This window comes from Salmo salar, chromosome ssa10, assembly GCF_905237065.1.
Source record: "Salmo salar chromosome ssa10, Ssal_v3.1, whole genome shotgun sequence".
Taxonomy (NCBI): domain Eukaryota; kingdom Metazoa; phylum Chordata; class Actinopteri; order Salmoniformes; family Salmonidae; genus Salmo; species Salmo salar.
In genome coordinates, this window is record NC_059451.1 from 79,060,703 (window position 1) to 79,182,598 (window position 121,896).

Consider the following 121,896-nt stretch of genomic DNA (forward strand, 5'->3'; position numbering starts at 1 on the left):
TGACAGGGACGGTTCTCTCACAGACACGGGCGAGGAGCTTTCCATTGAGAGCGTTGGCATCGAGGGGTGAATCGAGTGGGACAGTGTCCAGGCCAAACTGGGTAACGACACCTCGGTCCAGGAAGCTCTCGTCAGCGCCCGAATCGATGAGAACAGACAGAGGAAAAGCCTGGCTCTGCCACACAAGGTTGCCTTCAAGCAGGGGTCTGGGGGAAGACGGGCAGGCAATTTGGCTCAACAGTATATCCCCCACTACTGCAGAGCCCCCTCTTTTGCTGGGCACAAGGAACAAGTGGAGACAAAGTGACCAACCTGGCCACAGTATAGGCAGCTCCTAGCGCTGATTCGTTGTTGCCTCTCCTCTGGAGAGAGACGGGTCCGGCCAAGCTACATGGGTTCAGGATCTGGAAGAGCCTTGGGATGGGATGCAGTGGGAGAAGGAGAACAAGGCAATGAAGCAGATGGTATGGGGCATGCAACCCTACCTGTCCTCTCCATCCGACACTCATGGAGACGGTTGTTGATGCGGATAGCAAGAGAGATGAGTTCATCAAGTCCATCAGGCTCATCCCGGTATACCAACACGTCCTTGAGGGTCTCCGTGAGCCCGTTCTGGAATGCTCCCTGAAGGACCTCCTCATTCCAGCTGCTCTCAGCGGTGAGGGGGCGAAACTCACATGCCATCTCAGCAACACTATGGGGGCCTTGACGGAGGGTCGTCGAAGACTTTCTTCCTCTCCTCCGTGAATCTGGAGTAGGAGAAGCAGATGGGGGACTGTCTCTCCCACACCGCCGTGGCCCAGGAAAGCGCTGCTCCATGGAGGCAGCCAATCAGAAAGGAAATCTTGGCCCGTTCGCTAGCATAAGAGTAGGGCTGTTGCGCAAATACTAGTGAACATTGTACCAAAAAGGCTCTGCAAGCTCCGAGGTTTCCATCATAACGCTCAGGAGTCTTAACAAACAGCTCCCGGAGCGGAGAAGTCTCCAGTCATGTAAAATGACGTAGAATTGCATGAAATGCGTTTATAAAAGGCCACATTTTTCCTGGACCCTAAGCTACTAAAAATGTTCCCCATGTGTGCAACTTCTGTAAGTGCCTCTACTCTACTGCTCTATGCCATTACTCAAATGCGACGATATGCATGCAATGCTTTATTATAAAGGTTACTTTTTCTCATGCGTTCCGGTACCTCAGAACTCCCCAGGGAATCCCCCTCTCGTGCTCACTTTTTGTTCCGGCACCTCCCGATTTACAAATTAAGCACTGCTCTCCCCTGTGTCACGGAGGCTCTCCTCACTACCAAAGCTGACTCTCATCCTCTTAGATCTATCCTCTGCTTTCGACATCATGAATCATCAGCTCCTCTCCACCCATTCAGGGCTCAGGCTCTGCACACTCTTGGATTGCATCCTACCTGGCAGGCCACTCTAACCAGGTGACATGGAGAAGATCTGTGTCTGCACCACAAACTCTCACAACTGGTGCCCCCCAGGGCTAGGTTCTAGGTACTCTCCTCTTCTCTTTATACAACAAGTCACTTGGCTCCGTCATATCCTCACATGGTCGCTCCTATCATTGCTATGTGGATGACACTCAACTACTTTTCTCTTTCCCCCCTTCTGACACCCAGGTGGCTACACGCATCTATGTGTGCCTGGCAGATATCTCAGCTTGGATGTCGGCCCACCACCTCAAGCTCAACATCGACAAGACAGAGCTGCTCTTCCTCCCAGGGAAGGCCTGCCAGCTCCAAGACCTCTCCATCATGGTTGACAACTCCATGGTGCCCCTCTCCCAGAGTGAAAAGAACCTTGGCGTGATCCTGGACAACACCCTGTTGTTCTCTGCAAACATCAAACCCCTGCAACTTAACCAGAACGCTGCAGCCCACCTAGTGTTCAACCATCCCAAGTTCTCTCATGTCACCCCGCTCCTCTCCACACACCACTAGCTTCCAGTCAAAGCTCACATACACTACAAGACCATGGTACTTGCCTACGGAGCAGCAAGAGGCACTGCCCCTCCCTACCTTCAGGCTATGCTCAAACGCTAGACCCCAACCCGAGGACTCTGTTCTGTCACCTCTGGTCTTTTGGCCCTCTTAGCTCCCACTTAGCCCAGTCAAAGCTCTTCTCTGTCCTGGCAACCCAATGGCGGAACCATCTTCCCCCTGAAGCTAGGACAGCAGAGTCCCTGTCCATCTTCCCGAAAACATCTAAAACCCTACCTCGCACCACCTCCTCACCCATCCCCCACCCCCATAAAAAAGCCTTTTGTGAACAAACACTTGCTCTTGACTCCCCCCCCTACTAGGACTGACTTTGCTTATAGGTACTTTATTGAGGAAAAATGTACTTACTATAACTGAGATACAGTGAATTCAGAAAGTATTCAGACTCCTTTACTTTTTCCACATTTTGTTACGTTACAGCCTTATTCTAAAATGTATTAAATTGTTTTTTTCCCTCTCATCAATTTACACACAATACCCCATTATGACAAAGCAAATACTGGTTTTTAGAAAATGTTGCACATGTATTAAAAATAATAAAAGGAAATATCACATTTACATAAGTTTTCAGACCCTTTACTCAGTCCTTTGTTGAAGCATCTTTGGCAGTGATTAAAGCCTTGAGTCTTCTTGGGTATGGCGCTACAAGCTTGGCACACCTGTATTTGGGGAGTTTCTCCCATTCTTCTCTGCAGATCCTCTCAAGCTCTGTCAGGTTGGATGGGGAGCGTTGTTGCACAGCTATTTTCAGGTCTCTCCAGAGATGTCGATCGGGTTCAAGTCCAGGCTCTGGCTGGACCACTCTAGGACATTCAGAGACTTGTGGCTTCTCGTTGTCTTGTTGAAGGTGAACCTTCACCCCGGTCAGAGGTCCTGAGGGCTCTGGAGCAGGTTTTCATCAAGGATTTCTCTGTACTTTGCTCCATCATCTTTCCGTTGATCTTGACCAGTCTCCCAGTCCCTGCCGCTGATGAACATCCCCACAGCATGATGCTGCCACCACCATGCTTCACCGTAGGGATGGTGCCAGGTTTTCTCCAGACGTGACACTTGGCATTCAGGCCAAAATGTTCAATCTTGGTTTCATCAGACCAGAGAATCTTGTTTTTGATGGTCTGAGAGTCTTTAGCTGCCTTTTGGCAAACTCAAAGCGGATTGTCATGTGACTTTTACTGAGGAGTGGCTTTCATCTGGCAACTCTACCATAAAGGCCTAATTGGTGGAGTGCTGCAGAGATGGTTGTCCTTCTGGAAGGTTCTCCCATCTCCGCAGAGGAGGTCTAGAGCTCTGTCAGAGTGACCATCGGGTTATTTGTCACCTCCCTGACCAAGGCCCTTCTCCTCGGATTGCTCAGTTTGGCCAGGCAGCCAGCTCTAGGAAGAGTTTTGGTGTTTCAAAACTTTTTCCATTTAAGAATGATGGAGGCCACTGTGTTCTTGCGGACCTTCAATGCTGCAGAAATATTTTGGTACCCTTACCAAGATCTGTGCCTCGACACAATCCTGTCTCTGAGCTCTACGGACAATTCCTTCGACTTCATGGGTTTGTTTTTGCTCTGACATGCACTGTCAACTGTGGTACCTTAAATAGACAGGTGTGTGCCTTTCCAAATCATATCCAATCAATTTAATTTACCACAGGTGGACTCCAATGAAGTTGTAGAAACATCTCAAGGAAGATCAATGGAAACAGGATGCACCTGAGCTCAATGTTGGTCTGAATACTTATTTAAATAAGGTATTTACATAAGTATTAAGTTTTCATTTTTTCATTTTTAATACATTTGCAAAAAAAATGTAAAAACTGTTTTTGCTTTGTCATTATGGGGTATTGTGTCTAGATTGATGAGGAAAATGTTTTATTTAATCAATTTTAGAATAAGTCAAGGGGTCTGAATACTTTCTGAAGCCATTGTATGTGATTGTTCTATCTAGCTTTCTTAAGAACGGTATGTCTGGATAAGAGTGTCTGTAAATGTAAATTTCACCTGTATTCCTACACTTTAGACCTCACAGTAGATCTCAGCTTTGTTAAAAATATACTTAAGAAAAACTATTATTTTTATCATAGTGATTAAGGGGTAGAAGGCCAGCATCCCAGAGTCACTTCTTCTCTGTTGACGTTGAGACTGGTGTTTTGTGGATACTATTTAATGAAGCTGCCAGTTGAGGACTTGTGAGGCGTCTGTTTCTCAAACTAGACACTCTAATGTATTTGTCCTCTTGCTCAGTTGTGCACCGGGGCCTCCCACTCCTCTTTCTATTCTGGTTAGAGACAGTTTGCGCTGTTCTGTGAAGGGAGTAGTACACAGCGTTGTACGATATCTTCAGTTTCTTGGCAATTTTTCGCATGGAATAGCCTTCATTTCTCTGGCCGTTTTGAGCCTGTAATCGAACCCACAAATACTGACGCTCTAGATACTCAACTAGTCTAAAGGCCAGTTTTATTGCTTCTTTAAATCGGGACAACAGTTTTCAGCTGTGCTAACATAATTGCAAAAGGGTTTTCTAATGATCAATTAGCCTTTTAAAATTATAAACTTGGATTAGCTAACACAACATGCCATTGGAACACAGGAGTGATGGTTGCTGATAATGGGCCACTTGTCACGTCCTGACCAGTAATAGGGGTTATTTGTTATTGTAGTTTGGTTAGGACGTGGCAGGGGGTATTTGTTTTATGTGGTTCGGGCTGGTTGTGTTAGTTGTAGGGTGTTTGATTTAGTATTCCGGGTTTTGGGCACTGTTCTATGTTTATGTATTTCTATGTTCAGTCTAGTTATTTGTATTTCTATGTTTAGTTAATTGGGTGTTTAACCCTCAATTGGAGGCAGGTGTTTTCTCGTTGCCTCTGATTGAGGGTTCTATAAATAGGTATGTGTTTGTTTTAGTAATTGTGGGAGAATGTGCTGGGTATAGCTTTGTTGCCTTACCGGCCTGTTATTTGTCGTTGTGTTTTTTGTGTACGTATTTATTTTGATTTACCTTCTTTGTCCATTTAAATAAAAAGAAGATGAGTGCATATTTCCCCGCTGCGTCTTGGTCCACTTTACCCTACGACAACCGTGACACCACTGTACGCCTATGTAGCTATTCCATTCAAAATCAGCCGTTTCCAGCTACAATAGTCATTTACAACATTAACAATGTCTACACTGTATTTCTGATCAATTGTATGTTATTTTAATGGACAAAAAACTAGCTTTTCTTTCAAAAATAAGGACATTTCTAAGTGACCCCAAACTTTTGAAAGGTAGTGTATATCTGGACATGATATCATATTTCATAAAACACTATCTATGCTGTCCCTGCAAACAAAGCATCAGCAGCTCTTTGATATAGATAGATGCTTTCTCAGTGTCCCCATTTCGCTGCTCGAACGCCCCCCTCCCCTAGAAGTTTCTGCACACTCTTCTCTTATATCTCCTCTCCGCAGCGTCCTTTATCAGCACCAGACACAGAGGGCCCACTCCTTGCAGCCAATCAAAGCCTGGCTAATTAGGCTATTCAAGTGGAGCCTCAATGCAAAGAACGGGCTCAATTTGAGACTCCCCTCAGAACACCACAGCATTTCCCTCCCTGTGGCCCTTCACCATAGTCTCACTGTTATCACTTGTGGAAGAATAAAGACAGACAGAGTTACTGAAGCAAAGCAAGTGTCTTTTGTGCTGTGTTGCCATTTGGGCTGTACCAGGCAAGGGGATTTAAGAGGAGTTAACACTAGGGTGGTACAGTATATTCTCTGGTATCATATCCAACAGGCATGACTTTCACAAGCAGCCATACTCCTCCTCTTAGATGAATCAGGAGTCAGAGATAAGCCTGTCCATGAGACACATGCAATCAAAGAGGAGGAGAGGGAAGACTAGAGAATTGCACTCACTTTGAGAAGGGGCTTTGCAGCACAAGAGAACATACCCAATTGGCACAGATGTCAATTCAACGTCTAATTTGGATTTAAACTTGGTTGAATTGTCAACTAATGTGAATTCAACTTGAAATCAACAAACAATGCCACTATGTCATTGAATTTAGGTTCAAAGTTGATGACTTTTTGCAAATCCAATCAGTTTTCCATGTTGATTCAACGTCATCACATTAATTTTGGGGGGGTTGATATGACAGGGAAACAACATTGATTCAACCAGTTTTTGCCCAGTGGGTATTTACATATAACATCTGAGTACGAGTTCTAAACAAGAAAACTTGATCATAACAGAGCTTGTTAATTACTTGTTCATAAGAGTAAAGAACAAGAATCTCTTACAATATAGATATGTAGGTGAGAGCAGGTACAGTTGAGCTGCCTACCTGTTGTAGAGGTAATCTGGATAGCTGTCATACTCCAGGTCATAGTCAGATCTGAGAAGAGAGAGGGAAATGATAAGAGAGAAGGAAAGAGGAATAGGATACAGTAGCTGTCAATTGGAGGGAAAGAGGGACATGATGGGTGTTAGAAGGGGAAGGATAGAACACGGGTCAATGAAGACTGATAGGTGGATTGTCCATGGAGAAGACAGATTGATACAGACACTTAAGGCTCATGTGATATGTTTTAACATCGTCATAATCTTGTCTTGACCTGTGGAATCCCTGTTACTCTGGGGACAAAGCCTCTCTTTCTTCTTCACACTCATCAGGAAAGTGAAGTGTGCTCCCTCCTCTCTTGGACCTTTCCTGTCCGTTATCACAGTTTTGGTTGAATGGTTTTCAAAATCACAGGGGCTGTAGCTGACTGGTCAAATAACAGGCTCTGTGTTCAACCAGGGAAGTCAAGCAGAAAGGGAGGGGAAACGGTCATGCTTTGCAGTTTTGCTGTCAGGAGCCATTCTTCTATATCAGGCGAGAGACCACATTTCAGACATGAAATAAAAGATTAGGGTTACAATCCCAGCACATTTTTATTACACTGTGAGAAGTGGACTATTGATACACTTAATGGTTTCAGGACTCCCCTGTATCACAGATATTGGATAGAATGTAAACCTGCAACTATCAACTCCAGCCTTGACTCAGCCTTTGACTCTCTCTGTGAAGTGCACAATACACACCGCACTCATGAAAGTACTACTGAACAGTAGAGGCTCCTCAGAGGAGGAATGGGAGGACCATCCTACTCAGTGAATTTCATTTTTTTAGTTATAGTGAAACGAAAAAAGTTGTCCTTTTTAGATAAAACTATACTAAATACACTGAACAAAAATATAAACGCAACACGCAACAATTTCAAAGATTTTACTGAGTTACAGTTCATATAAGGAAATCAGTCAATTCAAATGAATTCATTAGGCCCTAATCTATGGATTTCACATGACTAGGACTACAGATATACATCTGTTGATCTTAGTATGCAGGCCTTGAACTGGGACATTTTCAGTTTCCAGGAATGATGTACAGATCCTTGCGACATGGCATTATCATGCTGAAACATGAGGTGATGGCAGCGGATGAATGGCACGACAATGCTCAGGATCTCCTCACGGTATCTCTGTGCATTCAAATTGCCATCGATAAAATGCAATTGTGTTCATTGTCCATAGCTTAAGCCTGCCCATACCCACTAAGAAATAGTGGGCATACGCCATACCGGTAAAACGTTATCTAATTAATAGAACATCCCCAAAAAACTATAGGCTATTACACCAATTTTGAACGTTACTGCATGTCAGCCGCATGAAAAATGTGTGAGTTGACTGGGAATAGGGTAGCATACGCTCCAAATTGCGTTGTGGTTTGAGGAGAACACTTACATTTTGTCAAGGTGGAGATGAGTGGAGATGAGTGGCTGAGACACTCACAGACAAGGCAGAGATGAGTGGCTGAGACCGAGGCACGCATGAACAACAGTGGATGCATTAATTCAGGCTACAAGTGTAGGCCTAATGACAATCGCAGAATGTCATTACAATAGGTGTGGTGTAACTGATGTCTCTTTCCATTCATCAAATAGCGGGTGCCTTCCACTGTTGGGGTTTGGATGCTGAAGTTATTTTGTGAGTGAACGAATGTGCCGGGTTGCCTACAAGAGCACCTTTGTTAAGTGATTGTTTGACAATAAGATGAAAACATTATGACTGGTTGTGTTTCTGCCACATTAAAACGTGTAGGCGGTGTGTCCATAAGGCTAGGGGAAGCTAAGCTTTCCCTAAGGTAAATTGATTTAAATTGCCAAAGTGATTTAGCCTAATTAGCTTACTCCTGTATATAAGAAATAAATAAAATCATTCAAAATAGGCTACTACACCAGAAAGCGTGATTTGGCAACAGAGGATCATAAGCTTCCTTACAATAATAAGCTGTGGATTGTTTTAAATCGCATTGCCTACAGTCGGAAGGGCCCGCAATTTGGGCAGCGAGCGCTGCAAATTCCAAATAGAATATATGATTGTTGAGTTACGACTGTCAGTGAAAAGGCATATCGCAATGTTTAAAAAAGAAATCACGGAAAAACTGTTTGGAAAGCAAACAGCTATTGCTGAAAAGAGATGACAATGAAAAGACTCCAATCTGTCTTTTAGTTATCAAAATTCCATTCCATCCAAGACCATACCATAACCCTACCGTCACCATGGGGCACTATGTTCACAACTTTGACATCTGCAAACCGCTCACACACATGACGCCATACACATGGTCTGCCATACACATGGTCTGCGGTTGTGAGGCCAGTTGGACATACTGCCAAATTCTTTAAAATGACATTGGAGGCGGCTTATGGTAGAGAAATGAACATTCAATTAACTGGAAACAGCTCTGGTGGACATACCTGCAGTCAGCATGCCAACTGCAGGCTTCCTCAAAACCTAAGACATCTGTGGCATTGTGTTGTGTGACAAAACTGCACATTTTAGAGTGGCCTTTTACAGGTGTACCCAGTGTAATGATCATGTTGTTTAATCAGATTCTTAATATGCCACACCTGTCAGGTGGATGCATTATCTTGGAAAAGGAGAAATTCTCACTAACAGGGATTTAAACATATTTGTGCACAACATTGGAGAGAAATACGCTTTTGGTGCGTATGGTAAATTTCTGGGATCTTTTCTTTCAGCTAATGAAACATGGGACTAACACTTTAGATGTTGCGCTTATATTTTTGTTCAGTGTATATTCACATCACCAACTAACTGATTAAAACACACTGTTTTGCAATGAAGGTCTATGGTGTAGCTGGAGGACAGCTATTTTCCGTCGCCATCTGGGTATATTGACTTTAACACAAAACCTAGGAGGCTCATGGTTCTCACCCCCTTCCAAAGACTTCCAAAGTCATTATGACAACTTCTGGAGGACGTCCTCCAACCTATCAGAGCTCTTGCAGCATGAACTGACATGTTGTCCACCCAATCAAAGGATCAGAGTGTCACACCCTAATCTGTTTCACCTGTCCTTCTGCTTGTCTCCACCCTCCTCCAAGTGTCGCCCATGTTCCCCATTATCCCATGGGTACTTATACCTGTGTTCTCTGTTTGTCTGTTGCCAGTTCATCTTGTTTGTTCAAGTCAACCATAATTTTGTGTCCCAGCTCCTGCTTTTTCCAGACTCTCTTTTCTCGCCCTCCTGGTTTTTACCCTTGCCTGTTATGACTCCGAGCCCGCCTGCCTGACCACTTTGCTTGCCGATCTGTACCTTTTCCCTCATCTGGATTACCGACCTCTGCCTTACCCTGATCCTGACCCTGAGCCTGCCTGCCACCCAGTACCGTTGCCCCACCTCTGGTTTACTGACCCCTGCCTGCCTTGACCTGTCTATTGCCAACCCTTTTGGATTATTAAACCATTGTTTATTCGACGTGGTCTGCATCTGGGTCTTACCTTCATATCTGATACAGAGAACCAGTCTAGAACTGAAAGCATAAGCTACAGCTAGCTAGCACTGCAGTGCATAAAATGTGGTGAGTAGTTGACTCAAAGAGAGAGAAAGGAAATAGTTAAAGTTTTGAACAAATTAATTTCTTCACAAATTAAGGAGAAGCAGCAGAAAGAGAGAGATTGTATTTGTATATTGTATTTTGTGCAACTTTCACTTAGCTAGCTAATACATCTAGCTTATTTAGCCTACTCAAACACCTGGCTCCAGCAGAGAGGAATGCTATTTATGTTAGCTAGCTGGCTGAGGCTATCCAACACTGGAACTCTTCCAAGTCAAGGTAAGCTTTCGGTTGTATTAATTTATTGCCACCGGGGCTGCCAGTGGAACTGTTAAACTGTTTGCTGTACACTGCGCTGCGTGATTGTAGCGGGTTAACTAATGCTTTAGTTCTAGGAGCTATGTTTACTATGACGTTAGCTAATAAGGTGACATTGACAATGATGTAGGCTGTGTGTAGCGGTTAGCGGTTATGGTCACAGACAGCTGTTGTATTACGCACTGAAGACTCCAAGCGAAGGGAAAAGGTAAGAAGGAAGTGATTGTGTAGATGCAAGAAGGAATTATACAACAAGCAAAGTGATGATGCTTTTTGTATGTGGATGCTATGAAAGTGAACTGTGTGTGCGGATGATCATTCCGCCAATTCTGTTGAAAAATGTTTCTTAAACGGAAGCAAAGGGAATAAAACAGGGATAAATCTACCTGAATTTGTCCGATAGAAACTCTGGTTTGCAACGGTTTGGACTAATGATTACACCCTAGATCAGCTAGAAGCAGGCAAGAGTGTGCAAGGTCTCTGAATGTGTCACTGTCTGTCACCTTGACTACTCCAATTTGTCTCTCGACCTGTTATAAACTTTTATTCGTAGCCTGGGTTGTAGCAACCTCATGATGGGTATAGGGAAAATGTGTGTATCATGTAGTAGCCTAAACCTATCAATATTACATTGAGCTGTGTGAATGGGATATGAATGACAGTCATCCAATATGCTTCAATAGAAATAAGGCCATGCTCATAATTTTTTGTTGTTGGTCTTCCCTAATCTTAAACAGCACCGACTGCCACTACTACTGAATTACTACTCATCGCTACTAGACAAGATTTCCACCAAACCTACTGGCTTTACTACTTTGTTGCTATTGAGATGTGTAGTAAACCAATAGTGATTTATGTAGTAATTTAAGAAGTAATGAGTGATAAATTGGGCCGTTTCTCTACTTGTGAACAATACATATTCCCTACTCATATCGCTACATAATTCTTCCTTAATGACTACTGTGCAACTACTGAGCTTTTGGATATTTACTACTTAAAACCTACACATTCCTATATGTTCTCTATTGAATTACTACACAATGCCTACACATTACTGTTGTATGCCTACTCAACCCCTATTGAGTTACTACTGCCATCTGTGTGTGTAGTGTTGTGTCACTACTGATCACTACTGAATTGCTTTTAATCCTTTTAACCCATACATAAACCCTTTCGATTTACTATTAAAAACAGACACATTTACCACTGTTTGTCTATTCAGAATTCACTACTGACCGCTTATTTCACTACTATGCCACTTCAAGACTAGTGCACATATTATTTCCTCAAGTTTCTAAATATAGTTACATTATCAAACAATAAATGATATGCTTATACAAACTTAATTACCATTTTTGTATTTTATTAAATGTATACATTATTTAATTATATCTTTATACTTTTTTGTTAATCCCTTTGAGGCCTTGTCTTCATTCAACTAGGACTGAACTATCTTCAGATCATCTTTTTTGTTGCAGCCACATTACTCCACCACGTAACCTTTTAGAAAATAAAGACAAGCACAACCGACCACCAATTATAAGCCATTGTTAATCATCTGCTAACAGAGGTCACATAAGACAACACAAAAACATTTGATAAACAATTTTTATCTTACCAACAATGGCCTTATTATGTCGAGGGCCACCATGGCAACAGGTCAAAAGAGGAAAGTAGAATGGGTAAGTATACTAATATGAACATACTGTACATTTGTAAACAAACACATACAGTTGAAGTCAGAAGTTTACATACACTTAGATTGGAGTCATTAAAACTCGTTTTTCAACCACTCCACAAATTTCTTGTTAACAAACTATAGTTTGGCATCTACTTGGACATGACACAAGTCATTTTTCCAACAATTGTTTACAGACAGATTATTTCACTTATAATTCACTATCACAATTCCAGTGGGTCAGAAGTTTACATACACTAAGTTGACTGTGCCTTTAAACAGCTTGGAAAATTCCAGAAAATTATGTAATGGCTTTAGAAGCTTCTGATGTATTTCTGATATATTTCAAGGTCTACCTTCAAACTCAGTGCCTTTTTGCTTGACATCATGGGGAAATCAAAAGAAATCAGCCAAGACCCCAGAAAAAGAATTGTAGACCTCCACAAGTCTGGTTCATCCTTGGGAGTAATTTCCAAATGCCTGAAATATACCACGTTCATCTGTAAAATACCACATTCATCTGTACAAACAATAGCACGTAAGTATAAACACCATGGGACCACGCAGCCGTCATACCGCTCATGAAGGAGACGCGTTCTGTCTCCTAGAGATGAACGTACTTTGTTGCGAAAAGTGCAAATCAATCCCAGAACAACAGCAAAGGACCTTGTGAAGATGCTGGAGGAAACAGGTACAAAAGTATCTATATCCACAGTAAAACGAGTCCTATATCGACATAACCTGAAAGGCCGCTCAGCAAGGAAGAAGCCACTGCTCCAAAATTGCCATAAAAAAGCCAGACTACGGTTTGCAACTGCACATGGGGACAAAGATCGTACTTTTTGGAGAAATGTCCTCTGGTCTGATGAAACAAAAATAGAACTGTTTGGCCAGAATGACCATCGTTATGTTTGGAGGAAATAGGGGGAGGCTTGCAAGCCGAAGAACACCATCCCTACCCAGAAGCACAGGGGTGGCAGCATCATGTTGTGGGGGTGCTTTGCTGCAGGAGAGACTGGTGCACTTCACAAAATAGAAGGCATCATGAGGAAGCTAAATTATGTGGATATATTGAAGCAACATCTCAAGACATCAATCAGGAAGTTAAAGCTTGGTCGCAAATGGGCCTTCCAAATGGACAATGACCACAAGCATACTTCCAAAGTTGTGGTGAAATGGCTTAAGGACAACAAAGTCAAGGTATTGGAGTGGCCATCACAAAGCCCTGACCTCAATCCTATAGAAAATTTGTGGGCAGAACTGAAAAAGCGTGTGCAAGCAAGGGACCCTACAAACCTGATTCAGTTACACCAGCTCTGTCAACTTATTGTGGGAAGCTTGTGGAAGGCTACCCAAAACGTTTGACCCAAGTTAAACAATTTAAAGGCAATGCCACCAAATACTAATTGAGTATATGCAAACTTCTGGCCCACTGAGAATGTGAAGAAATAAATAAAAGCTGAAATAAATAATTCTCTACTATTATTCTGACATTTCACATTCTTAAAATAAAGTGCTGTTCCTAACTGACCTAAGACAGGGAATTTTTACATGGATTAAATGTCAGGAATAATGAAAAACTGAGTTTAAATGTATTTGGCTAACATGTATGTAAACCTCCAACTTCAACTGTGCTTATTAGCTAGCGAGACGAAAACACAGGCTACATAACTCCATTTCAATTGAGCTAGCAAACAACTAGGGTAAACATAATACATCTCTATGACAACGGCTAAAGGCTAAGACAATTTTGGCTAGCAATGTTTTTGATCTGGTCTAAAGTTATAGAAATAGTACAATTTTATAAATGCAGACAGATAATTTCTTCGTTCGACATGCTGGGATCTTTTTGTGTCGGTAAAATGAATTATATGAGAAATGGCCGTGGAAAGACATTTATGCTCACATATTTATATAATAACCATCATAAAGAAGTAAACTTGGAGTCAAGCAATGATATGATGTTTGGTCATCCCACTATGATTCGGGAACCCATGCAGTTTATTAGGCTACAGATGAAACCACTTATGAAGAAACTTCACAGGGTGGTGAAAGTTATGGTGAACTTCACAGGGAGGTGAAAGTTATGATGAACTTCACAGGGTGGTGAAAGTACACAGTGATCTTAATGCTCTTTTCCAATAAATATCGAAGGTCTGATTCTGGTGACATGATGATCGATGCTTGACTTGCTCTTATCCATAATAATCTCCTTTTGAAGACTAGATTACCCGCGCAGCCTACCCGCACTGCATCTGCGAGCTGTTGGCTAGAGCACATGGGCCAAGACCAGAGTAAGCACAATGGCTATTTAACGCAACAGTTTTTGTTACAAAATTATCGGTAGAGTTGTAAATGCAGTGGAACATTTAACTTTAGATTTGTATTTGGTACATGAAAACTTAAGCAAAAAGGAAATTTTGCGTGCACTATGTGATCACACACTGATTTTTATCCACAACAAGTCTGTTTGGTGGAAACACCACTGGTGGGAAAATGCAGATTTTAGAATATTTGCATGAAAAACTGTTGCCTTTTGGATGGAAACCTAACTAGAGACTATGATTTTTGTCTTAGTTTAACTAATGAGACATTATACTAAAAACACATTATCCCCCACCCCCAGCCCTCCACACCCTCATAAAAAATGCATTGCGTTCCACCTCAACACAAGAGAGAGAGAGAGAGAGAGAGAGAGTGAGTGAGATGACCAGATAGAGAGAGAGAGAGAGAGAGAGCTTATCGGTATTAGCCTCAAAGCTCAAAACAGCATCCCTCCACCACCACTACACACAGGGCCTTGTAAGCTAAAATGATAAATAGCTCCAGTACTTTTGAAAGCCAAAGACGAAAGCTCTAGTCCTGCTGTCTGCTCATTAAAAGCCCTGCATGACTGCTCCATTCATCTTCATCAGCTTTAATGGGTATTAATCAGCATTTAACTGTGTTATTGATTTTGGGTACTGCCAAACTCCTCACCATTTACTATTGAGTGGTGCAGTGAACCATTCATATTGAGTTGTGTATAACCAAGCATTTAACTATTACTATTGATCTGTCTGTGGACAACAACAAAGCTACAGATGTAGGATCTTAATTTGAGCCAGTTCACTACAGCAGAAAAATTATCCTGCAGCAATAGGAGATGTGAGTTATTATGTGGATTATAATTCATTGACATTTTGTTGTAGAGGTTGATACATTTTCCGTTAGGGTAAATCAAGTCTGAAATGTCTAAGTGGAAGTTACAAACTTCAGAATCCTTTTTAAAACTCAAACACACTACCACTTTACATTTCCCGCTTTGCAGGAAAATTGTCAGCAACAAAAGAGTGAACAAATTAAGTTTCTACATCTGTACCTCCTGACTGCATCTTTGTTATGGTAGATATTATGGCATAGATAATTAAACTTTATACGCACTTGCCCTGTAGTGTCTCTATGTTCCCCATGCATTTACTATTTATTGGTCTGTTTAGTCCCACTGATCTATAATAACAGTGAAGAGTAACACTCCCACCATCTCATATGGGTTCATTAGGGCAGCGATTTGTTGTTCCCATGTGTAAAATATTGTATTGCACAGCACTGCATATAATAAATGATAGGCTACCAGGGATAAAGGCCTTTACAGTGAAACATTATTAGTATTAATAAAGGAATTTATTCTGGGAGGCAAATTGATCTGTTTCTTTTTCTCTGTTTTCTCTGGTTTGACCAGCTGCAGTGGAGATTAACAATCCTGTTTATCTTTAGTGCTTCATCCAGACAAATACCTCCTGCAGGTAAGCTGCTTGAAGCTCAGTACATAGAGCAGAGGTAAACCAAGGTAGAAAACGCAATGATAAAGCTGAGGTAAACTGAGGTAAAACTGTATGGTACGGAGGTAAGCTAAGGTAAGGTATGCAGAAGTGAAGTAAGGTGGTCGACATACTGTAGGTAAGCCATGGTCAGGGTTGGATAGGTTACTTTCTAAATGTAATCTGTTACAGTTACTAGTTACCTGTCCAAATTGTAATCAATAACGTAACATTTAGTGTCATCCTTGTAGTCTCTGACTTGTGGTCAGACTCGCTCAGGTGGAACAAACTTAAACCCAGGTTTTTTTTCAATACTGAACTGAATGTCATTGAGAAAACAGAAAGTGTCATAATGTATTTTTTCCGCAAACATCCTTTATGAATTTAAAAGTAATCCTAGAAGTAAGTAATCATCAAATTTTTCAAAAGTATCTGTAATTTAACGTAACTGATTACAGTTGTAAACATTTTTTGTAATCAGATTACATGTAATCAGTTACTCCCAAACCCTGGCCATGATAAGGAGTACTCAGAGGTACATAAGCTATTAACTAGTGTACACAACACAGAAAGATAGAATGAGACGAGAAGGGCCCTGTGTTTTGCGCAATCATGTGACATAGCAAGATTTGATCCTGTATTTTAAGCCTTATCCAGAAATGAGAATTGCACCAAAAATTAAAGCTATTGTCTGAGGATGGTGCTGGACCATCTGCCATAAAAAGAGGCGACAGTTGATGGAAAATCCTTAAATAAAGGTTAAAATCCAGACATATCACATTGCCTTCCCTCCCTTCCTTCTTCCCTCCCCCAGATAGATGTATCCTGATTTAATGTTGAGCCCTCAGAAGTGTGCTGCCGTGTAATAAATCAGCTTGGCTGCAGCGTGACCAGGGTTAATGGGCCGAGGAGCTGATTTCCTGCCACTTCAGCTCGTCTCAAATCGAAGGGCGGCCCCGATTGAAGCTGAATTACGACAGACATACAGCGACGAGCGGCCATGCAGGCAGACTGGCAGAGGCTCAAATACAGGAGGATGCCACTGTGTCTTATACAACAAACCTTATGCAAAGGCTGAATCTGGCAACCCCAACATACAAGTTGTGAGGTAAATTGTTGGTACTGCGATTGTATGGCAGTATTAGTGATTTCATCAACAATGTAGCATTAACTGCTCCAGAATGTTCTTTCAATAGTCCCTCTTTTGACGGAGCAAGGGGATCTTTGAATGCAAAACACCTGTATGTGTCATAACCTTTTGTTTGCTGCCTTGTTATTTGTTCCCATCTTTCGTTTGTTCTTTGCTGGTAAAGCAAAGCTTACCATACTGAATGTATTGTCTCTATGAGAGACGGGGAGGTTTAATGGTTGGAGTTTTACATTGCATAATTATTAACCTGTTATTTTTCTGTTCAAAGGAAGTGCTGATTCATCTTTTCCTATTAAACGCACATCTTAGCAGGAGATGAAGGACAAAGACATAATTACAGTTCCATCTCTCTCTCTCCTTCCTTCCTTCCTTCCTTCCTTCCTTCCTTCCTTCCTTCCTTCCTTCCTTCCTTCCTTCCTTCCTTCCTTCCTTCCTTCCTTCCTTCCTTCCTTCCTTCCTTCCTTCCTTCCTTCCTTCCTTCCTTCCTTCCTTCCTCCCTTCCTCCCTTCCTCCCTTCCTTCCCTCCCTCTCTTGCTTTGTCTCTGTGAAAGAGAAAAATACAGAAGATATAAAACACAAACATAGGTGTGCAGAACACAACGTAGCCTACTGTGAACATAGCCAAACAGATCAAGGCACAGTTTCAAACTGAAACCCCCAAACATACGCTTTGATCATATGGAACTTTTCCACCGTTGAGCCAATTAAAATCTCTCTTTAAACAAATTTGGTTGTAGATGCCCTGAGGCCTTCAGCCTGCTGTGAATTCCGTGACGCTGTCGGAGACTTTCAACACAGCCAAAACCTGAAGTAAAACCTGTGCCCCTGTTGAAAAACAACCCAAATGACACACTCAAGGGTATCATCAGTCGATCACACAGAGGAAGAAGGGAGAGGTAGTTCCACTCCAGTGTACCTTTCTGTGATGTCGCAGTTGGCACTATTAGCTCTAATGCATGGGGCTCATGTGCTGTGCAAGGGCAGAGTCAGTAAATAAACAGGATAAAGCCCCGTAGAGTTAATTCTCTTTTATCACTATAGATGAAGCACTCAATATGGATGGACATTTAAGTATTAAAGTCAGATAACAGGACTCAGTACTTAGAAACACTAGCCTCCCTCCTCTGCTCAATTGGAGAAGGTGTAAAATATGGGGTGAGTTTATGGGTATATCAGGCACAGTGTGATCAAAACAACAGTGTAGGGACTTTTACTCTAAAACAGCCTGTAAAGCCTCTGAGCTTCATATTATCTCTCCATCTCTGCTGGACTGATCTTTAAAACGCTGGCTCTATTTGCTTTTATAGAACTGGGGAGCTGGGCTGTAACTCAGATCAAATGGATGTTGCACTCTCTTAAAGTGAAAGGGCAGCTCTCTAGAGCTTTGAAAGGCCAGCGGCAAGCACAGTCCTCACTGGCTGCGTAGCGAGCAATCTCATTTATTTGTTTTCCCATTACTGTAATTGTGCAATATGCAATGTGGAATGATGGTCTACTGTGACAGCCTAGGTGTTTGTCTTTTCTGTATCAGTGCACCCAAATTCTGCACCCAATGTTCTTTCAAAGAGAAAAGGAACCAGACATACAGTATTTTTCTCCCAATAATTGGAATCTTGACAAATACTTTGCGATACTACAAAGGATATTAATGTTTTGATGACAGTCAACAAGACAAATTGTTCCCACGAGATTAAGGAAATTGAATTTTGTATGATTCATAATACAAGTATGCCCTCCACCAAAAGAAAATAGCATTGACATTATCACGAGTTGATCCCTGAAAGTACTGTGTGATTACCTAGATAACCTGCCAACCACTATTACGATACACTGATGCCACATTTGCTTACTGTGGATAATCCATGTCTTCATCATCACGTAATAAAACAAAGCCATGACTCCCACCTGTTGTCTAGTCTTTTTCTAAGTGGCATTGCTAGACTGATATAGAATGATCCCACTGCAATGCTACCACAGACTAGTTATGTGCGAGATCGTGGCCTGCCTCTTACTACTGCACTGGGACTGAGCCGGGCAGGCTAAAGACCTGGCCATGGATTAACAGAAGGTTACTGTGTGTGTGTGTGTGTGTGTGTGTGTGTGTGTGTGTGTGTGTGTGTGTGCGTGCGTGCGTGCGTGCGTCCGTCCGTCCGTGCGGCATGTTTACTGCAAGTCTACGTGCACACACTTGCGTGTGTTTTTGTTGTGTGTGTACAAGCACAATGAAGAATACGAAGAAGACGAAGAAGAAGCCCTTGGTCTCCGGGGCTAGCAAGGCTCCTCTGACAGATTCATTTAACAGTGGCAGGAAGCAGGAAGCAGGAAGCAGAAGCCCTTTAGATTGATTGCATTATGTCTGACTAATTGTGAGTGACTCCAGAGGATGGAGGGGAAGAGATCCATTGCAGGTGACATGTTTGGGCTCCCCATCGGGACAGCTCTTTAGTCAGATAGCTCCAGAGTAAGACAGGGGGGTTTGGAGAGCACTACAGAGACAGATGAGGCAGAGACAGAATGGGACAGTACACAACCTTCACAAAGAGATTCAACTGTGATGTATGGGAATATGAGCAGAGAAAATAGATATTGTTTGACATTTTGTTCATTGGAAGCAAATTATACAGACAAACGACTACTGCTTCTTTTTGTGTCTTTCAGTTTCGTAACCACGGTGGTGAGGTCTTGGGTTATTATCAGTGCTTAGGCCGATCCCATACAATGGTTACAATTCAAATGTGTAATCTCTGACATAGATTAATCAGTATTGTGAAGAAAAACCATGTCAATCATAAAAAACAAAAACCTTTTTTTTTTTTATCTTACAGCACCTGGTATTCCCAGGTGGTCACCCATCCAAATTCTAACCAGGCTCGACCCTGCTTAGCTACCAAATGTGTTCAGGGTGGCATGACTACAATCGTATTTTTTTGTAACCCATTTTCTCCCCGAATTACAACCTTGGTTAGCTTGCAGGCGCAACAAGGAGTTATTAGAGCGCGATGAGCCAAGGAAAGCCCTCCCGGCCAAATCCTCCCCTACCCCGTACGGCACTGTGCCAATTGTGCGCCGTCCTATGGGGTTCCCGGTCACAGCCGGCAGTAGTGGCGCCTCAGTACTGCGATGCAGTACTTTTGACTGCTGCGTCACTCAGGACCCCCCCCCCCCCAAAAAAATGAAGCCATGTCTATCATATCATAAAATAAAAATAGCAACGTCACCCTGCATGGCAATTGCTGAAGTAAGTGTTTTGAATCCAATACAGTACTATCATTCAACCTTCCAAGATACCCCAAAGCCAAGCCGAAGGAGGAGACTGCCCAGCTAGAGTGAATTATTTTAGCAGGGGAGGAGAGCAAATTGGCCTAATTTCTGTGGCGAACCCTGAAGCTGCACAATCCACAGACAGTAGATAGCTTCCTTGGTACCAAATCAGCACTCTTATGGAGTTTACAGCACTGTTCCCCCCTAGCTCAGACAAACACAACACATGACTATTGGGTAGAGTGCTGTATAGTGTACAAATCGGATAACTGACAGTGCCTTTCCTTCTCCATCCACTAAACCCTAAGAGAGAGAAAGTACACTTTGTAAGTCGCTCTGGATAAGAGCGTCTGCTAAATGTCTTAAATGTAAATGTAAATGTACTCACAAGTCATTATAGAGATAATGATCAGTATTCAACATTTGCAGCAATACACATGTAGGATAATAATTTTAGTCCGTTTTCTACAGCAGGAAAGTAATCCTGCAGCAAAAGGAAATGTGAATTATTATGTTTTTCGTAAGGAAAAATCAAGACAATTTCAAAGTGGATTTTCAAAGTGGAAATTACTAACCTCAGAAGCCTTTTTAAACCTCAAATACACAACATGTTTTAACAGAGTGATCAAATTAAGATCCTACACCTGTAGAACTCTACTCTGTATGTGGATTGGTCCTATTGCTCTCCATTCTTCCGGCCTCATGAGGAGTTCCTATGAAATATGTATCAGCTTCCTGGGTTCTTGATGCTTGCCTTTTGAGTGTTTATGGGGGAAATTATGGGAAGAAGTCTGGCGCTACGTGACTGTGAATGGAGGAGCATTATGGAGGAAACGAGAGCCAAGGCAGAGAGGAATTGGAATTGTGTTTTTAATGCACTCAGTAGAATGCAGGGAGGGAGACTATAAAGACGAATGGGTTAGTACTCTTGTGCTCCAGTCTAGTGACCCTCCTGAGAGTGGGTTGGGTGTTATGGAGGATCTAACTGGGATGAGACTGAGGTTCTCTGAGGCATGGAGACCAACGCCAGACTGAGAAGCATAACACACTCAGCCTTCTGGGTGTTCTGCTGTGCTCTGAGTGTTACCTCCTCCACTGATAACATGCCATGGTTCATGGCTATCACTTCACATTTGATGATCTGGTTACCTAATGTCTGGGGAGGTTGGTTCCAGGAATACACTTAGAGAAGAGACTGAGTGGAATGTTTGGTAGCATAGACTCAGGTCCGGATTACCAAACAGGCATTCAGGGCACGTGCCCCGGGGCCCCCGACCTCCAGGTAGCATATGATAGCAAAATGTGTAGAATTGCTGTAAATTTGCTTTAAAACTGCGCAATTGTCTCTCAGCCTCATGGCAAAAATGTGTAGAATAGCAGGAAATTAGCTTTAAAACGGCTAAATGTTCTCTTGGCCTTAGGCTGAGGCCTCCCAAGTGGCGTAGCGTTCTAAGGCACTGCCTCGCAGTGCTACAAGTGTCACAACAGCTGGCTGCGACTGGGAGACCCATGAGGCGGCATACAATTGGCCCAGCATTGTCTGGATTAGGGGAGGGTTTGGCCGGCCGACATGTCCATGTCCCATTGCGCTTTAGTGACTCCTTTGGTTGCCAGCTGTACGGTGTTTCCTCCTACACATTTGTGCAGCTGGGTTAAGTGAGCAGTGTGTCAAGAAGCACTGCGGCTTGGCGGGGTTGTGTTTAGGAGGACTCTTGACCTTCGCCTCTCCCGAGTCAATACGGGAGTTGCAATGATGGGACAAGACTGTAACTACCAATTGGATATCATGAAAAAGGGGTAAAAATTATAACACATGAGCTGATATATTTTTTTTGGGGGGGAGGACCCCCGAATATCAGTACCCCAAGTGGGGTTGTTGGATGTAAAGAGGTAGAAAATGAGCATGCCAAAGTCATTGTAAAAGAGAGTATGTATGTATCACAACTAGAATTATATTGTGCATAGTCTAGACAGATATGACTGAGCCAAAAAGCCCTGGGCTATGCCCAATCTTACACTGACGCACACACAAACAAGCACAAACGCACACACACCTAACACACACACATCTAACACACATACACACAGCAAAAAAAACACCCTCACAGTACAGTGAGCCACCTGGGAGACCAAGTCCTCTCATCTTTGCTTCTGAACTGAAGTGTCAAACTAGTGCATATGGATGCAAAATGTCTTTTTTAAAAGCCTCTATGTAAAATATGAAAGAGAGTCCAGTGAGAGGCAATTTAAAATGCAGACTGAAAGTCCATACAACAACTCGGCTTTACAAAGTCAAGACGCAGTAACTACGAATTTGGTCAAAAATATTTGATCTGTTGTAACGGACAGGTACAGTATGTTATCTGATTAATGTGGTATTTAGTTTCCTGACACAAGAACAAGCCAGTTGATCAGAATATATCACGGAGTATCAGAAATTGCTGTCTGTCTAGATAGAAAAATACTTTGAAGTCAAATGTTGCAGTTTAACTCTCTGATGAGTTTATCTGAGGAACAGAAGAGATGAGGCGTGAGACCAGACTGTTAACTCTCTGATGAGTTTATCTGACGAACAGAAGAGATGAGGTGCGAGACCAGACTGTTTACTCTCTGATGAGTTGATCTGAGGAACAGAAGAGATGAGGTGCGAGACCAGACTGTTTACTCTCTGATGAGTTGATCTGAGGAACAGAAGAGATGAGGTGCAAGACCAGACTGTTGCAGGGCAAAACACACTTATGACAGGCCCCTATTATAACAACCAGAGAAGGTAAAATAATTATAATAATTATCAAGTAAATGCAATTAAAATAGAAAAATATGTTTGTTCTACTTCACTAAAATGCAAATGCCGCTGGAAGAGTGAGTTTATTTAAGCACTCATCTTGTGTGTGTGTTTGTGTGTGTGTGTCTGTGTTTGTTTGTTAGTTTATCTGCAGGCTGGTCAGGTTCCCACAGAGGTAAGTGCTCTTTATGGAGTGTGGCAGCCTGCAGTAGAGGTGCAGGTATGTAGGAGGAGGGGAGAGGAGAGGAGAGGAGGAGGAAAGTAGGAGGGAATGGGAGGAGGAGAAGAGAGAAGGAGGGAGGAGGGGACGAGGAGGAAGGGAGAGGAGGGGAGGAGGAGGGGGAGCCAAGGTGCAGACAAACAGGGAGGGAGGAATGGAGAGATGGATGGAACAGGTCAGTTAAAAATTCTTTCTGTAAAGTGTATTGAGACTGTGATGATGCACTTAAAAATGTGACTTCACTTGAATCTTTTATTTGATTCTACCTAATACATGATGTTTAATGCAGGACATGTTTTATCCGTTTCACCTAATTTCTACCAGCATGTCACATGTGCAACCAGTAGAAAAATATAGATCACCTTTACTCCACTCACAGAGACACGTACAAAGCGGATGCTAATCTACAGGACTGTCCAGTGATGTGAGCCTACCAGACAAGTTAAATGCCTTCTATGCTCACTTCGAGGCAAGCAACACTGAACCATGCATGAGAGCACCAGCCATTCCAGACGACTGTGTGATCATGCTCTCCATAGCTGATGTTAGTAAGACCTTCAAACAGGTCAACATTCACAAGGCCGCAGGGCTGACTGTTTACCAGGACGCGTACTCGCGTACATTTTCAACCTCTCCCTGACATCATTTTCAACCTCTCCCGGTCAAACACTCCCCTAATACCCTGACTACTCCACTCGCATGCGCTCGTGTTGCAAAATAAATTCAGAAATCCAGAAATTCTTATTATTCAATTATTGCACGCGTCAGAGAGCGTCTGCGTTGCCAAGGGCCAAAATAGAAGTCAGTTCTATTTGCGATGCAGATCGCGCTGCAAGTCCTGCCTCTCCCATCTCCTCATTGGTTTATAGAAGCAGGTACCCACGTGCCATCTCCTCATTGGTTATCCCCACGTGGGTGACTGAAAGACGAGTGAGGTCGGTGGCGGTAATGCACCTAATTTATGAAAGTTGCCAATCGCAATATAAAGTCCAGAGAAGAAAAATCCTGGAAGGAGGAGAGATGACCAGAAACGATTCGGTTTATGTGTGGATTAATTGTCGGAGTAGAGGACCTTGTGCATTTCAGGTAAAATAACAACTCAATGTTTATATCCCAGGACAAATTAGCTAGCAACAGCAAGCTAACTAAATGGGACAAATTAGCTAGCAAGTGCAAGCTAGCTAGCTAAATTGACATAAATGTTTAATGCTTTCGACCTGTCCCCAAATTAATGTAATTGGTTCAGAGTTTGTTTTGATATTTTAACCTGCGTGTCGTGATCGCATTTGGTGTGGAGGGACAAAATAAATGTACGCACGATGGCGCACGCACACAGCCAGTTTGGGTTCTATGTAAACCAGACAACGCTAGGCCAATTGTGAGCCTCCTCATGGGTTTCCCGGTCGCGGCAGGCTGCAACACAGCCCGGGATCAACCCCGGGTCTGTAGTGATCGCCTCTAGCACTGTGATGCAGTGCCTTAGACCGCTGCGCCACTCGGGAGGCCGTAATACTTACTTTTTTAAATATTCTGCATTGTTGGTTAAGGGCTTGTAAGCATTTCATGGTAAGGTCTAAATCTGTTCTATTAGGTGCATGAGACAAATAAGACTTGATTTGATGTCCACTAACTCCATATACAATAATGGGCTATGGGGAATATTCAGGTCACTGACCTGACCATGAGAACTGTCTCCCATCACAATCTTATTTGCAATCAATATGTATTGAGGGACTGCAGAGAAGCTGTGAGTGTCTGTGGGTGTACTGTACTGCATCGCCCAGCAGCTGGATGGGCGTTGATGCCTTTCTCAACCTGCTCTTCTCTGCCTGTTGTCTCTCCTCTCTAATGAAAACTAAGTGTCCCATTAGAAGAACCAATAATGTAAATGTGGAGACATTGCACCAAAAAATACAGTTACACTGTAGCATGGCTGTTTTAAATTGGCCTCTTAAGGCCGACAAAACATCCCGGAAGGATGTGACGGATTAGATTTTCATCGTAAGAGTAGAGGCTTCTATCATGGGGATGGAACTAGGTCTGCACAGGTCGCACACCATAACAATTTCACAGTTGAATCACATTTTCAAGAACACCGTAATCCTGTCTGTCTGCATGCAGTGATAATACATTTGATGTGTGTTGGTTTTTTCAAGCAGCCACAGCAGCATCAACAGTAGCAGCAGGTCTCAGGGATATAGTGATAGAGGCCACCCCAGTGACCCACTGAGAGTTAACCCCACAAAGAAATGGGACTGGGATGTGACTATGGGCACAGACTGACTGGATATTGGGCTGGTGGGCTGACATCCCTGCTGTCTGTCCATTAATCAGACCGTCAGACCAGTGCTGAAGCTCTGATGTCTGTTAATCCTCTGTAATCTGTCTAGGGAAGCATGGCTGCAGGATCTGGGGGGTGTTCGCTAGCTGTGTTTATATACAAACTTTGGGATTGTCACTTTAAAGCATGTCGTTAGACCTAGTATAAACCAGGCTTAAGGCTTGGGATAAGCTGTGGGCTGGGCTGGGATACCTTGTACAGAATCAGTCTGACAAAGGCATTCCTCTGCAGCAGCTGCTCCCAGACCCAGAGCTTCCAGACAGACTATGGAGCCACATTCAGCAAGGCCAAACATGTAGTGAAGTAACACAAAACCGTGGTAACAATACTGTTTTAACAACAAACTGCTACAGATGTAGGATCTTAATTTGAGCCAGTTTGCTGCAGAAGGAAAATAATCTGGCATCAACAGAAAATGTGAATGATTGTGTGAATTATAATTAATGGACATTTTTGTAGGGGTTGGTACATTCTTCGTAAGGGAAAATCAAGTCTGAAATGTAAAGAATTACAGACTTCAGAAGCCTTTTTAAACCACAAATGCACTACCAGTTTAACATCTGTTATCCTGTAAATGTCCATTAATTATAATACAATTCACATTTACTGTTGCTGCATGATTGTTTTCTTTCTGTAGAAAAGTGACTCAAATTAACATCCTACATCTGTAGTTTTGAGGTTCATGACCTTAATGAGGCTGAATCTGGACTCACCCGAAGGCCTCACTGCTGGCTCTCTTGGTTCCTGCCTTTGGGCGACTTGGCCTCAGTTCCCCAGTCATGGTCCTATCTGAAACACATTACAACGACGGCTATAAAGTCATATCCATTTAGAGGTTCAGTAATGTCAGGTGTAAGGACAGGTGTGTCCTTGTAAAGCAACCCCCTGGGGAAATTGGAATGGAGTTGGACAGGTGAGCAGAATATCTTGCCAGATACAGTCTGACCTTTTACAACTCCGGGCACGCACATGCACGCACAAAGACACACAAATACTGGTGTACGCACACACACACGCACGTACACACAGACACACACACTCACACACATACACACTCCCAGAAGGAAATATTAACGAGAGGACTCTGAGCCTAATTGCCCTCTATCTGCCAGAGTCAAATTAATTGCCTCTCACAGTTATGTTGCTTCACTCCTTCCAACATGTACCTGTCTGTCAATGCAGAGTTCCCTGACCAGACCTGCCCCATTATCTCTCTCTCTCTCTCTCTCGCTCGCTCGCTCTCTCTCTCTCTCAAATCCCTCATTCCCGGTGCTCACAGTGGGTGACCCATTCATCCTTTTTCTCTCTCTCTCTCTACGCTCTCCTCCTGATCTCATTTGAGCCATGCTGTGTGTTGGAAAAGGTCCCACATTTCTCACATCTTAAATGAAAAAAGCTCTACAGCACATTTCCGCTCAGATGTTGTCAAAGTAGCCATCCAAGCTCCAACGAGAGAGCAAGAGAGAGGGCTTACTTTCATGTGTTTCTTCTCTCAAGAGAGTGCTCTCTTCCACCCTTTTCTTTTCCTCTAAATCAAATAAAAAAATTGGGGGGGTCAGATACACATATTTAGCAGATGTTATTGGTCACATACACATATTTAGCAGATGTTATTGGTCACATACACATATTTAGCAGATGTTATTGGTCACATACACATATTTATCAGATGTTATTGGTCACATACACATATTTAGCAGATGTTATTGCGGGTGTAGCAAAATGCATGTGTTCCTAGATCCAACAGTGCAGCAATATCTAACAATTCACAACAATATACACAAATCTAAAAGTAAAATAATGGAATTAAGAAATATTAGGACGAGCAATGTCAGAGTGGCATTAACTAAAATACAGTAGAATATAATACAGTATATACAGGTGAAATGAGTAAAGCAGTATGTAAACATTATTCAAGTGACTAATGTTCCGTTATTAAAGCAGGGCGGCAGGTGGCCTAGTGGTTAGAGCATTGGACTAGTAACTGAAAGGTTGCAAGATCAAATCCCTGAGCTGACAAGGTAAAAATCTGTTGTTCTACCCCTGAACAAGGCAGTTAACCCTCTGTTCCTAGGCTGTCATTGAAAATAAGAATTTCTTCTTAACTGACTTGCCTAAATATTTTTTTTTTTAAGTGACTAGTGATTTCATGTCTATGTACATAGGACAGCAGCCTCTAAGGTGCAGGGTTGAGTAACTGGGTGGTAGCCGGCTAGTGACAGTGACTAAGTTCAGGGCAGGTTACTGGGTGGAGGCCGGCTAGTGATGGCTATTTAACAGTCTGATGGCCTTGAGATAGATTTTTTTTTTCAGTCTGTCGGTCCCAGCTTTGATGCACCTGTACTGACCTCGCCTTCTGGATGATAGATGGGGTGAACAGGCCGTGGCTTGGGTGGTAGATGTCCTTGATGATCTTTTTGGCCTTCCTGTGACATCGGCTGCTGTAGGTGTCCTGGAGGGCAAGCAGTGTGTCCCCGGTGATGCGTTGGGCAGACCGCACCACCCTCTGGAGAGCCCTGCGGTTGCAGGCGTTGCAGTTGCCATACCAGGTGGTGATACAGCCTGACAGGATGCTCTCAATTGTGCATCTGTAAAAGTTTCTGAGGGTCTTAGGGGACAAGCCAAATTTCTTCAGCCTCCTGAGGTTGAAGAGGAGCTGTTGCGCCTTCTTCACCACACGGTCTGTGCGGGTGGACCATTTCAGATCGTCAGTGATGTGTACGCCATGATGTGTACGTATCTTAGAAGGTTAACTGTCATACACGTCTATGTTGCATGTATATAAAAGGTCTGTCAACACTATAGCGCTGCATACTCCCTCAACTTCACCCAGGGGCCTGACTGACAGGCACTCGCTCTACCTCCTCCCTGTTACTGTACCTGTCCATCCAGCATCACTTGTCTTAGTCCACACAAAGGGTGCAATTCAATCAAACACACATTGCAGTTTGTAGCTATAATTTGATAGTTTGAGAATGCAGAACTTGGATTTGACTCCTCTCAACCCTTTCTACTTATGACTCAACTTGACACTTGGACCTTATGACTTAAAACTTACTCCAGACTCAAGTAAGCGTGACTCGGTGACTTGGTGACTTGGTGATCTCATCTCTGAATAACAGGTGAGATACACTACACAATATAGGCCTACACACTTTGAGAAGCAGAGAAAAGCACTGCACAAACACAATCCATTGTCATTATCATCATCTTCATGTTTGACACCAACGAAGTCGCATCGGTGGCAATACTGTATGTTTCTGTCAAAGCGCCAGCCAGCAGCACACGACACAATGTTGAACAGCCGTCGTACATCAGACTCCGGCAGCAGCAACAGCCCACCCTGACAGAAGTGACACCCCATGGCAGCATTGTTTATGAAAGAAAGGCACACTGCTGTTTGTAGTGCATTACCCTTTAAGTGCTGGGTTTATGAGCATCGTCACCTGCCGTCTGTTAGCTGCCTGGCTGGCAGCTTTTAATCGGCCAACAGTGGAGATCCATATCGCTGTCAGGTCACGGAAACACTCACAGCTTGCTTATGGGTAATTTTGCGTCAATGACTTGAATGATCAGGGCTATTCATTTTTTTATTACTTTGTATTGTTAGAGAAACACGTACAGCACAGTGAAAGAGAAAGAGAAAGAATGAGTGTGGTGAGAGAATATACTTTATGCACTGTGGTTAGTGATTGTCTGGGGACATTCATTTTCAGCGGTTGGAAGAAAATAACATCAGGTGTATGACCCTAGCAAGGCAAACGGATAAATAGTAGCCTGTTTGTTTATTATAATGTAATTAAACTATAATAGTGGACTGCATCATGTGATAATGCGGAAATCTGTGGAACCATTGGAAATCAATTGTATGTTGCAAGTGTAACAGAGTGAATTCTCTTCTGCCCCAAGCAGGAGAAGGGATCCAACTAGCAACCTTCTGCACAACATCTAACATGTTGCGGTTTCACATCCACTACACAAAGGTCACACACCAACCATAAGGTCTATGACACACACACACACACACACACACACACACACACACACACACACACACACACACACACACACACACACACACACACACACACACACATACACACATACACACACACACACACACACACACCACTTTCTGTCTCTCCCAGTGTGTGAGTGACAGAGGCTTTAGTTGCTCTGGCCCAAGCTGCAAAATCGAATTGATTCCTGCCTTCCTGGCAGATACTGATCTACATAGCCTCTTCAATCACCTCAGCTCACCACACACGCAAACTACCTCTAGATCACATCAACCCATATCATCAACATCCTCACATGCTTCTGTTGCTACTGCCTGTGTAATATGAGGCATCCCTTCTATTGCACAGATAATCGAGCTTCCTTGAACAGATTTTGTCAGGTATCTGCGCACGGAATATGTTCCAGTAGTGCTCATCAAAAGGATAATACTTCTCACCTTAAGTTCAGGCACAATAAACATACAGTATTCACATTCAATCATCAATGTGCTTTCTTACTACCACACACACAAACAAGCTCACGCACACACACACACACAGAGAGAGAGAGACAGAGAGAGAGAGAGAGAGAGAGAGAGAGAGAGAGAGAGAGAGAGAGAGAGAGAGAGAGAGAGAGAGAGAGAGAGAGAGAGGAAGGGAGGGAGGAAGGAAGGAAGGAAGGAAGGAAGGAAGGAAGGAAGGGAAGGAAGGAAGGAAGGAAGGAAGGAAGGAAGGAAGGAAGGAAGGAAGGAAGGAAGGAAGGAAGGAAGGAAGGAAGGAAGGAAGGAAGGAAGGAAGGAAGGAAGGAAGGAGAGAGGGTTCCTGTATAAAAAATGTACAGAGAGAGAGAGAGACAGAGAGACAAAAAAGGCAAGCTGCCCTATACTCACGTCTTAGTCTGTGGTATTCACTCTTGAACAGGGTACCAGACTGAGGGAGACAGGGAGACAGAGAGAGAGAGAGAGAGAGAGAGAGAGAGAGAGACAGAGACAGAGAGAAAAGAGAGAGAGACAACAAAGAAAGAAAGAGAGAGAGAGAGAGAGAGAGAGAGAGAGAGAGAGAGAGAGAGAGAGAGGGGGGGAATGCCTTCAAACAAACAGAATCAGCGGAGACTCTCCTATTCTAATCTCTCCTTCCCAGTGTCTCTCTGCAACCCTAACAGAGCGGAAAGGAGAGGAGACTGCTCACTCTGGAATCAATGACCACGCTCTAAGAACTGTACCAGCGGGATGTACCATGTCACTCCACAGCGGTGAGCTCGGGTTGGTGGGCTGACCCACTCTGTAACAGGCATGGGGGTGCTGTGTGGACTGGAGTGAATGCTACAGCTGTGTGGATGCTCCTACTGTACGTCACAGCCACACAGAGCTCTTAGAAATTGTCACTGTTTATTGAAGTAGCAAAGGTACAGAAGGACTGGAGGAATGCAGGCTGTACTGAGGTAGAAGTGGAGACAGGCAGAGGCAGAGAGAGAGAGAGAGAGCGAGAGAGAGGACAGATCCCTGAGCAGAGACACGCATCACAGAGGGAGGCTGTGGGAAAAACCTAATTTCCTGGTTCAGAGGCAGACGCAAACCCGAAAGTACTAGAGTTCAAGCACCACCTCACTCACTGCATTAAATGTACTGTAATATGAAACAAGAGAAGACATGTTGGCTACTGTGCTGTATAAGAAATAAGTGACTGGGGCAGCATTTAAGAAAGCAACTGATTCTAATCTGTATTGCCGTCTCCATCTCCTGATAAAGCAAAGTGAGAGCTCTCCATTGAGCATTCTTCAGGTTCATCCCTGACAATCATCTCCTGAGAGGGAAAAACTAAACAGCAGCTGCTAGCTAGATTGGGCCTAAAAAGGTGCCTCATCATCAACCTGTGAAAGACAAGTGCAGGACAGACAGGAGATTGTATTTGGTTGGATAGGAACGGCACAGTCTCAACTCTTCACTCGCAGATTGTCCCAGACAGTTCCTTTTTCTTTCTATCTCTCGCTCTTTCTCTCTCTATTTCTCTCTCTCACCGACTGCTTCCCCCCACTTCTCTCTCTCTTTAACTCCATCTCTCTAAGCGGTGTCAGCAATACTCACTCGCTACTAAAACAGCCGTCGCTTCATCTTTCACGCAGCGGGGGGACAGAGGGAGTCACGCATGAGCGACATAAAAGCTCCATCACGTCAGAGATCCTCACGCCCTCCCTCCGCTCACCACTGTCAGTCACACACACACGCACGCACGCACACGCACACACACACACACACACACACACACACACACACACAGACAGACAGATGTAAGATCTTAATTTGATCCCTCTTGTTGCAGGAAATACAAACTTGTAGTGTATTCAAGGTTTAAAAGGGCTTCTAAAGTTTGTAATTTCCACTTTAAATTGTCAGACTTGATTTGCACCAACAAAAACATTTATCAACCACTACAAAAAGAAATGGGTTGATTATAAACCACATAATAATTCACATTTCCTGTTGCTGCAGGATTACTTTCCTGCTGTAGCAAACCGGCTCAAAAGAAGATCCTACATCGGTACACATACACATACAAACACACACACACACACACACACACACACACACACACACACACACACACACACGCACACACGCACACACGCACACGCACACGCACACGCACACGCACACACACACACACACACACACACACACACACACACACACACACACACACACACACACACCAAAGCCGGCTCTAAGGCTGGTAAAGTCGGGCATAAGATTTGTGCCCCGCCAGTTTTGTTTCCCCAGAAACATAACAAATGGGATATGAATTACAATCTCGGTTTTGCCAATGTAGCGTTTCGGGCTTGCCAGTAGTGCAGACCAGGACAGAGGCTATGCCGGGTGTGCGCTCATGATCTGAAGAGGGGGGAGGGAGGGGGGATGTAATAATGTACTATTTAGTAGTTCAAATCCCTAAACGCCTTTTGATTGGGCAGAATGTCATAAGGCACCGCCTTCATTACCTTGTTCAGGAAGCTCATCGGATCCCAGCCAGGACGGGTTCAAATGTACTTTTTTTTCTCACAGAGAGGGAAAAGCTGTTCACTTTTCCAGACAGATAATAATAGGCTAGATAGTAGATACTAGCTTCATTAAGTTTTGGTCACCACGAGCTGAATAATTATAGCTAGCTAATCAGCATGGATATCTGACAATGGTTGGGCACTGCCAAGAGCAAAAAATGGAGGACCACCAAGTTGAGTGCAATGTCGAGCTCACCGAGCGGCCTGCTGGCCCGACCACCGAGGTTGAGGAGCCTAGCAGCAAATGTAATACCCGCCCATCCCCATGCTGCCTGCTGACCAACAAGATCGAGAAAAGCAAGGGCCAACAACAGCACTAGGATAACATCTAGTGACGATTATAGCATGTAAGTCTTGGTGGGGCAAAAAAATAAGTGGAATGCTTGCCTGCAAAGCCACTAGACAACACAACAATAAACAATACATTAAATGCACTATAATGGTGACAAACGGTGCCCACAAACTGTTAGGGTCTAAATAAAACTGTCCCAACAGCAGTCTCTACATCTTACCACTGCTCCACCTGGCTATCAGCGGAGCCTTGTCTGGCAGCGAAACAGTTCATTCAGCCTCATTTACTGCCTTTAAAAAAACATAGCTGATATGGCTGACTTGCTTAAACAAATGTGGTTTCTAATGACAATTGAGATGTACAAACTATGGCATAAGGGGATGACAAGCGGATAAGAGGCAATCTGTAATTTTGGTTAAGACATTAATGAGCGAACTAGGACGGACATAACGTTAGTCAATATAACTATTTGTTTAGCACTTTTGAAATGTACAGCGACAGAATTCAGAACATGGGCTGTTCTTACAGTGTTCTCCCTGTACACCAAGTCAGAACCGTAGGATAAATAAAGGGAGCATATAAGCAGACAATGAAAGCTATTACAGTATTCAATAATTACATTTCTCTAAAACAGGTTATAGGCTACAGTAGAACAGTCAGAACAGTAGGCGAAATTAAGAGGGGTAAATAGACCAAATTATTAGGGTGAGGCACATGGGCTACTAACATCTTTCTACACAACATACATTTAGCATTACTTTCTTAGCTACAGTATACATATCTCCCTGGCATATTACATCACTTATGAAGCAGCATACAATACATATTTGGACTCACATTGTTCATGCTATGCTCACTTGAACAGGAAGGTGGCGCGGCAGTCCTCCAAGTTAACAGTTGTTTTGAGTGCATCATTGACAGCCTGGCAAATGTTGAATGTTTATCATTTTAAACTTGGAAAAGAGACCCTTAATTCCAGATTTGGGACCACACAGCCACACAGACCACACGCGGTCGTTGAATTTGTGATTTCCAACTTGTTGTGTAATGTTTATGTCCAATGGCCGATGAGCACAGATACATTTTATCTGTAATTTCTCTTCATTATGTCTCTTCATATGACAAGGATTAACAAGGATTTGCCAGTAGATTGTCGACTTGATTCATGATGATGACTGCAAAATAAGATTGTGAAAGTATGTTGTTGACAAGATCAGTCCAATCAAAGCTACTGTACATATAATGTGATTTGACGTCATTTTATCTATGGCCAATGACTATGAGCCTTCTTGGATGGGCACTTCTACGGAAGCAGCCGAACGGCTAAAATTTTCAAGGTCTCCTCTTACACTTGGCAGTGACGTAAAGTCCCCTTGAGTGACAGAACACTGAGCCAATCACGGTGCAGCGCTCCATATTTTCTGCTGGCTTGCCCCACCACCACAGAAAGCCCTGAGCCAGGCTGGAACACCTTCATTTTGGAGTTGCCTTACTCAAGAAAACAAAAATGAGACCATGTTGGTATGCGGCTTTATTAACTCAATTATATATTATTTTTTACAATGTTTGTAAACTGACACGTGAGGTGTATTGATGCCAAAATAACATGAAAAACATATATTATAACATGCTAAAAATGTGGGGCTCAAAACAAGTGTATGTTGTTCTCGGAATGGGCATTTAATCTTATTCACGGCAGATTCAAATTAGCAACTGCCATGTAGGACATTCCACATTAGCTATGACTGTAGAATATGCACTTAGTTTGACTTAGTTTGCTTTTCTGAAACTCTCCCATACTTAAAATATTGAAAACCTGGCGGCTTGGTTACGCTCATTGCGCATTGTCACAAATTTGTCAGAATTGTAGCCAATAGTTTGTAGCCAATGTCTGTAAGAATCTTTGATAAGCTAGTGGTGCTCATCCTCTCAAGCTGATATATGCGTGTTGGTAGGCCCAAATTATGTTTAGGCCTACTGCAGCTACAGCTGCATTTTGGATACAAATGTGATAGTGGGGCACATATCTTTCTTGTGTTATTATATCAAGCAACGGTTGTAGATGTGCACGGCTACATTTCAGATACATTTTTGCATATTTTAACAGTAGTAGGACCAATCTGCCTTGTGTTATTAGGGCTCTAAAGCAATACTGGTTTAACATTTTAAATGCCCCCTCAGGCATTTCATCCTGGAGCCGGGCCTGACACATACACACACACACACACACACACACACACACACACACACACACACACACACACACACACACACACACACACACACACACACACACACACACACACACACACACACAGTCCCTGCAGACCACACTACACATATTCATCACTCACTCTCCATGGCAGACAAGTAGCATAGTCATTTAAAACCTGTTAAGGTATAGGGGGCAGTATTTTCACGGCCGGATGAAAAGCGTACCCAAATTAAACTGCCAACTACTCGGGCCCAGAAACTGGAATATGCATATTATTAGTAGATTTGGATAGAAAACACTCTGAAGTTTCTAAAACTGTTTGAATGATGTCTGTGAGTATAACAGAACTCATATGGCAGGCAAAAACCTGAGAAAAATCCAACCAGGAAGTGGGAAATCTGAGAATTGTAGTTCTTCTTTTGAATCCCTATCAAAACTACAGTGTCTGTGGGGTCACGTTGCACTTCCTAAGGCTTCCATTGGCCGTGAACAGCCTTTAGAAAGTTTTTTCCTCCTTCTCCTGTTACTGGGCAGAGAATAGTAGCTCAGTCAATGAGTGGACTGCCTGAGGACAAAGGGCTTGGTGATGCGTGAGCCCGCGAGCGCGCCGTTCCTTCTTTTTCTCCTGGAATGAATACGCTATTGTCCGGTTGGAATATTATCACATTTTTATGTTAAAAATACCCTAAAGATTGATTGTAAACAACGTTTGACATGTTTCTACGAACAGTAATGGAACATTTTGACTTTTTGTCTCTCAAATTACGCTCGCGCATTATGCCTTTGGATAGGGATCTGAACGCACGAACAAAACGGAGGTATTTGGACATAAATATGGAGTATTTCGAACAAAAATTAAATTTCTTGTGGAAGTAGCAGTCCTGGGAGTGCATTCTGATGAAGATCAGCAAAGGTAAGAGAATATTTATAATACTAATTCTGAGTTTAGTTGACCCCAGAACTTGGCGGGTATCTGTATAGCTTGCTTTGATGGCGAGCTATGTACTCAGAATATTGAGAAATGTGCTTTCTCTGTAAAGCTATTTTAAAATCTGACAGCGGTTGCATCAAGGAGTAGTGTATCAATAATTCTTTAAATAATTGTTATATATTTTGTCAACGTTTATGATGAGTATTTTTGTAAATTGATGTGCTGTTTTTGTGACACATCTCCTTGTTTGGAAAATGGCTGTGTGGTTATTTTTGTCTATGTACTCTCCTAACATAATATAATGTTTTGCTTTCGCTGTAAAGCCTTTTTGAAATCGGACAATGTGGTTATATTAAGGAGAAGTGTATCTTTAAAATGGTGTAAAATAGTCGCGTGTTTGAGAAATTGAAATTATTAGATTTTTGATGTTTTGTATTTCGCGCCCTGCTGTTCCATTGGATGTTGGCTAGCCTGTCCTCAATTAAGGTCCAATGCAGCTGTTTTTTATCTCAATATTAAATCATTTCTGGGTAAAAGTTAAGTACCTTACTGTGATTGTTTTCAATTAAAATGGTCAAAAAGGAACAAGAATAGCTTCTTAGCAAAGACCAATTTCTAAAGCAAGAATTTAGCTAAGACAGTCTGGAGTGGTCTGAGAGGTGAGGGGAAAACTGAAAACGAACGGTTATTGGCAGAAAGGTTTGGGACTCTCTTTCTTATTGCTCTATTAACTGATGTCACCAGGCAGGCCAAAACTCCATCCCACCAAAACAGCATTGCATTTCAGTCGCTCTTTTCAACCAGCTCATACACTAAAATGATATGATTATAATTTTTACAATTTAACAGTATTATTCCAACCTCATAGTGTGAAAACACTGTATATGCAGTACCAGTCAAAAATGTGTATACACCTAATCATTCAAGGGTTTTTCTTTCTTTCTTTTCTTTTTTTTCTACAATATAGAATAATAGTGAAGACATCAAAACTATGAAATAACACATACGGAATCATGTAGTAACCAAAAAAGTGTTAAACCAATATATTTTATATTTGAGATTCTTCAAAGTAGCCACCATTTGCCTTGATGACAGCTTTGCACATGCTTGGCATTCTTTCAACCAACTTCACCTGGAATGCTTTCCCAACAGTCTTGAAGGAGTTCCCACATATGCTGAGCACTTCTTAGCTGCTTTTCCTTCTCTCTGCGGTCCAACTCATCCCAAACCATCTCAATTGGGTTGAGTTCGGGTGATTGTGGAGGCCAGGTCATCTGATGCAGCACTCCATCACTGTCCTTATTGGTCAAATAGCCCTTACACAAATCTACTCCCACTAAGTGCAAACCAGATGGGATGGCGTATCACTGCAGAATGCTGTGGTAGCCATGCTGGTTAAGTGTGCCTTGAAATCTAACTAAACCACTGACAATTTCACCAGCAAAGCACCCCCACACAATCACACCTCTTCCTCCTTGCTTCATGGTGGGAACCACACATGGGGAGGTCATCCGTTCACCTACTCTGCGTCTCAACAAAAACCAAAAATCTCATGTTTGGACTAGTCAGACCAAAGAACAGATTTCCACCGGTCTAATGTCCATAGCTCCTATTTCTTGGCCCAAGCAAGTCTTTTCTTCTTATTGGTGTCCTTTAGTAGTGGTTTCTTTGCAGCAATTTGATCATGAAGGCCTGATTCGCGCAGTCTCCTCTGAACAGTTGATGTTGAGATGTGTCTGTTACTTGAACTCTGTGAAGCATTTATTTGGGCTGCAATTTGAGGTGCAGTTAACTCTAATGAACGCATTCTCTGCAGCAGAGGTAACTCCGGGTCGTCCTTTCCTGTGGCGGTCCTCATGAAAAACCATAGCGCTTGATGGTTTTTGCGACTGCACTTGAAGAAACGTTCAAAATTCTTGAAATGTTCCATATTGACTGACCTTCATGTCTTAAAGTAGTGATGGACTGTCGTTTATCTTTGCTTATTTGAGCTGTTCATGCCATAATATGGAGTTCTGTATACCACCCTTACCTTGTCACAACACAACTGATTGGCTCAAACGCATTAAGAAGGAAAGAAATTCCACAAATTAACTTTTAACAAGGCACACATGTTAATTTAAATGCATTCCAGGTGACTACCTCATGAAGCTGGTTAAGCGAATGCCAAGAGTGTGCAAAGCCTTCATCCAGGCAAAGGGTGGCTACTTTGAAGAATTTCAAATATAAAATATGTTTTGATTTGTTTAACATTTTTTTGGTTACGCCATGATTCCATATGTGTTATTTCATAGTTTTGAAATGTAGAAAATATTAAAAATAAAGAAAAACCCTGGAATGAGTAGGTGTCCAAACTTTTGACTGGTACTGAATAAAACACAGTTAAACCCCATTTTATTCTGCACTGGGCCTTTAAAGCATGACAGTCTCTCAATGTAAGTGCATCTAATAGCATAAGAGCAGTGAGAAACGTGTGATTACTCTACTGTTGAATGTAAATGAAATGTATTAGAAATTGTATTGATTTAATTATAGAGAGCTTACTTGAAGACTGTACAATGATATGAGGACATTTATCAGTAACTGCTTCATTCACATATGTTTATCCTTAGAAAACAGTTCAGTTACATACAGTACACACTGTACATCTCAACGTTTTAAGAAATAGACACCTACACATTAGACACACACACAGAGAGAGAGTTCTCAAGTTCGATAAAAGCAGCCATCGCACGACTGCACTCTGTCGAGCTAATGAGAGAGACCATCAGCGAACTCCATTTTAATTAGAAAATCCATTAAATGATTACATTTTAATTAAACTCGTCCTATCTAATAAGGATATGATGATCTTGAGTGGATTGTGCTCTCTTAGGTTAATTTATTTATCTACGAAGTTTACCCCTGTCAGCAACCCCTTATCATTATTACACTTACAATGAATTCCAATGAGGATATGGCGCTATAGTATCAACTCAAAAGCATAGCATCTCCGGACTAAAACGAGGTTGAAAGACAGTTCTATTGAAGGCAAACAAGTGAGTTCAATATAGTGGAGATCACCTTGTTCTTGCTTTTTTGTGTGTCTGATGGTTAAAACATTGTCTGCAACCTGTACAACCATGTTGTATCACTCTAATGATTCACAGTTTCAGAAGGAAAGACCGTCTTCCACCAATCAGCACCTATGAGAAACAACACCAACCTACTTCATTTTACAGTAACACACCCACAAATCCACCACAGCACTGTATAGAAAACAACATGTAAGACATCCTCATCATGGCTCCTGAATAAAGAGAACCACAAACAACGGTTTGTGGCTGCAGGCAGGCAGCGGTGTTGAGGATCAGTGAACTCCAGGAGGGTTCTGTCAACCCCTTCCCTAATTAATACAGCCTCCAGACAGAGCTGAGCGGCTCACCACTAATGGCTTGTCAGAGGCAGCAGGCCAGGGAGCCAGTTAACACCAGCAGCCTCACGGTGGGTGATGATAGTCCACTGGGATGGAGAGAGAGGGCTTATTCAGCTCTATGGTCCTGGAGGGAACAGTTAGCTAATACACCTGAGCTGCTCTTAATGTATCTAGCTATCTCGATATTCTCTCAGTCTTGTGCCTATGCAGTGTGTGTGCGCGTGTGTGTGCGTGCGTGCGTGCGGGTGCATTTGAAGGCCTGATAAAGGTATTCTGTGCGTAATTGGTAGTGGCTTCCTCCGCTCGCCTCAACTGAAAGTCATTAAGAGACAGCGGTTTTCATAAGAGGATTGTAATTGTCATCCCTTCCTCCAATCGCCACCGGCTGAGTAATTGCATTCTAGTTTGCCATACAATGCAGCAACTGAGTTCAATTCCGCAGGAAAATATTGCTTGCGTTAGTCTGACAGTTAATCCCAATGTCATTGTCCCTGTTAGGCTGTTTCCTATCATGTCCTTTCTAAATCCCCCATTTTATGCAAGCTTACAGGTTCTCCATGCCCTGGAGAGGAGCAAATGCACACACACACACACACACACACACACACACACACACACACACACACACACACACACACACACACACACACACACACACACACACACACACACACACACACACACACACACACACACACACACACACACACACACACACACACTGGCCCTGCAGACTACACTACACAGATTAATTCTCCACATCACTCATTTAACTCCCCTTTTCTGGGGCTCAAGAGCAGTAGCCTAAGGAATGACAAATGTAATATGGATTTAGATCTGGAGCTGTTGTCTCACTGTAAAATCCAAATATCATAGCAACTATTCGCAATAAGTCTCTGAATCATATCATGACACTGTCCTCTAATTACAAAATACCAGACTAGTTCTCTGCGACTACTTCAAATCTTCCTAAAGCAGAGGCAAGACAGGAGAATTCAGAGCCCTGGATCCACTGGACATGGCACCAAACAAAAAGGCGTCACCTTGTGGATATCTAGCACACCGCAACTAAAAACACAGGGGAGACTTTGCGCATGAAAGGTGATCTCGCTGGGAAGAGTGAGCGCATCGTCATTCTGCGTGTCACGAGCAGCAGTCCGGCCTAGGTCTACTATACTGTACACATTAAAACTATATTTTTTTGTGCACAAGATGATCAAAAGATATATTAGCCCATTGAAACCTACCAATTGAGAAACATTGCCTTATAATTTAGCCTTCTATTTTGGTACAATAGTATCCGAAATCAAAGCCACGGTTTTGCTTCTATGCAGATGTGCGACCCACTACTCTGCTAGTGGTGGATTCAGCTCCTCGTCTTGGCTTTAAAATACCAAACTGGGCGGGGAGAAATGTGGCATCTGCTCTCTAAAAAAAGTAGAAGAGAAATGTTTTCTGTGTTTACTGTTCAGATCGCTGTCATGTTTGAATGAGTCTTACTTTTGTGATTGAAAGAGCATTTATTTATATTTGTAGGCTATTATATTTAAACAACTAAAAACTGTAGGCTTTATAAAGGTAACTTATTTTAATTGGTTTATTTTGTTATTGACCAAGAATCCAGGTGAAAGTGTGAAGAGGATTTTTTTCCCCCCACGATGATGAATCAGTTCAGTGTTGTTATGGTGATGTTGGGTTTGCATAATCTCTACATTGCCCGTGGCCAGGTGAGTACAACATGTGTTCTAGCCAACAACTATTGCTCTGGTTTTGTTTCTCTTGACTGATTACTTTTTAATGGAATATTGCTTCGATTTTAAAATTGCCATTTTTTTTCATGTTGCATGAAAATGCTTGCTGCTTTAAAAAAACAAACAATTGTAATACAAAGACATGCACAACTATTGCCCTACTGATACTAAATCCATATAGTGCATTTTTAAATAAGTGATGTTGTATTACCAAAAGTCATTCTGACACCTAGGAGCTGCTGATTGTGCCAATGAAAAAAGACTGACCTCCAGGATCACGTTTGCGCTTTCCTTTTCTCTTATATCAATGCATAGTGCTGCAATTCTAGTCTAACAGTGTTATTGTGTTTGAAAAAGCTATGGAAGTTGAGACAGAGCCACTAGAAAGTGTTCCTGACACATTTGGAGAACTTGGGAGACCGTTTGTGTTTGGTCACGAATTCCTGGCGCACTACATTTTCCACACAGGTGGGACTTCAGTAATCGGAGCAAAACATTTCACAAGGAGCTCTGACACTGAAAACCTCACCTCAGGACTTAACGCCTTTTACTCCTGTTTCAGTAAATACTACGTATACTTTTAAAAATGTTGTGTGCAGTGAGCAGCCACACACTGGTGATACCTCAGTGGGTGTTTTCCACTGAATGGAGCCAAACATGACTGTCTATAGTTTGCACTTGAAATGAAGCACATTTGACATACAGTACCCATTTTCCCCGAGAATGTGCAAGGAAAGCTATTGACATAGTCCTACGGTTTTATAGTAATATGTCTCCTACCACTGATCTGTAATGAATCATTTACTAACCTGGGTAGGTAGGTATCTCTTCTCATGTTGATTTGAATCATTGGATCCCAATTCAGTGTTACTCCACAGTAAACTAATTTCATCTTTCATTCACACACCCAAAACATTTAGGGCCAATTCCCCCCCACAACTGAAATCTTAAAATTGTGGCTGTCTACTGAATGATCTGGTCCTTGCTGTGCCCCCCACAGGACTGCCTGTCGAGGCAGGAGCTGCAGAGCTCTCTGCGCCAGGTGGAGAAGTTGCTGTCAGCCCAGGAGGCCTCCTACCAGCAGAGCCTTCTCTCCCTGAGGAAGAGACTGAGCGCCCTAAAGAACAGCAGTACCGTCAAACACACCACCAAGGCGCACAACGGTGAGAGAGAGAGATACAGTGACTGCTTAGTTTGTCATTAGCACATGAACGTTTTTTCTCTTGTACAATATATACTGTATATACTGTATAGTATTGCACTAGCACTTTGATAGTTACTGGACTTACCATTGCCAATGTCTTGTCTCATGCTTGTCCGTCTGAAAGTGTCATGATTGTCTTACTGTTTGTACTGTGTGTCTCTCTCTCTCTCTCTCCCTGTCCAGCCACCTGTCCTAAGCCTGAGACCCTGGCTTACGGCAGGAGACTGGGGAGGGTGTTTGGTGTGGGGCACGAGGTGCACTTTGTGTGTAAGGCAGGTTATGAGCTGCTGGGGCCCCAGACCAGAGTGTGTCTGGCGTCTCTGAAGTGGAGTGGCCAGCAGCCCACATGCAGGGGTGAGTCAGAGCCCAGAGCCCCCGCCCACTCCTGTCTGTGTCTCTGCTCCCTCCGTGCCTAGAACGATACCATTGTGTTATTCTACTATGATATGGTACGTTATTTATTACTGTAGGTAATATTCAACACCACTGGAGTACTATCTCTTTGTATGAATGGGAGCCCCTTGTTTTATACTGTACTGTAACATGTGTAGACTTTGTCTCATTGCTCTTACTTACTCTGCTTAGTGGTGTAATATTTATGGTCCTTTTTGTTCCCCAGTCTTAAACACTGGGAGCAACATCCCCGCCGCCCTACCCACGCCGTCCTACTTCTCCTCCTCCCCCCTCCCCCTCCACTTCCTCCATCTCCCCATCCTCTGCCCCCCTCTCGGCCTTCGTTCGTCCATCCCGCTGCACGCAGTTCCAGGGCTCCACCCATTGCATCTGTGACGCAGGCTTCACCATAAGCGGCCGCGACAGCGACATCTGCACAGGTCAGTACGGCTGAACCTTACCTACGGCCAAACCGTGGGCTCCTTTAATTCATGTGTTTCACTTTTAAGAATCAATCGGTTCTTAGAGCCAGACAATCTTAGAGCTGTATGTAAGTCATGGGATTTTATATAGGAGTGCAGTCAGTGTACAGTTGTGATTTTGGAAGTGGACCCAATACATCAGAGCTTAAAAAATATGTAGCCTGGAGTTTTTTCTATATATACTGAACAAAAATATAAGCAACAATTTCAGAGTTTCCTGAGTTACAGTTCATATAAATAAATCAGTCAATTGAAATAAATTCATTAGGCCCTAATCTATGGATTTCACATGACTGGGAATACAGATATGCATCTGTTGATTACAGATACCTTAATTAAAAGGTAGGGGCTTGGATCCAAAAAACAGTCAGTGTCTGGTGTGACCACCATTTGCCTCATGCAGCGCGACACATCTCCTTCACATAGAGTTGATCAGGCTGTTTATTGTGGCCTGTGCAATGTTGTCCCACTCCTCTTCAATAGCTGTGTGAAGTTGCTAGATATTGGCGGGAACTGGAACACGCTGTCGTACACGTCAATCCAGAGCATCCCATGCCCAATGGGTGTCTGGTGAGTATGCAGGCCATGGAAGAACTGTGACATTTTCAGTTTCCAGGAATTGTGTGCAGATCCTTGCGACATGTGGCCGTGCATTATCATGCTGAAACATGAGGTGACGGTGGCGGATTAATGGCACGACAATGGGCCTCAGGATCTTGTCACGGTATCACTGTGCATTCAAATTGCTATCGATAAAATGCAATTGTTTTTGTTGTCCATGGCTTATGCCTGCCCATACCATAACCCCACCGCCACCATGGGGCTCTCTGTTCACAACGTTGACATCAGCAAACTGCTCGCCCACACAACGCCATACACGTGGTCTGTGGTTGTGGGGCCGGTTGTACATCCTGCCAAATTCTCTAAAACCACGTTGAAGGTGGCTTTTGGTAGAGAAATTAACATTACATTCTCTGACAACAGCTCTGGTGGACATACCTGCAGTCAGCATGCCAATTGCATGCTCCCTCGAAACTTGAAACATCTGTGGCATTGTGTTGTGTGACAAAACTGCACGAATTAGAGTGGCCTTTTATTGTCCCCAGCACAAGGTGCACCTGTGTAGTGATCATGCTGTTTAATCAGCTTCGTGATATGCCACACCTGTCAGGTGGATGGATGGCTTATCTAGGCAAAGAAGAAATGCTCACCAACAGTGACGTAAACTAATTTGTGCACAACATTTGAGAGAAATACATTTTTTTGTGCGCATGGAACATTTCAAAGATCTTTTATTTCAGCTCATGAAACCAACACTTTACATGCTGTGTTTATATTTTTGTTCACTGCATATCAGTGATATATTGAGGAACTGTGTTTCAGACATGGATGAGTGTCAGCTGTTTCCGCTGGCACAGCCTGGACGACTGTGTATGCACACCTGTATCAACACCCCCGGCAGCTACCACTGTGTGTGCCCTCGTGGCTACAACCTGGCCAGAGACAACCGCAGCTGCAAAGGTCAGGACCACAGACCAGACCATTCCACCAATAAGAGCTACCACAGTACCCTGGCCTTAGCCAGTGGTTGTTACAGGGAGATTGTATTTTGATAACACCTCTGATATTTAGGTCTACTAGTGTCCATGGACTTTGTTGCTTTGTAATTGCAATGGGAACTAATGGTCACTCTGTATTATATGATAAAGTCTTTCTAGTCAAACTGAAGCTTTGGAGATGTGACGTGGGCTCAGTGGGGACCAGACTTGGTTACTTGTGTTTCTTTTCTGCCCCCTCCACCTCTGGATAGATATTGACGAGTGTGAGAGCAGACTTCACAACTGCACCCTGGACAAGGAGTGTGTGAATACGTACGGGGGGTTCCAGTGTGTGCAAGTGGAGTGTCCTCGCATCACAAACGCCACGTACATCAAGACCTCTCCTATGTGAGTAACTGCTGTAACAGAAACACCACTTCTATCCGATCTGGTGTCACTATGCTTCCTGTTTTAACCAAATCATGTTATGGTTTTGCACTGAGACTGAAAGCTACACTGATTCGATGGAGGAGATTCCCTACACTCTCAATCATTTTAAAACAAACATACAATTTAGATGTTTCTGTGGAGAGCGAAAAACATTTTCATTTCATTGTCACCACAGTGCAGCTCCACCCATCATTTGGCTCACATAACCTCATTCACCTAAATTACCCCTTGCACTAGACAATTCTTTTTTTATTGCTCATACAAATAACTACTACAATTAAGACAGATATACAATAGAAAACAACATTATTACAGTGGTTTGAGGAGGTGAGTTTGGATTTATTTCTCAGTTATATTAACTGGGTGAAACAAGAAGAACCATCCTCTTACCCTATCCCTGACCCTCCTCTTCCTCTGTCCCTGTCCCAGGCGGTGTGAGAGGAACCCGTGTGTGGTGGGGGACAAGGCCTGCTCCCAGGCTCCCAACTCCGTATCCTTCCACTTCATGCCCGTGGTCTCCAACATGTCCGCACCAAGGGTGCTCTTCCGGGTGTCTGCGGCCCGTGTGCTGGGTGACACACTGCGCTTCGGCCTGCTGGGGAGTCGCGGCCGCAGCCACTTTAGCATGCAGCGCTCTGGCAGGCAGACGGGCACCCTGCTCCTGGTGAGCCCTGTGCAGGGCCCAGCTACACTGGAGGCAGAGGTAGAGATGAGCGAGCTGGAGAGACAAGCCCTGCTGGGACGCTACCTCACCAAGGTCATCCTTTTCGTCTCCCCCTACGGTTTCTAGAGTGATGGAAAGGGAGAACGGAGGAGGATGAAGAAGGGAGGAGGGGGTGATGAGAGAGCACTGTCAGGTGTGGAAGTGGAGGAGCGAATCGAACCACTGGAAGAGCATTGTGGATAATGGCGAAGGGGAGGCCTCTGTGTAGATGGGTGTGGGTTTTTCCTGTCATTTACAGGAAGTCCTGAACCAGCCATACTGTTAATGTGGATGTGTTTTCTCCCTTTGTCTGTCGGTAGAGGGATCATAGTAATGTAAATAGTGGTTTATAAACAATCCTCAGGCTTTAGGCTGCTCTCTTGTTATCACCTTGGAGAATTTGAGGTATTTGTATGAATAAACCAGACTGGTTCAGTGTGTTTAATTTCCGTGGGGAATACAATGTGTTTCTTTGGGCTATGGAATCTGTAGCTCTAATATCAAAGGTAGACCGCCACATTAGCTGTAATGCATATACATGAGAAATGTATTAAGAATTTCAGTATTTTAGTGGTGTACGTCTATATTTATTGTTTCGTACATGTTTGGTTTTGTGTAAGGTATTTGTGATTGCAGGTCCTCTTCAAACTATATGTACTGTACTTTTTTTCTTAATTTCTGTTGTTACCATTTTGGTTTATTGGATATTCTCTGAATAGTTCATAGAATAAAAATCAACCCATTTACCAATAGAGCATGTAATGCTTCACTGTGCATGTAATCAAACATATTGTATGCCAGGGCAACATGGATGAGACCCTTGTCCCACTCACAAGTCTATTGGGGCTGTGTCTTGGCCAGCTGATCGATGAGCGTTCAATTAAATCGTTCCACCATCTCATCACACTGCAGATGATAGGGGCTGGTCCTGGTTTTCTTAACTCCCAGCAACTGGCAAATGTCTCCATCCACCATCCAAAGAACACTCAAACTACAATATCTAAAAAGTCCTTACAGAGTGTAAACTACCTATCCATCCACCCATGTATGCAGAGGAAGGCAGAGTGGGGTGGTTTTGAACTAGGCTGGAGAAAATGTAACACTCCAGTGTCAGACAGCAAACACAGGATCGGTCCCAGTCTCTGGCCTCCACACTGTTATCATATCCATCCATCTGACCATGACTGGATGCAGCTGGAAATAACTCCAACATGCGTGTACATGTGCACGCACACACACACACACACACACATATCCAGAATGTCACAGGTCAGTACTTCAGATGGTCACGAGGCTAGTCTACATGGGGAATAGGACATCATTTATGTCGGTGTACTCTGCCCTTTTTAGAAATGATTTTATTGGGAGCTGTATTATCTAACTGACTACTGGGGCAGGTTGAGGTTGAACACATGAAGGGTTAACCAAATGCAAGCAGACTAGAGCACAAAGCAAAGCAGCATGTTCCCTACAGACATGTAATTCACTAATCATATTTATACATTTTAGTAATTCAGCTGACGCTCTTATTCGAAGCAGCAATGTTTTGGTTACTGGCCCAATAATCCTAACCAGTAGTCCCCCTAGCCACCTCATGGCCTGAGACCCCCTCTGGCATATGGTATGTTTGATTATTCATCTTGAATGTAGTTAGCTACCTTGAATGGCCAAGTCTAGTATAGCCAGGCCCACAGAGTAGACTGGCATGCAGATGGGGGGAAAAAAATGCAGGCATTCTCAATTAGTCTACTGAAGCGGTGATCAATGGGTGTGCTTCAGAATTGTTTATCAAACCTGGCTACTCGTGGCCATAGACTAGAGGATTTGTGTGCTAAGGGGCTGGAATGAACACAGATCCTTCCTTGTTTGGAACCTAATCTGAGTGGGAATGTAGGTTAGTGTAGGGGTTCTTCTGGGAGACTGGCCCCAGCCCTATAGCCCCCCTCCTGTCAGTCCTGTGCCTACAAAACAGTGGACAACATTATAAAAACCGGCAGACTTTATTAACAAATTGTCCAACTTCATCGGTATAGGACAGAACTCAAAACCAGGGAAATGCACTGTTATTCTGTTACATGGCATAATCAGAGATGAAAGCAAAGGACCTCCATACATTTATACACAAGAACATAATAATTACAAAACATTTTTTTCATCATAATCTTAATCATATGTTATAGTCATTGTTATAGTAATTTAATTTTGACTGGATGAAAGCTTTTGACAGACAAAAATAAAACAGTAAGTATTGATAGATTGAACGACTCAACAGAATTCAATGCTGTCTTGGTAGCATAGGAGCGCTGGTAAAAAAGAAAACTGAAAAATTGCAACGAGTTCTCCCAAACTAGGTGTCTTTGTTGGAGTGTTTCCCTTTCCCAAGTCTGGGGTGTGACAGCTTTGAGGGGTGCATGTACACACACCTCTGCTCAGTTTGAAGGGGAGTTAGGAGTAGGCTAGGGGCTTCTAGTATATATATATATATATATATATATATATATATATATATATATATATATATATATATATATATATATATAAAATAATGTATGTGGGGGATCCCCATCTGGGATTTTCAGAGTAGGCACACATTGACAAATCTACCTTTTGCATGGTTACAGCGGAGGCCATTTAAAATGACATTTATCAATTGTTTTTACAAGCAAGGAGGGAAGCGCTCACAGCTCACACCAATTCAAGAACAAGGCAATGACATAGTAGCAATGAGGGGAAAATGCTAAAGACTAATTTACATGGCATGACAGTTTGTTTTGAGAAAGCGATTGTTGAATCGTCGTGAGAACGCGTTTCAACTCCTCCTTCAGAGGGCTTTCCTCTGTTTGGATTGGTTAAAGTTTAGATCCCACCTGAACAAGTACTTTAGAGTTCAGTAACTAAAACCGAGCCAAGATGCTCCTGGAGGGACAACATCCAGCCCCTCCCCCAAACTCGTCCCCGCCACCACTACCACCCGCTTCCCTTAACCTAGCCTCAGCTACCAGGCTTCGCTCAAAGGTAAGGTGAAAGGCTGTGGCTACTCTTAACCTGGTCTAACAACAGGGTACTTCACAGGCAATGAAGAAAAAGGCAACAAGAGAACAATCAAATCAAAAAAGGACTCACCAACTTTGACCATTAGTAAACAAATAAATAAGGCTATGACCAAACAATATCTCTATATATATATATGGGTATTGGTATATATATATATATATATAGAATAACAGAAAAATGTGCAACGGTTCCAGTTCCTTTCAAACAAAATCTTCACATCTCTATAAGCGTTAATCTGTATTGTATATCTATTTTTTTTTTTTTTTCATTGTTCTTGGCCCTTTGTACCACCAACCATTCTTCAATACCAATACCCATGGTTTAAACCTGCTACCCTACAGGTTTCACTACTTGAAAACTAGATGAGACACTTGTTAGAAGACAGTTTTCAAAAGGAGACTTATCTTTCCGCACCATCCGTCAGTGTTGTGTCCACTCAAGACAAATTAGACCCAGCTCTCTGTCAAATGTTCACTGTTAACGGAGTACCTTGAGAGAAATGTGTGTGAATGCCAGTCTGTTTGATGTAAACCGTTTCTCTACCATACCATCCATTAAGTTAGCGTCATGCAAACCCTACCACAGGCCAAGCATGGAGTGACTGGAGTACCGTTTCAGACTGTACTATCTCAGCAGGCATCCTTGCCACTGGAGCCATCTATGATACACTGCCAGGTCTATCAGCATAATCACGAATAGAGTAATCAATATAATTATCATCAGCTTTAAGGAGTGTAAGACTGACATAATATACTGTAGGCTAAAGGACTCCTCTCCCATGAGGCTCAGTCAGTGGAGGACAGTTCAACGCCACACCTGGCAGTCCCATGGCAAATCAGTGAATCTAATACCCATCGGCAACCTGAAGTCAGTCAACCACCTCGTCCTCTCAGAAGAACAATAATATAATAGAAAAACAGCGTTAATACTCCTCTTTCACAACTGTCAGAACACACACACACACACACACACACACACACACACACACACACACACACACACACACACACACAGTATCAGTACTGAAATCATTGAAAGCCTCTCAGGCAGGCCATAAGTAAGGAGAGGTTCTTTCTCACATAATAACTCTTCATGCTTACTGAGAACCCACCTCCCCTTCTGACCCACCAACCCCCCACAAATGCAACATTTCTTAAAAGAAAAAGAAATATTGCATCTAAATGATGCGGAAAAAAACCCAAAACACTGCAAAAGAAACCAAAAGCAGAATCCAAATCAATAAATAATGCTTATGGCCTAGCAGGCTGGCCTAGCCCGGCGGTACAGGTCTGTTAGCGTTAGCTGGTTAGCAGTGGAGCGATAGAGGACTAAGAGGTGGCGGCATCGTCCTTCTAGACGTCTCCTGTAGAACATAACGTGAAGACTTGGCTTTCATCAGTCAGACACTAGAGTGGGGTTGGAGGGGTTATGTGTCGGTCTCACAGTTGGGGCATGTGGGCTCTCACACCAGTGAAACTGGGAGACCAACCACCATAGGGGAGTTTGGGTAATGTAGGCCAGGCCCCAAAGTGGCCCTCCGACGACATAGCGATGATGACAGGGAAGCTTGAATGGCTCCCCCATAGAGCCCAGTCTCAGGGAGTGACGTGGAGGAGGCTTGGGGGGTAAAAGAGGGGGAGAGAAAGTAGGGGAAGATGGTTTGTACATGGAGTCAGGCTGAGGTGGGGGCAGTTGGGGCTATGCTGAGGGAGGACCCTGTCCAGGTTTTTTTTGCTGTTAGGGCCCTCTGAGGCCCCCCTCTCTACCTGTTCTTCTGCTCCTGCATTACTCGCTTGGTGATGCGGCCACACAGCAGGCCGAACAGGAAGAGAACGCACACGCCCAGGCAAATCATAGCCAGGATGTAGTTCTTGGAGGGTGAGGTCATCACCTGCATGGCCAGGTCTGAGAATCCTTCGGCCGGGGCCATCTGGGAGGGACAGAGGGGAGCAGGTGTGGGTGTCAATCAAATTATGGAAAAAGTAGAGGTTTCAGTGTGAAATTGTGCGAGTTCAATGCTAGACCATAGGAGGGTAAGCATCCACTGTTGTGTTGCACGGTATACCAGTACCGAAGTAATATCCCTGTAACAAAACCTCATTATACCAACATTTTTTAATACCGTAGTACTGTTTCATATGATACTAAAGACTTTTTCAGCCCTACCGATCTAAAGAACCTGCTGGCACCTGTTATAAAATGTGTATAAAGTCAGTTCTGTTAAAAATGTTTGTTGAATTTCAGCAACAGCCACTAGTCTCCGATATGCACACCTCTAATAACATCCCCTTTACTTTCATGCGCAAATCACAGCCCACACCAGCCCTCACTCACGTGCTTCTCTCAGCATCCCCTACCAGCCCTCACTCACCTGCTTCTCTCTGCATTCCCTACCAGCCCTCACTCACGTGCTTCTCTCAGCATCCCCTACCAGCCCTCACTCACCTGCTTCTCTCAGCATCCCCTACTAGCCCTCACTCACCTGCTTCTCTCTGCATTCCCTACCAGCCCTCACTCACGTGCTTCTCTCAGCATCCCCTACCAGCCCTCACTCACCTGCTTCTCTCAGCATCCCCTACCAGCCCCCACTCACCTGCTACTCTCTGCATCCCCTACCAGCCCACACTCACCTGCTTCTCTCTGCATCCCCTACCAGCATCCCCTACCAGCCCACACTCACCTGCTTCTCTCTGCATCCCCTACCAGCATCCCCTACCAGCCCTCACTCACGTGCTTCTACCAGCATCCCCTACCAGCCCTCACTCACCTGCTTCTCTCAGCATCCCCTACCAGCCCTCACTCACCTGCTTCTCTCAGCATCCCCTACCAGCCCTCACTCACCTGCTTCTCTCAGCATCCCCTACCAGCCCTCACTCACATGCTTCTCTCAGCATCCCCTACCAGCCCTCACTCACCTGCTTCTCTCAGCCTGCTCTTCAAGCTCATCTATTCCTCCATCAGTTTTGTTAAACATCATTTAGCCGTGATGGTGAGCAGGGATGCAGACCCAGACCCTGATGACTCTTCTGTTAGATTTGTACATGTGTTACATTGGAGCAGCGCGCAAAGCGAACAATGTGGATACATGGTTATTTCATCGCCTGTTATAACCAAGAGCACAGACTAGTCTGTGAGCAGAGCGAAGTCGGAGCAGAACGCGCCTAATTTCACTGGAGCACGCAGCGAGATTCCCAAAAGGCTGGAGTGTCGGCCTTTTCCAATTTCACTCCAGTGGAACTCACTTCAGGAGCTCAGGGCATGCCCGGCCCAGCATGCATTTGTAGTCTACTTGTGTGCTGCAATAGCCCGTTGCTTTAGCTACTGTCATGGAGTTTGCTAAATATTTTCATAAAGAAACTGATAGACCACACAGGTGCTAAATCAAGGTGACTTACAAAGATGAGGACCAAGGGCAAACGAGGGAGTGTGGTGATGCAGTGTCCACAACTAAAGAATCATTGTGGAATCTGAAAAGACATGTATCCCGAAATCATGATGGTGTACTTACTACGTGCACATGCTAAAAGGAAGGAACGAGGTGGGTAGATAACTAAGTGTGTCATTGCCTAAAAACCTTTGGGCCTACCTACAGAAAAAAAATAAAACAACTCTGCATCTCTGCCCAGCCTGGCAAGAGTGGCCGTCCCCAGTGGCTCTGCCAGTAAGGAGAGGATATTCTCTGCTGCTGGCCGGCTCTCCATGCACCATCGCATGAGCCTGAAGCCAACGAAATGTTGTTTAAATGCTGAGCGCTTTATGTCCCTACCAGCCTATTGGGTCGCACTCACAAATGCATTGCTTTGTAGGCTACAGCCTTGAAATAATATAGCCTAAATAATACATTTTTGTTCCTTCTTTGTCTCCCTGTCTGGCTCCTGACCTATTTAGAGAGTTATATGCTGTTTAATATGACATGTAACCTATCTGAAATGATATTTGCTTCTTACATTCACCTTTTCATGTTTATTCAAATACTTTTAATTCAAGTCCATATGGTTTGGTTTCAATACTTCAAAACCAAAAGGTAGGTCCAGGTAGTCACAAAAATAGATGGGTGTTAGTTACATTTCCAACCGCTCAACTCTGCTCACATGCTCTAGTCTGCAGCTTTACAGCAGAGGAAACGTCTCGTCTCTAGTCTGCAGCAGAGGAGACATCTCGTCTCTAGTCTGCAGCTTTACAGCAGAGGAGACATCTCGTCTCTAGTCTGCAGCTTTACAGCAGAGGAAACGTCTCGTCTCTAGTCTGCAGCTTTACAGCAGAGGAAACGTCTCGTCTCTAGTCTGCAGCTTTACAGCAGAGAAACGTCTCGTCTCTAGTCTGCAGCTTTACAGCAGAGGAGACATCGTCTCTAGTCTGCGACAGCAGAGGAGACATCTCGTCTCTAGTCTGCAGCTTTACAGCAGAGGAAACGTCTCGTCTCTAGTCTGCAGCTTTACAGCAGAGGAACGTCTCGTCTCTAGTCTGCAGCTTTACAGCAGAGGAAACGTCTCGTCTCTAGTCTGCAGCTTTACAGCAGAGGAAACGTCTCGTCTCTAGTCAAACGGTTAAAAAAACTATGATCCCTATTACCAGAGGTGCCTTTTTCCTTTCTATCTGGATTCGGGCGCATTTTATATAAATTTCATAAACCATGTCACGGGGCCGTTTTTAAACTAATCCTGGGTCGCTAATTATTGGTGTTGTTCAGTTGTTACCTAGATAGCTAAGAACCTGGTACATTGACAGTAGGTTTGGGCACATTTGACTGGCACAGGAAGAAAGGAAAATGGTCTGATACTCATTTTACATTTACCTTTTAGTCATTTAGCAGACGCTCTTATCCAGAGCGACATGCATATATATTTTTTTGGGACTGGCCCCCCGTGGGAATCGAACCCACAACCCTGGCGTTGCACACACCATGCTGGCGTTGCAAACACCATGCTCTACCAACTGAGCCACAGGGAAGGCCTGTGGCTCAGTGAGATGTGCTTGAAAAGGTAGGATTCATATAGGCCTAATGTAAAAATCTATTTCTGGTGCTACTTATATTCAGTTTGTGTGTGTGTTTATGAGAGTCAGGGAGACAGAGAGAGTGTGTGAGGAAGGGAGTGTGTGTGTCTCCGTTAACTGAAGAGTAAAGGTTTCATGCAGTGTTTTCCCCTTACTGACACAATGACATGCAGATCATTATGCATGTTTATCACAGGTTGGTGGCACCTTAACTGGGGAGAACGGGCTCGTGGTCATGGCTGGAGCGGAATCAGTGCAATGCTATCGAAGACATGGTTTCTATGTGTTTGATGCCATTCCATTTGCGCCATTCTAGCCATCATTGAGTCGTCCTCCATTCAGCAGCCTCCACTGATGTACAGTTGAAGTTGGGAGTTTACATACACCTTAGCCAAATACATTTAAACTCAGTTTTTCGCAATTCCTGACATTTAATCCCAGTAAAAATTCCCTGTCTTAGGTCAGTTAGGATCACCACTTTATTTTAAGAATGTGAGATATCAGAATAATAGTAGAGAGAATTATTTATTTTAGCTTATATTTCTTTCATCACATTCCCAGTGGGTCAGAAGTTTACATACACTCAATTAGTATTTGGTAGCATTGCCCTTAAATTATTTGATTTGGGCCTTCCCTGTACCTCAGTTGGTAGAGCATGGTGTTTGCAACGCCAGGGTTGTGGGTTCGATTCCCACGAGGGGCCAGCACAGAAAAAAATGTATGAAATTGTATGAAATGTATGCGTTCACTACTGTAAGTCGCTCTGGATAAGAGCGTCTGCTAAATGACTAAAATGTAAATGTAAAAAATGGGTCAACTGTTTGGGTAGCCATCCACAAGCTCCCCACAATAAGTTGGGTGAAGGGGATATTCTGTAATGATGTCAGTGATCACTGTGCGATTGCTTGTGTTAGAAATACAAAAAATGACCAAAGCCAAACCCCGTTATATTTTTCAAAGACATTTTAGACAGTTTGATGAGCAAGCTTTCTTACATGATCTGTACCATAATATTGACTGAGTACATCTGATTCCTGATGTTGACACTGCCTGGGACTATTTTTATATGAAATTTGTGTCCATTTGTGATAAGCATGCCCCTGTGAAGAAATTTAGAATCAGACAATACCTGGTTTTCAGATAACTTGGCAGAATTAATTAGAAAGAGAAATTTAAACAGTTGAAGTCGGAAGTTTACATACACCTTAGCCAAATACATTTAAACCCAGTTTCACAATTCCTGACATTTAATCCAAGCAAAAATTCCCTGTCTTAGGTCAGTTAGGACCACCACAAATGTCAGAATAATAGTAGAGAGAATTATTTATTTCAGCTTTTATTTCTTTCATCACATTCCCAGTGGGTCAGAAGTTCACATGCTACCAAATACTAATTTGAGTGTATTGCCTTTAAATTGTTTCACTTGGGTTAAACGTGTCGGGTAGCCTTACACAAGCTTCCCACAATAAGTTGGGTGAATTTTGGCCCATTCCTCCTGACAGAGCTGGTGTAACCGAGTCAGATTGTAGGCCACCTTGCTTGCACACACACTTTTTCAGTTCTGCCCACAAATTTTCCAATAGGATTGAGGTCAGGGCTTTGTGATGGCCACTCCAATACCTTGACTTTTTTGCCCTTAAGCCATTTCACCACAACTTTGGAAGTATGCTTGGGGTCATTGTCCATTTGGAAGACCCATTTGCGACCAAGTTTTAACTTCCTGACTGATGTCTTGAGATGTTGCTTCAATATATCCACATAATTTTCCACCCTCATGATACCATCTATTATGTGAAGTGCACCAATCCCTCCTGCAGCAAAGCACCCCACAACATGATGCTGCCACCCCCGTGCTTCACGGTTGGGATGGTGTTCTTCAGCCTGCAAGCCTCCCCCTTTTTCCTCCAAACATAACGATGGTCATTATGGCCAAACAGTTCTATTTTTGTTGTTTCATCAACCAACATTTCTCCAAAAAGTATTATCTTTGTCCCCATGTGCAGTTGCAAACCGTAGTCTGGCTTTTTTATGGTGGTTTTGGAGCAGTGTCTTCCTCCTTGCTGAGCGGCCTTTCAGGTTATATCGATATTGGACTCGGTTTACTGTGGATATTGATACTTTTGTACCCGTTTCCTCCAGCATCTTCACAAGGTCCTTTGCTGTTGTTCTGGGATTGATTTGCACTTTTCGCACCAAAGTACGTTCATCTCTAGGAGACAGAACACGTCTCCTTCCTGAGCGGTATGATGGCTGCGTGGTCCCATGGTGTTTATACTTGCGTACTATTGTTTGTACAGATGAATGTGGTACCGTCAGGCGTTTGGAAATTGCTCCCAAGGATGAACCAGACTTGGAGGTCCACAATTTATTTTCCTGAGGTCTTGGCTGATTTCTTTTGATTTTCCCATGATGTCAAGCAAAGGTACACAGGTACACCTCCAATTGACTCAAATGATGTCAATTAGCCTATCAGAAGATTCTAAAACCATGACATAATTTTCTGGATTTTTACAAGCTGTTTAAAGGTACAGTCAACTTAGTGCATGTAAACTTCTGACCCATTGGAATTGTGATACAGTGAATTATAAGTGAAATAGTCTGTCTGTAAACAATTGTTGGAAAAATTACTTGTGTGATGCACAAAGTAGATGTCCTAACTGACTTGCCAAAACTATAGTTTGTTAACAAGAAATGGAGTGGTTGAAAAACAAGTTTTAATGACTCCCACCTATGTGTATGTAAAGTTACGACTTCAACTGTATATTCCTTCCTGCCATTCCTCCAGCCAAATCTCAGGTAGGCCTTTGCAAATATGAGGAAATCTGCCATTATATATGCAGTCTTCCATTCTTTACATTCATTGAGTAGGAGTGTGAATTTCAGTGACAGGTTTTTGAAGAATGTTTTGAAAACGTGAACGAGCGTCCGGGGGGGGACGGGGAGAACAGATGTAAGTGCCTTAAAAAGCATGATGGTAATGTCTGACAGGTTCTCACTTGTTTTGAAGGGAATCGGGTGTGAGTGCTTAGTCAAGCTAGTGACGTGTTGCTGGTGGGTGGGTGTGTGTGTGTGTGTGACTTGTTCACCTTGGCAGCGTAGCTCCACATGTCGATGCGGTCCTGCAGTCTCTTCTTACACTCTGGCTGCAGACGCACCCTCTTGTCTTGCAGAGCCTCCATCAGACAGGACATCTCTGAGGAAGAACCAACGCACACTGTCAGGTAATCAATCTTCATTGGTTGTGTACACATATTTTGCTGATGTTATCGCAGGTGCAGCGAAATGCTCCTGTTTCTAGCTCCAACAGTGTTGTAAGGCCACTCAACACAAAGCAAAAAGGGCCAAAGCGGTAAGAGATGTGTGTACGAGGGACAGAGGTGTGTATACAAATTGACCGTGTGCGTTACTCACGGCGTCCTCGTCCTGGTGGGATGGCAGCACAGTGATGTTTGATGTCCAGAGCACAGGCTGTGTGGAGGACAGGGTCCACAAAGATGTCTGCTTTACTCTCCTTCAGTATGTTCAACACCTCCTGCAGAGAAAAACAGAGAAAGGCGTGAAGAAGAGGGATTATGTGAGACTCTTGACTCCCAGAAAGCGGAACATTGTTACATTCGAGGTGAGGAGATGAGAGCCACCCACCTTCTTGCAGCCCTCCACTTTGATCTTGAGCAGGTTGACTTTGAGACACTCCTCAACTTGACCCGTCTGTTCCTGGGCCGCAGCCTCCTCTGGACACAGCAGAGAGATCTGACACACAGACGCGTGTTAACTCAGTGACTTCCCCAATGTGAAAAAAAACCTTAATAACGTGCGTAAACAGCAGAAATAGTCTTGCGCAGGACCGGGCGGCCTACTCACCTCGTCAGTGCAGTGCAGCTGCAGCTGAGGGTCCAGTCTGTAGTCCAGAGCTGACTCCTGCAGGATAACCCTGATCTGATCCTCACAGTCAGGAGACAGACGCTGTGGACAACATTACGCGTTTAGTACACACACCCAAACAGACAGACATAAAAAATAAATAAAAAAGGCCTCAACACGGTAGTAACAACCCCCCCCCCCCCAAAAAAAAGGTGAACGAAATAAAAAGAACCAGTAACTCATTCTGCATTCTGACCTGGTCGGCGTATTTGAGTTTGAGGCAGGAGACGACCTGTCCCTCTAGCTCGCTGTCCCCTGTAGCCTTGTTCAGGATGCTCTGGCAGAACTTCGGGATGTCAGCCTTACACGACTTCCTCAGCACCGGGTTCAACCTGTAGTCTGGACAGGACACACGGGAGAGGAGACAGGGTGAGAACAGATGGGACATAGAAGTAATGCTACAGAGGTGCTGTGTTTGCATGCTGGAAGCCATAATCTCTGCTCATATTGTGAGCAGTGGAGACCGGTAGGAGGAGCTAGAGGAGGACGGGCTAATTGTAATGGCTAGAATGGGAGAAATGGAACGGAGTCAAATATGTGGTTTCCATATGTTTGATACTGTTCCATTAATTCCATTCCAGCCATTAGAATGAGTCCGTCGTCCTATTGCTTGTCCCACCAGCCTCCTCTGATTGTGAGCTATAGTGTGTGTGTGTGTCTGTGTGTGTGTCTGTGTGTTCAGTATCTACCCGTGTTCTGTGTGATCTGTCTCTTGGTGATCATCTGTTTACACTTGGGGTCCATCAGCTCGCTGTTCTTGTTCTGCTTCAGGCACTGCAGCATATTCTTGGCATCAGCCTCAGTACAGAACCGCTGGTAGAGACAGACAGAGACAACACTATGAAACTCAGAACCCTGATGAAGGCAGCCTAGCTGTCGAAACGCTGGTTGTTATTATAAATGACATTGATTGCACGGGAGCCACAGACCATGCAGCTTTTCTCTTGTAAGAGTCCCGGACTATAAAAACACTGGAAGAGAATACGCATGGGAGAGACCAACAGGCACCACAAGCCACAGTCATCCTGTCTGTCTGACAGTTTTACTAACTGCCAGGAACCTCTTCTTCAGAAAATTATAATTATACAAAATACACTCAAATTTAATTTCAGACGCAATGCAATCAGCAATCATGGTTTTATTGAGGCGCCTTCGAGCATAACTACATTGTTGAAGACTTCCTTACATTCCTTGCATTTGCCTTGTGTTTGGACCTGTGTCCTTGTGTGCTAAAACGACGCCGTGAAAAAAGTACATACCCGGATCATCGGCTTGCAGACCCTCATGAGTTGGTAGTCGAGCTCTGAGTCCATCATCTCTACCTCCTGCAGCTTAAACACCTTGTGGTGACAGCGTTGGGTCAGCTGCTTCTTGTTCTCCTTCAGACACTCGATCACCTATTACAGAGAGAGGGCACTCGTCTTCATCGTCATAGTCATCCTCGTCAATCATTCTCGTGTAGAAATATTACCGTTGCTAAACGCTTTTGTCTAGGGCACGACTGACAAGCGAGGTTGTCGTCAGGCTGATGGGAATCAGATGGAGAGGAATGTGTTTAGAACACTCATTAATAATACTGACCTGTGCGTTTCCAAAGGCCACGTTCTGGCACAGCCTCCCGATGTCCTGCTTACAGGAGTCGTAGAGCTCAGGCTCCAGACGGATATCCTCAGACATCTCCAGCTCCTCCACCCTCAGCTGCTTACGACACTTGACAGACACGCGCTGCTCTTTCATGTCCTGCAGAGTGTCGTTCCTCACCGTGGTGCTCAGACAGAGCACTACGTCCACCCTGGAGGGAATGAGAGAGGGGAGCGAAAGAGAGAACGTTTTGTTTGACAGTTTGTTCAACTATTTCCGGGTTCTCACTCAGGCAGCACTCACTTCTTCTTGATGTTGGGGCAGAGTTTGAGCACGTCCTCTTTGCAGGCCATCTTAAACTTGTAGGAGAAACGGAAGTCCTTAATCTGGACCTGGGAGGGAAGAGAAGGGACGAGCAAAAGGAGAAGGAACGAGCAGAGAAATGGGAGTGAAGCGACGGTCAAGGGCATGGGTTCAATTCTCACAGGGATTACACACATACTTATGTTGTTTCAGATCAGGAGTCCTATTTGACTTGGCCATGCCTCCTTGCCCGTCCAACAATTCCTCATCTACCACCCCTTCTAAACGCGAGTAGCCCCGATGCTCCTACCTCTTTTTCCCCTGCCACGCTACAAAGTTTCTCCCTGCAGGCGGTCACTGAGTCCGAGTTGCTGAAGGAGCTCCTTAAACTTGACTGCCAAAAAACATCTGGGTCAGATGGTTTAGACCCATTCTTCTTTAAAGGTTGCTAGAATCGCCAAGCCCATCTCTCCTCTCTGGGGAGGTTCCCATTCCTTGGAAGGCCGCCACAGTGCATTCTTTATTTAAAGAGGGAGATCAAGCGGATCCTAACTGTTATAGGCCTATTTCTATTTTACCCCGTTTATCAAAAGTGTTGGAAAACTTGTCAATAATCAATTGACTGGCTTTCTTGATGTCTATAGTATTCTCTCTGGTATGCAATCTGGTTTACGCCCAGGTTATGGATGTGTCACTGCAACCTTAAAGGTGCTAATTGATGTCACCATTGATTCTAAGCAATGTTGTGCTGCTATTTTTATTGACTTGGCCAAAGCTTTTGATACGGTAGACCATTCCATTCTTGTGGGTCGGCTAAGGAGTATTGGTCTCTCTCTCTCTCAAAGAGTGCAGTGTATAAAGTCAGTACATCTGCTGTCTCAGCCACAGCCTGTCACCTAGTGAGTGGCCCACGCTCTTCTCAATTTACATCAACAACATAGCTCGGGCAGTAGGAAGCTCTCTTATCCATTTATATGCAGATGATAGTCTTATACTCAGCTGGCCCCTCCCCGGATTTTGTGTTAAACGCTCTACAACAAAGCTTTCTTAGTGTCCAACAAGCTTTCTCTGTCCTTACCCTTGTTCTGAACACCTCCAAAACAAAGGTCATGTGGTTTGGTAAGAAGAATGCCCCTCTCCCCAAAGGTGTAATTACTACCTCTGAGGGCTTAGAGCTTGAGGTAGTCACCTCATACAAGTACTTGGGAGTATGGCTAGACGGTGCACTGTTCTTCTCTCAGCACATCTCAAAACTGCAGAATAAGGTTAAATAAATCTTGGTTTCCTCTATCGTAATCACTCCTCTTCCACCCCAGCTGCCAAACTAACCCTGATTCAGATGACCATCCTACCCATGCTAGACTACGGGTCCTTAATTTATAGATCGGTAGGTAAGGGTGCTTTCAAGCGGCTAGAGGTTTTTTTACCATTCGGCCATCAGATTTGCCACCAATGCTACACATCACTGCACTCTATACTCCTCTGTAAACGTGTCATCTCTGTATACCAGTCACAAGACCACTGGTTAATGCTTATTTATAAAACCCTCTTAGGCCTCACTCCCCCCTATCTGAGATATCTACTGCAACCCTCACCCTTCACATACAACACCCTTCCTGCTAGTCACATTCTGTTAAAAGGTCCCCAAAGCACATACATCCCAGGGTCACTTTTCTTTTCAGTTCGCTGCAGCTAGCGACTGGAACGAGCTGCAACAAACACTCAAACTGGCCTGTTTTAGTCTGTCCTGTCTCTCCTCATTCAGACTCAATTATGAACACTCTTACTGACAGTTTTGGCTGTTTCGCGTGATGCATTGTTGTCTCTACCTTCTTGCCCTTTATGCTGTTGTCTGTGCCAAATAAGATTTGTACCATGTTTTGTGCTGATACCATGTTGTGCTGTTGTTGTCGTCTTAGGTCTCTTGTCGTGATGTGTGTTTTATCCTATATTTTTAATCCCAGCCCCCGTCCCCGCAGGAGGCCTTTTGGTAGGCCGTCATTGTAAATAAGAATTTGTTCTTAACTGACTTGCCTAGCTAAATAAAGGTTAAATAAAATAAAGACAAATAAAATACACCAGTGTTGGGAGTATATTTGGAGTTGGGCCACAGAGACTCACCAGCTGGAAGTGTGTGACGCCCACGGCACACTTGTCGTTCATCTCCTTCTGGTGTTTGTTCTGCACCAGACACTCCATCAGATCCCCCGTGTCGATCTGGTTATCTGCCACCTCCTGGGAGAGAGTAAGAAAAATAGAAAGTGGTCAGGAGCCAAAGACCATAAGGAAAAAAGTTTGAGTACTGTTAGAGTCAGAATACAAAGCCATTGAAATACAGTATGTCTCTTGTCCTTATAAGAATCAGTGAAATCAGTTAAAGGTGCACTATGTAGAAATCGTTCTGCCATTTCCTGGTTACTAAAATTCTAATAGTTCACCTAGTGTCAGTTTATGTGACAAAACACACAAGTATAGTATAGAGAATCATTGTACCATCTAAACTGCTGTGAAATATATTTTCCATAACCAGAAATATTGTATTTTCAGCTGTTTGAAGCTGGTGTACAACAGAAAGAACAAAAACTAAACTTAAAACGGGAAGCAGCGCACATAGAACAGATCTACCGCTTCTTTGACTTGCTTTCAACGAGAACAACAGATCTATAACTCACATTTCTTTTTTTAATTATGGATCATTTGAAATTCTAGACTCTTGGCAGGATAGATATCCCTGTCATTGGTAGTGGAATTGAAGGGGGGGGGCGGGGGGGGCGGGGGGGGGTTGCTGGTATGAATAGCCCTGTGAGAGAGCTCATCGTTGGGGTAGAGGTAGGACTCACGTGACAGTAGGACTGGATGACTGGCTCACAGGCTCGCATCAGCAGGGTCTCAATCTGAATGTCCTGGTGGGAGGAGAGAAGAACATCCTTTTACCATGTGACCAACCATAGTTTACCACAGCCAGTTCCTCACACAGAGCAGTCAGTAAATGTGTCCCTGGTACTCCTTTCTTACCTCAGACTCCAGTTCAGTCAGGTTGCCCACCACATCTTTGCACTCTGACACCAGGTCTTCTAGGTGGTCCTGTAGACAGTCCAGCTCCTGGAACACCCAAAAATACCACATCAGACTTCAATACAGAAAACATACACCTTGGTTGTGCAATTATTACTGTGCCCCTGATCTAAGCCCAACATGGTTGACCACATGTTATAGTTAACGAGTACAAAGCATTCTAAAGAAAGATTATCCCGCCAGCAGTTACAGGCTACAATAAATAGATGGATGATATGGTTTAATATGCAAGTGATAAGAATTGTGTGAGACAGACAGCAGGTGGTCTCCTCCAGTACCTGTCCAGACTCTGCCTTCTCACTGCACCACTTCCCCAGGTCGGTCATACAGCGCCTCTGCAGCTCCGGGTCCAGCTTCACATCCAGCGCCCTCTGGTGGAGGATACGCTGCACCTCCACTTTACAGTCCCGAGACAGCTAGGAAATATCAAAGAATAGAACCCAACATTATAGAGCTCGGGATCAGGGTTGGGGTCAATTCCCTTTCAATTCAGTCAATTGAGGCCAACCCTGTTGAGGATGCAGGACAAGAGACAACCAGAAAGTAGGGGACAAGAAAGACAAGCAAGCATCAATGCTAATGGAATGTCCCATCAAAATGAATGATACTGTTGCTTGTAGTGTACCTTCAGTATATTGATTGGGTGATCACAAGACATAATCCCACTGTTGTCAATGTCACCAAGCAACCATTCCAGTGAAATATTCAGAGATTATTCAGATTATAGTTATTTTCATTGCAAGGCTGAAGATCATTCCAGAGTATAGAGACCAATACATTACCTAATTCCACTTCTGACACCAATGCCACATTCAACATGTAAAGGTGCACACTGATACATCAAGTGATAAGCTATATAATTACATTCTCAGAAATGGTTTTCAAATTGACATTCGACAGCAACAAAAAATCCCAAATGTTCCCTCATTTTGACCAGAATCATCTTCAGGAATCAGAACCCAATCACATCACAATAATCATCATCATCACTGAACTTACTTACAATGTAACCTTGTTTTCCTGTTTGTTCCACTGCATTGACCTTTTAAAAAGGACAACACTTTCAGGATGTACTGAGGACAGATGTACGGTATTTCTAAAGGTCTAAGATCACTTCAGACAATGGTTCTTTATGTGATTATTGCAAGTAAATCTATATTGCTATTCCTCTACATTAGGCACTGATGCGTTTCCTGTGTGCAGTACGCTGTAGTCAATCATGAGTATATAAAGACAAACGGTTTGGACACACCTACTCATTCCAGGGTATCTTTCTTTTTACTATTTTCTACATTGTAGAATAATAGTGAAGACCTCAAAACTATGAAATAACACATACGGAATCATGTAGTAAACAAAAAAGTGTTAAACAAATCAAAATATATATTATATTTGAGTTTCTTCAAAGTAGCCACCCTTTGCCTTGACAGCTTTGCACTCTTGGCATTCTTTCAACCAGCTTCATGGGGTAGTCACCTGGAATGGATTTCAATTAACAGATTGTTATGGCAAGAACAGCTCAAATAAGCAAAGAGTAACAACAGTCCATCATTACTTTAAAACATGAAGGTCAGACAATCTGCAAAATTTCAAGAACTTTTAAAGTTTATTCAAGTGCAGTTGCAAAAACCCTCAAGTTCTATGATGAAACCGACTCTCATGAGGACCGCCACAGGAAAGGAAGACCAAGAGTTACTTCTGCTGCAGAGAATACGTTCACTAGAGTTAACTGCACCTCAGATTGCAGCCCAAATAAATACTTCACAGAGTTCAAGTAAGAGAAACATTTCAACATCAATTGTTCAGAGGAGACTGTGCGAGTCAGGCCACCTTGGTGGAATTGCTGCAAAGAAAGCACTACTAAAGGACACCAATAGGAAGAAGAGATTTGCTTCGGCCAAGAAACACGAGCAATGCACCTTAGACCGAAGGAAATCTGTCCTTTGGTCTGATGAGTACAAATTTGAGATATTTGGTTCCAACTGCCGTGTCTTTGTGAGAAGCAGAGTAGGTGAACGGATGATCTCCATGTGTGTGGTTCCCACCATGAAGCATGGAGGAGGAGGTGTGATGGTGCTTTCATGGTGACACTGACAGTGATTTATTTAGAATTCAAGGCACACTTAACCAGCATGGCTACCACAGCATTCTGCAGCGATACGCCATCCCATCTGGTTTGCGCTTAGTGGGACTATCATTTGTTATTCAACAGAACAATGACCCAACACAACTCCAGGCTGTGCAAGGGCTATTTGACCAATAAGGAGAGTGATGGAGTGCTGCATCAGATGACCTGGCCTCCACAATCCCCCGACCTCAACCCAATTGAGATGGTTTGGGATGAGTTGGACCGCAGAGTGAAAGAAAAGCAGCCAACAAGTGCTCAGCATATGTGGGAACTCCTTCAAGACTGTTGGAAAAGCATTCCTCATGAAGCTGGTTGAGAGAATGCCAAGAGTGTGCAACGCTAAAATATATTTTGATTTGTTTCACACTTTTTTGTTTACTACATGATTCCATGTGTTATTTCATAGTTTTGATGTCTTCACTATTATTCTACAATATAGAAAATATCAAAATAAAGAAAAACCCTTGAATGACTAGGTGTGTCCAAACCTTTGACTAGTACAGTATGCAAATATGAATGCATGTATGTCTATGGGTGCAATCCTACCCGCCGTCCCTGCTCCTCTGTGCGGTACGCATGGCGGTACAGACAGGAGAAGACGGCGCCGGGTGGCATCATCTCGCTGGTCTCGTTCCAGCCGTGGGTGTGACACAGGCGGGAGGCGTCGCCCTGGCACTTCTTATACAAGATGGGGTCCAGTCTGGGAGGTAGAATGTTTTTGTAAGGAACCGTCAATCAGATGCATCTAGAATGCCCTTTTTACATCAGCAGTTGTCACAGTGTTTCACAGTCCTCCGGCCTTGACCCCAAAGAGCAAGCAAGAGCACGATGGAGGACGAAGCCATACCAGGAAAATGCAGTGACCTGGCATAATAACAACCCTTATATTAAAAAGGTTAAAAGCTTAAAAAGGCTTTGAATGTGTGGAGGATCGCCATATGTCTGGAGGATCCCCATAAACTAGCATTGCCACTTACTTCCAGTCCCGTGCTATGAAGTACTGCAGCTCCAGCAGCCTGTGTTCACAGTCCTCCACCATCTTGTCTGTGTACAGGTGCTCCATCAGACACGACAGGATCCTACACAATCACAACAAACACACATTACCAGTGCTGAAGTATGACAGATAAATGATTATATATTAATTTTAATCACTGTTCTGGTAGTTCTCTTTCCTATTATCTATGTAAAGTGAGCAGGGGAGTGGTAGAGTTTGGTGACTCACATCGGGTCTCCGTTACGGATGTGTTTGCAGGCTGTCTGGATGACAGACTCACAGGCCTCGTTTAGGGCCCGGTCGATACGGTAGTCTGCCCCAGGGTCTGCCTCCTGGATCAAAGTCTGGAGCTGGGGGGGGGTCAATAACAACCAACCAATCAATCGATAGAAATAAAATAAAAAACATTATTTGAAGCAGATACCTGTGTACAGTATGTCTATTTTCGTTCTGGTCCATGGCGGCTCTTTAAAGCTCCAAACTAAATGATTGTGCCCTTAATCTCAGTCTTGATAACTCATCTCCTAATATCTATGGTGAGATTTTGTAGGTGAACTGAACTCACAGCTTTCTGGCAGAGGTTGTCGATGGCGCCCAGGTCTCCTCGGCCTACCCTCATCAAACAGTGCAGGGTGCGTCCCTTGCGGTGGAGTCCGGAGCAGTGGGCCTCGATCTCCCCACGGCAATGCAGCACAATCTCTGGGCTCAGAGAGAAGTCCTCCATCAACATCCTCCTGTAGTCCAACATCTCCCCCTGACATTCCCCGCTCACCGTACGACCTAGAACACACACACACACACACACGTCAGGAAATACCATGCAGGAACTGCAAGTAGGGCACTTGAAAGACATTTAATTTCATTAACTGAAGAGAAAAACACTAAAAGTAACACCAGTGTGACACCATATGAGAGTTTTGTACTCCAAAGGCAGATATACAGTACCAGTCAAAAGTTTGGACACACCTACTCATTCCAGGATATTTCTTAATTTGTACTATTTTCTACAATGTAGAATAATAGTGAAGACATCAAAACTAGGAAATAACATATGGAATCATGTAGTAACCAACAAAGTGTTGATATATATATATATATATATATATATATTAGATTCTTCAAATTAGCCACCCTTTGCCTTCATGACAGCTTTGCACACTCTTGGCATTCTCTCAACCAGCTTCATGAGGTAGTTACCTGGAATGCATTTCAATGAACAGGTGTGCCTTATTAAAAGTTACTTTGTGGATTTTCTTTCCTTCTTAATGCGTTTGAGCATATCAGTTGTGTCGTGACAAGGTAGAGGTGGTATACAGAAGATAGCCCTATTTGGTAAAAGACAAAGTCCATATTATGGCAAGAACAGCTCAAATAAGCAAAGAGAAATGACAGTCCATCACTACTTTAAGAGATTAAGGTCAGTCAATGCGGAACATTACAAGAACTTTGAATGTTTCCTCAAGTGCAGTCGCAAAACCCATCAAGCGCTATGATGAAACTGGATCTGAACGGATGATCTCCGCATGTGTGGTTCCCACCGTGAAGCATGGAGGTGGTGGTGTGATGGTGCTTTGCTGGTGACACGGTCAGTCATTTATTTAGAATTCAAGGCACACTTAACCAGCATGGCTACCACAGCATTCTGCAGCGATACGCCATCCCATCTGGTTTGCTCTTAGTGGAACTATCATTTGTTTTTCCAACAGGACAATGACCCAAAACAAGGAGAGTGATGGAGTGCTGCATCAGATGACCTGGCCTCCACAAATCACCCAACCTCAACCCAATTGAGATGATTTGGGATGAGTTGGACCGCAGAGTGAAGGAAAAGCAGCTAACAAGTGCTCAGCATATGTGGGAACTCCTTCAAGACCGTTGGAAAAGCATTCCAGGTGACTACCTCATGAAGCTGGTAGAGAAAATGTCAAGAGTATGCAAAGCTGTCATCAAGGCAAAGGTTGGCTACTTTAAAGAATCTAAAATATAAAACATATGTTGATTTGTTTAACACTTTTTTGTTGTACAAAATAGTAAAAAAATAAAATAAAAAAATAAAAATGTGGAATGAGTAGTTGTGTCCAAACCTTTGACTGGTACTGTATATTTACAAAACATAAGAGACAGAACAGGTGGACACACAGATATAGGTTAGGAAGACACGAGCCAGCCCAACCTCTGTGTACGGCAGACTCCAGACAGAGCAGCAGGTAGGAGAGGCGTGCCTCGCGGGCGCGGGGCATGTTGGTGTCTGCGCTGCAGCGGTACTTCCTCAGGTCCGTCTTGCAGGCCTTGGCCAGGGAGTAGCTCACCTTGTAGTCCTGGGCAATCAGCTTCTGACGAGTGGTCAGAGCATCTCTGCACTGTGGAGGACAGCCACAACACACCACAGCTCTGGTCACAATCACTCTGACTTATTGACTAATGGCCAGAAGAATGGAAATAGAATGACCAGAACAGACATTCCAATGTTTCCCCTAGGATTTGTGGGCGTGGTAGTGGTCATGGCCAATGGCGCTGCCTCCACCCAAAAATGTAGAGGCCCTCCTCTTGGCCACAGAGACAACATTTTGCTGTTTTAAAGTAACTGCCCAGTGTTTCAGATTTCTATAATTACTTACAATACCAGTGAAACAGTTATTTCCCAAAAATATGTTAAAAAGCAGCTTTTCTTTGTTGGAATGGTGTGGGCGTACCCCAACAACAGAACGGTGTGGGCATATACCGTTTTTTTAAGTGTTTTTTCTCCAATTTATACTTTATAGGATGGGCATAGTCCCACCCACTGGGGAGCCAGGCCCAGTCAAATCAGAATGAGTTTTTCACCACAAAAGGGCTTTATTACAGACAGAAATGTTCCTGTTTCATTTGCTGTGTTGGTGGCTGGTCTCAGATTCTCCCGCAGGTGAATAAGCTAGATGTGGAGGTCCTGGGCTGGCGTGGTTACACTTGGTCTGTGGTTGTGAGGCCAGATGGACATACTGCTAAATTCTCAAAAATTCTCTAAGGTGGCTTATGGTAGAGAAATGAAAATTCTATTCTCTGGCAACATCTTGTGGACGTTCCTGCAGCCAGCATTACACGCTCCCTCAAAACATCTGTGGCATTGTGTTGTGTGTCAAAACTGCACACTTATTTTCACCAGCACAAGCTGCACCAGCATAATGATAATGCAGTTTAATCAGCTTCTTGATATGCCACACCTGTCAGGTGGATGGATTATCTTGGGAAAGGAGAAATGCTCATTAACAGGGATGTAAATAAATGTGTGCACAAAATTTGAGATAAATTATATTTTTGTGCATATGGATCATTTCTGTGATCTTTCATTTCAGCTCATGAAACATGGGACCAACACTTTACATGTCGTGTTTATATTTTTGTTCAGAATACATTTCAAACAATTACTCAGACGGATCAAAGGCCAACATTGGAATAATATTCAAATACATTTTTCATGTATATAAATAAAAAAGCCTACATATCAAAGTGTAGGTGATATGCATATGCTATTGGCTATAGCCTTGTGTCCAAACCGATGCTGACAAGGGAAGCGCCAGAAAATGTAGCCAAACTTTAATGACAATTTTAATTTGCCAACATAAATATAGGCTTAACACCAGTCATTTTGACAAATATAATAAAGAATAATTAACATTTAACGTCTAAAGCAGGGGTATTCAAACTACTGCCCTACAATGTCCGGAGCCTGCTGGTTTTCTGTTCTACCTGATAATTAATTGCATACAGTCCCGATTAGAGGGGAACAATGAAGCAAGCAGTGGAACTGGCATCGTGGTCAAAAGTTGAGTTTGAAGGGGTCTAAAGGCTTGATTCTTTCGACATACTCGAGGCAGATCAAATCGTCACAAGACCGGAGCGTGAAGGACAGTGCCTGTTGCACACCACACAGGCCAGTGGCGACCCGTCATTCAGAGCCCCACCTGTTTTGAGCCCCACATTTTTGCTAAAAATATATAATACAAAAAAAAAAATTGGGGCTTGCCTGTTATGCATGTAATTTTGGCATTAATGTAAAAATATATACACTACCGTTCAAAAGTTTGGGGTCACTTAGAAATGTCCTTGTTTTTGAAAGAAGATCACATTTTTGGTCCATTAAAATACCATCAAATTGATCGGAAATACAGTGTAGACATTGTTAATGTTGTAAAAGACTATTGTAGCTGGAAACGGCTGATTTTTTATGTAATATCTACATAGGCGTACAGAGGCCCATTATCAGCAACCGTCACTCCTGAGTTCCAATGGCATGTTGTGTTAGCTAATCCAAGTTTATCATTTTAAAAGGCTAATTGATCATTACCCACTACCCTGCCTTTCTAAGGTCTTCGAAAGCCAAGTCAACAAACAGATTACCGACCATTTCGAATCCCACCGCACCTTCTCCGCTATGCAATCTGGTTTCAGAGCTGGTCATGGGTGCACCTCAGCCACGCTCAAGGTCCTAAACGATATCTTAACCGCCATTGATAAGAAACAATACTGTGCAGCCGTATTCATTGACCTGGCCAAGGCTTTCGACTCTGTCAATCAGAGTCGAAAGAACACGGGAGAACAATAAGAACAGCCCATGTTCTGATTTCTGACATTGTACATTTCAAAAGTGCTAAACAAATAGTTATATGGACTACGTCCATCCTAGCTTGCTCATTAATGTCTAAATCGAAATTGTCATTAGAAACCACATTTTATTAAGCAAGTCAGCCATATAATTTTTCTAAATTTTTTAAAAGGCAGTCAATGAGGCTGAATGAACTGTTTCGCTGCCAGACAAGGGTCCGCTGATAGCCAGGTGTAGCAGTGGAAAGATGTTGGGATTGCTGTTGTAAGCCCTAACAGTTTGTGGGCACCGCTTGTCGTCGATATAGTGAAATTAATGTATTGTTTAGTGTTGTGTAGTGGCTTTGCTGGCATGCATCCCACATTTGTTTTTTTTTGCCCCACAAAGATTTACATGTTAAAATCGCCACTAGCATAGGCGATCAGCATTTTGAAACTATTTAACCATAAACTTAAATCGTTTAATGCCATGAAACAAAAACGTGTCATGTTCTATTGGTTTTCAAACCAAAGTTATTTTATTGTCCAGCAGCCAACGGCATAATCAGTCAAATTAGTAATATATATTTTCATCTCTGTCATATGAAACCACTTGCGCGTGCAATGCACTTTTGAGATCAGTGTTCTCACTAATTGTATTTTGGAACATTCACGCGTAGCCTACAGCCATGCGCATTGTTGACCTTATAATATGAAGAAATACAACTAAACGGTCTTTAAAAAAAAGATATATATTATGGGCAGCAGTTGTATGAATTTTGGATCTGTCATCCCAGAACTTCCCCAGCTTCTGTTTTAAACCGTCCTAGAAATACATTTTTTTGTCCCAAAGATGACGGGATGCCCTTAATTTCGAGCCCTGGAGGGAATTATTTTATAAAGGACAAAAAGTATTTGGTAATAATTGTCATATCGCAACATTTTAAAGGCTACCAAGGGTGACCAACCATCCTCCAGAAGAGCCTTAATGGGGCAGTGTTGTATTTTGAGACGGGCTTGAATATGCAAAGAATCCAATAGGTAGAGTGTAGCCTACATTTGTGTCTGATTCACTATGGTAAAAAAGTTAGTAATGGATTGTATTTTGTAAAATGGTTCCTACAACAATGTAAAAAGGATGTTACAGACCTGTTTTTGGGGACAAGTGACTTGAGCTTTTGGAGAAGTAAAAATGAAGTCCTACCTGTCCAAAGGACAAGTGTAAAAAAAAAGTTAATGTCAAGCCCTGTTTTGCTATGGCTTATATCGTGTTCTTACGCAAATCAAAGTGACTCAAACATAAAATCAATAGATTACATTTTGTGGGCTTTAGATTCTCCCTGTCAAGTTTTTATTCTAAGGTTGTTTGTTCTCAAAGATGATCTTATTTAAAAAAAAATATAGCTCCATTATCTTTTCTACATACTTCATAACAGGTTTCAGTTGTTTAAAAAGGTGCAATATGCAGAAATAGCTGGTTTCCTGGTTGCTAAAATTCTAATAGCCCACTTCAGTTTGTGACAAAATAAGCCATGTATAGTGTAAAGAATCAACGTACTGTCTAAACCACTATAACAGCCTCCACTCTTCTGGTAAGACGTTCCACTAGATGTTGGATTGCTGGGGGGACTTGCTTCCATTCAGCCACAAGTGCATTAGTGAGGTCGGGCACTGATGTTGGGTGACTAGACCTGGCTCGCAGTCAGCGTTCCAATTCGTCCCAAAGGTGTTCGATGGGCTTGGGGTCAGTGCTCTGTGCAGGCCAGTCAAGTTCTTCCACACCGATCTTGACAAACCATTTCTGTATGGGCCTCGCTTTCTGCACGGGGGCATTGTCATGTTGAAACAGGAAAGGGCCTTCCCCAAACTGTTGCCCCAAAGTTGGAAGCACAGAATCGTCTAGAATGTCACTGTATGCTATAGCATTAAGATGTCCCTTCACTGTAACTAAGGGCTCCTAGCCTGAATGATGAAAAATAGCCCCAGACCATTATTCCACCTACACCAGACTTTACAGTTGGCACAATGAATTGGGGCAGGTAGCGCTCTCCTGGCATCCGCCAAATCCAGATTCATCCGTCGGACTACCAGATGGTGAAGTGTGATTCATCACTCCAGAGAACGTGTTTCCACTGCTCCCAGAGTCCAATGGCAGTGAGCTTTACGCCACTCCAGCCGACACTTGGCATTGCGCATGGCGATCTTAGGCTTGCGTGCAGCTGCTCGACTACGGAAACCCATTTCCTGAAGCTCCTGATGAACAGTTCTTGGGCTGAAGTTGCTTCCAGAGGCAGTTGCAACCAAGGACAGACGATTTTTATGTGCTATGCGCTTCAGCACTCGGTGGTCCCGTTCTGTGAGCTTGTGTGGCCTACCACTTCGCGGCTGAGCCGTTGTTGATCCTAGATGTTTCCACTTCACAATAACAGCCCTTACAGTTGACCGGGGCAGCTCTAGCAGGGCAGAAATATTACGAACCGATGTTGGAAAGGTGGCATCCTACGACGGTGCCACGTTGAAAGTAGCGGAGCTCTTCAGTAAGGCCAGTCTACTGCCAATGTTTGTCTGGTCAGGGAGGCAGAGCTTTTATACACCTGTCAGTAATGGGTGTGGCTGAAATAGCAGAATCCACTAATTTAAAGAGGTGTCCAAATACTTTTGTATATAGCGTATTTTTTCAATAACCAAAAATATATTTTTTTCTACTGTTTTAAGGTGGTGTATAAAACCAAAAGTAAAAGACGCAAAAAGGAAACTCAAGAACGGGAAGCATAGAAATAGTGCACATAGAACAGATCTACCACTTCTTAGACTTGCTTTCAATGAGAGTGACAGATCTATAACTCACATTTCTATGTGAATTTGTTCAAGTAGCCCAAAATGTTACACATTGCAGCTTTAAGTTTACACCGAAAAAAATGTACCATCCCAAAAATTAAAATGTCAAATATATTTTGGTGAGTGGTGGTCCTGATTGAGCAGCTAAATTAACATAGGGGAAGGAAAGCATTACCATTTAACTATTTTCTCTCGATTATACTTTAGCCAACCATGCTGACATAATGCCTTGCAATCAAAGCATTATTCATATGGACAGATGACAAGAAGCAGATGATGGAAATTAATATTTTGGTAATGACTCTCCATTGGGAAATTTCAATCAGGCTAAAAAGCAGAAGTAGTACCTTTTCAGACATGGCCTCCTCAAATTTGTGGTTGAAGAGACACTTGTAAACTCTGCCCTCTCCAGCTGGAGTCTAGAAATCAAAGACAATGGAATTGTGATTCAATTAGCAATTATTTTTCACATTCACAAAGTGACAAAAACACCTTTTCAGTGAGCTGTGGGTTCAACTCTGATAAAAGTATGAACGCATCTCACTCTGAATCTTAATATTATGCCTCTTATTAAATGAAAGACTTGAGGGAATAAGAGAAGGAGCGAGGGAGAGGGGAAGGAGCGAGAGAGAGGGAGGGAGGCAATGTACTCACGTTTTCACAGAAGCGCTCGCGGTCCTCCCGGCAGGAGAAGTATAGGTATCGGTCCAGGTGGAAGTCGTCTGAGGAAAGTTCGGCCACACGCATGATGGCCTTCTTACAGTTGGCACCAATGGTATGGGCCCCGGGCTGCTCCTCTGCCTCCCTGACCAGACCCTTCTCCAGGCACGCTATCACCTCGCCTTGGGAGTGCACGTCCTTAGGAACATGGGGAGAGTGAGTTGGACAGGTTCAAATTGGCTAAAACACTGATGGGCCTTTGTGTACTGATGATGCATCTCTGTGTGAGGCCTGAAGAACTGTTAGCTCTCAGAGCAGCGCTTGAATCAGTTATAAAATGTTTCCTTTTAAATGATTTTTATGTGCGATTTAATATAACACACAACCACAAAAACCTACAAACAGCCAGAGGGGAGGGGAGGACAGATGCTAGTAAATATAGAGAAGCTAAATATTCAAAAAATATATATATAATTTAATTCAGTGCGAGGAGTTATTGCTGTTGTGTTGCCCTGAAGACCGGGATTTGATTTCCGAAGGCATGGTCATTAATCATCTTGTACAAATTAATAATTCATTAGAGGAAGCCAGGATTAAAAATAGAGTACCAGTCAAAAGGTTTGGCAAGAGTGTGCAAAGCTGTCATCATGGCAAAGGGTGGCTACTTTAAAGAATCTAAAGTCTAAAATATATTTAGATTTGTTCAACACTTTTTTGCTTACTACATGATACCATACCTACCCATTCCATATTTTGTCTTCACTATTATTCTACAATGTAGAAAATAGTAAAAATAAAGAAAAACCCTTGAATGAGTAGGTGTGTCCAAACTTTTGACTGGTACTGTATATTTGTTAACATGGAGTGTAGGAAGCATGGATAGGAGGTACAGGTGATACCATAAGTAATCACGCCCCCTTGGATTTTTACGAAGTGGGATTGAAAATTATTTAATTGTAATTTTCACAAAATACTCCATAATGCCAAAATTGAAAAGAGAATTATACAAATGTTTTCATATTAATAAAAAATTAAATAACAAAAATATTTGTTGCATAAGTATTTACCCCCTTTGTTTAAGCAAGCCTAAATTAGTTCATGAGTAAAATTTTGCTTAACTAAACACATAAATTACATGGACTATAATACATGATTTTTGAATGACTACCCTTGAATGACTATATATTTGTAATGGCAGTTACAACAATACTGAATGAACACTTATTTTAACTTAATATAATACATCAATAAAAATGTATTTAGTCTCAAATAAATAATGAAACATGTTCAATTTGGTTTAAATAATGCAAAAACACAGTGTTGGAGAAGAAAGGAAAAGTGCAATATGTGCATGTAAAAAAGATAACTTTTAATTAAGTTCCTTGCTCAGAACATGAGAACATATGAAAGCTGGTGGTTCCTTTTAACATGAGTCTTCAATATTCCCAGTTAAGAAGTTTTAGGTTGTAGTTATTATAAGACTATTTCTCTCTATACCATTTGTATTTCATATACCTTGGACTATTGGATGTTCTTATAGGCACTATAGTATAGCCAGCCTAATCTCGGGAGTTGATAGGCTTGAATCATAAACAGCGCTGTGCTTCAAGCATTGTGAAGAGCTGCTGGCAAACACAGGAAAGTGCTGTTGAATGAATGCTTATGAGCCTGCTGCTGCCTACCACCACTCAGTCAGACTGCTCTATCAAATCATAGACTTAATTATAATATAATAAACACACAGAAATACAAGCCTTAGGTCATTAATATGGTAAAATCCGGAAACTATAGTTGCAAAAACAAAACATTTATTCTTTCAGTGAAATACAGAACCGTTCCGTATTTTATCTAACGGGTGGCATCCATAAGTCTAAATATTGCTGTTACATTGCACAACCTTCAATGTTATGTCATAATTATGTAAAATTCTGGAAAATTAATTACGGTCTTTGTTAGGAGGAAATGGTCTTCACACAGTTCGCAACGAGCCAGGCGGCATAAACTGCTGTATATACCTTGACTCTGCTTGCACAGAAAGCAAGAGAAGTGACCATTTCCCTAGTTAATATTGCCTGCTAACATGAACTTCTTTTAACTAAATATGTATGTTAAAAAATATATACTTGTGTATTGATTTTAAGAAAGGCATTGATGTTTATGGTATGGTACATCGGTGCAACGACAGACCTCCTTGCTCACACACGCCTTTTCAGTTCTGCCCACAAATTTTCTATAGAATTGATGTTAGGGCTTTGTGATGACCACTCCAATACCTTGACTTTGTTGTCCTTAAGCCATTTTGCCACAACTTCAGAAGTATGCTTGGGGTCATTGTCCATTTGGAAGACCTATTTGTGACCCAGCTTCAACTTCCTGACTGATGTCTTGAGATGTTGCTTCAATATATCCACATAATTATTCTCCTCATGATGCCATCTATTTTGTGAAGTGCACCAGTCCCTCCTGCAGCACAGCACCCCCACAACATGATGCTGCCACCCCCGTGCTCCACGGTTGGGATGGTGTTCTTCGGCTTGCAAGCGTCCTCCTTTTTCCTCCAAACATAATGGTCATTATGGCCAAACAGTTCTATTTTTGTTGTTTCATCAGACCAGAGGACATTTCTCCAAAAAGTACAATCTTTGTCCACATGTGCAGTTGCAAACCCGTGGTCTGGAGTTTTTTATTGCGATTTTGGAGCAGTGGCTTCTTCCTTGCTGAGCGGCCTTTCAGGTTACATCGATATAGGACTCGTTTTACTGTGGATATAAATACTTTTGTACCCGTTTCCTCCAGCATCTTCACAAGGTCCTTTGCTGTTGTTCTGGGATTGATTTGCACTTTTCACACCAAAGTATGTTAATCTCTAGAAGAACGCGTCTCTTTCCTGAGCAGTATGACAGCTGCGTGATCCCATGGTGTTTATACTTGCGTATTATTGTTTGTACAGATGAACATGGTAGCTTCAGGGGTTTGGAAATTGCTCCCAAGGATCAACCAGACTTGTGGATGTCTACAATTGTTTTTCTGAAGTCTTGGCTGATTTCTTTTGATTTTCCCATGATGTCAAGCAAAGAGGCACTGAGTTTGAAGGTAGGCCTTGAAATACATCCACAGGTACACCTCCAATTGACTCAAATGATGTCAATTAGCCTATCAGAAGCTTCTAAAGCCATGACATCATTTTCTGGAATTTTCCAAGCGGTTTAAAAAGGCACAGTCAACTTAGTGTATGTAAACTTCTGACCCACTGGAATTGTGATACAGTGAGTTATAAGTGAAATAATCTGTCTGTAAACAATTGTTGGAAACATTACTTGTGTCATGCACAAAGTAGATGTCCTAACCGACTTGCTAACAAGTAATTTGTGGAGTGGTTGACAAACTAGTTTTAATGACTCCAACCTTAGTGTATGTAAACCGCCCACCTCAACTATATATAATCAAGGTATAGTATTTCATTTTTTTAATTACTTTTTGAGAAATGTTAGATTTCTCCCCCCACTCTGACATTGCAGTTTATTTTGAGTAAATACTTGACAAAAATTACAATTAAATCCATTTTAATCCCACTTTATAACAAAATGTGAAGAAATCCAAGGGGGGTGAATACTTATAATACCCACTGTAGTTAAGTATGCGACTGTAGGGAGAGCAAATAGGCTAGTCTCTTGGCCAGAGCCTAACACTGGAGCTCAAAGTAGCATAGCGAAGGCAGTAATTCAAACCTGACCACCCTATGCCCAAACCTCATGTAGTCATGTCATGTTTAAACACTTGTCAAAAAAAACTGAAAACCAAACTAACAAATTAGAAACCAGCACAAACAAAATAGGCATATCCTGTGCCTGTCTGTTTTTGTGTTACCTCTACATATAGCACAGGGACAGATTCATACAAACCCAAAGCTTGAGCAGCTATTCCAAAAAAGCATCTTGACCAATTCCTGATATATATTAAAAGACCATTTTTTTAAAAAAGACTGTGGCTTGTTGTTTTTATACACCTTCTTAGATTTTACAGGTTACTGCAAATTGTACTGGTCTTGAAAATGTGCAAAGACACCGGTGTGTATGAAGGCTAGAGCCAGCCTATTACCTTCTCGCCGGTGGAGATGCTGCCACAGTGCAGGGTGTTGATATCCTCGCGACATTTGTCCATGAAGCCACAGATGAGGCGGTAGTCACTGAACACAATGCTGGTCATCTTGATGATGTACTGGTTGCACTGGTACTCTGTGATGTTACCGCGGTGATCCACCAGGCAGGACACCAGGTAGCCCTTCCCTCTCTCCTCCGCTGCACATTCTTTTATCTGAAGGAAGGAGGAAAAGAAAATTACAGATTGTGTTCCTCATGGTCACAATATTTTTATTACTTATACTATACCTAATTCACATAGGATTCACGGTATGTTGTAGGGCTGCACAATTATCCACATTTGTATCCAAATTACAAAATTGACATGGCGATATCCATATTGCCAGTGGCTTCAATTTTTCTAATGTAATAAGGGTCCCCTGGGAAACTCTGACCAACACGTTGGTTCCTAGATAGATGGCTGGATTGCTAAAAAAAAGTAGCAACAAACCAAACATTGTCTAGAAAGTTGCATGGCTTGCTAGACTGACATATCCTAAATACATTTTTAAACGGATGAGTTTTTGGGCCGCAAAAAAAATAGAGCAGGTAACGTTGCTATTTGGACCAGTCTGCTGCATGCAGACTGCCGGTTTTGTGTTACTTTTTCATAATAACAACGACAAGTCGGACAACAACAATAGAATGTTCATGATTTAATGCGTGCCAAAGCCGGTAAGATGAAAGGGGACATTTACACTGAGGGGTTGGCGAGAACTTTAAATACATTACTGCAATCATGACTAGGTTGGTTGTCAGAAATAAAAGTACAGGCTTTGTTTGCCGGCATTACCTTTCAGTCGACAAAAAGTTGGCCGGTTTTCGTCTTGGTTTGAAAGGGATATTAGTTTGAACATCAAAGTCCTGTGAACATAGGGAGCTAAGGGCATGGGTGCTTTAGGCCTACTTAAGGGTATTCAAAGTGGTGTGTGTTGCTACTAGGTGCTCTACCAATTAAAAATGCTGTGTGTTGCTAGGTGCCAGGGACAGTGACACTAGTAGCATGAGGGACCTATAGTCAGAGCCATAAAGCAAGCTAGCCAGCCAACTTACATCGGTGATGGTGGTCTTGCACACCTCCACAGCCACAGACTCAAACTTGGGGTCGGTCGTCAGGTTCAGTTTGTAGTTCCAAAGGAGCTGGGGGGAGAGATTAAACATGTCTATTGATAGCTCAAAGAAAAGCCTAGGAGTACAAGGCCACCGTGTGTGTGGGGAATTTCAGCTAGGGCGTGATAGCCCCCTCTTGTGGTCAGACCTGCTAACAACGCTGTATTAAAATGATGACTGGCATTCAGTTCCACAAACTGAAAGGATGGTTTAATGATGTGGGAGAGTTCAGAACACTTACATGGTTGCAGTCAGCAGCAATCTCTGTTTCCTGGAGAGAAATAAGAGAGAACAGTCAAACTATGATCATAACCATAAAGAATATACATTTGCAGCCTATTCGCTGCTGCTTTTTCAAAGCCTATGTCAGATACTGTGTAATTAGCTCTACAGAGTGTAATTTGCTCAATATTAGGAGTTGAGACATACAGTGGACATCATTAGAAAGAAGAGCTTCTCCAATTTTCAATGTTGTTGCTAGCGATATTCATAACATTGAAAGGATTTATTTATTTTTGTGTCTTAATTGATCACTGCCCAGCATTTTTCCTACTCTTTACAGTTATTTTAATTATATTTTCACGGACCCCCTGCAGTAGAGTTCCGGCAGACCCCCAATTGAATAACCCTGTTATAAACATATAATTTAATTTCATCGTTAGAATTCAGTCAATTTATCATGATATGGATTTGTGTCTATATCGCCCAGCTCTACTAACCCACACGGTTTTATAGATAGATGAGCATCCAGGGCACTCTGTGTATCCATACTGACACCTAGGCTACATCATAAAAAGACCATATTCCCCCCTTTACCAATGCACCCAGAGCTTCTCTGTGCCATTTAATTCCAAATCTACAAAAAGTCTGTCACATTAGGAATAAGGACTTAAATCTTGGGGAAAAGTCACTAAGCAAAGCCATGGTCAGTGTCGTGTGGGACCAACAGGCAAAAATCTCAATTAAAGATGCACTGCTGCCTACTACGTCACAGACGGGTTGGTTATTTAGCAACAAATGGGGCAAAACAGACGGTGTTGGGTTAGATTGTTGACCGCATGTAAACTATATTTAGTCTCCAATGTTTATTGGATACATAAATCAATTTGCACATCTCAAATACATTGTTACTGTTGTTGGTCAGCTAGCTAGCAACTTTTAGCCATATTAGCATAGACGCCACATCAGTCAAAACACCTCAAACAAGACATGTTATGAAGAACCAGATCGCCTAAAACTAGCTGAAACAAGTCACATACGTTTCCCCACATGGCAGCTTCTTGTCATTGTTTCTAGCTATCTGGCCATCCAGAATCACAACACACTGCCTTCTGCCCCATTGAAGCATGTGCGTTTAGAGAGAGCTAGGTTTGTTGTTTTGTAAAGGTTTGAAAGTCTATTGAAACAGTTTTGTTACTAGCTAGTTACGTTTTGAGTTTGGATCCTGCAAAGCGGTTGGCATCAGTTGCTGGGACCGCTACTATCTAGCCAGTGATGCTGCTGACCAAGGCCGGGTCTAAAGAGCTGTTTGACGTAGCAGCTAGACTAGCTGCCTATCAAGCTAGAGGGGTTGAGAGCTTGAACGCAGCCCGTGACACGGTTAGCCATTGTGGCTGGGACCGCGGATTGTCCCAGACTTTTGTTGATGTTTACGACCTTCCCTCCAACCTACCCTGTCTAGAACTGCGAGGAATAACAGCCTAACCTATGTTGTTACCATGACAAAAGTCCAAAACCGGCGGGAGTACAGTTGAGGACAGTGCCGTCTCTGTATCACAGGTGAAGGATTTATAAAAATAAAAAAAAATAAAAAAGTTCTACAAGCAGTTGTTACAACAAGAAAATAGCTTCAAGTGTTGTCCAAATACTAGTGGAGTCAACTAATAAAATAATAGACTACCTGACCAGAGGTCCAGGAACTGAAGAACAGTTTGCAGTTCTCCTAGGGTCAGCTCGATGAGTTTAAACAGGAGAAAGGCAAGATGACAGCACTGTAAGTAATCAGATTTTTAATCTTGAGGGACAATCAAGGCGGAATAACATGGTTGTGGACAGAATTGCAGACACCTGGACAGCGTCTGAAGACAAAGTGAGGGAAATACTCAAGAGACACTGAAGATGGAGCACAGGAAGATTGTGGTGGAGTGCGCCCACAGGACTGGAAAATCCACCACTGGCCCAGGTGACAGGCCCAGGCCAATAGTGGTCAAGTTACTGGCAGCAAGGTCAAGGTAGCTGTTCTGGAAAGAGCCAAGAACTTGAGAGGAGTGAGTGTGGGGACATTGCTTACATCCGCTATGCAGGGTTTCCTCGGCGTTCATTTAAGTGTGGCGCTGCGCCACGGCAGAATCATTGCCGCCACACAAAAAGAATCATCCGATTTCTACCAAGCAAAGTTTCAATAAAGTTCTGTAAAGCACATTCGTTGGCTAGCTCCCAGCATACTCATGCAGGGTAATAAAGACATGACTTGGGACTGTGCTCAGCTGTTTGTTTCACTAACGGTAGCTGGCTCGTTAGCTAACGTTACATGTGTGATCTTACGTTGTTTACCTAGTTAGGTTCATTGTTTACCTAGCTAGCTACATGTCTTAAGCTAAAGTGTACTGTTAGCTAGCGTTATTATTCGTATCCCAGAGGCGTATGCTTTTCTAGTTAGGAGCCTAATGTTAGCTAGCTAACATTGAACCTGGTTGGTTAGCTCCCAGCATATTCAAGCAGGTTAGTAACGACATGATTTGGCACTGCTGTTCGTTGTTGTTTAACCTGTTATGGCTAGGGGGCAGTATTTTCACGGCCGGATAAAAAACGTACCCGATTTAATCTGATTATTACTCCTGCCCAGAAACTAGAATATGCATATAATTATTAGCTTTGGATAGAAAACACTCCAAAGTTTCTAAAACTGTTTGAATGGTGTCTGTGAGTATAACAGAACTCATTTGGCAGGCCAAAACCTGAGAAGATTCCATGCAGGAAGTGCCCTGTCTGACAATTTCTTGCCCTTCTTGATTATCTCTATCCATTACAGGGGATCTCTGCTGTTACGTGACACTTCCTACGGCTCCCATGGGCTCTCAGAAGGCGGCAAAAAGCTGAATCGTGGCTTTGCAGGCTCTGGCTGAAAAAAAGTAGCGCGTTTGGATAGTGGCTGGTCACAGTACTGTGAGACTCAGGCTCGTGCCCGAGTCGACCCCATGCTTTATTTTCTTTCGTGCGTTTACCTAAACGCAGATTCCCGGTCGGAATATTATCGCTTTTTTACGAGAAAAATGGCATAAAAATGGATTTTAAACAGCGGTTGACATGCTTCGAAGTACGGTAATGGAATATTTAGAAATATTTTGTCACGAAATGCGCCATGCTCGTCACCCTTCTTTACCCTTTCGGATAGTGTCTTGAACGCACGAACAAAACGCCGCTATTTGGATATAACAATGGATTATTTTGAACCAAACCAACATTTGTTATTGAAGTAGCAGTCCTGGGAGTGCATTCTGACGAAGAACACCAAAGGTAATCAAACTTTTCTAATAGTAAATCGGAGTTTGGTCAGGGCTAAACTTGGTGGGTGTCTAAATAGCTAGCCGTGATGGCTGGGCTATCTACTCAGAATATTGCAAAATGTGCTTTCACCGAAAAGCTATTTTAAAATCGGACACCTCGATTGCACAAAGGAGTTCTGTATCTATAATTCTTAAAATAATTGTTATGTTTTTTGTGAACGTTTATCGTGAGTAATTTAGTAAATTCACCAGAGGTTTGCGGGGGGTATGCTAGTTCTGTACGTCACATGCTAATGTAAAAAGCTGTTTTTTGATATAAATATGAACTTGATTGAACAAAACATGCATGTATTGTATAACATAATGTCCTAGGTGTGTCATCTGATGAAGATCATCAAAGGTTAGTGCTGCATTTAGCTGTGGTTTTGTTTTTTGTGACATTATATGCTAGCTTGAAAAATGGGTGTCTGATTATTTCTGGCTAGGTACTCTGCTGACATAATCTAGTGTTTTGCTTTCGCTGTAAAGCCTTTTTGAAATCGGACAGTGTGGTTAGATAAAGGAGAGTCTTGTCTTTAAAATGCTGTGAAATAGTCATATGTTTGAAAAATAGACGTTTTTGTATTTTTGAGGAATTTGTAATTCGCGCCACGCCTATCATTGGATATTGGAGCAGGTGTTCCGCTAGCGGAACGTCTAGATGTAAGAGGTTAACTAGCGAACGTTAGCTGGCTGGCTCGTTAGCTAACGTTACGTGACGTGTGTAATCTTACACATGGTTTACCAAGCTAGGTTAAATTGTTTACCTAGCCAGCTACATGTCTTAAGCTAAAGTGCACAACACCCGTTGAATATGGCCGGTGTCAGTAGATATCTGCAAAAAAGCGTACTGAAATTGTTGCCAGCAGAGCTGGTTAGGCTGTTTTCATGTTATCCATAGGTAAACAAATCGGCCAAAGGGTCAAGTGTGAGCTCTGAATGCTCCGAGAGCTTTACGAGATGGGTGGGGCTAAAGCATAAGAGGGTGTGAACGATGATGAATGGGTGTCGACAAAGAAGAGCTCTTCACTAGATACCAAAATATTCAAAGACCATTTTCTCAAAAGTGAGTTTTACAAGTTTATCAACTTTCAAAGCAGAATTACTTTCCCATTGTTCCTCAACTGTAGTGCATGATATACCATTTTGTAGCTCTGAGGTCTCTACTTTTATCCAATGTAAAAAACACAATTTCAAATTTTGCTCCATAAGACCAAATCCAGGAAGTGAGTCACATATATTGTTTTGGCGTGTGGGGCCTAGGATCGAGCCTTGGGGTACTGCCTTGGTGACAGGCAGTGGCTGAGACTAGGGATGCACGATATATCGGTAAGCATATCGGAATTGACCGATATTAGCTAAAAATACCAACAGCTGCATCGGCCCGATGTCTAGTTTAACGCTGATGTGTAAAACCGATGTTAACCTGTTAGGGCTAGGGGGCAGTATTTACACGGCCGGATAAAAAACGTACCCGATTTAATCTGGTTATTACTACTGCCCAGAAACTAGAATATGCATATAATTATTGGCTTTGGATAGAAAAAACCCTAAAGTTTCTAAAACTGTTTGAATGGTGTCTGAGTATAACAGAACTCATATGGCAGGCAAAAACCTGAGAAGATTCTGTACAGGAAGTACCCTCTCTGACCATTCCTTGGGCTTCTTGGCTCTGTTTATTGAAAATGTTGGATCTTTGCTGTAACGTGACACTTCCTACGGCTCCCATAGGCTCTCAGAACCCGGGAAAAAGCTGAATGATGTAATTCCAGCCGCTGGCTGAAAAACTTTAGCGCCTTTGGTTAAGTGGTCTATCAGAGGACAATGAGCTGAGGCGCGTGCACGGGGTGACACCATGTTTTTATTTTCTCTCTCTTTGTACTAAAACACAGAATCCCGGTCGGAATATTATCGCTTTTTACGAGAAAAATTGCATAAAAATGGATTTTAAACAGCGGTTGACATGCTTCGAAGTACGGTAATGGAATATTTCGAAATATTTTGTCACGAAATGCGCCATGCTCGTCACCCTTCTTTACCCTTTCGGATAGTGTCTTGAACGCACGAACAAAACGCCGCTATTTGGATATAACAATGGATTATTTTGAACCAAACCAACATTTGTTATTGAAGTAGCAGTCCTGGGAGTGCATTCTGACGAAGAACACCAAAGGTAATCAAACTTTTCTAATAGTAAATCGGAGTTTGGTCAGGGCTAAACTTGGTGGGTGTCTAAATAGCTAGCCGTGATGGCTGGGCTATCTACTTAAAGATTGCAAAATGTGCTTTCACCGAAAAGCTATTTTAAAATCGGACATAGCGAGTGCATAGAGGAGTTCTGTATCTATAATTCTTAAAATAATTATGTTTTTTGTGAACGTTGGTTAAAACTGCTCTACAAGAGGCTGTGAAAAAGCGATTCGGTGGCATTCTCTCTGAGCCTCTTTACTGTGTCGCAGCCATGCTCGATGCTAGGTACAAGGACCGCTACTTCGATGCAGACAAGAAACAGGGTTTACGTGAAATGTTATAGACACAGCTGGACAAGACAGAAACGGACACAGTGACGGACAGAGTTGAAACTTCACTGCTTGACATGTATGATGAAATCCTGGTTGTGACTGAACAAATGAACAACAAAAGAGCATAGCAAGTAAGCAAGAGCCAACAAAATAACTTTTTGGTCAGTGTGTGTGTGTTTCAACAATTTAACTGTACTAGAATGCTTAACCTGTTAGGGCTAGGGGGCAGCATTTGCACGTCTGGATAAAAAAAATGTACCCGATTTAATCTGGTTACTAATCCTACCCAGTAACTAGAATATGCATATACTTATTATATATGGATAGAAAACACTCTAAAGTTTCTAAAACTGTTTGAATGGTGTCTGTGAGTATAACAGAACTCATTTGGCAGGCAAAACCCTGAGACATTTTCTGACAGGAAGTGGATACCTGATGTGTTGTATTGACTTTAAACCTATCCCATTGAAAAACACAGGGGCTGAGGAATATTTTGGCACTTCCTATTGCTTCCACTAGATGTCACCAGCCTTTACAAAGTGTTTTGAGTCTTCTGGAGGGAGATCTGACCGAACAAGAGCCATGGAACGATGATGTCCCATTAGACACCTGGCGCGCGAGTTCATGTTGGGTACCCTCGTTCCAATACGTTATAAAAGAGTATGCATTCGTCCACCTTGAATATTATTCATGTTCTGGTTAAAAAAGGCCCTAATGATTTATGCTATACAACGTTTGACATGTTTGAACGAACGGAAATATATTTTTCCCCTCGTTCATGACGAGAAGTCCGGCTGGCTTAGATCATGTGCTAACAAGACGGAGATTTTTGGACATAAATGATGAGCTTTTTTGAACAAAACTACATTCGTTATGGACCTGTGATACCTGGAAGTGACATCTGATGAAGAGAATCAAAGGTAATGGATTATTTACATAGTATTTTCGATTTTAGATCTCCCCAACATGACGTCTAGTCTGTATCGCAACGCGTATTTTTCTGGGCGCAGTGCTCAGATTATTGCAAAGTGTGATTTCCCAGTAAGGTTATTTTTAAATCTGGCAAGTTGATTGCGTTCAAGAGATGTAAATCTATAATTCTTTAAATGACAATATAATATTTTACCAATGTTTTCTAATTTTAATTATTTAATTTGTGACGCTGACTTGACTGCCGGTTATTGGAGGGAAACGATTTCCTCAACATCAATGCCATAGTAAAACGCTGTTTTTGGATATAAATATGAACTTGATAGAACTAAAAATGCATGCATTGTCTAACATAATGTCCTAGGAGTGTCATCTGATGGAGATTGTAAAAGGTTAGTGCATCATTTTAGCTGGTTTTATGGTTTTGGTGACCCTGTCTTTGACTTGACAAAACATTACACACAACTCTTGTAAATGTACTGTCCTAACATACTCTAAATTTATGCTTTCGCCGTAAAACCTTTTTGAAATCGTAAAACGTGGTTAGATTAAGGAGATGTTTATCTTTCAAATGGTGTAAAATAGTTGTATTTTTGAAAAATTTGAATTTTGACATTTATTTGGATTCAAATTTGCCGCTCTTGAAATGCACCTGCTGTTGATGGAGTGCACCACGGGTGGCACGCTAGCGTCCCACCTAGCCCATAGAGGTTAAAGAGGCCATAATTATTTTTATAAATCGATTTCGTTTTTTTTTGGCAAGGAAAATATTGGATACCGGTATCGGCAAGTAGCCTAGATGTCAGAGCGTTGTAGAATAATAGTGAAGACATCAAAACTATGAAATGACACATGGAATCATGTAGTAACCAAAAAAAAGTGTCAAACAAATCAAAATATATTTTATATTTGAGATTCTTCAAATAGCCACCCTTTGCCTTCATGACAGCTTTGCACACACTGGCACATGCTCTCAACCAGCTTCATGAGGTAGTCACCTGAAATGCATTTCAATTAGGTGTGCCTTGTTAAAAGTTACTTTGTGGAATTTCTTTCCTTCTTAATGCGTTTGAGACAACCAGTTGTGTTGTGACAAGGTTGGGGGGATATAGAGAAGATAGCCCTATTTGGTAAAAGACTAAGTCCATATGGCAAGAACAGCTCAAATAAGCAAAGAGAAACGACAGCCCATCATTACTTTAACATGAAGGTCAGTTAATCCAGAACATTTCAAGACCTTTGAAAGTTTCTTCAAGTGCAGTCGCAAAATCATCAAGCACTATGATGAAACTGGCTCTCATGAGGGCTGCCACAGGAATGGAAGACCCAGAGTTACCTCTGCTGCAGAGGATAAGTTCATTAGAGTTACCAGCCCAAATTTAATGCTTCAGAGTTCAAGTAACAGACACATCAACTGTTCAGATGAAACTGTGAATCAGGCCTTCATGGTTGAATTGCTGCAAAGAAACCACTAAAGGACACCAATAATAAGAAGGAACTTGCTTGGGCCAAGAAACATGAGCAATGGACATTAGACCGGCAGAAATGTTTTCTTTGGTCTGATGAATCCAAATGAGATTTTTGGTTCCAACCGCCATGTCTTTGTGAGACGCAGAGTAGGTGAACGGATGATCTCCACATGTGTATTTCCCACCGTAAAGCATGGAGGATGAGTTGTGATGGTGCTTTCATGGTGACACTGTCAGATATTTACTTGGAAGTCAAGGCACACTTAACCAGCATGGCTACCACAGCATTCATCCCATCTGGTTTGTGCTTAGTGGGACTATCATTTGTTTTTCAACAGGACAATGACCCAACACACCTCCAGGCTGTGTAAGGTTTATTTGACCAAGAAAGAGAGTGATGGAGTGCTGCATCAGATGACCTGGCTTCCACAATCACCTGACCTCAACCCAATTGAGATGGTTTGGGATGAGTTGGACCACAGAGTGAAGGAAAAGCAGCCAACAAGAGCTCAGCATATGTGGGAACTCCTTCAAGACTGTTGGAAAATAATTCTAGGGTGAAGCTGTTTGAGCGAATGCCAAGAGTGTGCAAAGCTGTCATCAAGGCAAAGGGTGGCTACTTTGAAGAATCTCAAATATATTTTGATTTGTTTAACGCTTTTTTGGTTACTACATGATTCCATGTGCTAGTTCGTCTTCACTATTATTCTACAATGTAGAAAATAGTACAAAAAAATTAAGAAAAACCATTGAATGAGTAGGTGTCACCAAACTTTTGACTGGTACTATAAATATTTATTTGTTACTGCTCGACTAAAACGATCTATGTCAACCAACAGCTTAACGACCAAACAATCAACTAATTGGGGTTAGCCCTAAACTGGGGACAAGCCCTTAGATACTAATCAGACAGCATCAAATGTTCTAAAACACCAGCCAGAGAGGCTTGTAGGAAGTCAAAACAAAAAGGTTATGACTTTATGGAAAGCCGTTTTAACATATCAAAATTATATTCATATATCAATAATTATCTATATCAATAATTCCCCCAAAACTTATATAGATAATTGACGTTTCCATATGTACTAGGAAGCTAAATGTGACTGAAAAAGTGCCTCAGGCATTGACAAATATATATTTTTTTAAATCACTAATTGAAAGTAAGGGGATATCGGTGAACAAATGCCATGGTCAAGGGCAAGGCCACGACGGCGCCAGTGCAATGAGTGGAGTTACCTCAGATGTTCAAAAGCGCATATCAGACCGAGAGCCTGATGCTTCTTAAGTAGTTCATTATAAGTTTTAGTTTAGAAAACAATCTCTTACCGCAGAAGTGACAGTTACAGGGATGGTAAAAACAGCTTGATTGCCGTAGCAACATCAGGGACACTGGGCAGAAGGGAGGGGTGCTTCAAATACAGCAGTTCTGCAACATCTTTAATTGAGCCTCTCATTCTCCTTAATTGCCGGCCTCAAAATGTCACAGAAGGAGATTAACTGTATGGGAAGCTCTGGGTACAGATCGTCTTGATAGTAGATAGTCTGTATCAAAACATTAAGAACACTTGCTCTTTCCATGACAGACTGGCCAGGTGACTTCAAGTGAATGCCACGATCCCTTTATCCTGTCCCTTGTTAAATCCACTTCAATCAATGTAGCTGAAGGGGAGGAGACAGGATAAAGGATTGTTAAGCCTTGAGACAATTGAGACATGGATTGTGTGAGTGCCCTTCAGAGGGTGAATGGGCGAGACAAAAGACAAGTGAACAGGGTATGGCAGCCCATCAAATCTTACTGAAATGCATCAATTCGTTCCCCTAATCAAGCTGAATCACACCCAATAGTTTCAAAATAAAAACGTATCGTTAATGTATCGTATCGGAGCACAAGTATCTAGATGCGTATCGAATCTTTCATAAAAGGAGAGATACGCAAATATGAGAATAATATATAACTAGTGACCAACCCGCACGACCTTGAATGTCACAAACAGAACACTGGAAATCATGTGTATTACAGAAATGGAAAGTATATAAGTATGCTAAACATTATGTGTCTCATTCTAAACTGAAGATGAACTTCAAATGTATTGATCTCTATTACATGGGCAGGGCTAAGCTGGTCTTTGTTACAAGGAGCAAGTACACCGAGTATACAAAACATTAAGAACCTGCTCTTTCCATGACAGACTGACCAGGTGAATCGTGGTGAAAGCTATGATCCCTTATTGATGTCACTTGTTAAATCCACTCCAATCGGTGTAGATGAAGGGGAGGAGAAGGCTTAAAAGTCTTTATTTAAACTTTGAGACATGGGTTGTGTGTGTGCCATTCGAATTGTGAATGGTCAAGACAAAAGATTTAGGTGCCTTTGAATGGGGTATGGTAGTAGGCGCCAGGTGCACCGGTTTGTGTCATGAACTGCAACGATGCTGTGTTTCTCACGCTCAAGTTTCCTGTGTGTATCAAGAATGGTCCACCACCCAAAGGACATCCAGCCAACTTGACAACTGTGGGAAGCATGGGAGTCAATGTGGACCAGCAACCCTGTGGAACGCTTTTGACTAGGGATGCAGGATATAAATCGGTGAACATATCAGAATTGGCCAATATTAGATAAAAATGCCAAAATCGGAATCGGCCTGATGTCTAGTTTAACGCCCATTTTAAATACCGATGTCAAAGCTACCGTGCACACCTATGTAACGTAGGTACATGACGTAATGACGCCAAGTAAAATGTTGCGCTACACGTTTAACACAGCATTCTTAACCTAGCCCACAATGTCTACTGTGTGGATCGAGCAGTCAACAAGTCGAGCAGTCATTTGAAAGAGTAAGAATTTCAGCGAGACAACTCAAAGGTGAAATCCATTAAAGCCAAGATAATGGAATTCATTCTCCTTGACAATCAACTGTTCTCTGTCATGGGTCATGTTGTCTTTCGCCGACTGGTCGAGCACCGGTACACACTACCAAGTGCACTATTTTTCAGATGTTTCCCTACCGGAGTTACACAGTAATAGCGTCACTGATATAAGATTCACAACATACAAATAAGTCTGCAAATAAGCAAACACCGGCCACGAACTATGTGTTTACAATACCGTGTTGGTAATAAAGCATAATTTGTTAGACCTCAACTTCTGGGGTAGCTAGCTGTAGCTTGGTACCTAGCTAGCACTAACGCAACCAGCCTGAAAACAATGACCAGTAGAAACTGCAGCCATTTTCATTATTCTTAGCAAATAATTTAGGAATCCTTGTGAGTAAGTATTAGCTAGGTTGCCACTTGTTGTCCACCTATTGAAATTGAACTTCAGTTTATGAAAACAATAGCTAGCCAGCTACTTAACCCTGTTGCCCAAAGCTAACGTTATGAGCAGCCAGCTAGCTTCACCTGGCTAGTGAGGCTCGATGGGATCGGGTTATGTGTTGTGAAACTAGCCACAATAAGGATTAGGCACAATAGTGGAATTTGCCTTCAAAATAAAAAAATGTCATTGACAGTGATGCAAATGAATACAAATTGTAGAATTATGCCATACTTTTTTATTTTGAAGGCTAACCGCAAAGTCCACTATTGTGGCTAATCCTTATTGTAGCTAGCTTCACATAGATGGGTCTGACCACCATTAATCAAATAAGAACCGTCTTGTAAATCTTATAAATCAGTGTGAGGAATCACACTTCATCTTGCAGTACAATGGACAAATCTGGGTTTGGCAGATGCCAGGAGAACGCTACCTGCTTGAATGCTTAGTGCCAAGTGTTTGGTGGAGGAGAAATAATGGGTTGGAGCTGTTTTTCATTGTTCGGGCTAGGTCCCTTCGTTCCAGTGAAGGGAAATCTTAATGCTACAGCATACAATGACATTCTAGATGATTGATTCTGTGCTTCCAACTTCGTGGCACCAGTTTTGGGAAGGCCCTTTCCTGTTTCAGCATGACAATGCCCCCGTGCACAAAGCGAGGTCCATACAAAAATATTTGTCGAGATCGGTGTGGAAGAACTTGACTGGCCTGCCCGGAGCCCTGACCTCAACCCCATCGAACATCTTTGGGATGAATTGGAACACCCATTGCGATCCAGGTCTAATCACTCAAAATCAGTGCCCGATCTCCATGCTGTTGTGGCTGAATGGAACCAAGTCCCGGCAGCAATATTCCAATATCTAATGGAAAGCATTCACGTTAGAGAGGAGGCTGTCATAGCAGCGGGGGGTGGGGGCAACTCTATATTAATGCCTATGATTTTGGATTGAGTTGTTCGACGAGCAGATGTCCACATACATTTGGTCATGTAGTGTAAGTTGAAAAATGTAGGAGCACAAGTAAAAATATTTTAGGTAAAAAGCATTTTTTTTGTAGTAATGGTGCAAGCATGACGATCATGAATCTGCGCTCAGTGTATTCTCCATGGCCCTCAGGGTCCGCGGTAGAATTTAGTAATCACTTCAACAATTATCTGGCTGATTTTTTTCTAGGCGCATTGGTGGCGCTAAAGTAATATTCCAGGTTGCACGCAAAATATTTAGGTGCATACCAGTATGTGAGTAAAATGTTTGCACTGTAGAGCCCTGATAGGTTGATTTTGACTTTATAAATGTGTTTGGAAGAGGAAGATGCTTCGTGTTGTCATCTTTAAACAATTTGACTAGACCTATCCTTGACCTCAGAAACCATGAAAGCAGTGCACGCCTGCACAGGTACCTATTTTGAGCTTCTGTGAATTTGAGAATGGACCAGTTTATTAAGGTTTCATCAAGCTGAGAGGAAAATATCTGTCCGCTTAATTCACACTCAAAGAAGAGCCATGGGCTGAGAGCCAAGGTAGCAGAACCAGAATTAACCTCGCTCTGCACAAAACTATAGTGTGAAATGAAACGTCATCAACACATTTCCTACAGTGATTAAGGCTAGACGTCGACGTTTAGGCCTATTTGCTGTAACAAAACGGCAGTTGTCAGAATGAATGAAAAGCTATATTTCATTAAAGGACCAATAATATCATTTTGGGATTTTTCTTTAAAACAAATCTATAAGCTTACAATGCATGTTTAGCTCTATTGAGACTATAAATAGCCATGAAACTCTTCAACCTGAGAGACATTGCCAAAATGCCTCAAATTCCCCCAGAAAAGCTTTTTCAACAACACAGAACTCAAGAGGACCTTCAAAACTCAGAACTAAACGAACCAAGCCATGAGTCCTGAAAGTAAAGTCACACTGCCATGGCCTCCTCCCTACTCTGTGAATTGACCAAGTAAACAAAATCACAACTACCATGGAGGCTGGCAGTGAGCAGCAGCCTGGAGACAGGGAAATTCAATTCAATTTGCTTTATTGGCATGACGTAACAAAGTACATATTGCCAAAGCTTATTTTGGATATTTACAATATTTAAAAAAATTATAAAATGAGAATCAAAATTGTCAACGGGACAACAGTAACAACACTAACCAAGGGTCAAAATAACCATACTTTCAACAATAACAATAACCATACAGTAGAGTACATATGCAGGTTTATTGGTCTGTCAGACACTGTCCCTCAACTTATGGCAGGCAGCAATGTAGTGCGCTGCCAACCCACAGCTCTCTGCGTCCTCTCCCAACAGGACGGGTAGCCTATCCTCATCAGAGAGGTCTTTGAAACCTTGTATAAGGGTTTCAAATTTGGGAAAATGACACTAATTGTTTTATATTTTTGACATTTTGTCCAGAAATGCAGCTCTGTCTCAGGTTCTGCTGTTGTGCAGTGGTTGCACAGCCTTTCCTCTACAGGGAGCCAGGTTTTGCTGTGTCTACCCTTCTCAATGGCAAGGCTGTGCTCACTGAGCCTGTACTTTGTCAAGGTTTTTCTAAGGTTTTGATTAGTAACCATGGTCAAATATTTAGCCACGGTGTACTGTCGATTTAGGGCCAGATAGCACTGCATTTTGCTTTGTGTTTGTGCTTCTCAAAAAGCAATGTAGTTTTGTTTTGACTGTGTTGTAATTTGGTCTATTCTGATTGATTGGATGTTCTGGTCCTGAGGCTTCAGTGTGTTAGTAGGCTGGGTTTATGTACAGCACTTTGAGATATCAGCTGATGTAAGAAGGGCTATATAAATACATTTGATTTGATTTGATTTAGTAGAACAGGTTTGTGAACTCAGCCCCAGCTGGATGAGGGGACTCTTTTCTTTGTACAGCTCTTGGCATTGCAGGGCTTGGTAATGATATGAGAGGGGGTCACTGTATTTTAGATGTTTCCAAAACTTAATTGCTCTTTTTTGAGTTTTTATTATTAGTGGATATTGGCCTAATTCTGCCCTGCATGCATTGTTTGTAGTTTTCCTCTGGACATGTAGGAGAATCTTACAGAACTCTGCATGCAGGGTTTCAATGGGGTGTTTGTCCCATTTGATGAAATTGCTGTGTGCCTCTAAACCTACCCACACCAAAAGAGCTGAGCCAAGACCACTGACTGAACCTCCTCAATGAAAACAGGCCACTGAAAGCTGGTGAAAATAAATGAAGTAACAATGAAGAGAGAAACCACTGGTCATTAACAGAGAACAAGATCCTTACCTAACAAAATCAGCACCAACCCCTGTTCTAAACTACAATAGATACTCATTCTGTAGATATACTCTAGCCTAGAGTCTAACAATCAAGGAAAACAAACCAAAAAGCTGATTACTCTCAGACCACTGCTGGTACTAGCCCCTTGAGCTAACAGGACCATTGCCTTGAGTCTCAGGCTGCAAACACCTGATTAGGATAGACTGGCCCCTCACCACATATTACTGTAGTGATTGACTTTCCCAAGCCTAACCATGACCATTGGCTGGAAGCTTTAAAAAAGGTCACTGAATCTACACTTAAGATCCAACAATCTCCTCCTATACTTACTCTGAACAGGACATTGCTGGAAATGTACATATATATAGGACGACACATGTGTTAGACCAGGAATGGACATGACTCACAACATATCATTAGAAGATCAAGCTAGCCATTGCTAGTTTAACAAAGGTCAACATAGTTAGCTTGGCACATCTGTAGGTATTAACGTTACAGTAGCTGCCTAGCTAGTTAGCTAAACTTATGACTTTATTAAAACGTTACCACGGTCCTAAAAGGCTGGTAAAAAAAAAATGGCACTATTTCAGTGGCTATACTTGTCGAATGATGCTCTCAAAGCATATAGAATAATCAATTGCAATCACTTCTATATCCTCTTTTTGCAACACAACCAGCGAGATAGTAAATGCTCGCTAAGTAGCCAACTAATAGCTAGCATCGGCTAGTAGTTAGCTAGCTAACGTTAACTGGATAACGTTATATGCTAGCTTGAGTAAAGCCAAGCCAAGGCACACCCAAGTTTTGGTCGGGCCACAATATCGCCCACAATCCAACATACCTCTTTCCTATCCTGGAGGCACTCAAGCACAGCCAGGTTATTGTTCCAGGAATGTTTCGGACAAAGCCTTGTCAAGTCCTCCCGACAAGCCCCCTCTTCGGCCAGCTTCCAGCCGCTAGTGCGTCTACGAAGTGGCAGGGCCGCGAGTACTGGAGCTCCGTTTACAGCAGCCGGTACTCCGCCTGGATTTTGAGCCGGGATAACAACACTAACTGGAGGCTTGGCGACGCCATTGATCTGATATTTTTCCTCTCGAAGGGGATGCACATACAAAAGGATAGACATCAAAAGCAGGAGACGAGGAACACGTCTACAAGCCGCCATCTTCGGATAACTAGCTAGCTAGGATTGCTAGCTGCAAATTACGACTACAGTGATGGGACGTTTTCTTGCATACGTCTGCGTGTGCGTTGTTGGCAATCTCTGTCATAGATCTACATTTTCTAGAGTGAAAATCGAATTGCGAAAACAGATACGGTCCGCTTCGTTACTGTTTCTCTGTAATTACATCAAAGACAATGGATCACCATCAATCAGCATTTTACTTGCAATGAATAAACAGTCGAATATAGTTCGGAATCTAAACCACTAATACATTTTCATTAGCCAACTATGGGATAATCTAGTACTTTTGTTTCTATTATCCGACTCCTGTCAGCTCTTTTGTTTTTGACAAACCCCTGTACTATTACGGATATTTTGCCTATGAAAATATAAACTGATTGTTTACTGACCACTAAAATACAGTTCAAGACAGAATACAGACATGGTTGAAAACATTTGTGAAAAAAAGGTTTATGAAAATAACAATGGCATTAAACATTGAACCTGCAGGTGAGGCACAATCACAAGTCAAGATGAAAAATAACTAATGATTTATATTTTATTACATTACAAATTATACACAAACATTTGTTAAAATATACATGTATATACACAATTTCCTTGAACTTTAATATGGAAAATTAAACAATAATACCCAACCCGGAAAATTAAAAAAAAACGTTTTTATTTAATGCAGCTTGTTGATCAGTTGTGCCAATCAGAATCCAGGAAATGTAACAAGCCATTGAGGTCCTGATTTTCATCCATGGAGCCATCTAACACCAGAGATGAAACATTGAAAAATTCGTCGGCATCATGGTTAACTGACAACACTAACTGATCATCACATGCATCAAAAAACAAGAAAGCAAAAGTCCATTTTTTGATAGGATGTTTTCTGATTGTTAATGTAAACATTTAGGGCAGAAGTGTATCTGTACAGGCACTCCAGTTATCAGTTCCTTCATAACACTGCAGCAGTGTGATGGCTCTCCAGTCCTGCTACCGCAATGCAAACCCAATAAAGGCTTATCTGTAGTGGCTTCGGGTAAGAAAAGGCTGTACTAAATGGATACCATTTATACAGTGCAGCAGCCACGCTACTCATACATGTTCTATGCTGGTGGTGTCCTCCATAATTCCTCCTCATTCCCACTTGTAAATTTTGAGCATCTTCTCAGTGAGAGAGGCCAGGTAACTGCCCTGGTTGACCTCAAATGGGCAGATGTCCAACACTGGGAGGTCAGCAGACAACTTCTGAATCAGGGATCCACTCCCTGCATCCCACACCTGGGGAAGAAAATGACATGATTAGAAACAATGGCTCAATGTGAAGCTCGAGACAGTTTGAATGATAGAACTATGCCCCAAATCAGAGAGTCAAGTATCTCACTATTATTGGTTTCTTACAACCACAAAACAGTTGAACCATTGGGGAAGAATCAATCTCAACAGTGGAGTAAAGTTTAACTGAGCCTAACTTCTAATAATAAACCAGACAACCTGGAAAAAGTGCTTGTTTTTTGTTGTTGCAGGCTGTCATCCACAATAGATCAAACAATGGGGTAATACAAAGTAAGGCCGGATGTCACGTAAAACAGATTTTAGTGGTCAAAGGTTAAATATGGTTAAAATGGGCATAATTGAAATAGTAATAGATTTAGGGCAAATATCCTGAAATTCTTAACTAAAACTGAGTAGATGATCAAACAGACTCAATGCATTAATACACAAAAGCACGTGGAGACGCCTTCAAATTAGTGGATTCAGATATTTCAGCCACACATCCATTGCAGACAGGTGTATTAAAAAAAATAGAGCACATAGCCATGCAATCGCCATAGACAAACATTTGCAGTAGAATAGCCTTACTGATGAGCTCAGTGACTTTCAACGTGATACCATCATAGGATGTCACCTTTCCAACAACTCAGTTCGTCAAACTTCTGCCCTGCTAGAGCTGCCCCGGTCAACTATAAGTGCTGTTATTGTGAAGTGGAAGAGTCTAGAGGCAACAACTGCTCAAACGCTAAGTGGTAGGCCACACGGGCTCACAGAATGGGACCGCCAAGTGCTGAAGCGTAAAAATAGTCTGCCCTGAGATGCAACACTCACTACTGAGTTCTAAACTGCCTCTGGAAGCAACTTCAGCAAAATAACTGTTCATCGTGCGCTTCATGTAATGGGTTTCCACGGCCGTGCAGCCACACTCAAGCCTAAGATCACTATGTGCAATTCCAAGCGTCGGCTGGAGTGGTGTAAAGCTCACCGCGATTGGAATATGGGGCAGTAGAAACATTCTCTGGAGTGATGAATCACACTTCACCATCTGGTAGTCTGACAGACAAATCTGGGTTTGAATGCATAGTGCCAACTGTGGAGTCTGGTGGAGGAGGAATAATGGTCTGGAATTGATTTTCATGGTTCGGGCTAGGCCCCTTAGTCTTAACGCTACATCATACAATGAATCTAGATGATACTGTGCTTTCAACTTTGTGGCAACAGTTTGGGGAAGGCCCTTTCCTGTTTCAACATGACAATGCCCACGAGCACAAAGCGAGGTCCATTCAGAAATGGTTTGTTGAGCTCAGTGTTGAAGAACTTGACTGGCCTGCAGAGGTCTGACCTCAACCCCATCAAACACCTTTGGGATGAATTGGAACGCCAACTGTGAGCCAGGCCTAATCGCCCAACATCAGTGCCTGCCATGACCTCAATAATACTTGTGGCTGAATGGAATTAAGTCCTGCAGCAATGTTCCAACATCTAGTAGAAAGCCTTCCCAGGAGAGTAGAGGCAGTTATAGCAGCAAAGGGTGGGGGACCAACTCCATATTAATGCCAATGATTTTGGATTGAGATGTTCCACGAGCAAGCGTCTACATACTTTTGGCCATGTAATAACAAAAAGCCTCAATTTTACAAACGCACAAAAAACATCTCTCCAATGTTGTGCACAAATTTGTTTCCATCTCTGTTAGTGAGCATTTCTCCTTTACCAAGATAGTCAAGCCACCTGACAGGTGTGGCATATCACAAATCTAATTAAACAGCATGTTCATTACACAGGTGCACACACCTTGAACTGGGGACAATAACATGCCACTAAAATGTACAGTTTTGGCACTAAACACAATACCACAGATGTCTCAAGTTGAGGTAGAGTGCAATTGTCATGGTGACTGCAGGAATGTCCATCAGAGCTGTTGCCAAATAATTTTACGTTAATTTCTCTATCATAAGCCACTTCCAACGTCGTTTTAGAGAATTTGGCAGTACGTCCAACCGGCCTCACAACCGCAGATGGCAGACAGTGTAGTGTGTATGGCGTCGTGCGGGCGAGCGGTTTGGCGTCAACGTTGTGAACAGAGTGCACCATGGTGGCGGTGGGGTTATGGTATGGGCAGGCACAAGCTACGGACAGACAGATACTGTGACGAGATCCTGAGGCCCATTGCCGTACCATTCATCCGCAGCCATCACCTCATGTTGCAGCATGATAATGCACGGCCCCATGTCGCAAAGAGCTATAGATAATTCCTGGAAGCTGAAAATGTCTCAGTTCTTCTATGGCCTGCATACTCACCAGACATGACACCCATTGAGCATGTTTGGGGATGCTCTGGATCAATAGCGTGTTCCAGTTCAAGCTAAATCCAGCAACTTCGCACAGCCATTGAAGAAGAGTGGGACAATATTACAAAGGCCACAATCAAAAGCCTGATCAACTCTATGCGAAGGACATGTGTCGCACTGCATGAAGCAAATGGTGGTCAAACCAGATACTAACTGGTTCTGATCCACGACCCTACCTTTTAGTTTTTTTTAAGTATCTGTGACCAACAGATGCATATCTGTACTCGCAGTCATGTGAAATCCATAGATTAAGGCCTAATGCATTTATTTAAATTGACTGAGTTCCTTATATGAACTATAAAATCGTAGAAATTGTTGCATGTTGCGTTTATATTAGTTTCCTGTAATTGAACATTGATGTGTTCAGCTACAGTTGTGGTCTGTAGTGCCACTTAGGACCAATCTCAGATGATGTAGACCCTCTCAGAAAACTGCAGGAGACCCCATTGACCCAGGAGAATGTTACCTCGTAAGATTGTGACTTTCTGGGCCAGAGAAATTGAAACTGTAATGGCATTTTTAAGTGGTAAAAATTACAAGCAGCCAAAAAGGACGGATGGTCGCAGATTCTATCCAAATTTACTGAGCAAGTCAATTCAAACATAAATCATACTTTAAATCTTAAATACATACACTATGGAATAAACATTTATAGTTGCTATTGGTGTAATTATTATCCTCGAAGCCATGCATATAAACAGATAAAGCATACAGCATGTTCCATCATATTGGTCAAACTTGGGCATTAACAAACCAAAATCATTTTTAGGCAGTGTAGATTCCCACTAACTACTCCCAATCTACTCAGAGACACTTCTGAACAATAAGCACATCATCTTGTGAGGATTAGACATTCTGGGGCAGAGATATTGGGGCCGATGTGTAAATGCAGTCAAAGTTGGCATTTTTTGGGGTAATGATGAATCTAAACCATATTAACTGAATAAAGTAAAAATACACACAAAATTGCATCCATGCCAGTGGCTCACCATGGTGGAGTTGGTGGCCTCGTCCCCGGCACACACCAGAGTGGAGCCCTCCCCGGCCGGGCTTCTGAACACGGCATTCTTGGTGAGCAGCTTGCAGGAGGAGCCAGCGCTGAATGTCTGGACTGGGTAGCAGGAACACGAAGGTTCCTGAGCTGCGTCCTGCTGGGGGGTCCTGTTCAGCTCCATCAGAACACAGCGCAGCAATGGCTTGGAGCGCCCTGGACGGGATCAAACACAGAGACTGTCAGTCTAAATACGAGAGCTAGTGGGCACCTACCCTGGTCCTGGAGAGCTAATGGGGAGTACAGGCTTTTGTTACAGCCCAGCACAAGCTAGAACAAAACACCTGCTTAGGGATATTAGAATTAATCCTTCAGCAAACAGATGCCAGGACAACAAAGACCCAGTACTAAGCAGACAAATATGCCTATAGATCTTATTACATATACAGTACCAGTCTAAAGTTTGGACACCTACTAATTCAAGGGTTTTCCTTTATTTTTACTATTTTCTTCATTGTAGAATAATAGTGAAAGACATTAAAACTATGAAATAACATACAGAATCATGTAGTAACCAAAAAAAATATATATATTTTATATTTGAGATTCTTCAAAGTAGCCACCCCTTGCCTTTATGACAACTTTGTACACTCTTGGCATTCACGCAACCAGCTTCACCTGGAATGCTTTTCCAACAGGCTTGAAGGAGTTCCCACATATGCTGAGCACTTGTTGGCTGCTTTTCCTTCACTATGCGGTCCAACTCATCCCAAACCATCTCAATTTGGTGATTGTGGAGGCCAGGTCATCTGATGCAGCACGCCATCACTCTCCTTCTTGGTCAAATAGCCCTTACACAGCCTAGAGATATGTTGGGTCATTTATTTATTTCATCACATTCCCAGTGGGTCAGAGGTTTACATACACTCAATTAGTCTTTGGTAGCATTGCCTTTAAATTGTTTCACTTGGGTTAAACGTGTCGGGTAGCCTTACACAAGCTCACCACAATAAGGTGGGTGAATTTTGGCCCATTCCTCCTGACAGAGCTAGGCCACCTTGCTTGCACACACTTGTTCAGTTCTGCCCACAAATGTTCCAATAGGATTGAGGTCAGGGCTTTGTGACAGCCACTCCAAAACCTTGACTTTGTTGTCCTTAAGCCATTTTGGCACAACTTTGGACGTATGCTTGGGGTCATTGTCCATTTGGAAGACCCATTTGCGACCAAGTTTTAACTTCCTGACTGATGTCTTGAGGTGTTGCTTCAACATATCCACATAATTTTCCATCCTCATGATGCCATCTATTTTGTGAAGTGCACCAATCCCTCCTGCAGCAAAGCACCCCACAACATGATGCTGCCACCCCCGTGCTTCACGGTTGGGATGAGGTTCTTCAGCCTGCAAGCCTCCCCCTTTTTCCTCCAAACATAACGATGGTCATTATGGCCAAACAGTTCTATTTTTGTTGTTTCGTCAACCAACATTTCTCCAAAAAGTACAATCTTTGTCCCCATGTGCAGTTGCAAACCGTAGTCTGGCTTTTTTATGGCGGTTTTGGAGCAGTGATTTCCTCCTTGCTGAGCGGCCTTTCAGGTTGTCGATATTGGACTCGGTTTACTGTGGAGATAGATACTTTTGTACCCGTTTCCTCCAGCATCTTCACAAGGGCCTTTGCTGTTGTTCTGGGATTGATTTGCACTTTTCGCACCAAAGTACGTTGATCTCTAGGAGACAGAACACGTCTCCTTCCCGAGCGGTATGATGGCTGCCTGGTCCCATGGTGTTTATACTTGCGTAGTACTGTTTGTACAGATGAACGTGGTACCTTCCGGCATTTGGAAATTGCTCCCAAGGATGAACCAGACTTGTGGAGGTCTACAATTTATTATCTGAGGTCTTGGCTGAATTCTTTCGATTTTCCAATGATATCAAGCAAAGAGGCACTGAGTTTGAAGGTAGGCCTTGAAATACATCCACAGGTACACCACAAATTTACTCAAATTATGTCAATTAGCCTGTCAGAAGCTTCTAAAACCATGACATAATTTTCTGGAATTTTTCAAGCTGTTTAAAGGCAGTCAACTTAGTGTATGTAAACTTCTGACCCACTGGAATTGTGATACAGTGAATTATAAGTGAAATATTCTGTCTGTAAACAATTGTTGGAAAAATGACTTGTGTCATGCACAAAGTAGATGTCCTAACCGACTTGCCAAAACTATATTTTGAAATTTGTGGAGTGGTTGAAAAACGAGTGTTAATGACTCCAACCTAAATGCATGTAAACTTCCGACTTCAACTGCATCTTGGGCTCAAGTAGACATACAAATGCTCCCGTTGACTGGGCCTCCTTCAGAGTGCTAAGAATCAAATGCACAAGTTTGATCAGGCAATCCAAATCAGATTACTATTTAAATGCAGTCAGAGAGAACCTAAACAACCCTACCAAGTTCTAGATGCTAATCAAATCAGTGTCAGGTTCTAATGTAGCCTCTGGCCTTCCTGGCCATTTAATGATGATTCTAATCAAGTGAAAGATAAAACCCCATACAATATTAGCTTTAACAACCACTTCATATCTGCTGGTTCAGTTTTTAATAATGGTGGGGCCCAGGCCTCTAATGTAAGCTCTGTTACAGTCAACTATGATATAGGCCCTCATGGGAACCATTTTAACTTTGAGCCTGTTTCTTATACTGATGTCTATAAAGCATTAAAGGCAATATACACTAAAAAGGCTGCAGGTCCAGACAACCTGGACCCCTACCTCTTAAAGATAGCAGCTGGTATTATTACTGAACCTGAGGCTCACATTTTCAACCTCAGTCGCTTGACCAATTCCATACCCAGCATTTGGAAATCAGCTTATGTCATCCCACTGCTAAAGGGTGGAGATCCCTCAGATGCTAATAACTAGCGTCCTAACTCCCTATCCGGGGCAAAGTCTAGGAATCCCTAGTGATCTAAAATTATTATTTTTTTAAACGTACTGAGCAGTGTTCAGTCTGGCTTTAGATCGGGGCACAGCACCACAACTGCAGCTATGGCAAATCATTAATGCACTTGATAAAAAGCAACATTGTGCTGCTCGGTTTGTGGATTTATCAAAGACCTTTGATTCCATTGACCATGAATTGTTGCTAGCTAGACTCAGAAACATTGGTTTCAGTGAAGGGGCAGCAAATGTGCAGATGATAGTCATATATTCATGTGCGCCTTCTCTGGTTCAGGCTGTTGAAGAGCTCCAGACTGCTTTTCAGTCACTGCAGGCCTCCCTTTATGGTCTCAAACGGGTCTTGAATGTACAAAAAACTAAATTCATGACCTTTACCAGAGCTAGAACTCTCAGAAGGTTAGCATTGTCACATCTGGTGGCTTATCCACTGAAAAAGTGTCATCCTACAAACACCTAGGTATTTGGTTGTATGGAAAGTTGTCCTTTAAAGTTCATGTGGATAATCTTGTGACAAAGCTTAAATTGAGTTTATTTTTGTAATAAGGCTTGCTTCCCACTTATGGCTAGAAAGAAGCTTGTTCAGGCCACTTTTCTCTCTAATTGATTATGGTGACTTGTTGTATATGCATGCAACCTCCTCCGTCTTACAGAGACTGGACACTTTTTATCATGCATCTTTGTATTTTATTACAAATGCCAAGTCACTCACCCACCATTACACCTTGCACCAAATGGTAGGTCAGACCTCAATTTACACATTTACTCAATGCACAGAAAGACACATTTGTATGTGTTCATCTACAAAGCCCTTTTGGGTAAACTCCCTCTTTACCTCTGTAGTCTGGTCTCCTACACCACCAGCAGTTACCATACCCGGTCTGCTAGGTGGTTACTACTTAAATACCCAGGACATTCACAGTATTAGGCAAGACTGCCTTCTCTTCTTGTGCACCAGAGGCATGGAATAGTCTACAATCCATGCTTCATCTAGATATGTTAGAGCCACTGAATGAATTTAAAATATTGATGGGAGACTGTTACAGAGTGTAAATGCTTTTTTTAGGCTGGATTATGTTGTGTTTTAATTATGTAATGTATTAATAATTGCTGGCTTCTTGGCCAGGAATCCCTTGAAAAAGAGACTCTGGGTCTCAATGGGCTTTTCCTATTTATTTATTTTTATATATATATATATATAAATATAAATAAATATAAATAACTAGGAAAAGCCCATTGAGACCCAGAGTCTCTTTTTCAAGGGATTCCTGGCCAAGAAGCCAGCAATAATTAATACATTATATATATATACACATACATACATATATATAAATAATCACACTACCGTTCAAAAGTTTAGGGTCACTTAGAAATGTCCTTGTTTTTGAAAAAAATAAACGCACATTTTTTGTCCATTAAAATAACATCAAATTGATCAGAAATACAGTGTAGACAGTCATTTTCAACATGAACTATTGTAGCTGGAAAAGGCAGATTTTATGGAATATCTACATAGGCGTACAGAGGCCCATTATCAGCAATCATCACTCCTGTTTTCCAATAGTACTTTGTGTTAGCTTATCCAAGTTTATAATTTTAATAGGCTAATTGATCATTAGAAAACCCTTTAGGGTTTTTCATCTTGCTCAGATATGCACAAGGGCCTCCCACTCCTCTTTCCATTCTGGTTAGGGCCAGTTTGCGCAGTTCTGTCAAGGGAGTAGTACACAGCGTTGTATGAGATCTTCAGTTTCTTGGCAATTTCTCGCATGGAATAGCCTTCATTTCTCAGAACAAGAATAGCCTGACGAGTTTCAGAAGAAAGTTTAGTTTCTGGCCATTTTGAGCCTGTAATCAAACCCACAAATGCTGATGCTCCAGATACTCAACTAGTGTAAAGGAGGACAGTTTTATTGCTTCTTTAATCAGGACAACAGTTTTCAGCTGTGCTAACACAATTGCCAAAGGGTTTTCTAATGATCAATTAGCCTTTTAAAATGATAAACTTGGATTAGCTAACACAACATGCCATTGGAACACAGGAGTGATGGTTGCTGATAATGCGCCTCTGTAGATATTCCATTTAAAAAAAATATATATATATAAAAAAAACAGCTACAATAGTCATTTACAACATTAATGTCTACACTGCATTTCTAACCAATTTGATGTTATTTTAAAATGGACAAAATTATAATTTGCTTTTCTTTCAAAAACAAGGATATTTCTAAGTGACCCCAAACTTTTTAACGGTAGTGTATTGACACACACACTTATTTAGGCCCTTCATAGTCCTCCCCAGGATGGTATAGTCTCACCTGGTCTGTAGGTGACCAAACAGTGTCTGCTCTCTGGCTGCACCTGGATGTCTGTGCAGCCTCCTGTCTCCAGGGGCAACATGTGGGGTCTGTAAGTGGTCCCATCTACTTGCTCCCAGAAGCAGCCCCCATCCAGAGAGCCTGCGATGAGGCCACCACATGGGAACGAGCTGGAGGCGGCGCGAGGCACATAGGACAGGGATGCCACGGGACACCTGGGAGAAGCCAAAGGTCATGGTTGGTGCCTGTGGTTTTAAAAATCACACTGCATACTAAAATTGTATAACATATTACACTATGTGAATTACATTTCACACACACCATATAAATGAATATTCATTCAACCATCTTTGAAAATGAGTAACAAAACAAATAAAATACAAAATCTATGCCCAGAAATGTACCTGGTCAGATCCTGTTGTGAAGAAGGTAAAACTCTGCTTCCTACCTAGGTTATATTGACAGGTGTAGTTCAAACTGTGATGTCGAATACAGACTAGATGACCTTTGCCCCCTGGCCTGGCTGTCAGACTGACCTGGAACCTAGCGGCTGTAGCTCCTGGACATGTGTGCTGGTGTCCCTGGTGTCATACACCAGCACGGAGCCGTTACTGAGACCAGCATACACATAGTTGTTGTTGTCCAGGCACCAGCAGCAGCTCCACACTGGTTTACCTGTATTGTAGGTCTGCACCACTGTGTTGGTCATTAGACTGCAGGAGAATAATGGTACAGTTAGGATATTAGATTGAGAAGGAAAGATACTGTCCTAATTAACCATCAAGGGTTTTGTTATCGATATTTGGTCTGAATGGTTCTTGCAACTCAGAAAAGGTCAATGTTCTTCTCCATCAGAGCCTGGGGCTATAAGGTCAACACCATTCTGGAACACACTGTCCTGATAAATCTCTCTGCTTGGACAGACTATCTGGTTACCTGGTGAGTTTTATGGTGTTGTCCAGGGCAGCGGAGAGCAGGAGGCTGTCGGCCTGTCTGTTGAAGGCCAGGCCTCTGATCTGTTTGACATGGATGGGAATGTACTGGCAGGCCTTCAGATTCCCTGTGCTCACCTTCTTCACCCCGCAGCCTGGCAGGTAGACACAGAGGGAGGAGGGGGAAGAGAGAGCAAAGGTAGAGAAATTATTCCAAGAGGTAGCAAATACTTCCCTTTGATATTTTCACATCTATACAATCTGTGCAAAAAAAACAAACGTTCACAGCTATTTTGTACTGAAAGCATATCAAAGCTTATCAAAGGTCTTACCGGGCACCAGGGTAGTGTGTGGGGAGGGCTGAGAGGCCAGCAGGCAGCTGAGGGGTTCACAGTAGGACAGCACCCTGCATCCCCCCACCTGGGACACCAGCACGGCCGTGAAGAAGACGTAGTGGCCCCCCTGGGTGCTGTCCTGTCTCTGAGAGAGCCCAGAGAGAGAGGCCCTTGAGCTCTGAGAGGGCCCACAGCCAGGCTGGGCCATCAGCGTCTTCAGCTCCTGACAGAGGTAGAAGGAAGAAAAAAAAAGTGACGCACCTGCACTGTTCAATACCAATGGAAGTCAAGTTAAGAATAGCAGATAGAGTATGTGATCAGAAAAACATTGAAAGTCAGCATACAATCATCATAGTGGATTTAGGGGTAGATTAATCTCAATGATTACGGCTCGGTATTCTAGTCCACCTGATAAATGGATGGGAGACTGGGGGATGACCGGTAAAGCAATGGGAATAAAGTACCTGTAGCTGCTTGTGCAGTTTCCCACATTCGTCTGTCATCACCTGCAGTTGTAGTCGGCACTGCGCTGACTCCAGTTCAGCCTTTCGACGCAGTGAATGCTCTTGCTCCAGTGACCTGCACACAACAACGCATTCAGACAGACAGACTCACTCTCAACAGCTTCCTACAGTAGTGAATCAGGTCAGATCCATGCCAATATCAGCAGATCAGAAAGTAAACTAAAGAGGTGCGCAGCTACTTTACCTCTTCATACTCTCCTGCTCAGTGTTATCCAGAGCCCTCAGCTTGCGCGCGTACAGGAGGACGATATCGGCGCGCTTGGCCTTCTTGTTACACTGCAGACATACAGCAGAAGATCATTACAAGAGCCAGATGGAGTCTGATGGGACGCCTTCACGTCACTGTCTGCATATTAAGTCAATTGTTTTTTGGGGGTCATATTTTATGGCGGTATTTTCTCAGATTTAAGTAATTCAGAGGGGATTTCTTAAGTTTCGACTCATTTTTGAATGCTTGAGGAAACTGCGTCTCCAGCACAGTTTCCACCTGGTGCCAGTCACCACAGTGGAAGTAGGAGCTCGTTTTTTCCGCTTAGGATGGAATAGATGTTCCTTTCTTTCAAATGCTGAGCGCAAACCTTTTTAATTTTCCTGTTCATAGTGGAACAAGGAGTAATTCCAGTCCTCTTCCCCCCCAGACATACCAAGGCTGACAGACAGACATGAAGACACTGACCTGGGGACACTTGGCTCCCTGGCCCTGGCCCTTCACCCAGCGGTCGATGCAGGTGTAGCCAAAGAGATGTCCGCAGCGCAGGGTGGCCAGCCGATGCTCCCCTGACGTGGTCCAGGGCTCAAAGCAGATGGAGCAGGTCTCCCCTTCCCCCTCGTCCCCCTGGGACAATCGAAGGGCCGGTGCACTGGAGGCTAGTGGGTCTGATACAACCTAAAAGGGGACAGAGATGATGCATGACATTTCTGACAGTGCATGGGAATAAATAAAAATGGCACACAATGCTACTAGAGAAACTGCACTAACGAGCTAATCACCACCAGCTGCATTAAGTACTGCAGTGCATCTCCTCATGGACTGCACCAGATTAGCCCGTTCTTGCTGCGAGATGTTACCCCACTCTTCCACCAAGGCACGTGCAAGTTCCCAGACATTTCTGGGGGGGAATGGCCCTAGCGCTCACCCTCCGATCCAACAGGTCCCAGAGGTGCTCAATGAGATCCAGGCTCGTCGCTGGTCATGGCAGAAAACTGACATTCCTGTCTTGCAGGAAATCACGCACAAAATGAGCAGTATGGCTGGTGGCATTGTCATGCTGGAGGATCATGTACTCCCACTCCAGAGTACAGGCCTCAGTGTAATGCTCATTCCTTCGACGATAAACGTGAATCCGACCATTACCCCTAGTGAGACAAAACCGCGACTCGTCAGTGAAGAGCAGTGGACCAGCGACGATGGGTTTGTGCCCATAGGCGACGTTGTTGCCGGTGATGTCTGTTGAGGACCTGCCGTACAACAGGCCTACAAGCCCTCAGTCCAGCCTCTCTCTGCCTAATGCAGACAGTCTGAGCACTGATGGAGGGATTGTGCGTTCCTGGTGTAACTCGGGCAGTTGTTGTTGCCATCCTGTACCTGTCCCGCAGGTGTGATGTTCGGATGTACCGATCCTGTGCAGGTGTTGTTACATGTGGTCTGCCACTGCGAGGACGATCAGCTGTCCATCCTGTCTCCCTGTAGCTCTGTCGTAGGCATCTCACAGTACGGACATGGCAATTTATTGCCCTGGCCACATCTGCAGTACTCATGCTTCCTTGCAGCATGCCTAAGGCCCGTTCACACAGATGAGCAGGGACCCTGGGCATCTTTCTTTTGATGTTTTTCAGAGTCACTAGAAAGGCCTCTTTAGAGTCCTACGTTTTCATAACTGTGACCTTAATTTCCTACCGTCTGTAAGCTGTTAGTGTCTTAATGACCGTTCCACAGGTGCATGGTCATTAATTGTTTATGGTTCATTGAACAAGCATGGAAACAGTGTTTAACTTCACTAGGGTAGGGGGCAGCATTTGGAATTTTGGATGAAAAGCGTGCCCAAATTAAACTGCCTGCTACTCAGGCCCAGAAGCTAGGATATGCATATAATTTGGATAGAAAAAACTCCAAAGTTTCCAAAACTGTTAAAATAATGTCTGAGTATAACAGAACTGATATGGCAGGCGAAAACCTGAGGAAAATCCATCCAGAAAGTACTATTATTTTGAAAGGCTGTTTTTCCATTGAAAGACTTAAGACCCAGTTCACTATCTCTATGGCTTCTTCTACATGTGGCCAGTCTTTAGGCATTGTTTCAGGCTTTTACTCTGAAAAATGAGGGAGATACAGCAGTTTCAATGAGTGGACAGTGGACATTTCCAGACATGAGTCCAGCGTGTAATCGGGAGTGCGCCTTTCTTGTTTCTCCTTTTCTATTGACGAAGCTTTTGTCCGGTTGAAATATTGATTATTTATGACAAAAGCAACCTGAAGATTGATTTTAAACATTGTTTGACATGTTTCTACGAACTTTTATTGTACTATTTTGACTTTTCGTCTGGATGTTGAGAGCGCGCTTTGTGCCTTTGGATTACTGAACTAAACGCACCAACAAAACGGAGGTTTTTGGACATAAAGAGGGACATTATCAAACAAAACGAACATTTGTGTAACATGGAGTCCTGGGAGTGCCACCAGATGAAGATCAAAGGTAAGTGATTAATTTAGTCCCTACTTCTGACTTTTGTGAGTCCTCTCCTTGGCTGGAAATGTCTGTATGTTTTTTTGTGGCTAGGTGCTGTCCTAACATAATCGCATGGTGTGCTTTCGCCATAAAGCCTTTTTAAAATCTGACACAGCGGCTGGATTAACAAGATGTTTATCTTTAATCCCATGTATAACACTTGTATCTTTCATCAATGTCCCAGTGATACCAGAGAAGTTAAACCCTTTTCAATGAAGATCTGTGAAGTTATTTGGATTTTTACGAATTATCTTTGAAAAACAGAAGTTTATTTTTTTGCTGAGTTTAGTATGCCCATCCAAGAGTGTAGGCCCATCACTGGCAATGAATGTGGTCTTACCTCAGGATTCACTTGATTTCCAGTCACGGTCCTCGCAGCCTCTGTGGTTGCATTATAATCTATACACAGGATGGCATGGTGAGATTAACTCTATAGGTTACAGTGGAAAATGGCTATGTATTGATCAGACTTGAGCTTGGTTTACCTGAAGAATAAAGGCCTTCGGGTTGCGTGACTGCAACTGTAGAGTTTGGACGATGGCTGGAGGGAACGGCCGAGTTGGGAGGGTCTGCTGCTGGCCCCGGGGGATCTGCCTCATCCTCCGACTCGCTCACCTCCGTCGTACTCCCAGAGTCGCCCTCGGCCTGGTTGGCTGCAGGGACTCGCAGCAGGAAATCGAGGAAGCTGCTAGCACGAGCAGCGGTCTGGGTGGAGTTGTGCTCCCCGAGGCCTGGCCTTTAACCACACAGAGACAATACAGGTACAATCAATGGGTATAACATGGGGTGAAATAGGTACTCAATGAAGCATACAATTATGTCTCCAGTATGGATACACAGTTTAGAGGGAATCCAGTCCAACCATAACTACCTGGCTCGCCGCTGCCTCAGGGTGGCTGCTGTGGTGACCCTGGGCTCAATATGACCCTCCATTCTGATCCTGGATCCAAGTTGACCCTCCACTCTGACTCTGTTCTGACTGAACGCCCAGGTGTTCGGGAGCCGCGGTGGGTCACAGGGAGCTGCGTCTGCCTCGTCCTCTGTTTCACTGCCAGAGTCAGGGATGATGATAGGGAGATCTACCTGGTCTGCCACAACATCTGGCTCCCTACTGGGGCCCCCCAGCTGCAAGTCCACCTCCATCGCCTCCATCTCACGACCTATGGGTGGGGGGCTAAAAATTAATTTACTTCAATAGGCAGGATAACCCAACTGCCTGAGATGTTTACAAAATGATTTCCCTCTTGACTTCAGTGTTCTCAGACACTAGCGTAGCCAACGGTTTTAATTGCAAGCAAATGTGAGTACAGTGCACCAATTCTGACTGAAGCCACAAAGGGTGACAACAAATCAGGTTATGTAACTTGCATGCAATGCTAACTTTTGCTATAAATGCCTCGTGGCTTAGTTTAACTGTCGTACCCCATCAGAACCCAAAATATAAGGATGTTTTACTCCAATGTGTGTAAACAAACGTCATATCCTCATAACAAGGTTAAAACTTTAATGTTGATATCATGACTGCTAAGTCCTTGCATCCATAACGCGGTCTATGAATTTGAGCGTGATTACTTTTGACCAAAACAGTGGCGGGGATTCGCTTTGTTATTGTTAGAAACTGCAAATTGGCCGTTTTAAGGTAAAAAGTTAGCTGACAATAGACATAGCTAACTGGTAGCTAACAATTATAACGTTAGTTAGTTAGCCACGTGCCATTGCTAACTATATAGCTAGTTACCGTGCCATAGCCGGCTGCTAGCTACACAGGTTGAGCGAAAGATGACTCAGAACAGGATTACCGATGCAGGTTTTGGAACTGGCAAGTAGCCAACGTTACATTGAGAGACTAGCTGAAGTCAACTCCATGGTGAACGAAGTTTACATTGGCGGAAGCCAAAGCAAAGGCCGCTCTGCTAGCTACAGTACCGTTAGCTACTTGAAGCAGCTAGCTAAAGTACATTAACAACTTGATTATTTGGTGACAGTCTCGAATATGATTAATGAAATAACGTTACCACATGGTTTTCATAACTATATACTTTTTGGGAAATAGCCTAAATTAGCTAGAATGATAACGTTAGCTAGCCAGTTCACCGCAGATCAGTCTCTTCCTGCTGGCAGTGTTGCCAAATATTTTTTATAACTAAACCATCCATTGCTTCTTCTTAGGTAGGGTTTGGCGGAGGTTGGAATCCATAGTGCATTACATTACCGACACATACTGTACCGGAGTGTGGGCCAGAGACAGGGAGAAACTAAATCCTACCTGCCCGCCTAGTTGCTCTTAAAAAAAATATAACATATGAGACTACATCTAATTACGTTCTACAATATACTATTTCATTTGCTGTGTCCCCTTCTCTCTCTCTCTCATTAGACCTCAGCCTCTCTCTTTCCCTCCGATACTGCCAATACTGTAACTACACATGCGCCACGGTCTCTGCCTTCTGGCAATAATCACACTTTCCTGTTGGATCCTTTCCTATCACATGTAAAGTCTTATTCAACCGACTGTGTCCCACTCGTAATCATGTAAACAAAAAAAATAGCCTCCTCTCTTCTGTCACATCCTCTCGTCCTCCCCGACTTCTCTGTACCTAAAATAAATACATGTCTGCCCTTAGTATCTCTATTCCACTGCTCCTGCCATCTCTGCACCATCACTGTCCAGATCAGGCTTTTTGCCTTGTTCATTGAAACGACAACATCAATATCCCTGCTTAAATTAGTTGCATGGGCAGTGCAGCATCTCACATCTACTTCTTACCTTGAAATATTGCGTGTGACCCAAACTATCCTTGCCAGTGTAAAACTTCGTCGGTTACCATGAAAACAGTTCAACTACATTGCTTTTATCTTCAACGGTAAGACATTTGGTGTAATAATCTGATCGCAGTCATAGTTTCTTTGCTATCCCCATTGTCTTTTTTTTTTTCTTCTGTGGGTTTTATGGCGGATAACAACCCGAAAATGTGTATTGCCGCCACCAACTGGACGGGTTGAAAAACCAAAACAAGGTAAAAAGAAAATCCATATGTTATAGGGAAACAAATTTAATCGACCCAAATTAAGAGTCCGTACATTGACAAAAAAACAAAACTCTCACTTCTTCCTTCTTTCAAATCTCCATATCTCCCTTCTCAGGCTCTTGGGCCTGAGAGGGTGGTATGGTTTGTGACAATGTTCCATGCCAGGGTTGGGGAGTAATGGATTACATGTAATCTGTTACATTTCAGGGATTACAAAAAAAGGGTAATCAGCAAAAATATTGTAATCAGATTACAGATACTTTTGAAAAAGTAGATGATTACTTTGAGGATTACTTTTAAATTCAGAAAGGATGTTTGTGTGATAAAAATCTTTGATACTTCTCGGTTTTCTCAATGACATTCAAATCAACATTGAAAAAAGGCACAAGTTTCAGTTTGTTCCACCTGAGCGAGTCTGACCACAAGTCAGAGACCACTATGTTGACACACCAAATGGGTTTGATGGATTGCAGGAAAAGAGCAGGAATAGGCTTTTGTAGGCTTTCGGTCTAAGCTATGTCTTCCAATGGTGCGACTGCTGTCGGCATCCAAAGATTATCCAACTTGAATAAACACTTGGATGTAAGGATGACAGCTGTGGTGTAGTCTTGCGGCGATACGGGGAGTAATGGATTACATGTAATCTGTTACATTTAAGGGATTACAAAAAAAAAGGGTAATCAGCAAAAATATTGTAATCAGATTACAGATACTTTTGAAAAAGTAGATGATTACTTTGAGGATTACTTTTAAATTCAGAAAGGATGTTTGTGTGATAAAAATCTTTGATACTTCTCGTTTTTCTCAATGACATTCAAATCAACATTGAAAACAGGCACAAGTTTCAGTTTGTTCCACTTGAGCGAGTCTGACCACAAGTCAGAGACCACTATGATGACACACCAAATGGGTTTGATGGATTGCAGGAAAAGAGCAGGAATAGGCTTTTGTAGGCTTTCGGTCTAAGCTATGTCTTCCAATTGTGCGACTGCTGTCGGCATCCAAAGATTATCCAACTTGAATAAACACTTGGATGTAAGGATGACAGCTGTGGTGTAGTCTTGCGGCGATACGGATATAATTTATTATTGATATAAACACAGCGCATTGATGTGAATCACACTTTTTTTTTTGTTCTGTTAAAGATCTACTACTCACCCTTGACCCGTCTTCCTCTACTTTCTTCACTACTCTAACCCTGGAAACCACAACCTGCCTCTCTCACACGGGACATTTCTGATCCACAGCCCAATGGGCACCCTTACAATTACAACATACCACTACTTTCCCCAATGCTACACATTCCCTTGTCTCATGCCCTTCTGCACACTTCTCACATCTGTAACAACATAATGTATTCGGCACAAAAGCTCGTACAGGTTAACTTTAGTATATCATAACATCACTTTCCTTACTGTATTCTGACAGTTTTCGGCATGTGTCCGAAAGTGATTGATGACCTCTTTTATGTGTCATGTGGTTATGCCCATATATGTACATCCTGTCCGGATGTTCTCACGCTATCGAGTGGGTGTTCATGTAACCTGATAGTGCAGCTCTTCCTTTGAAGTAAAGAATGTGTTTGCACTAAAGCTGTCATGGTGATTGATGTGTAGTGACCTTGTTGACCTGTGGAATGTGTTTGAACATTTGAAAGAGTAGGGAAATGTTGTAGTGAACTTATGGCTCTGCTTTTTAGGGATCTTGTATATGAAACAGTAATTTCCGGGGTAGGTCAGCCGGAGTATAAGTAAGATCTGTGAAAACTACGAGTGCCAAGAAACCTCAAGAGAGCTAAACCACAGAAGACTCTAAAGAAGAAAGAAATAAAACATGGCTCCTAGACCAATTGTCGGTGTATTGTGTCCTTCGTGTCATGAACACAATGACAAAACCATCAAAGCCATTCTTTGTGATGCCCCTGATTGTTTTAATGATGTGCTGGATATGAGTGACGGACATATGGGTTACATTTTCCAACCGGACGATTCAACGGTGAAGATTTTCACAAGCAGCTGCCTCATCACCCTTTTTCAACTAAAAACAGGGAGTTTTTCTCTTGCATTGCGGATGAGAGAATGGCTTAAGATAAGACTATGTCAGATCAAACAGGCCCTGAGTGGAACAACCCTGCCGGGGTACGCATTGGAAGAGGTGATTTGATTTGAAAGCCATAAGAATCTCGTCAGTGGCATATAGTCCAGAATCCAAAGTGACAATTTTAGGTTGTGCCGAATTCAATAGTTCAAATGCAACCAAATCAGTTAGTTCATATGTATTTTCAAAAGCCTGCACAGAGGTCAACTATTTTGTGTCTGTCTTTAGCTTCAGGTGGGGAGATTATCATGAAGTCCTTGACATGATGAAACAAGTGGAAAATATTTTCCAACATCGTGAACATTTACGTCGATGGGCCCTTCTATCCTTAAGACAGAACCTGGGCCTAAAGGCAAGAAGGTTGATCTAACCTGGAATAGAAAACATACGAAACCTGGATGGAGCGGGATATCATGCGGGGAAGAGACAATGTCTGAACCGGGCACATCTTGATGATGGTGATTTAGAGACTGATGGGGGTTTTGGTTTACCATAGATCCTTCCCCAGGCTTTTTTCTCTAAGAAAGGAATTAAAGAATAATAACATATAAACATGTATATGTACTATTGTTCAATAAAAACGTGTAATATGTATGCATTCGGTACTAAAGATTTAAAAAATGTAATTTACATTGAATGAAATATCCGGCTGTCTCTCTGTCTATGTACCTCGAAGGGGGGGGATACCCAAACATATAAGGATACCCAGACAACAGTTGTCTTTTTCCAGAGGCTCTCATGATCCCCACCCCCAACTGTGAACGTGTGTGTGTGTGTGTGTGTGTGTGTGTGTGTGTGTGTGTGTGTGTGTGTGTGTGTGTGTGTGTGTGTGTGTGTGTGTGTGTGTGTGTGTGTGTGTGTGTGTGTGTGTGTGTGCGTGTGTGCGTGTGTGTGTGTGGTTACATGCAGGGAAACTTACTGACAACAGTATTTTCCATCAACAAAATAATTATAAATATAAACATTTAAAGGATATTAAAGTGTAGTATTGTATGATAATATGTAGGATTTATATAAAAGTTTAGTAAAAAAAAACATTCCGGCATAGTTTGATATTGTATAGTGCACTTTTAATAATTGTGACATGTTTACATTTATGTATTAACATTTTAGAAGGGGGGAAAAAATGATTTTAAAATTGTATTTACCTTCAAGGGGCTGAAATATCCGGCTCCTTATGTCTCTGTGTGTCCAGGCTAAAGGCTAAAGGCTTCAGGGGGGAGAGGTGTCAGGTCTGTGGGGGGGTAACACCCAGAGACAGAGAGAGAATCCTGAAAACCTTATTTTATATGAGTACAATCTTTCCTACAACCGACAATTATAAATATAAACATTTCAAGGATATTAAAGTGTAGTATTGTATGATAATAATAAATATATCCTGTATATACATTACATTGTTTTGTGAAAAAAAACATTCTGGCTTGGTTGAATATTGTATAGTAAAATTGTTTAAATAATTTTAACATGTTTAAAAGGTCTGTACTAAAGATTTAGTATTAAATAAAGGGTTTAAAATTGTATCTTACCTTTAATGAATGTAATCTCTATGTCTCTCTCTCTGTATATGTCTGTCTTCAAGAGGTGTTTTTCTCAACACAAGAGAAAGGATTCCGGGAAAGGTGTGTGTGTGTGTGTGTGTGTGTGTGTGTGTGTGTGTGTGTGTGTGTGTGTGTGTGTGTGTGTGTGTGTAGGAACCAATGGTTTTTAAACCTGTCGAACCTCTCACCTTCCAAAAGACTTCTCAGCATTTCCCGGGGTGGGGTCAACAAAAGGTTTACACCCCTTACACCCCAGGAGAGCACCTCACAAATGTTTGAAAAACTGTTTTGATGTGGTCTCCAGGGGTGTCTGTCGCAGTCAATCAAGCCATCCTCTTTTTGAAAGGGTCATTTTACTCTTTAAGATGGGCCCTTTACTTGACTTAAACAGATCCATTTTACCCCCCTTAATAATGAATGCAGTGGGCTAAATCAGGTGTTTCTTGGTGGTCTTAAACAAATCTACTGTGAAACAAAAGTATACACCTCACACACATGGTTATGGGCTTAAAAAAGAAGACACCAGTAACGTCAGATAAATTTGAAATGTATTAATTTTTTAGTATTGATCCCAATAAGACACTTTAAATACATTTTTTTATGATTTCATGACTGTTTGATAATAGATCCCTGAATGGTCAAAAACCTCTTCAAATAGAAGTATGTTTATAGCACAAAATATCTTACAGGTAGGCCCTCTTTCACTCTCTCATCATGTCACCAGTGAACAGGCTCCCGGAGGCAGGGCCATAAAAGGCCCCAGCTCACTCAACTGCCCCTCCCCTCTCCAACAGCCATCAGCCCAGAACAGCATGAAGACAGATCAGCTAAAAGATAATCAGGGAATCCTTCCTTCCTCATGGAGTTTTTGAAGGTGAGTTGAATATTCAATGCGATGTTTGTATATAGATATATATTATTTAAGAATGAAATGTCTTAATTGTTCTCATTGACATTAAAAAATTAAGGATATTTATCCATTGAACAGTAACCATTGTTTTTATTCATAGTTTTTGTAAAGAATAGTTTATGCCCTCTTAGGGTCTATTTGACCCTCTTATTATATCAAACCTCTCAGACTAGAAACTATGATTAGAAAGTATGGCCAACTATGTTCAAACTATGATTAGAAACGATAATTAGAAACTATGACAAACTATGATAATAACTATGAACATCTATGAAGACATGTCTGTGTGTGTGAGTGATCTATTATTTAATTGTGTAATATTACTCTCTCTCTCAATGTATACTATTTGACTCAGTGTACACCAAAGTAACAAATATTTAACAACGTTTCAATGTTTTGTATTGCAACAGTTCTGAATGACAATGACATCCAATTTTTAGGCAATTATTAATATAGTGTGTTACATAGTGTGTAACTGTGATAACTTTATGTAATCAATTCTCTCTTTTTCTCTCTCTCTCTCTCTATGAAAAAGACAAAAGACATGACATTGTGTAACGGCCGTCTGAAAGAGTAGACCAAGGCGCAGCGTGGTTAGTGCTCATCATGAAATTTATTTGAATGAACACTGAATCAAAAAACCAAATTGCAACAGTTCTGTCAGGTAACAAATGACTAAACAGAAAATAACCACCCACAAAACCCAAAGGAAAACAGGCTGCCTAAGAATGGCTCCCAATCAGCAACAACGATATACAGCTGTCCCTGATTGAGAGTCATACCAGGCCGAAACAAAGAAATACCAAACATAGAAAAAAGGACATAGAATGCCCACCCCAACTCACGCCCTGACCAACCAAAATAGAGACATAAAAGGATCTCTAAGGTCAGGGCGTGACACATTGACTCCTGAGTGTTGAACTTTTGCCCACTCTACAGCCACCTTGGTTATTATATGACCCTGAGGGTCATCTACAAACGTTGGAACATCTTGAATAACAATAAGGGGCACATATACTTGTAAATGTCCACTCAGCACAGCCCTCGGAGCATGGTTCCTCTATAATTTTGTTCCTAGGTTTAACCAAAACCTTAACATGACTACTTGCAATGTAATTATTTTCATCACCATCCATCAATGGTTGAATTGCGTTATTTTTATTTGTACATGCACCAAGCTTCCAATGGCTGGAGCCAAGCAACATAGTAAATTAAAAAGACCCAAATAAAACGTATGTGAAAAGATGTTGTCAAAGTATAAAACTTTGCTGTTTTTTTTATATTATTTTTACAACAACCAGGTATTCCTAACATTTGCCATAACTAGTAAGCCTTACATCCTGAATGTATATGTGCTATAAAATATACACCTGGGCACACATGGGAGGGGTGGGACCACAGGCCCTTCTAAGTAATTGAGCCGAGAACATTATTGCTATATTGTAATTAAAATCACTGACCCATAAGAGAACACATGACCAAAGCAAGGCAAGACCCATATAGAATTAAAACAACATTATTCTTAATGAGAAATATAGTCTAATAAATAAATGTTTGCATAACCAAAGACATAAAAACCGGCTCTAACGTTGTATTTAGCTAGGAATAACACTTTCATATTGGCAGTAAGGTCAGTGAGAATAACAATAGACAATAGTTATTGTTGGTAGTGTGGGAGATAATTCGATGCCACTAATTGCATTTGCTATTTCTGAGAAGAGATCATGCCAATAATTACATTAGCTAATGTACATGACTACGTTAGCTAATGCCCATAATTACATTTATTACATCTGGACATACTAATGTCAGGTGAACATGGAGACAGGATGGTAACAAAATGACCAATACGTGAAACATATGTATACAATAAATGTATTATTTTTTGTATTACATAAGGGTCCTGCCACCATTATAACTTAACTCGAAGCAGATGTGGGCGTGAACAAGCAAGAACTGGGACTAAAAGATAAATGGTGGAGAAAGGACAAGGGGAGTTATTTCATTTGCATATGGGGAGTACCCATATGCGTTATGTAAGGATGTAATGCTATAAAGGCAAAGCTCTGTGCTGAGAAACACGGTTGTTCCATGGAATAGCACATCTTTGCAATAAAGTCTAATTTGAATTCATAAGTTCCAGTAAAGATGTAATATTTCTGAGTCAATATTCCACAACAGTAGTTTAGGAATAAATATAGTAACGTTCACGAATGTTAAAGATTTGTTCACAGTAGCGATTTTGAAAGAGGGGGATTAGAACCCCAAAGTAATAGTGGTAAGAAAGATCATAAAGGTAGTTTCAGATTCAGGTTTAGGGGGGTAATAACTTTATGGAAACCACTATTCACACTATGTGGATTATAAACATGTATAGACATAGAGAACTATCACATCAAGGAGGTGTAACAGTGATGAATGGCTATTCAATGAACAACAGTAGTCATCTTGTCACGGTTGTCGTAAGGAGAAGCGGACCAAAGTGTAGCGTGTGTGTCGTTCCACATTTTATTTACACTGTGAAACTATGCGATACATAAACATAAACTAAAGAACAAAACAACAAACCGTGACGCAGAGTTGAAACATACACTACTCAAAAAACAATCTCCCACAAACCCAGGTGGAAAAAAACCCTACTTAAGTATGATCTCCAATTAGAGACAACGAGGATCAGCTCCCTCTAATTGGAGATCATCCCAAACAAAACCCCAACATAAAAATACAAAACTAGAACCTGACAACATAGAAATAGAAAACATAGGGAAAAAAACCTGTCACTCCCTGACCTACTCTACCATAGAAAATAACATCTTTCTATGGTCAGGACGTGACACATCTGTAGCAAGCAATATGTGTTAAATATGTTTACATACATCCATGACTGAATGGTTTCATGAACTCATTTAAAGGTTTTGCAAGAAAGTTGTAACAGTCCTCATTCAGCAGTCTGAATTAATCTAGAGGCACCAAAACATCAGCATTTAGAGAAGCTTAGAGATTATTCCACAAGTAAGGTGCAAAGAGTTGATTTACTAATCCTACACAGGCCATAGGAATTTCCAGAGCTAGCAATCCCTGAGACTGTGTATGATAACTCTGACTTATACGTCTAATGGTTATTGTACATGTTAGCTACAGAGGGAGTTTACAGTATGTCAAAGTGCTTTATAAAGGCAAAGAGAGCAATGAATTGACCAATGTGACCTTAAAGAGGGTCAGCTTACTTTATGATAGAGAACGCAGGGATGAGTACTGGACCTGTAACCATAATAAAACAATGTGCTCTGTGGTCAAGTGCATCTAATGGTTTTAATGAAGTGGCAGCTGCATTCATATAGATGCTTTCGCCATAGTCTAGGACCAGTAAGAACATTGATTGAATTATCTGCTTTGTACTATTAAGCAAGAGGCCTGACCTATTTCTATAGAAGAAGCCCTTTTTTATATTCAGCATCTTAATTAACTAACTCATCAATATGTTTTTGTTTTTTTAAAGACATCTGAAGGTCTATACAAATACACCATACTAAGTAAACACACTTCAATCATTAGAATCATGTTTGTGCACTCTAGAAAACAACATATACTTAGTTTTACACATTTTCAATAATAATTTAAGGTCAATAAAGTTTTTTTGGCAAAATAATGAAAGCATACTGTAGTTCAGATAGAGCCTGATCAGCAGGGTGGGCAATAGAGTACACAACTGTATCGTCTGCATACAGGAGCAGGTTAAACTTTCTTATTATTAAATGTATATTTTGTTGACAAAACAATATTGCCAATGTATACAATGTAGTTGTTGACTAGACATTCTAACTTATAACACATTGCCTTGGTACTAAAAAATGTATTTGCAACATTTGAACAACAATTTCCCCCTTGGGTTATGATGTACAGTGTATGACATGACACTGGATATCATACATTGGCTATTTTTTTAATACTTTTTTTTATTTCCATGTTTATAATCCAAAAGTATGCTTTTAAACGGCCTGGAAATATTTTTTATGTTAAACTTAAGAGAACAAGAACTTTTGGTGAATCAAGCAGTCACTGATGTTTTATATACAGTACTACAGATATCCAGAAGGCTCGTTCTGACAATAAACAATAAGCTTTAAAGTTCCAAATGAGGCTGTCAAGACAGGTCCTTAATGTAGTACTATACTATTACACTGTAATGTACTACTAATGTACTAGTATCTAAGATGTTAAGGAATCGGGGGAACATGCACACAATATAACACATTCCCCACAGCATCTAAGGATGCATTCACTGACATTGTATTTTGTTACGTGAAAGTAGCATAAGTATGTGTAAAGAGTTAACAATTTTGTTTAAAAGTTTGAATATGTCTCTTGTGAAAATTGAGATGGGGTACATATATTATGTATTTCAATGTCTTACACATTTTTAATAATACTTGTGAGTTGTAGACATGTTCTTCAGAGGTTATAATACAAATACATATTTGG

The 121,896-nt window shown here is 42.4% G+C and overlaps 4 protein-coding genes across 11 annotated transcripts in view; 1 reads left to right on the forward strand and 3 right to left on the reverse strand.

The window, feature by feature from the left end:
• Window positions 1-30,644, reverse strand: part of LOC106561006 (RNA-binding Raly-like protein) — a 51,281-nt gene extending 20,637 nt beyond the window's left edge. The window contains exons 1-3 of the mRNA XM_014124539.2: window positions 30,323-30,644; window positions 26,148-26,223; window positions 6,323-6,373 (exon numbers count right to left, since the gene is read on the reverse strand). Of these exons, the coding sequence (XP_013980014.1) occupies window positions 6,323-6,373; window positions 26,148-26,215 (119 nt within the window). The 5' untranslated portion in view covers window positions 26,216-26,223; window positions 30,323-30,644. The remainder of the gene's footprint in view (window positions 1-6,322; window positions 6,374-26,147; window positions 26,224-30,322) is intronic.
• A 10,128-nt stretch (window positions 30,645-40,772) lies between these two features.
• On the forward strand, window positions 40,773-46,613 carry LOC106561005 (fibulin-7). Its single transcript, XM_014124536.2, is given in 8 exon segments — window positions 40,773-41,067; window positions 42,092-42,254; window positions 42,479-42,649; window positions 42,915-43,030; window positions 43,032-43,128; window positions 44,554-44,691; window positions 44,981-45,116; window positions 45,588-46,613. Coding segments are annotated over 8 exon segments (1,251 nt in total). The 5' UTR covers window positions 40,773-40,998; the 3' UTR covers window positions 45,949-46,613.
• A 1,232-nt stretch (window positions 46,614-47,845) lies between these two features.
• Window positions 47,846-95,507, reverse strand: LOC106561003 (Golgi apparatus protein 1). Of its 2 annotated transcripts, XM_045688119.1 has the most exons (26): window positions 95,096-95,507; window positions 79,464-79,493; window positions 79,166-79,252; window positions 78,072-78,287; window positions 73,968-74,171; window positions 73,661-73,732; window positions 68,089-68,275; window positions 66,481-66,695; window positions 66,144-66,265; window positions 65,896-65,997; window positions 65,465-65,618; window positions 63,794-63,832; window positions 63,069-63,206; window positions 62,731-62,817; window positions 62,556-62,618; window positions 61,837-61,950; window positions 59,716-59,804; window positions 59,413-59,623; window positions 59,091-59,228; window positions 58,521-58,644; window positions 58,028-58,170; window positions 57,772-57,873; window positions 57,553-57,660; window positions 57,322-57,442; window positions 56,997-57,103; window positions 47,846-50,845 (listed from the first exon to the last, which is right to left on the reverse strand). In XM_045688119.1, the coding sequence occupies exons 1-26, from the start codon at window positions 95,417-95,419 to the stop codon at window positions 50,678-50,680; spliced, it is 3,465 nt and encodes a 1,154-aa protein (XP_045544075.1). In that variant the 5' UTR covers window positions 95,420-95,507; the 3' UTR covers window positions 47,846-50,677. The 2 variants fall into 2 exon arrangements, with proteins under 2 accessions (XP_045544075.1, XP_045544076.1); XM_045688120.1 differs by lacking the exon at window positions 63,794-63,832.
• A 367-nt stretch (window positions 95,508-95,874) lies between these two features.
• Window positions 95,875-116,635, reverse strand: LOC106561004 (E3 ubiquitin-protein ligase RFWD3). 7 transcript variants are annotated; one of them, XM_014124531.2, is made up of 15 exons: window positions 116,493-116,635; window positions 116,112-116,197; window positions 115,358-115,481; window positions 110,709-110,997; window positions 110,323-110,573; window positions 110,178-110,236; window positions 107,788-107,997; window positions 107,296-107,387; window positions 107,052-107,166; window positions 106,585-106,810; window positions 106,257-106,407; window positions 105,857-106,033; window positions 105,321-105,535; window positions 100,044-100,261; window positions 95,875-96,709 (listed from the first exon to the last, which is right to left on the reverse strand). In XM_014124531.2, the coding sequence occupies exons 3-15, from the start codon at window positions 115,455-115,457 to the stop codon at window positions 96,566-96,568; spliced, it is 2,247 nt and encodes a 748-aa protein (XP_013980006.2). In that variant the 5' UTR covers window positions 115,458-115,481; window positions 116,112-116,197; window positions 116,493-116,635; the 3' UTR covers window positions 95,875-96,565. The 7 variants fall into 7 exon arrangements, with proteins under 7 accessions (XP_013980006.2, XP_045544077.1, XP_045544078.1 ...); XM_045688121.1 differs by having other exon boundaries at window positions 115,335-115,481; XM_045688122.1 differs by lacking the exons at window positions 115,358-115,481; window positions 116,112-116,197; window positions 116,493-116,635 and adding an exon at window positions 112,605-112,909 and having other exon boundaries at window positions 110,709-111,011.
• Between the last annotated feature and the right edge of the window lie 5,261 nt (window positions 116,636-121,896).

What these genes read in the sequence shown, in the direction of transcription:
- LOC106561003 (XM_045688119.1), bottom strand. Translation starts at nt 95,419, where the DNA reads ATGGCGGCTTGTAGACGTGTTCCTCGTCTCCTGCTTTTGATGTCTATC. An exon ending in GGAGTCTGCCGTACACAGAG is followed by an intron (nt 66,696 to 68,088) that starts GTTGGGCTGGCT and finishes TGTGTGTTCTAG; the next exon opens with GTCGTACGGTGAGCGGGGAA. An exon ending in ACAGATCACACAGAACACGG is followed by an intron (nt 58,171 to 58,520) that starts GTAGATACTGAA and finishes TGTCCTGTCCAG; the next exon opens with ACTACAGGTTGAACCCGGTG.
- LOC106561004 (XM_014124531.2), bottom strand. Translation starts at nt 115,457, where the DNA reads ATGGTAAACCAAAACCCCCATCAGTCTCTAAATCACCATCATCAAGAT. An exon ending in GAAATCAAGTGAATCCTGAG is followed by an intron (nt 107,998 to 110,177) that starts GTAAGACCACAT and finishes GTCCCCTTTTAG; the next exon opens with GTTGTATCAGACCCACTAGC. An exon ending in ACACACTACCCTGGTGCCCG is followed by an intron (nt 106,408 to 106,584) that starts GTAAGACCTTTG and finishes TCTACCTGCCAG; the next exon opens with GCTGCGGGGTGAAGAAGGTG.